At 43.6% G+C, this 135043-nt stretch overlaps 4 protein-coding genes across 5 annotated transcripts; 3 read left to right on the plus strand and 1 right to left on the minus strand.

Moving 5' to 3' along the window:
• Positions 1–42457: 42457 nt before the first annotated feature.
• Positions 42458–47688, plus strand: LOC136491254 (uncharacterized). Of its 2 annotated transcripts, XM_066487518.1 has the most exons (3): positions 42458–42599; positions 45548–45699; positions 45872–47688. In XM_066487518.1, the coding sequence occupies exon 3, from the start codon at positions 45941–45943 to the stop codon at positions 47570–47572; it is 1632 nt and encodes a 543-aa protein (XP_066343615.1). In that variant the 5' UTR covers positions 42458–42599; positions 45548–45699; positions 45872–45940; the 3' UTR covers positions 47573–47688. The 2 variants fall into 2 exon arrangements, with proteins under 2 accessions (XP_066343615.1, XP_066343611.1); XM_066487514.1 differs by having other exon boundaries at positions 45548–47688.
• A 7894-nt stretch (positions 47689–55582) lies between these two features.
• LOC136491260 (protein NRT1/ PTR FAMILY 8.3-like) lies at positions 55583–58224 on the plus strand. The gene is made up of 5 exons (XM_066487521.1): positions 55583–55828; positions 56087–56186; positions 56326–56543; positions 56738–57270; positions 57373–58224. The coding sequence occupies exons 1-5, from the start codon at positions 55583–55585 to the stop codon at positions 58202–58204; spliced, it is 1929 nt and encodes a 642-aa protein (XP_066343618.1). The 3' UTR covers positions 58205–58224.
• A 32375-nt stretch (positions 58225–90599) lies between these two features.
• LOC136461650 (uncharacterized) lies at positions 90600–118691 on the minus strand. Its single transcript, XM_066460943.1, has 2 exons — positions 118552–118691; positions 90600–90948 (listed from the first exon to the last, which is right to left on the minus strand). The coding sequence occupies exons 1-2, from the start codon at positions 118689–118691 to the stop codon at positions 90600–90602; spliced, it is 489 nt and encodes a 162-aa protein (XP_066317040.1).
• Positions 118692–122449: 3758 nt separating this feature from the next.
• Positions 122450–124926, plus strand: LOC136491269 (peroxidase A2-like). The gene is made up of 4 exons (XM_066487532.1): positions 122450–122860; positions 122978–123175; positions 124002–124164; positions 124292–124926. The coding sequence occupies exons 1-4, from the start codon at positions 122621–122623 to the stop codon at positions 124711–124713; spliced, it is 1023 nt and encodes a 340-aa protein (XP_066343629.1). The 5' UTR covers positions 122450–122620; the 3' UTR covers positions 124714–124926.
• Positions 124927–135043: the final 10117 nt, after the last annotated feature.

Raw genomic sequence — 135043 nt, forward strand, 5'->3', positions numbered from 1 at the left:
TTTATAAATATTTTCTGGACTACAAGATAGCAGCTACTTGTTTTGACCCTACCTAGAGTTATATACATCAAAATAATATGGTTGTAGATATTCTGGAAAGCTTATCAAATTGTATACAACTTTCTTTTAATACCCTTAATGTGATTCAATAGTTATCTTAGTCAAATAATTCAATTAATCAAATCTATCTAGAGAGCAAGCATTTTGGACAGCCAACTTCTAATAGATAAAATTCTTAAACCCTAAAGCCTATGACTATGAAACTTTAACACAAGGTAGACCAGTAAGTTATCTACAACTTTGTTATTAACAAGTTTTACAGAAAAGACCATTTTCACCATAAAATTATCAACTCAACCAAAACTATACATGCAGCCATTTATTTGAATTATAAAGCAATAATTAATTAGTTGCATATAACCAATTGATTCTAAGCTTTACTACTAACATCAACAGTTCATATGTATCACAAGCACCATAGAAAACATCATGGTCAAGCACAATTTACTTATTTACTTGCATTTATTAATTTAATTAGGTAATTAAGTGAAATAACAAACATATACCAAATGTGTACAATAAATTCTCATAAAATTATAGTAGCTTCCAAGTGCTCACAATAGACTACTATAAACATTTCAAACCATTTGGACATGTATAACATTCTCTACAAAAATAACAAGCTAGCAAGGTTTATTTTAGTAAAAATAGTTAACCCTATAGAAAAGTGTCAAGCAACAGATTCTATATTTTTTCTAAGATCCATCCTAGTGCATAATACTATACAAAAATTTGCATGGCAATATGTTCCTTATTTTTATCCCTATAAATTTCTTTAGAAAACACCATTTATTAATAGATAAATAGAAAGACCCTATTTCAATTAAGTTTACTGCAAGTTTATTATTTTTCCTAGCTAGAGTATGCCAACACAAGATCAGCCAAATTGGAATCACAATTTTATCACATTTCTAGCTCAAGTTACACATTTTACAAGATTGCAAACATTCAAAAAGCACTTATCTAGCAATATTTTATTCACCTAGGAAAGTACCCCACAAACAGTGCATCTCATATTTTTATAACATACTACACTTCATAAGGAATCCAACAAAATTTGGTTTACCAAAATTGGACACTTCTAGCTCTAGATATGATTTTCCAAAGTTAGCACAAAAATCTATAAAAGAAGTAACAAAAACCCTAAACCGCAATAACTGACGTGTGGGACCCAAGTGTCAGCGGGGTCCACCTATCAGCCTAACTAATACAGAGGAGCGCATTTGACCGGTGCTAGCTCATCGATGGTGAGCTCTCTGGTGAAACCGACCCCACCTACGTGTTCTACTCACTAACCTGCATCGACTGGTACCGGTTGTGGCAGCGCAAATGCATCGGAGCTACCTCGTCGCCGGCCATGGCAGCCCGGCGGCACTGCGCTAAGGTACACCAGCCGTTACAAGCCATGGCAAGGCCTGGCGAGAAGAACACGAACTCCTTGGTGACCAAGCAAATCTACAAAAGCTACCTAGGTTAGTTGAGATGCGCCGATGAGATTTGTCCGCATGCGCGGTGGCGCGGCGGTGAGAGCGCAGCGGCGCTGGTCGTCGTGTTCCACGTCGGCTAGGCAACTATTCACTATAGCATCATGCCACATGCAAGGACACATCCTAACCAAGCCCTAACGCGAAGAAGAAGGAGGGTGCAAGAGAACCAAGCAGCGGCGAGGTCACCATGAAGGCAGCCATGGAAGCCAAGGTTCCAGCGAGGATGAGAATGGCGATTTCACCCTCACCGTAGCTCGCCTGGCACTGCTACTACATCGAGGAGGTAGAGGAGAAGATGGCATAGCTGCTGGCTAGAGGGAGGCAGCAATGGTGCAGTGGCATGAGCGCTAGGCGATGGTGGAGCAACGCTGTGGCACGGTGGCGCTCAGTGCTTTTGTGGTGAGCACGAGAGAAAGCAACAGAGAGGGATAGAATGTGAGCGCATGAGTGAAATGAGCGACGCGGCTTCTCCTTAAGTGATGCCAACCCGCTATGATGAGGGCCCGATGCCAGCCAGTGGCGGCCATGTGGCGGCCAGGTCCTATCCGTGGTCGGCCATGACAGCGCGACGCCACGGCCGTCAGAGCTCCATTCCAATGTCCGACAGCGCGATTTGATGATGCTTAAACGCCTAATCCATGGCTAATTAGCGAAAACTCTCTTAATAAAAGTTGTAGATCTACATACTAGCTCCAACATTGCTTCAGTGATCAAGGTCTAACTCGAGCTGGTTATGGAGTTAAATCATCACAAAGTCAGGCACATCAACACTGTCCGAGTACTTAGAAAAAATTTCAAGTTCCAAAAACAGTGCAACGTTGATTCTTGTGAGCCAAATTCAAGTATGTTAGGAGCTGAACCAGCCTATGACCCAAAAAAAAGTTGTTACACTACTTGAGTTCTACAACTTTGTTTTAGGGTACACAGCCATCTAATTTTCTAAAGTGATGTTCCATTCTAGTCAAACATACAACTTGAAGATGATGATTTACACTATAGCTATGGCTTAGAGACCAAACTAGCCTTAGTCATTAATACCCAAGTTGTTCCTAGTGACATTCTAAACATTTTTAAGGTATTCCTAAGGTTCCACAATCATTTTATACATTGGTTACATGTAAACCCTAGCATATGAAGACATTTAAGTGACAACACATGCAATATGAGCCAACATAGAGATACAAATTGAGATGCTCAAGCTCATAAAGGATCAATGATGCTTATGCTCATGCAATGCCAAGGCTAAATGTAAGCTTAACACCTAGGGTGTTACAGCCCCTCCCCCTTATAGAAATCTCGTCCTGAGATTTGCAAGGCCTACCATTCTTTGAAAAAGGCAGGATAAACCTCACGTAAGTAATCCTCCTATTCCCACATGGCATCTTGTTCACTGTGGTTATTCCACACCACCCTATAGAACTTAATGACCTTGCTTTGTGTTACTCTTTTCATCTCTTCTAACACTCGGATTGGTTTCTCTTCATACGTCAAATCTGATTGGAGCTCAATGTTGGTGGGTGCAATGGCTTCCTCAGGTATGTGAAGACATCTCTTCAACTGAGAAACATGGAAGACATCGAATATAGCAATTATCTCTGGGGGAAGTGGTAACTTGTAAGTGACATTCCCTTTCCGTTCAGTAATCTTGTATGGCCCTACATTTTTTACCGTACAAGGCTTCAAACGGAGCCATCTTGATGCTTGCTTGATAACTATTATTCTAGGAGAACTCAGCTAAAGGTAGCCATTTCTCCCATGAACCCTTGGAAGATATAGCACAAGCTCTCAACAAGTCTTTAGGATCTAGTTCACTCGCTCAGTCTGTCCAAAAGTTTATGGATGGTATGCTGAACTTCTGATTAGTTTAGTCCCCAAGGCTTGGTGCAAGTATTCCAAAAAATGAGCTATAAACTATGGTCCCTGATCTGAGATTATGGTCCTTGGTATTCCATGTAGTCTCATGATCTAAGAAACATATAGTTTGGCGTATTTCCCTACCCGATCTGTTATTTTAACCGATATAAAATGTGCTAACTTGGTGAGGTGATCAACAATGACCTATATTGAATCATGACCTTGCTGTGTCATCGGAAGGCCTGTAATAAAGTCCATACTTATTTCTTCCCATTTCTAGCCTAGAATAGGCAATAGATAAAGTAATCCGACAGATTTCAAATGAATAGCCTTTACTCTACTACAATTATCACACCTAGCGACATAGGCGGCGATCTCTTTGTTCATCTTGGTCCACCAAAAATGGGTTTTTAAATCTTGATACATTTTGCAGCTACCCGGGTGGATAGACAACTTGGACGAATGAGCTTCATCTAAAATTTGATTTCTAAGCTCATGGTCTTTCGGTACCACAAGTTGGTCCTCAAACCATAGCACACCTCTTTTATCTAATCTGAAATGTTTAGTTTCTTGTTCTTTCATCTTTCTCTTGATGTGAAATATACCTACATCTATCTTTTGCAGTTCTATGATTTTTCTCTCAAGTGAACAACTGATAGTGATATTGTGTAGCACAACAGGATATAATAAATTAAATCCATCTTCCAACGATGCTTCCAAAGTGTTGCAATGAGCTTTCTAACTAAGTGCATCTGCTACAACTTTGGCTTTTCCTGGATGGCAGTGCACCTCTAAATTGTAGTCCTTGATCAGCTCTAACCATCTTTGTTGTCTCATGTTTAGCTCAGGTTGAGTGAAGATATATTTGAGACTTTTGTGGTCAGTGTATATGTGACATACGTTGCCCAACAAATAATGTCTCCATATCTTTAATGCATGAACAACTACTACAAGCTCTAAATCATCCGTAGGGTAATTGATTTCATGCTTTCTCAATTGTTGGGAAGCATAGGCAATAACTCTTCCTTCTTGCATAAGCACACACCCCAAACCTATACCCGATGCATCATAGAACACATTGAAAGGCTTTTCAATGTCGGGTTGTGCCAGAACAGGAGCTATAGTTAACAGGGTCCTTAGGGTGTGAAAAGCTAATTCACACTCTGGTGTCCAACTAAACTTTTCATCTTTCCGAAGGAGTCTAGTCATGGGCTTAGCTATCTTAGAGAAATCCAGAATGAAACGACAATAATAACCTACTAACCCTAGAAAACACCGAACTTCATGAACCAAAGTCGGGGCTTTCCAATCCATGACCTCTTGTACTTTAGATGGGTCTATATATATTCCATCTCTAGATAAGATATGACCCAACAAAGGTACTTTGCTCAACCAAACTCATGTTTGCTAAACTTGGCATATAACTTATGTTCCCTCAATCTAGACAAAATGATTCTCAGATGCTCTGCATGATCTGCCTCATTCTTCAAATAAATCAAGATATCATCGATAAACACAACCATGAATTTGTCGAGCTCGGGCATGAATACCGAATTCATCAAGTACACGAAGTAGATAGGAGCATTCATCAGTCTAAAAGACATGACCAAATACTCGTACAAGTCGTACCTAGTGGAGAAAGCGGTTTTAGGTATATCCTCCAGCCTAATCATCTGATGATAGCCTAACCTCAAGTCAATCTTGGAGAATACCTTTGCTTTTGCCAACTAATCGAACAAGATATCAATACAAGGCAAGGGATACTTGTTTTTAATGGTCACAGCATTAAGTGGCCTATAATCCACACACATTCTCAAAGACTTGTCCTTCTTCTTTACAAACAAGGCTAGACATCCCATGGAGACGAACTAGGTTGAATGAGACCTTTGTCCAATAGTTCTTGTAGCTGAATTTTAAGTATAGCTAACTCATTTGGTAGCATCCTATATGGCCTTCTTGAGATAGGTGTCGTACCTAGCACTAACTCAATCTTAAATTCCACATCCCTATCAGGCGATAAACCTGGTAACTTATCTGGGAATACATCAGAAACTCACAAACCACTGGAATATCACTAAGGGTAGTGGCTTGGATAGCATGAGATAAGTTTTGGAGATCAAAACTTTGAGAAAGTGGTACTAGAAAAGCATTACCTCCCTTTGGTTCTCTCAACATAATTGTACAAGTACTAGTGTCAACGAGAACTCCATGATCGCTCATCCATTTCATGCCTAGGATCACATCTATAGATAATCCAGCCAAACTTCATATCCATCATGTACTCCCTCTCTTGTATAGAGATGAGCACATTTCTAACTATCTTATTTGTAGAGATAGTAGCCCTAGCTAAACTTATACTATAACCACCCTTGCTTACCTCAATTACTTTCTAATCATTCCTAGATGCAAATGCTTGGCTCATAAATGAATGAGAAGCTCTAGAATCAAATAAAACAGTGGTGGGATGTTTGTTAACAAGAAACATACCAGCGGTGACAACCTCTCCCATGAGAACCTCTTCAACAATGGTGTAATGCACGTATCTAGGACGTACTTTAGGATTTGCCTATCTCTGATTGCTCTGGTTCTTATTGTTGTTCTTCCTAGGATAGGGGCATTCCTTGGCCAATTGACCCACTTGATTATAGTTGAAGCATGGTTGATTGCTCCTAGGTCCTACTGAGCTTCCTTGCCCTCCATTCCCCTTGGGTAAAGCAATGGTGAACGCCTTACGAAACACCTTCTAAGGTTGGTTGGCCTAAGCTTTTGGTGGAGGAGGCCTGAACTTGGGCACTGGTGGTCGAAACTATGGCCTAGCTGCCACTAGAGCTTTGGACTAAGAAGACCCTAAGGCACCTACCTCAGCTGCCCTCTTGTGTCCCTTTGTTGTCGCATGTAGATTGTTGTGGTTCTCCTGAGTCAACGCATCACTAATTAACTTGTTGTATGTGGTGCACCTCGAGTTGGCCATAGTTTTCATTAGCTTAGTGCCAAGACCTCTCTTGAAGCTTTTGATCTTCTTTTCTTCTATATCGATAAAACCTGGGGCATAATGGGACAAATTGTTGAAAGCATGCATGTACTTAATAAGGGTCTTAGTCCCTTGTGTGAGTAGCATAAACTCAGTTGCCTTCATGCGCATTTGCCCTAGGGGAATGTGATGTCCCCTAAAGGCTAACTTGAATTGCTCCCATGTGACCTGTGCATTAGCAGGTAAAGAGGACAGGAAATTGGTCCACCATATCCTGGCTGGTCCTTACAGCTGATGGGATGCATATTCTACCTTCTGATGTTCTATGACCCTCAACAGATGGAACTTTTGCTCAATAGTGTTTAGCCATTCATCTGCCTAGAGTGATTCTTCGGCCACCTTGAAGATAGGAGGCTTGGTGTCTAGGAAATCCTTGAAAGAGCTATACTAATTTGGGTCAGGTCCTTGTTGCTGGTGGGCGCGAGCCGTGTTCTGCGCAATGAGGCACAGGGTTTCCTCCATAGTTCTCTAACTTCCTAGGAACTGTACAAAGAATTCATTAGCAGACGGTGGTGGTAAGTCACCGTCATTGCCCTCTTGGCTGCTGCCTGCTCCAGCACAAGTGCGAGTCATCTACAAAGTTGGAACAATAAGTGATTATTGGATGATGTCAAGAGATTGCAAATAAATTGTATAGTCATGCCAAACTGAAATTACTAGGGAGAATCTTAAATTCATACAATAAAATAGAGGCATAACAATTCATTCTCGCAACATGACATCACCAATTTTATCGGGCTCGCACCGCGTTAACATACAAGTCATAATCACCAGTAAAACAAAACAAGAATTTCATTAAAGTTCAACCAACGTGAGACCACATGCAGAGTGCCAATGTTACATGAAAGTCAAATCACAATTACCAAACTTCAACTACAAGTCCATTACATAAAAAGCAGGGATACATCTAGCGCTTTAACTAGTCACTAGGTGATTCTAATCTTCATTATGATCGCTGTCGAGGCGGAGATAGGATCATCCTCATTCTCTAGCTCCACTTCTTCCTCGTCCCAGCTATCATCTTTAACTAACATCTCTGGATCTTCTTCTTCCTCATCAAGGATTGGGTGCAGTTGGTTGTTCAGAAAATGCACCTCATGCTAAAGATCAACTACTACGTTCTGGGCCTGTGCAAGTTGCTGGCACAAGTCCCTCTCAACATGGTCCTGCTTGACGCTCATGGCATGTGTCCTATCTCATTTTGCTTCTGCCATAGCTAGATGGTTGTTTGCTAGGATCCGCTGGCATGTAGCTATGAATGCCTTAGCACGGGTAGCCTCCAGCTGCTCCAGCAGTCCTGCTAACATTGCTTGACCATCCGCTCTTGCCTCTTGGGCAGCAGCTCTCTGTTGATCAACTTGCTCCATTTAGGTGTGGAGATTTCCCAAAGCTACATATGCTTGATCAGTTTCCCATCGAGCCTCACTTGCTGCCTTTTTGTGCTTGCGCACACACTTCTTTAGCTTATGCTTGTAGCTTTGGCTCTCATGAGCTTATCCATGCAAGTGGTATAGGACTCCTGCCAGAAGTCCCTAGTGTCCTGATGAGTGTAGAACATCTTCATTACTACAAACATGGCACTCATAGAGGGACTAGAACTATCTGCCCGCTCACCCCGATCTCAGATCAACACATTGTTGTTGCGCTGTGCCCATACTATTATGGACGAATCCACCCGAGGAAAGTACTAGCGGCACCGCTAGTAAGCTCATCCCCGTGCTGTTGACAAATCTGACTTAGTACCTCAAAGGCTACTACTTATGCAGCCTCCTAAGGATTTCTTCCTTCATATTTGTGGCAGAACCTCCTAAATTATAGGACCCACATGCACTTGTCATTGTCCAACGACCTCTGACGATTATGCATATGTTCCAGGTAACTTAGGAAGAATGTCGAGTGTCCTCGGGGAACCCTAAATCATCCATGATTTCTGAGTAGGATCACATTACAGAGTCATTGCAGTATAACAACATTTATTCAAATATCTACATCAGAGTAAAATAGGGAAAGTCTTACGATAACTTAGTTTATAAACCAGTTGTTTCAAACCTTACAAACTAAGTTCAATAATTATTACAAACCATAGTAGTAGTGGAGTGGCATTAGTATCATAATACAAACACACAAAATAAGCATCCTGCCCAAGGATCACACATTCACTTATCGTCATCGACATGAACAATAGTCATGCAGCAAGGTCCAAAACAGACCTGCTCATGAGGCTCACCTGCAACAAGGGTCAACGAACCCTGAGTACAAAAGTACTCAACAAGACTTAACCAGAATAAAAACTGAGAAGACTCAGGAATGCAGGCTCAGGGATTCAAGGTATGGCTTTAGCAATAATCAAAGTTCTTTAGCATAAAAGCTCTTTAACAAAAGTCTTTACTTCAACATATAAAACTTTATAAGAACCACATATGAATCTGCCATGATCCATAATGAGATCATGAAACTTCATATCCAACACTTTCTCAAATCTTATTCAAGTTTCAGTTATTAACTATGATGATGAACAGTGAGTTGAGTCTCTACAATCGAGGAGCAACGACGATTCAAACTGATTATAACCCAGCTAGGAATTCCAGACCACACGACATATGCAGGTCCCCGACCTATATATACCAACCTGCCCTCAGATCCTCTAAAACAAGAATGGGTTCGTGCCACCCGAGAATATAGTACTCCACCATTCCAGCCCATGGCCACGTGGGTACACGCTACTCTCACCATCTCTCCACTCCCAGTGTGCGAGTAGCCATTCTCGTAATAGAATAGCCAAGTTAAGGCTTACCAGAGTATGTGGTTAGTACTATAAAGTCTCACCTCATGCAATTCAACAACGGACGCACCTTAATCGACACAGGTGGAAAGAAGCTGCTCACAAGACCTTCATGTCTTGTGGCTCTCACACACCGAGTTTGCCCGGTCTAGATTTATTACTCCACATGCTCATATCTCATGTTAACATAAGTAAACAAATGTAACATAGATCCTTGTAAAACTCACAGGTGACAGGTAATCACCCGACCTTTATTTGTCTAAGCATGGCTAAGCATAACTAGGCATTTATGAAGTAAAACTGGTAACAAGGTAGATATAGAAAAACAAGGTTAGTAATGCACCAATTAGGTTTCCACTCAACTCCTAATCACTTAATGCAGTATTGAAAAGCAAAAGTGATAAAAACTTGTAAAACACAAGGTAGGTTTAAATGCATCCGGGGCTTGCCTTGGTTCACGGAAAAGTTATGTTCCTGAGACGTTCCACAATTATCAGATCCGGCCTCAACAGACAGATTAACCTCCTCTGCAACTTGATTAACTACCATGTGTTCACCTTCATTCACTACAAGAAGTAACAATGCCATGTTTAACATGATGTGGGATACGAAACATGATGCTTGATGACGGATGCAAAATTAACAACTCGAATACAACTTTCCTTCGCGGTACGGTTACAAGTCAAACTAACTAAACCTTTTTCATAACACTTACTTCCATTGCCAAGGATCATTACCAACTAATGACTCAAGGTCATCACTCAATCCAAAATTTCAAACAAAACCTAAATTATTAAAGGTTACTATTTACTTTTATGAATTAATTATTTAATTCAAAATTATGAAATAAATCAACTTATTCTAATTAAGCTCAAAATTTTTGTAAATGTTCATCACATAATAACTAAGTGGCAAAACAATTTTCATAATTTTTGGATAATTAATTAAGCCTAGAAAAATCATGGAAACCCAATTATTAATTCATTGAGCAATTTTTATCACATTCAAAAAGTACTGAAAAACAACATTTCATATTTTTCTTAAATAATATACATCACAAAGAGGCCACACAAAAGTTTTCATAATTTTTGGAGCTCTAAATAAATCTACACAAAAATAACAAATCAAATCACTATTCATTCATCTCTGAAAATTGAAAATTTCATTTTCAAACCGCTGAGTCACTAACAAGGTGACCCCACCCGTCATCCCCTTCCTCCCACTTTGACTATGGCGACGACGGTGCTGACCGACAATTCCTCACCACCGGTGAGACCAACAACGACGCTAAAGACACCAACACGTTCACCATGACTAGGCGCACCTACTGATGTCCTTACTTGCACCGATTACGGCACAACCCGAGCTCAGCACCGGCCATGGCGGACACGGTGGCTCAGCAACACTATGCCAGTGATAGGAGCCTGGTAGTGATTAAATAAACAGCACAGAAAGGTCCAGTAGCTCACCCCAAACACGACTGAGCAGAGAGCAAGGCCGGAGGAGCAATGGAGACACGGTTTGACAGTCATAGCGGCCACGGCGGTGCGAGCAACGGCGGCGACGGTGCTCCAGTGGCTGCAGTGGACAAAAGGAGCAATAAACTGGTCATAAAGCATCATGGGAACAAGGCAGAGCTGGAGCTACACTGAGCAAGAGCAACGGCTCACCGGAGAGCGCTGGCCACGACGGCGCAAGCATGACGGTGAGGTTGCCGGATGCGAGGAAGAAAGGTGCGCACAGCGCGTTCCCAGCGGAATCAGGTGACCAAAGTTGGTTGGCTGGGTTCATAAGGAGGAGACGGAGCTAGGACAAGCTTGGCTGTGACGGTGGAGGCACTACGGCGACAGCAAAAGCATGACGGAGCAGCGACGGTGGCGTCGGGAAAACAGAGGAAAAAACGAAGAAGGGTAGCGACGGTGGCTGGCTTTATACGCAGCCAAGGAAGCAAGAGGAAGCCATGACGTGGCCTTCTCCATGCCAGCGTGAAGCCAAGGGCGGCCACAGGCGCGACTGGAAGCTAGGAGAAGCATGCCGGCGGTGACAGCTGCCCGCGTCTACTATTCAATGTATTTATAGAATTGCCATTCGTCTTAATTTCCAAATTACTCCCAAATTTGTATAACAACTCAAAAATCTCCAAAAAATAAAAGTTGCTTAAAATTCAAAGTTCTACAACTTTGCTTTTATAACCACCCCCTAATTCGGTCTACATTTTGAAATGCAAATTTGAATTCAAATAGGGGACATTTAAAGAATTTCGCCTTTTCAAATTACTTCAAATTTTTCATAACAACTTTGAAAACTCCAAAAACAAACTTTGTATAACTTGACAAGCTCTACACTTTTGCTTTTAGGCTCAACCCCAAAATATGCTTAGATTTTGAAATGAGTTTTTAGGGTAGGATTTAAATACTGAAAATTGGGGTTTTCTTGAAAATTCAAATCCAAACAAAATTTTTGAACTTGATTCAAACAATACAATTCAACACATACCACATAAAGGTAAACTTGTTTTAGTGTATGCATATCAAAATTTTCACTAACACATGAATGATGTGCTATGCATATGATGACATGGCATATTTTAGTATTTAAACACCCAAGGTGTTACAATCCTTCCCCCTAAAAGAAATCTCGTCCCGAGATTCAAAGCCATAGGGTAAGTAATGGAAAAGGAAATGTGTCACGCGAACACATACAAAATATGTCCATAAAATAGCTAAGGTCTCTTTACAAAACACAATTTGTAACAACCGAGCTCAACTAACATTACTCTATATTGACTCAAGAAACTCTGGAAATTTTTCTTGCAAGTAATCTTCGGATTCCAATGTAGCTTCTTCTTCGGAATGTTGATTCCATTGTATCTTGTAGAACTTGATTGTCCTTCTTCGTGTGACATGATCTTTCTGATCCAGAACTCGGATAGGATATTCAGAATAGGTCAAATCAGGTTCAAGTTCCACTCCTTCAACCTCAACATTCTGCTCAGGCACTCGGAGACACTTCTTCAATTGAGAAACATGGAACACATCATGCACAGCTGAAAGATGTTTTGGTAATTTCAAACGATAGGCCACTTTTCCATACCTCTCTAACATTTGAAATGGCCTAATATATCGAGGTGCCAACTTGCCTTTAACACCAAAACGGGTAACTCCCTTCATTGGTGATACCTTCAAATATACAAAATCTCCCTTGTTAAACACCAAAGGTCTACGTCGTTTATCTGCATAACTCTTTTGTTAGGACTGAGCTATCTTCAAATTACTTTGTATTTGCCTAACCTTGTCTTCTATTTCTTTCACAAGGTCAACTCCAAAGAACCTTCTTTCCCTAGGCTTAGACCAACTCAGTGATGTTCTACATCTACGACCATAGAGTGCTTCAAATGGAGTCATTCTAATGCTTTCCTGATAAATATTGTTGTATGAGAATTTAGCCAAAGTCAAACATTCATCCCACTTATTGGAATAGTTAAGAACACAACATCTTAACATATCTTCAAGTACTTCATTGACCCTTTCAGTCTGACCATCAGTTTGTGGGTGATAAGCTGTACTATATAGGAGTTTGGTACCCAATGAAGAATGTAGTTGTTTCCAAAAGCTAGAGACAAACTGTGTACCCCTATCTAACACAATGATCTTTGGTACTCCATGTAGACTCATGATTCTTGCTAAATACATCTTGGCATATTGGATAGTAGGATATATACTCTTGACTGGAAGAAAATGTGTTGACCTAGTTAGTCGATCTACAATAACCCATATTGAGTCAAAGCCCTTTGATGTCTTGGGTAGGCCAACAATAAAGTCCATACTAATATCCTCCCACTTCCAAGCTGGAATAGGTAATGGCTATAACTCTCTAGCAGACCTCAAATGTATAGCTTTCACCTTTTGACAAGTATCACACTTGGCTATATAACGGGCAATTTCTATCTTCATTTTGGTCCACCAAAACCTCTATTTCAAGTCATGGTACATCTTATTACTTCCCAGATGAATAGATAACCTAGTAGCATGTGCCTCTTCAAGAATTGATTGTCGCAACTCAGGAACCTTTGGTACCACTAAGCGATTCTTGAACCATAACACACCTTCATCATCTACTTTGAAGCATTCTGCTTTCCCATTCTTGATTCTTTCTTTGATATGGGCTATACCCTTGTTTTCTTTCTGAGCAGCAATAATCTGATCTCGAATAGTGGCTTCAATAGTTATATTGGTCAAACTACCTTGTTGAATTACCTCTATACTCAACTTTTCCATCTCTTGGCATAAAGTCAAACCCATTGTTCTTACTGTCAGACAATTGCAATGGCTCTTTTGACTGAGGGCATCTACAACTACATTTGCCTTACCAGGGTGATAATGTACTTCCAAGTCATAATCTTTAATCAATTCTAACCATCTTCTCTATCGCATGTTCAAATCCGATTGAGTAAAGATATACTTTAAACTCTTGTGATCTGTATAAATATGGCATGTATTCCCAAGCAGGTAATGCCGCCAAATCTTCAGAGCATGGACAACTGCTGCTAACTCTAGATCATGAGTGGGATAGTGCTCTTCATGTTGCTTAAGTTGTATGGAAGCATAGGCAATGACTCGGCCTTCTTGCATCAATACACATCCAATACCAATACCCAAAGCATCACAATAAACATCAAATGACTTCTCAATATCAGGTTGGGCTAATACTGGTGCAGTGGTTAACAGTCTCTTCAAAGTCTGGAAAGCTTCTTCACACTCAGATGACCAGACAAACTTCACTTGGTTCTTCAACAACTCAGTGATGGACTTGGATACTCTAGAGAAATCTAGAATAAAACGATGGTAATACCCCACCATTCCCAAAAAACTCTGAACCTAATGAACAGTGGTTGGCGATTTCCAATCAAGCACATCCTTAACTTTGCTTGGATCAACAGCAACTCCTTCAGCTGACAAGACATGTCCAAGAAACTGTACTTCCTTAAGCCAGAAGTCACACTTACTGAATTTGGCATATAGTTGATGTTCTCTTAAGCGGCTCAGGACAATTCTGAGATGTTCCGCGTGTTCCTTCTTGTTCTTGGAATAAACTAGGATATCGTCAATAAACACCACCACAAACTTGTCTAGCTCAGGCATGAACACTGAATTCATTAGATACATGAAATGAGCTGGGGCATTTGTCAAACCAAAAGACATTACCAAGTATTCATATAACCCATATCTAGTGATAAATGCCATTTTGGGAATGTCTTCAGGCTTAATCTTGATTTAGTGATAGCCTAACCTTAAATCAATCTTGGAGAAAACTTTGGCTCCCATCCAGTTGATCAAAAAGCAAGTCTATCCGAGGTAAGGGATACTTATTCTTAATGGTCATTTCATTCAACAGACGATAGTCAACACATAACCTCAGGGTCTCATCTTTCTTTTTCACAAAAATTGTAGGGCATCCCCAAGGTGATGAACTAAGTTGAATAAACCCTTTCTCAATCAAGTCTTGCAATTGAGTCTTCAACTCGGCTAATTCCTTTGGAGGCATCCTATAAGCTCTCCGAGAGATCAGAGCTATTCTAGGTTTTAACTCTATGTTAAACTGAACATCCCTATCTAGTGGTAGACCGGGTAAATCCTTAGGAAAAACATCAGGGAATTCACAAACTACTGGGATATCTCTAATCTCCTTGACAAAAGTTGCACAAACTCTTTCCACTAACCTCCTTAAGGTTGGAAGTTGGATAAGAAGCTGAGAATTACTATCAGGCAAACTCACCCTTAATGTCCTATTCAAAGCATCTATAATAGCCTTATGCTGATACATCCAATTCATTCCCAAGATCACATCTATATCTTGATCCTTGAGAATAATCATGGTAGTGGGAAAATATGCCCACCCAGGTTTATGGGTACCTGGTATACCATTTCCTTAGTACATAGACGTCCCCCGGGCGACTGTATAAAGAAATTTTCCTTTGTTTCCCCAATTGGAATTTCATGCTTTACGACAAAGGTTCTATTGATGAATGAATGAGATGCACCAGAATCAAAAAGCATAACAGCAGGATGATCAACGATAGGAAACATACCCATCATCACTAGCTCCCCTTCTGAAATTTCCCCAGCTTGAATATAGAACACCCGTCCTGTCTTCCTTTCATCTTTACCCTTCTGAGCATTCTGATTGTTGTTCTTATTCTGTGCTTGACACTGTTGTTGATTGGCAGGGGCCTTCTAATGATTTTGATTAGACTACTTGGAATACAGACATTCCCTGGAGAAATGACCAGACCTTCCACAATTGTAACATGGATAATTGTGACCCTAGGACGTTGTAGTATTGACACTAGGAGCATTTGTCTGTTGTGAATTCGGGTAAGTTATAGCAGGATGGACATTTGACTGTTGCCCGGCTTGGAACTACGGCGGACGATAAGGAGGATGATAATGGTTGACTGGATGATAGATTATCTTTTGCCTCTTTGGATTTCTACCAAAAGATCCAGACGACACACTCTTCTTTTTCTTGATCTCCTTATGTTGCCGATACTTTTCCTCAGAAGCAATTGCAATATTTACTACCTCATGATAAGTAACATTGGTACATGCAGTCATCATTGTCTGTAATTTGGTATTCAGACCTCGCATGAACCATTTCTTTTTCTTCATCTATATTGACATGTTTAGATGCATACTATGACAGGTGATTGAATCTACCCACATATTGCATAACCATTTGATCCCCTTGCTTCAAAGCAAGGAACTCATCTAGCTTCATGGCCATCACTCCTTCTAGAATATAATGAGCTCTGAAGGTAGTACGGAACTCAGCCCAAGTTATTGGAATGCCAGCTAGTTGCATAGCCACTAGATTTGCCCACCAAGCACCTGCTGCACCACTAAGTTGCTGGGCGGCAAACACAGGTTTCTGCATCTCCGTGCATGGAATAAGATCAAATTTCTACTCCATGATCTGAAGCCAATCATCAACCTCTAGTGGTTCATCTGCCTTAGTGAACACTAGTGGTCTTGTATTGGTAAAATCAACATACGTAGCCTCTTGCCTATTATGATTGTGGCCACGGTTTTCTTGCACCATATTTTGATTACTCTGAGCTTTCTCTCGAAGCAATCGAGCATTTTCTACGGTCACATGGACTAGTGCTACGATAGCATCAGCCAAAGTTGGCAGAACTGGTGGTGGATCAGGAACACCACCCTCATCCTACGAAGAACCAGGAATATCTGAAGCACAAGTATGAGGCATCTATTCATAACAAACCAAACTTTACTCACAAGCTTTTATTGAAATATTAAAAGAGCTTACTACAAACACATTACATTGGGTTTACTTATTTAAGCACAAGCCCGCACCTAAACAAGACTACTTAACTTAACTAGATCTCCTATTTTACAACTCTACTCTTCTCCTCGACCATATCAAACCTCGTGATCGGTATCCATTCCAGAAACATTTCCGCCTTCATTGTCACTTTCATCGACCATCACTAATTCTTCTGGATCTTCTTCTTCCTCCTCTTCAAGTTCATCATTATATGCAATGATGACACTAGGGTCCATTGCATCAGCTTGAGGTTCATGATTTGGATCCAGGAGGTTGCTCAGCCTATGGACTTCTTCATGCAAAGTAGTATTATGTTCTTCTAAATCTTCTACATAAAATTCTAGCTCATGCGCTCTAGCTCTAGCTACATCTTCCCTATGCCAAGCCTCATTTCTCCCTTCCACCATATGAACTAATATACGCTCGCAATTCTTATGAGCGGTGGTGCGACACCTCAATTGATCCTTTAACTTGCCCACCTGGATGACATCCAAGGCCCTATCCCTAGTAGCCTATGCTAACTCTGCTAAAAGCCTCTGTATCTCTGCCTAGGGATCAAGCCTAGAGCCGCTACTGCTAGCACCATCATTTCTAGTGGCAAGCTAGTGACGAGGAACTCCTTTAGGTCCAACAGACTTACGGGGTGTTACCTTGGTGTGAGCCATACTCTAGGAAGCAAGATTAATCCAATTAAGACAATTTGATCAAAATCTAAAGAGCAGCTAGGATGGATTACATAACTCAACCCAAACTCACTACCCAACCCAGACTCAGAGTGAAGGAAGTAACAAGTGAATTAATCATGATGCATGAATCGTTCTTACGAACAAAAACATCAAAGTTTATAAGGTACATAACCATAGTTATTTTTATATAGGGCATAATAAGATTACTACTCCACCACACAAAGCCTTTTTAATCAATTAAGGAATGGTGAGAATGAAATAAGATAAGCCAGAAGTAATTTGGACCAAATTAACAAGTTATATCTATTTGTCCCAAATCATTTTGAAGTTTTTGTAAAACAATACAACAAAGACTTTGTAACGATGCTCTGATACCATTTTGTGGCAGAACCTCCTAAATTATAGGACCCACATGCACTTGTCATTGTCCAACGACCTCTGACGATTATGCATATGTTCTAGGTAACTTAGGAAGAATGTCGAGTGTCCTCGGGGAACCCTGAATCATCCATGATTTCCGAGTAGGATCACATTACAGAGTCATTGCAGTATAACAACATTTATTCAAATATCTACATCAGAGTAAAATAGGGAAAGTCTTACGATAACTTAGTTTATAAACCAGTTGTTTCAAACCTTACAAACTAAGTTCAATAATTATTACAAACCATAGTAGTAGTGGAGTGGCATTAGTATCATAATACAAACACACAAAATAAGCATCCTGCCCAAGGATCACACATTCACTTATCGTCATCGACATGAACAATAGTCATGCAGCAAGGTCCAAAACAGACCTGCTCATGAGGCTCACCTGCAACAAGGGTCAACGAACCCTGACTACAAAAGTACTCAACAAGACTTAACCAGAATAAAAACTGAGAAGACTCAGGAATGCAGGCTTAGGGATTCAAGGTATGGCTTTAGCAATAATCAAAGTTCTTTAGCATAAAAGCTCTTTAACAAAAGTCTTTACTTCAACATATAAAACTTTATAAGAACCACATATGAATCTGCCATGATCCATAATGAGATCATGAAACTTCATATCCAACACTTTCTCAAATCTTATTCAAGTTTCACTTATTAACTACGATGATGAACAGTGAGTTGAGTCTCCATAACCGAGGAGCAACAACGATTTGAACCGATTATAACCCAGCTGGGAATTCAGACCACACAACATATGTAGGTCCCTGACCTACATATACCAACTTGCCCTCAGATCCACTAAAACAAGAACGGGTCCACGCCACCCAAGAATATAGTACTCCACCATTCCAGCCCATGGCCACGTGGGTACACGCTACTCTCGCCATCTCTTCACTCCCAGTGCGCGAGTAGCCATTCTCGTAATAGAATAGCCGAGTTAAGGCTTATCGGAGTATGTGGTTAGTTCTACAAAGTCTCACCTCATGCAATTCAACAACGGACAGACCTTAATCGACACAGGCGGAAAGAAGCCGCTCACAAGACCTCCATGTCTTGTGGCTCTCACACACCGAGTCTGCCCGGTCTAGATTTATTACTCCACATGCTCATATCTCATGTTAACATAAGTAAACAAATGTAACATAGATCCATGTAAAACTCGTAGGTGACAGGTGATCACCCGACCTTTATTTGTCTAAGCATGGCTAAGCATAACTAGGCATTTACGAAGTAAAACTGGTAACAAGGTAGATATGGAAAAACAAGGTTGGTAATGCACCAATTAGGTTTCCACTAAACTCCTAATCACTTAATGTAGTATTGAAAAGCAAAAGCGATAAAAACTTGTAAAACACAAGGTAGGTTTAAATGCATCCAGGGCTTGCCTTGGTTCACGGAAAAGTTAGGTTCCTGAGACATTCCACAATTATCAGATCTGACCTCAACAGACAGATTAACCTCCTCCACAACTTGATTAACTACCATGCGTTCACCTTCATTCACTACATGAAGTAACAATGCCATGTTTAACATGATGTGGGATACGAAACATGATGCTTGATGATGGATGCAAAATTAATAACTCGAATACAACTTTCCTTCGCGGTATAGTTACAAGTCAAACTAACTAAACCTTTTTCGTAATACTTACTTCCATTGCCAAGGATCATTACCAACTAATGACTCAAGGTCATCACTCAATCCAAAATTTCAAACAAAACCTAAATTATTAAAGGTTACTATTTGCTTTTATGAATTAATTATTTAATTCAAAATTATGAAATAAATCAACTTATTCTAATTGAGCTCAAAATTTTTGTAAATGTTCATCACATGATAACTAAGTGGCAAAACAATTTTCAAAATTTTTGGATAATTAATTAAGCCTGGAAAAATCATGGAAACCCATTTATTAATTAATTGAGCAATTTTTATCACATTCAAAAAGTACTAAAACAACATTTCATATTTTTCTTAAATAATATACATCACAGATAGGCCACACAAAACTTTTCATAATTTTTGGAGCTCTAAATAAATCTACACAAAAATAACAAATCACATCACTATTCATTCATCTCTAAAAATTGAAAAATTCATTTTCAAACCGCTGAGTCACTGACAAGGTGACCCCACCCGTCATCCCCTTCCTCCCACTTTGACTATGGCGACGACGGCGCTGACCGACGATTTCTCGCCGCCGGTGAGACCAACGGCGACGGCGAAGACACCAACACGTTCACCATGACTAGGCGCACCTACTGATGTCCCTACTTGCTCTGATTATGGCACAACCCGAGCTCGGCACCAGCCATGGTGGACACAGTGGCTTGGCGACACTACGCCGGCGATAGGAGCCCGGTAGTGATTAAATAAACAGCACAGGAAGGTCCAGCAGCTCACCCCAAACACGACTGAGCAGAGAGCAAGGCTGGAGGGCAATGGAGATGCGGTTCGACAGTCACAGCAGCCACAGTGGTGCGAGCAACAGCGACGACGGTGCTCTGGTGGCTGTGGTGGACAAAAGGAGCAATAAACCAGTCATAAAGCATTACGAGAACAAGGCAGAGCTAGAGCTACACTGAGCAAGAGCAACGGCTCACCGAAGAGCGCTGGCCACGATGGCGCAAGCACGATGGTGAGGTTGCCGGCCGCGAGGAAGAAAGGTGCGCACAGTAGGTTCCCGGTGGAATCAGGCAACCAAAGTTGGTTGGATAGGTTCGCAAGGAGGAGACGGAGCTGGGATAGGCTTGGCTACGATGGTGGAGGCACTACGGCGATGGCAAACACACGACGGAGCAGCGGCGGTGGCATCGGGAAAACAGAGGAAAAACGAAGAAGGATAGCGACGGTGGCTGGCTTTATACGTGGCCAAGGAAGCAAGAGGAAGCCACGACGTGGCCTTCTCCGTGCTAGCATTAAGTCGAGGGCAGCCACAGGCATGATTGGAAGCCAGGAGAAGCACGCTGGCGGTGACAGCTGCCCACGGCTACTGTTCAACGTATTTACAGAATTGTCATTTGTCTAAATTTCCAAATTACTCCCAAATTTGTATAACAACTCAAAAATCTCCAAAAATAAAATTTGCTCAAAATTCAAAGTTCTAAAACTTTTCTTTTATAACCACCCCCTAATTCGGTCTACATTTTGAAATGCAAATTTGAATTCAAATAGGGGACATTTAAAGAATTTTGCCTGTTCAAATTACTTCAAATTTTTCATAACAACTTTGAAAACTTCAAAAACAAACTTTGTATAACTTGACAAGCTCTACACTTTTGCTTTTAGGCTCAACCCCAAAATATGCTTAGATTTTGAAATGAGTTTTCAGGGTAGGATTTAAATACTGAAAATCAGGGTTTTCTTGAAAATTCAAATCCAAACAAAATTTTTGAACTTGATTCAAACAATACAATTCAACACATACCACATAAAGGTAAACTTGTTTTAGTGTATGCATATCAAAATTTTCACTAACACATGAATGATGTGCTATGCATATGATGACATGGCATATTTTAGTATTTAAACACCTGAGGTGTTACAAGATTTCGCCTTCCATTCCTACCAGAAGGGTGCTTGGGTACGAGCTGGTATGGTCTATCGTACTTCATACCATGGTTGTCCCTCTAGGTATACTTCATTCTAGTAATAGAGGGGCGGTTCGTAATACCCTACATAGTGCAAGACTCACCAAAGCAGGGTAGGAGTTCCAAACATCAATAGGAAACTCTCACTTTTAGCCGGTGCTGCCATCTATACCAATAACATGTGCAACTTTCGTGAGACAAAGTCATAATGGATAAGACTTACATAACTTAGTAAGAGATTTATAAGGGGAGGAACAATGCAAGTATGAAATAATAATTTATCATGATGCATGCATATTCCGTACGTCCTTACAAACTTAGGAAAAGAATTATTTCTAATGACATACACGGTGGCATACATACATTCTCTCATATATAGCGTAGCTAGTCGGGCTACACGTTTCACTGTTAGTGTAAATGCACAAGAATTTCATTTCAACCTAACCCCACAATTACATATGCAGAATGTAAATCTGGGCTCTAGGTTGTAACTAAATACTTCCATATATGTATACCCATACATATACTTCTATATCAAAGCCACCCGATGATAATTTATTACCCACAATTAAATACACACCATACACGCATGCAAGCATGCATACACAGCCATATCAAAGCTAGCTCTCCCCGACCACATGCTTACTCCTTGTGGCCATGTCACTCATCAACTTACCTTCTTACCTTGGCCGTAGAGGCATTTGATCCACATATTACCACTCAAGTGAATGGCATCCATACAATAGCACGCCGTATAGATGACAAAAATAAAAACCCCCAAGTTAGTACTTAATTAGCCACCTAAAGTCCTTAATTGGGCATAAAGGAAGTGATCACTAGCACACTTTAGATTTCAACTCTAGGTTTCAAACACCTATTTATATAGCTATTAGTTGCTAGAAACTAGTTTTGGAAAACAAAAACCTTTGTTTTAAATACACATGTGGCAATTAATATTGAATCTTGCTCTGATGCTAGCTGTCATAGAACCAACCAATTTATAAGAGCATAAGTATAATGGCAGACCGCAAGCGGTCGCACTATCATACTTGAGCCCATATAAACCCAGTAGTCTATCAAGTACCATAATGGGTCTCGATTAATGATCCACATACAACCAAGATCGTACATGATTCAACATACATGTCACACGTTACATAAAGTTCATAGATACCATGGTGGCACAGCGACGCTGCGCTGAGGTACGCTGGTCGTTACAAGCCATGGCAAGGCTCGGTAAGAAGCACATGAGCTCTACTATGATCTAAGTGAATCTACCAAAGCTACCTAGGTTAGTTGAGATGCGTCGACGAGATCTGTCCACGTGCACGGTGGCGTGGCGGTGAGAGCGTGGCGCGCTGATCGTCATGTTCCGCACTAGCGAGGCAACTATTCACCGTAGCATCATGCCACATGCAAGGACACCTCCTAATGAAGCCCTAATGCAAAGAAGAAGAAGGAGGTTGCAAGAGAGCCGAGTAGTGGCTAGCTCACCGTGAAGGTGGCCATGGAAGTCGAGGTTTCGGCGAGGACAAGAATGGCAATTTTGCCCTCACCATAGCTCGCCTGGCACTGCTACTGTGTTGAGGAGGTAGAGGAGAAGATGGCAAAGCTACTAGCTAGATGGTGGTGGCAATGGTGCGGTGGCATGGGCACTAGGCGATGGCGGAGCAACGCTGTGGCACGGCAGCACTCAATGCTTCCGCGGCGAGCGCGAGAGAGGGCAACAGAGAGGGAGAGAATGTGAGCGTGTGAGTGAAATGGGAGGTGTGGCTTCTCCTTAAGCGCATGCCAACCCACTGCGATGAGGGCCCAACGCCAGCCAGTGGCAGCCACGTGGTCGGCCACGACAGCCCGACGCCATGGCCGTCACAGCTCCGTTCCAATGTCTGACCGCACGATTTGACGATGCTTAAACACCTAATCCACGACTAATTAGCAAAGACACTCTTAATAAAAAGTTGTAGATCTACATACCAGCTCCAATATTTCTTAAGTGATCAAGGTCTCACTCAAGTTGGTTATGGAGTTAAATCATCACAAAGTCAAGCACATAAACACTGTCAGAGTAGTTAGACTTAGAAAAATTTTCAAGTTCCAAAAATAGTGCAATGTTGATTCTTGTGAGCCAAATTCAAGTATGTTAGGAGCTGAACTAGCCTATGACCCAAAAATAAAAGTTGTTACACTACTTGAGTTCTACAACTTTGTTTTAGGGTACACAACCATGCAATGTTTTTAAAGTGATGTTCAATTCCAGTCAAACGTACAACTTGAAAATGATGATTTACACTATAGCTATGACTTAGAGACCAAACTAGCCTTAGTCATGAATACCAAAGTTGTTCCTAGTGACATTCTAAACATGTTTAAGGTATTCCTAAGGTTCCAAAATCATTTTATACATTGGTTACATATAAACCCTAATATATGAAGGCATTTCAGTGACAACACATGCAATATGAGCCAACATAGAGATACAAATTGAGATGTTCATGCTCATAAAGGATCAGTGATGCTTATCCTCATGCAATGCCAAGGCTAAATGCAAGCTTAACACCTAGGGTGTTACAACCATGACCAGATATCTACCTATATCTTGTAGGTGATAGGAAATCACCTGACTTCTACCGGACTAAGCATGGCTAAGCATATATTTGATCCTAGATCTACATAGGATTCAAGATATATTTGTCTAGACAAGGAAAGTATATCTAGTAAGTGATTCCAATCAACCCCTAGTACTTAATGCATCAACATAAAAGGACTCAAGTTGATATTTAGAAAACATAGGCGGCTTAGAATGCTCTAGGTCTTACCTTTTAGAAACGAGGAAGGTTGGTGATCTAGACACTCAGAAAGATCTTCCACATTGACTCCTTCCACCTAAACCTCCTGCTCCTGGGCTGCCTGCTGCTCCTCCTAACACTCGGGTTCGAACTCGAGTAGTGTCACTCCTTCTGGGGAACCTATTGCATGCATATGCACAAATGGGTATCATGAATTCATAAGAGATGAGATGACATGATGAAATGTATATGCATGAGTATGGTTATTCGCAAGATGTATGATAAGTTTACCATTCGTTAAACAAGTAGATGTATAACTTTCTTCTAGTTGATCTTTACTAAGTAGGTGCATATCTCTTCTATAGTACAAGAAACATACACAAACCAAGTTCTAGCAACCTAAGATAAATTTATTCATCGTCAGTAAGAGGCTTAGAACCTACAACTAACAAATAATCTCAATTAGACTAAGCATCTACACAAGCATCACATAAGACAAGCTATTACAATTTGACTTAGTTATTTCTGGGACTGTAAACAACAGCTACTTATTTTGGCCATATCCGAAGTTTGACTAAACCAAATACTATGATCTTAGACTTTATGGAAAGCTTATAAAACTTCCTACAAGTTTCTTATAGTCATCTCAAGATGATTCAATGGCTATCAAGGTCAAATAAAGCAATTTCCCAGTTTTGTCCAAAAATTCCAAAGAATAAGCATTTCTGGAGACCAAATTCAAACAGTTATAACTCTCAAACCATTTAGCCTATTGCTATGAAAATTTGATTCAAGCAACATAAGTAAGTTATCTACAACTTTATTATTCATAAGATTCACAATAAACATCATTTTATCTATGCAATTTACTTAACAACAGAAACTATCCAAAACAGCCACTATAATTGAATTATAGAGCAATTAATATTTCACTACATACAAGCAATTAAATCTAGGCACAACCAATGGTACTAACATTTCATAGAAATCATATACACTTTAGAAAACATAATGGTCAACCCCAAATAAATTATTTAAGTGCCTTTATTAATTTATTTGGACATTAAGGTGAAATAAGGAACATATATAAAAAGCACACAATAAATTCTTAGAATATTATAGTAGCCTACATATGACCCCAAAAGTCTATAGTACAAATTTCATGCCATTTGGATAAGTATAGTCATCTCTACAAAAATGACAAGTTGCATAGGCTTATTTTAGCAAAAATAGTTTAGCCTAGTGAAAAATGTCAAACAACAGATTTCATATTTTTCTTACTTTCATCCTAGCAACCTAACACTATGTAAAAAATTGTATGATCATAAGTTATGTATTTTTACCCCATTTATTTTCACTAGAAACTAGCAATTAATCAAGGTTTAAATAAGAACCATATTCCAAGTATACCTACTATAGGTTTAGCATTTTTCCTAGCTAGAGCATGTCAACACAAGACCAGTAAAATTGTAATCATAATTTTTGCACTTCCCTAGCTCAAGATATGCATTTTATAAGACGGAAACAAATTTAAAAGCACTTATTTGCTCAATTTAATTCCCCTAAAAAATATCTCAAATAGTAGGTTTCATATTTTTATCAAATAGTACACTTCATGAATAATCCAACAAAATTTGGTTCACTCAATTTGGACACTCCTAGAATTAGTTATGAATTTTACAATTTTGCTACAAAATCTAGAAAAACATTTAAAGAAAAACATCAAAAACCCTGTTAAATGCTATGTGCACTCGACGTACTACACCCAGAGGCGCTGACAGCTGGATCCCACAGTCAGAGTAACCCCACCCATCATAGGCACAAAGCAAAGGCGGTGCTTTGACCGCTGAAAGCTCGATAGGGTTGGCACCAACATGCTCCCCTCTATCTCATGCATGACTAGGCTAGGTGGTTGAGCCTAATACGGTGGCTGGGCATGGTAGCAGCCCTTTGGCCATCATCGGCCATGGCAAGCTTGGATAAGCTCGGCTATGGCTTTAGGGTGACCTAGCAGAGATCTAGGGTTAGGATTAAGGCTCCTGGTGATGCCGGTGAGGCACGACCACGTGCATGGCGGTGGCGTGGTCGGTTCACGGCGGTGTGGCACGACATTAAGCCTCTGGCAAGGCCATCATTGGACAAAGGCTAATGGTTATAGCTAGCACTAACCCTAGCAGCAATCTCAATGGAATAGGGGAAGAGAGAGCAGTGTAGGTGCGAGGTGGCTCGGCCACGATGAGCTCAATCTCGATGGCAGCAATGGTGGCCGTGGTGACGATGCATCAGCTCTAAGGTGCTCACCTTGGCTCGAACATTGGCGTTAGCGACTCGAGAAGATAGAGTGGGTCATGGCTAAGCTATGGGCGCAAGGAATTAGGTGGTGGTGCGGCATGGGTTGTGAGCTTGATCAGCAAAAGCTCGATAGTGGCGCTATGTGGTCACCACCCACTACTACAAAATGTTTATCCGTGGCAGCCGTTTTTGGTTTCCCGCGGCGGGCAAACCGGTCCACCGCTGCCGGGAAGTCATGGTAAATCATGGCCTTCCTGCGGCAGGCTGCTTTGCCCACCGCAGTTAATCGATTTACCGCAGCGGGCACCTAAGGAAGCCTACCATGGTAAATCATTTGGAAAAAACAAAAAAAAGAAGAAAATCCCACACAGGCTTGTATCTAGGCCACACTGGACCTAGATCTCGCCGTCGATGTTGATTCGCCACCATCGCTTGGATCCGCCACAGCTCTAGCCTAGTCACGCCACTGTCAGATCCACCATCGGTGCCTCCGCTCGGACCGCCCCCGCCTAGATCCACCCGATGTAGAAGAGGAAGGAGACGCTCGCGGTAGATCAAGCCTCCCAGGCCACGCCAACGCCGGATCTACCACCAGGGCCTCCACCGAGGCCGCCCTCGCCTGGATCTACCCGCCGGCACCTGGATCTACCCGGTAGAGAAGGGGAAGGAGGAGCTTGCGGCGGATCTAGCCTCCCTGGCTGCGTCACCGCTGGATCCACTGCCAAGACCTCCGGTAGGGCCACCATCGCCTAGATCTGCCTAGCGGAGAAGGGGAAGGAGGGGCTCGTGGTGGATCTAGCCTCCTCGGCCGTGCCACCACCGGATCCACCATTGGGGCCTCCGCCAGGGCCGCCGTCGCCTGGATCTGCTAGGTGGAGAAGGGGAAGGAGGGGCTCATAGCATATCTGGCCTCCCTGGCTGCGCCACCGCCAAACTCGTGGCCATCCACGCCTGGATCCATGGCCAGTGCCCTCGATCCATGCCTAGATCCATGTCCGTCCACACCGGCGCCCTCGCCTAGATCCGCGGCCGCAACGCCGCGCCACCACGTGCCTCGAGCCGCCGTCCACCGCCTGTTGAGGGAGGAGAGGGAGGAGGAGGGCTGTCAGTTGAGGGAGGATGAGGAGGAGAGAAAGGGAGGAAGAGGGACGCCATGCCTCGTGCGAGAGGACCGAGAGGAGTGGTGGCTACCGCCAGTTGAGGGAGGAGAGGATCGGAGGAGAGGGAGAGAGTGGCTACCGGTTGAGGGAGGAGTGGTGGAGAGAGAGAGAGGTGGAGTGAAAACCCTAAAACCCCCGTATATATAAGCCCAATAAATCAGAATTGGATACGGGCCTTGCTGGTGTGCCTATTGGGCCGTGGCCTTTTTCGTGGCGGGCCTTATAATGTGTCTGCCATGGAAAATCGATTTACCGTGGTGGGCACATTAAGACGATCGCCATGGTTAATAGGGTATTTTCTGTGGCGGGCATCGCCACGGTAAATCGTTTTACCGTGGCGGGCAAAAATGCCCGCTGCGAAAAATAAAAAGTGTCCACCATGGTAAATTGTGGGATTTACCGTGACGGACAAAAATAGGAGCCCGCCACGAAGACCTTTGGGATGATGCTGCGCAAATTGAATTTTGCAGTAGTGTCTGTTTCTGCTCTACGCGGGAGCGAGAGAGGGACGGGAGAGAGTGAGAGTGAGCATGACACCACACTACCTTTAGCGCTACCTCAACCACCACATGGGCCCAACTCCAGCATACGGCAGCCACTCGGCGGCCACGGCCTATGCCGATTCAAAGCTGCATCGGGTGACTGACAACGCGACTTCTTGTACATGTAACTCTTAATCCATGGTGAATCAGTGAAAATGGTATTAGTGAAAGTTGTAGAGCTATATGAGATATACAACTTTGCTTTAGGGAGTAACATCTAATTCATCATGGTTAGCAAGTTACAAAGGTGCATTTGAAACTAAAATCAGCATTTTGGTCTTAGCAAAATTTCTAAGTCTAGAAACAGCATTTTGTTAATTATTGTAAGCCCTATTTGACCATGTTAGGCACTGAATTAGCTCATGACCCTTAAATAAAGTTTGTTCCACATAAGATAAGCTACAAATTTTATTAAGGGTGTACTTCCATGTAGACACTCTATGCTATAGTTCTACTTTGGTTAAAGTAGGATCATGAAAAATTACATTTTGAGTAAACTAGGACTTAGAAGCAAAATTGGCCCATGTCATGAATACAAACATTGTTCCATTTACCATACTATACATGTATAAGGTATTTTTATGACCTCACAACCATCTCTTGCATTGGTCACACATGATCACAAGTATATGCATGTATATAATCCACATCACTAGTGATAATATGTAACGAATAAGATGAAATTCCATATGCTAATGCTCATGAATGCTTGGATGATGCTTGTGCTCATGAAATGCAAGTGACAAATGCAATGCTCAACACTAGGGTCTTATAGTACCTCTCTCTAGAAGGCTTAAATGAGCCCTTCTCCTTGTCTTCAGCATATTTCATTATCTTTAATATTGCCACTTCGGTCGCCAGATCATCAAACTTAAGGGAACTACCGAATGCTTCTATACTCCTCCCAAGGATCTAATTCCTTGAGCGTAGCATCAACCCCTTCAAGTTTAATTTCCCAGATACGATGGCCTCTTCCTCCATCTTCCTAAACTTCTCTTCCTTGCCATAGTAGCCATCGGGACCTAGATGATGGTGATGTTGGTTCCTCTTTGCTAGTTCGGTGTTATGGGCACTGAGGGCCAATGCTTCAGGTGTAGTCTTCTAAACCATGAGCTCCTCCCATTGACTAGGAGTTAAGTTGCTGAACTCTTGGAATGGAGTTAACCCTTTTTGGATATACTTCTTGTTGAGCTCCGACCTCCAATGTCGGAATGACTCTCTCATTATCTTAAAAGCATGAAGTTTTACCAGTTCATGCATATATTCCAGAAATCTAAAATTGAGCTTCAGCTTCTTATCCCATAGTTCTCCTTTTTCTTCGCTGGTACATCTTTCTAGCTAGGGATTGCTGGGTTCAATTGATCTCTTGCTAGGGCCCCGATCACATTACGGAATCATCCTCTGAATTTCTTAGGCTCAATCATCTCCCCTGCTGGCCCGACCTCCGTTATCACATAGCAATTATAAAATAGTCAAATCTTTAGTAAAATTTACAAGCTAAGGCTTTATCCCTACCTCCTTGTTTAGGTCAAAATCCTTGTCTAGCTCCTCCTCCGTTAGCCTCCATCTAGCTTCATGTGGGAAAGGATCCTTAGGACTTTCATATCCGTCTTCTGCATCCTCGTCATCGTATTCATCATCATCATCATCGTCATCATCATCATCATCCTCCTCCTCCTCTCCTGCTCTTCCCTTTGCTCCCCCTTCCTCTATGTGCCTCTCAGTAGCCTCCTCCTCAAACTCCTCCTGAGTAAGCATCATTGCTATATCCTTTTGTAACTTGTCATCGAACTGCTGCTGAGCAAGCTAGTCCTCTGGTTCTTCCTCTTCAAAGGTTGGCTCATGCTCAGGGCATCAGGTTGCACTGTCTGCTGTCCGTGGCATTTCATATTTTGTTCTAATAGATGCAAGAAAGTGTGCTTTAGATACACGAGAAGGTCTAAGAAAACCCAATGGCACTACAAGTCCATACGCTCCTAGAGGAGATTTGTATCCAATGGCACTCCATTCGAGACAAGATTCCTCCACAAGCATATGGACTAGGAGTCCGATAAAATAGCAATAGATCAAAAAATGAGTAGTAGAATGTCACGCTCCAAAATTTCTATTTTGGGTTGTAAATATATAATACTAAATAATTGACATTTTTTCTTAAAATTTCCAAGATTTAGATAAGTCAAGGATTTTGAAAAATGCAAAATGACTTTTCTCAAACTTTTATAATTAAATTGATTGTTTGTTGCATTCATGTCTTTGCATTGGCTTTGTTATGTGAAAAATGAATTTAAAATCTCATTTAAGCGTCAAATAGGTTTTATTCTTTTTCTAAAATAAAGTATTTAAATGTTTACCTAAAAATAAATTCAAAAGTTTATCTCCAAAATCTAGTTTCAATTCCCAAAACTCAGAAAGGATTTGAAAAGCAAGTTTGTTTAAAAAGGTTTCAAATTTGAACTTCAAATTAATTAAAAAAATCTTCTAAACCTTTCTCCCTCTCTCTGTGCTGCTTCTAGCCCACTCCCTCTCTCCCTCGCCTCCTCTCCCTCCTTTCCACTTGGGCTGGCCCACTATCCCCTCCCCTCCCTCACACCTGCACTGGACCAACCTAGTGGCCAGTCTACCACCGCGCCCCCTCTCTCCTAGTGGCTGCAAAGTAGGCCCCACCTCTCCACCATCCTCTCACCCACTGCCAGGTGTACCCACATGTCGGATCCGCCCCCAACCTCTAGCTGCCTCATCCCGATCCGCTCTATGTGCATGACCGAGACCCATCCGCTCGCTCTCGCGTCCACCGCACCCTCCGAGACCAAGCCACACCTACCAAGCCCTGTTCCCTCCTCATCGAGTCCCCCATCAATCTGCTCTCTACACGAGCCGAGCCTAGCCACCATTAGTGCAGAAGCTCAAGGTCTCCCTACCGCTCACCTCCTCCCCTCTCTACCCTAATTAAGGGTAGCCTCAGTACCACAATCGCACGCCGCACCCGATCTGCCCCTCTCTGAGCTCCCTCCCTCGCTCCAGTGCTCGCATCTACCACCACCGCCTCCATTGCCAACCCCAAGCCAAGCTCCTCAATCTCCATGCACCCGCCACCATTCATTTCCCCGTTTGTCTCTTTAGCCCATAAGAGAATGGCGAGTCTACCCCACTGCATCTCATTGTAGAACCAAGCCAAAAACCACGGCATCGATGCCAGCCGCATCTCGCTGCCGCCTTCTCTCTGTCTTCACCACGGACAACCATCACTGAGCCATCCTCGCTGTAGGGAACCCCACCATCAGCCCCATGGCTCCCTCCTCATCATCCCTGGCCTCTTACCGGAGGTCCCCGAGTGCCATTCCGGCCGACGCTAGTGAACCCACCGCCATCGGAGCTCTATCCTCCCTGGCGTGCAAGAGCTAGGGAAGTGCATCGACCCCACACCGTTAGATCTGTAGTGGATGGTTGCGATCGATCGTTGACCCATGGTCATCTCAGTCAACCACACCACCATGTCATCGTCTCTCCTCCAATCAACAAACATCACATGTACGGTCAACTGCCACATCGGCAAGGCTGACTAGTCAATCCGCTGGTTAGCATCTTTTTGTAGTCTACCCCCTTATCTTTTCAGAAATCATTTTACTATTCTTTGTGTCCTACTATAATTACGAACTAGCCCTGGTGTCTACCTTTATTTTAGTTTCAGCCCAAAATAGTTTGTAAAAGTGATTTATTACATTCAATTATTTACAAAATATTAATGATGTTATTGTTTCTATTAATGATGTCTTTAATATGGTTTTCAATTAATAAAAATATTTAGAAAACTACCCTTTATTTACAGAAATGCCATCCAACTTCATAAGCTTCTAACTTTCATACCGAAGCTCCGTTTAAGCCCCTTTTGTTGCCTTAGCTTTATGACAATCAAAGCTATGTGTAATAGCAATGCTTACCATGTATCACATTTATGAAATTAATCTTATTAATTTGATTAATGTTTATTTAATCTCTTTTTGAATTAAGCAACTTAGGTTTACACTTTGATCTTTCATAAATCAATTGATTAACTTGATTAATGCCAACTTAAATATTTCTTTATTAATCTTAACTTGTTTATCATCAATCAATACTTATCATATACATATCTTATCCTATGACTTACCCCTGTTGTGAGTAAAATATTGGTTATGGTTTATTTCTCCAACAATACTATAAGTTTTCCATACATGTCCATGCCAGACCTTCCTTGTGGTAAAAATATAAATAACAATACCTAGAATACTCTCGGATGAAGTGCTATAATAGTATATTATCTATGCGCTTGTAGATCCTTTTCATTCATATATATTATTCTTTCTAGTCACATAAAATGATAAAGCACTACTTAGTATTATTCTAGTAGTAATGTTAGGTAGTACCAATGAGCATCTCTTGCACTATCATTAGGGATGACAACCTAGTCCAAGTAATGCTAAGAGATGTAGGCAAATAATAGGTGGCTACTTAAAACAAGTGACAAGTTAATAAATTCCAACAAAGGCTTCACTTGAAGATTAGAATGTGCACTTGTGCTACTTTGATAAGTATTTGTCCCTATGTAATATTGTTGTTCGTTATATAATAAAGCTTTGTCTCTTGATGCTATTGTAATTTGTCATCTTATGTGTGAGACAGTTCTCTAGGCACACATAGGATTCTACATCCGATTTTGTCCCTAAAATCGGGTGTAACAAAAAAAATCATTTGAAGTTCAAATTTGAAACCTTTTTAAACAAAACTTGTCTTTCAAATCCTTTCTGAGTTTTGGGAATTGAAACTAGATTTTGGAGATAAACTTTTGAATTTATTTTTTGGTAAACATTTAAATACTTTATTTTAGCAAAAGAATAAAACATATTTGATGCTTAAACAAGATTTTAAATTCATTTTTCACATAACAAAGACAATGCAAAGACATGAATGCAACAAACAATCAATTTAATTATAAAAGTTTGAGAAAAGTCATTTTGCATTTTTCAAAATCCATAACTTATCTAAATCTTGGAAATTTTAAGAAAAAATGACAAAAGCATTAATTTTATTTAGTATTAAATATTCAGAACCCAAATAGCTTTCTTCTTTGAGCCCAGCCACAATTGGTGCATCAATAAACTTAGCCTTCACTCCATTCACACCCTTGGTAAGCATGTAACAAGAATCAAATCTAATGGAGGATACATTTGGTTGCTTGTTCTTGTTGTTCTTGTAATATTGCTCTACATGCCCAACTTGCTTGCATCTATTGCAAAACTGACCATTGCCTCTCACAAAGCTAGCTTTGGGAGTTGCAAAGGTCACCTTGCCTTTCTTGGGGGTATAGCCCAATCCCTCTTTGTTGAGAGAAAATCTTTAGCTACCCAAGCACTTTAGCAAGCGGGCCTCTCTACCATAGACATTGACCTCCTTCTTTAAGGTCTCATTCTCAACCATAAGTGAGGCATCACAAGTGAAACCATCACTCATAGGTGAAGTAGAAGTGGATGTGCTAGATGAGCTACAAGAAGGGTTAGCGGGAGCAACAATGATAGGGTTATAAAAAGATTCATCAACGATATCACATGTTAAGCCTTTGTCACATGTTACAACATGCTCCTTCTCATTTTGCTCATCAAGTAGAGAGGAATGAGCCTTTTTAAGCTTCTTGTGAGCCTTGCCAAGCTTCTCATGGGCTTCCTCTAGCCTCTCATGAGATGCATTGAGCTCATCAAAGGATTGCTTAAGGGCTTTTAGCTTCTTACGCAAGTCTTTGCATTCCCTTCTCTTAATGTCAAAATGTTCTTTAGCATCTTCTAACATATCAATTAGTTCATCTTTAGTGGGTTCATCATTATTATCACTTTCACTTTCATCATCATGTTTCTCATCACATCCATCATCATAAGTTTGTACCTCAGTGGCCTTAGCCATGAAGCAAGTCAATGTAGTGTTGAAGAGAGAAGGCTTCTCATTTACGGCAATGCTTGCAAGAGCCTTATTCTTGGTGGTCTTGTCATCATCACTTGAGGAAGCATCACTATCCCAAGTGACCACATATGAACCACCCTTTTTGTTCTTTATGAAGGTCATCTTATCCTTCTTCTCACTATTACAGAAATGATTTTTAGAGGTGCCTCCCTTTTCTAACAGAAGTGGTTGTCTTAGCACGCCATCACTAACCTTCGTAGGAGGCACTGTAGCTATACAACCATTGCTAAAAAACAATTTTTAGATGTGGTTCCATTAAGAAATCCGCCTCTAAAAATGTATTCATTTTTAGGGGCGGTTTCATTAAGAGAACTGTCTCTAAAAATCTATTTTCAGAGGTGGTTATATTAAGAGAACCACCTTTGAAAATGAGTGATTTTTAGAGACTGTTCTCTTTAGATAACCGAATGTGAAAATCAATTTTTAGAGGCAGTTCTCTTAAAAAAACTGTCCTTAAAAATAGCTACAGCACAAATAAAATCATATCTTTTTTAAATGAAGTCAAATGAAGATAAACTTTATATCAAAATTGTAGATCTTGACGAGATCTAAAACTTTGTAGTTGATAAATTTTTTGTTTGAGATTATTTATGGTTCTAAATATATAAATTAAGTCTCAGATTTTGAATTTCAATTTTTTGAATTTTTCAAATGACCTTGGATGGAGAAATGTTCTATATCAAAGTTGTAGTGCTCGATGAGATCTAAAACTTTGTAGTTGAAAGTTTTCTCATTCAAGATTATTTATGAGTTAAAATATTATTTAAAAGATTCATACATATTAGTACAAATCGACAGCATCGTAGAACAAGACACAAGAGATTATGTGGTGCGGTGGTAGGGGATGAGACGCATGAGGAAGAGGTCATGGGTTCAAATCCCGGTCTCTGCACTTATTTAAAACGAGTGAAAAATAAATCTTGTTAGCCAAGGGTCGGTTCTCATGCCTTTTGGCCATATTAAACATATTTTTTCTTATTTTTATTAGACTCTAAATGATTTTTAAAAAATTCTAAAATTTCTTTTTAGGGGTCAATCACCTCTGAAAATCATTTTTAGTTATGGTTGTCTTAAGAAAACCGCCACTAAAAATCGATTTTTTGAGGCGATTTTAAAACCGCCTATGAAAATCACTTATTTTTACAGTCGGTGGCATTGTAGCGGTTATTCAAACCGCCTCTGAAAAGCGATTTTAGTCGCCTCTAAAAATCTTTTCTATAGTAGTGTCTCCTTCTCCTTCTTGTCCTTCTTGCTCTTCTTGTCATCATCATTATTGTCGCTATTTTATGGGCATTAAGTAACAAGATGATCCTTGCTTCCAAACTTGAAGCACCTTCTTGATTCTTCCTTGTTCTTGGATGAAGACTTCTTTTCTCTAGCATGATAGCCCTTCTTCACCATGAACTTGCCAAATATCTTCATAAAGAGAGTCATCTTCTCATCATCTAACTCATCAAAGCTTGAGTCTTCATCTTCACTTTATGATTCTTGCTTTGCCTTGCTCTTGGATAATGATATGGCCTTAAATGCTACTCTTCTTCTTCTCATCTTCCTTCTCCTTCTTTTCTTCCTTCTCATCATAATTTATATATGTGTCATCGGTCATCACATCTTCTAACACTTGGTTTGGTGTCATGGTGTCCAAACCACTCCTCACTAGAATAGTGACCAATGTGCCAAATCTCGATGGTAAGCTAGCCTACTAAAAAAGCAACCCTTCTATCCATAATTCTAGTTGCTATGATCTCTATTTCACACACAAGAGGCTATGTCCCTACCACTAAGTTAGTGTGCTCTCAAAGGCCAACTAAAGAGCCACGCTAATCACTAGACAAGACATAAGCTAGCTCATAAAACTAATTATACTAAAGGTCTTAGCTACACTAGGAATGTAAATACAAGAGAGGTAGTGATGTTTATACCGCCGTGGCAAGAGAAGATCAAACAATCACAATAAATACCAATTGAAATCCTTAGAGACAAGATGACATAATGATTTTTCACCGAGGTTCACTTGCTTGCTGGCAAGCTAGTCCCCATTGTGGCGATTCACTCACTTGGAGATTCATGCGCTAATAGGCATCACACTCCTAACCCGCAATCGGGTGCCGCACAACCAACACAATATGAGGATCACACAAGCCATGAGCAATCCACTAGAGTACCTTTTGGCTCTCTACCGGGGAAAGGTCAAGAACCCCTCACAATCACCATAATTAGAGCCAAAGACAATCATCTTCCTCCGCTCGATGATCCTTGCTGCACCAAGCCATCTAGGTGGCGACAACCACCAAGAGAAACAAGCAAATTTCATAGTGAAACACAATCACCAAGTGTCTCTAGATGTAATCACTCAAGTAATGCACTTGGATTCACTCCTAATCTTACAAAGATGATGAATCAATGATGGAGATGAGTGGGAGGGTTTTGGCTCAGCTCAGTAGGTTGCTATGTTAATGAAAATGGCCAAGTGAGTCAGCAAAAGCCGGACATGGGGCTTAAATAGAAGCCCCCTCGAGCTAGTGATCATTAGGCCAATTAAGTGACCGTAGGACCCGCAGACATGGACCATCGGACCGTCCGATGCTAGGGTTCAATGCCGGTCACAACCAACCACTCATTGCCATGTAACCATGTTCAAACAAAATCAACCATTGCCACCGATGGTCATCTGCCATGCGCTGAACAGAGCCTCAGACTCAGCTTGAAAGCCCTAGTTTGGTTTTGGCTAATTGATAAAACCTATTTGGACTAATCCTTGCATCTAAGTGTGTGACTAGATAGGATGGTCCAACCTAAGTAAAGGAGCTAGGTGGCACTCATGGATGGAGATGGCCACTTGAAATGAAGTCCATGCTGGTGGTGTGGACATGTGATGATGATCAAGCTTCGGGCCTTGGAAAAGAAGAAAGAGAAAAACAAAATGGGCTCAAGGCAAAGGTGATATTCATAGAACCATTTTGTTTTTGATGATCACATTTATGATAGATGGTCGTACTATTAAGAGGGGAGCTCTTATCAGACAACTCGATCATCTAGTGCCACTAGGTGTTGGAAAACATGCATATGCATTTTAGGCCTAGTGCACAATTGGTGAGAAAGTGATTAACCCTTGAAAAAATGATTGTGAAAATGCTAACGCACTTGCACATGATGGTGAAACACTTGGAGTGTTGGCATATTTGCAAAGAAATCAAAGGAGACAAAAAAGGGGATGAGGTGGTGCCTCTGGTGGTACCGCCACCCCCTGTTCGGTGCATCGCCACCCATAGGGCGGTGACCGGCTGGAGGCCAAGAGGGTGCAGTTGTGTTTTTCCCTGAGGGGGGCACTGCCACCCCATGTCTGGTGGCACCGCCATGCCACTCCTAGGGCAGTGCCCACCTGGACTCAGCCAAGGAGGTGAAGTTGGAGGTTGGCACCGCACATGGCTGTGTGCATTGTCCCAGGCACGACGGTGCACCTCTGGGGGCATCGCCACCCTGTCTGATGGTATCGTCGTTTTTCAATAGAGAGCAGGGGTAACTGGCTCAGGCACCGCTGTGGTCACCGCCACCCCATGGTGGTGCACCACCCTAATTTTCTAGAGAGGAAGGAAAATGGGCAGTTGCCCCAGGGTGGCACTACACCCCCTATCCGGTGCCACCGCCACTTGTCTGATGCCCCAACCTCCTAGTGAAACTAGCCGTTGGATGAACATTGGAGGGGCACCACCACCCCATGTCTGGTGATCGCAACGCCATGTCCGGTGCCCCCATAGAAGCTGACTCAAAGGGGTAACAACTCTATTTTCCTATGGGCATTGAGTTAGATGTGGTGGCTGGCCTTGGCCACTCTCTTAGTAGTTCTAACAGCTACATACACCCTTTGAGAGCTGAGCACACCACTCCACTCACTTGCACACTTGATTTCATCATCTTGAGTGAGATAGGAGAGCCTCTAGTGCATTGCGTAGTGTTCTAGCATCTTGTGGCACTAGTTGGGTGATTTGGGCTGGTGGAGATCATTATTACTCTTGGTGTTTGCAGACACCTAGACAACCCAGTGATTGGTGGATCATCAAGCATAGAAAAGTGATTGTCTCTGGCTCTGATCATTGTGATCGTGAGGGGTTCTTGTGCCTTCCACGACGGATCACCAAAGGCAACTCTAGTGGATTACACGTGGCTTGTGGATCCTCATCTTATGTTGGTTGTGTAGCACCCGGTTGTGGGTTAGGCGTGTGATGCCTATTAGCGTGTGAACCTCCAAGTGAGTGAATCACCATAACAGAGACTAGCTTGCCGGCAAGCAAGTGAACCTCGAAGGAAAAATTGATTGTGTCATCATTGTCTTCTTGGTATTCTTGGTATTCATTGATTGATCACTTGCGATGGTGGTATATCACCTCTACCACTCTCTTGCTTTACTTTGTGTATTTACTTATGTAGAGCTTGTGGTAGTTGTAGCTAGTTAGTGTAGCTAGTGTAGCTTGTTCCCTTAGGCGCAATTTAGTTGTAGTTCTCATGCTAGCTTGTTCCCCTAGGTGTAATTTAGTGACTTAGCCCTTGTGTGACATACTAGAGATCATGGAGATTAGAATTGGGTAGGTGGCTTGCAACACAAGTGTAGTGATAGTCCAGAGAGGGTAAAAATCCTCGGACGCCGGTCTGACGCCTCCGTCGGACCCCAGGGGGAGTCCGACGCTGCCACATGTCACGTCCTCACATGCCTCACCAAACACCATGTGATGAATAGTGTGCTCGACCTGTCGGACGCCGCCTTTCAACAGGGTGCGACACTGAGGGTCTGACGCCTGTCAAACTACACTGAGAGGTTCCAGAGCCATCGAACCGAGTTTGACCCCTAGCCGTCGAACCTAGGTAGGTCCGATAGTCTCCCATGAACGCTCACAGGCAACACGTCAGCACCCCACCTAGGGTTAGCCGTCGGACCCGAGGAATAGCCGGTCCGACGCTCCGCAAAGCAGGGTACGACGCCCCTAGCTTCACCCTTTTCATGCGTGAACACTTCACCCTTGCTCAAATGTGCCAACGACCAAGTGTGTCACCTTCTGCACGTGTGTTAGCATATTTTCACAAACATTTTCAAGGGTGTTAGCACTCACTAGAATCTAAATGCATATACAATGAGTTAGAACATCTAGTGGCACTTTGATAACTGCATTTCGATATGAGTTTCACTCCTCTTAATAGTACGGCTATCTATCCTAAATGTGATCACACCCACTTGGTGTCTTGATCACCAAAACATAAAAGCTCCTATGGATATCACCTTTGCATTTAGCTTTTTGTTTTTTCTCTTTCTTCTTTTCCAAGCCCGAGCACTTGATCACCATGGCCATCACTACCTTCATGATCATCACCATTTGCTCCACCACTTGGAATGTGCTACCCTATCTCATGATCACTTAGAGCAAAAGGGTTAGTACCTAGGGGTTCATCAATTCACCAAAACTAAACTAGAGCTTTCAATCTCCAACATCCATGATTTCTCAACTCCTTTGGTTAGCCTCAACGCTAACTCAGAGATGTCACCATGTGCCACCCTAAATCCTCCTCTTATGTTTTGAGGTCCAAACCTAAAACCATTTGGCCTCACTTTTGAGGCAAAAACCGCCAAATCCTCTAAGATGTATAGTCGCTACACAAAGCCTCCAATGTCTACACATGTTCTCCATGTCCTTGACCTAGTGGTTGACCAAATCCTTGAGATGCCTCGCATTGACGTGGTCTAAACTCCTTGCATTGGCTCCAATCAACGTTGTCGTCATTACCGTCTTGCATGTGCTCTTGCTAGTCCTCATAGCATGTGCTAGCTATCTTGGTTCGTTCTTCATAGGGATCGATGATGCGGATATATATCTAGATATCCAGAAGATCCGATATCCGTATCCATTTTAGTATAAATATGGATATCCATATTTGTATTTGATTTAAACATGGATGTTTAATGGATGTACTCTGTATTCGTTTATGAAGATTATTCTCTATCCAATTCCACATCTGTATCCGACAAAAATATGAATTATTTATCCAATATTATCCATATCCGCTAAGTACAAATTATTTTGAAATCGTCTAAATCTTACCATTATGACTAATTAACTATGTAAATGAAAATAAATTTAATATAACAGATGATATGTATTATTATTTAAAAATTATCTATGGCTAATGTAATTTTAATATTACTGACCATACATAAATCTTAAGTTTAGTTAATTTTGATGTGGCTAATCATATTAGTTAGTATTTTGTCTTATTTATATAATTTAAGTTTTATTTTATTTATTTAAATTCAGTAATTAATATATATTATTTATAATTTTCTTATATTTATATATTTAACTATTAAAACATTGATTAAAGTATTTTAGTATTGGTAGTGGTCTTTATCCATGGTGTTATATAGCTATATTTTAAATCCCTTCATCCATAATGATTTAGCAAATAGATTAGCAAATAGATACATCTTATCTTCAAAATCAAGTAGATATCTGAATTTGAATTTGAGATATCCATTTTGCATCAGTATCCGACAATATCCGTATTTGTATTCGAATTCGAATAAAAATGTGGTAAATAGTGGTATCCAAATTCGTATCCATCCGGATCCGATCCGAATCCATCCTTTTAGTTCTCCGGCCTCTCGGTCCCTCTGTTCTAAGTCTCTATGTGCATATATCCACTCTGTGTTCTCACGTCGTCACATTCCAAGAGCTCTGTTTAGACAAAGACACCATATTCAATTATCATTCGTCAACTATTATCTATTAGAATCATCATTTTCATTGGATTATTTTAGAACTTTGTCTTTGATGCAATTTTTTTAAATTAAAATTTATCTAAAATCAAATTCGTTATCTACATGACACATCTAAAGTTCCCTCTGGTGTGCTCTTTCTGCCAGTTCGCATATACCGGCCTGGTTCTTCGAATAAAACATGCACATGTTTGGGTTATTTTTTGTGTCAGCTTTAGTATATTTGTGTGGCATCTGGTCAACTTACATACTAGAATCATGTGCAGGCATTTGACTTTTAGGACCCAGGGCGGCACCGGGCACGGGCGCCGACCCAAGCGCACTCGTCGCCAGCTCTCCTCCTCCCTCCTCTCCCCTTGCTGTCGACTGAGTAGCTCGACGGACGCCCGTGCGGCCACGAGGACGGCGGCGGCCTTTGAAGCCACACCTCTTCTGGACTCCGTGCTCACGTCCGTTCGTGTAACTGTGGCTGCTGACGATGGTAGCATGACTACGGCGTGCGGTAGGCTAGATCCACGCCGGGAGACGGCGGATCCAGTGTCCTAGCAACTGGATCTATGAAGTGCGGAGCGTTGCTAGGCTCTCCGGCGATAGTGGTGGCCTAGGGCTATTGCGGTAGTGTTGGGGGCGGCGTTACTTCGGCAGTGGTTCAAAGACGGGTCATCCCCCTCCCACCCGTCCCTCTCCCCCATCTAGACCTAGCGTCGCCGTCGCTGGAGCTCACATCAATAGGTAGGGCGGTGGCGGGGCCTTGTGTTGACGGCAGTGGACGTGGTCGGGAGGGCGGCGGGTAGCAGCGAGCCATCGGCGACGGTGTCCCTTTGTGCGGCGGAGGACGGTGGTGGCCTAAGCGTTGATGGCCAGTCCTCGGCAGGGAGAACGGGCAGAAGACCTCTTCGGCGTTGGCGGCAACCCTAGGAGCGGCTGATGCCTGGGCGGCGCTGTACAGATCTCGGCGTGCAGGAGGCGGATCCCATCAACAGTGCCCGCCCTAGGAGCGGCGGAGGCCAGGGAGTCTAGGCGGAAAAGGATATCTACGGCGGCAACAATGGTGGACTCCAGTAGAGGTGATGGCCATGATCCCAATGATGGCAGCCATAGGCGCCGAAGGCCTTGGAATCCGGCAAAGCAGAAGCGGATCCTGTCGACTCACATCTGATCGACTAATTCTGACCGGAGGACAACGGATGAAGGTCGGCTAATCGGCGACACGTGGCGTTAGCTCACTTGAAGCAGATGAAAATGGCACCAGTAGAGATTTGCAGCGATGGCGCACTAGGAGTGGCTGCGACTTGACGACTTCCGCTCACCAAATCTTACCGTTTTAGGAGAGAATGTCGGGAAGCAGGGATGTGCCAAGGTCGTAGTTTTTTTCTTTGTTAGTTGTGTTTTCTCCTCTTATTTGAGGTGTAGCCTAAGTTCTCTTATATCCTTTTGACTGTGTATATCATTTCTGGATATAGAGTCTGGATTAATGAAAATCAAATATCTAAGAAGGCATTTGACACCTTTTTTTAGAATGGCATTTGATATTTGAGGTTACGTTATTATGATTTATGTGCAATTAAAACATGTGGGCCCCCCGTTCAAATCTCATTACTATAATAACACTTCAATTTTACTAGAACACCCCTGAACCCCACACCAAGGACAGACAGGCGCTGGTGCGGTGGTGCTCCATCTTCTTCCTCTGCTTTCTTCATTGTTCCCCACCTCGTCGGCTCCTCCCTGTTGTACATGCTGCAGCAACCACCGCTGCCAAAATCAGGCTCCTCCATCCATATGTGCTCGCAGTTCAGGTGTGCTCTCCTGCATCTTCCCCCTCGCCTACTCTCGGTTCCCCAATGCTACTGATCTACCTGCCGTGGTGTGATGCTATTTTTCGATTCTGCCCTCAACTGGTGGAGCGAGAAACGAAATGATGCTGGAACTGGGTTCTTCACTTCTTTGTTAATGCGTGCTTAAAGGAAATCGACTAGTGTGGGGGGATTCGAGGGTGATTCACCACCAAATACAACTGTGGCTAATTTGTTTTTAGTCTTGGAATTTTAATCTCCTATGTGCAGGAAATGTTGAATATTTCTTACAGACCATATTGTTGTAATATATTTGTGTTAGTAGCAGTCTAGGTTCTTTTCGATTTTCATGAGATGAGGCGTAATATTATATTTCTTCTTTTTAGTTATTAACTAAACTAATGACGCTTAGCTGCTTAGTCGTGAATTAGGATATACTGAAAACTCAGGTTCTTACAGAACACGACTACAATAGAATTAGAATAGGACCAGTTAGAAAGGTTTTTTATGAGAAATGGAGCAGCTGATTTAACACGATGAGATCATTTACTGAATCAGGAAAAAAATCCATGCCTTTTCTAAATGATCCATTGTCCTCCCTACAAGAAGTTCCATCATTCCATGCCCTCCCTGGAGTAAAAGACATGCTGTTGCCACAGAGATCTAATCAATCTCCAGCTTAGCCTTTCATTAACCAAAGAGTTCAGGCTTTATAGCCAAATCCTAACAACTTGTGACCACTCAAAACAATTCCACTAACTGAAATCATAAAGAATAGGATGACCGGCGTAGGTCGCGCTAGCACTCAGCCACAGCTGCGCTTCCTGCGCTGGTATACCTAGTCCACCATAACACCTACCCTTTAACGGTATGAGCGTGTGTTTGTTGCATAATTCTGAAGTATAAATTGGTGAAGTGTAAGCAATTTTTAAGCACACATTGCACCATATACAAGCATTTGAGCATTTGTTCAATATCAAATGTTTGTGTGGTCCAACAAGAAATATTCAATAATCAGGTCAGCACTGGCGCACAGCTTAGAATATGTACCTTTGACTTCAATTTTCTACTTATTTATTAAGTCCTTCCTTTTGCTATAATGTTGTTCTAGATATCCTAACATTCCTATGTTACTGTGTCAATTATGTTGCAACAATCTCAAGGTCTAGCTCAATTCCTATTTTTTTCTAATCTAGGTGGCATACACTTTCATTTAACCAATTCGTCCTATTTCGTCATCAGTCCGCCAAGTGTATAGTGGTTATCCTGTCACATCATTGCTGTCAAAGTGTTGTAGTCTTGAGGAAAGAAGATGGGTGTCACTAAGACTGCATTGCTTTTTTAGATAAAGGAAATAACATCCTGCTTCATCCTCTTACTATAGGAATCAGACAAAGCTTATTACAAGGTTTACCATACAAAAGAACACAAAGTTCTCAAACATCTTTAATTAAGACCAAGCCTAAAAGTAAAGGGTCATCCATGGAAAGCAAAGAAGGCCATCGTTGCAGACTCCAACTTGCCACATGCATGTATGATGCCATCTTTTTCCTTGTTACTCTGCTGCAATGGGCATAATTGCGTAACCAACGCGTTCCACTGAACAGAACCAGCAAATATGTTTTAGGTTGAGAGTTACCAAAGACCATGTCATTCCTTGTTAGCATATTGACCAACAAAAAGCCACAACACCGGTCAGTAATAGTGAATTGTACTTATTGCCATTGATAGATAAGCCTAGTGCTAAAGCACTTGTATCTTACTTTTCCTGCACTTTTACTTTCCTTGGCTTCCAAGCCTAGTGCTACGAATATGCTCAGCATCCACTTTAGTGGTTAGAATATGCTGTAGCAAGTGGGAGTCTCCTTTGCCTATAAAGGACAAGGGAGTGTCATTGTAAAAAACAAGCCATTGCATTTCCTTCCAATCCAAGCGGCCAAGGGCCAAGCTGCCCTCTGGTAGTTCCTAAATCTGAATCTGAGATCTATTTGGGCCAACAGCCTCCGTGTTTATGCCAACCTTTGAATAAATTTTCCACACTCAAAGGAGGCACTAAACCAAACACAATATGTAAAGCATGCCATAGAAATCTAGGATGGTAACATTCAAAGAAGAGGTGATGGATGGATTCAGTATTACTACAGAAGCAACATAATTTACTACCATTCCATTTCCTTCTAGCTAAATTATGTTTAGTAAGGATGGCCCTCTTCTTCAAGAACCATAAGAAGACCTTAATTTTCAAAGGTAATTTTGTTCCCCAAATTTCTTATGTGACCTTAATACCATTACTGACTAGGACCCGATATAGAGACTTCACAGTGAAGGTACCATTTTTGTTCAAAGGCCATAAAATTGAATCACTACCAGCTTGTAATCTAACATTCGCAATGCGTGCAACCAGATTATGCCATTCCTGTAATTGGTTTAAGACTGCATTGCTATCATGTTGAAGTTACATTATCCTATTATCTCCCAATATCACTCTTGCTACCCATCAAATTATCCTGTAATGATGGCTGATGCAATTAAACATACTTGGGTGCATAAAGTATGAAAGGCTTCTGGTGAACATCTGCAGAAATGCTATCAGTGCAGCTTTGCTGACTTTGGCTATTGCCTATCAGTGTAGCAGTGCCTTTAAAGTTGTTAGATTTTGGTTCCCTTGATTATGAAGACCGGCCACTAGATCTGGTTTTGGAATCATCATAGTACATTTCAATAGGACAACAGTTGTATTTGATTTACAACTCCAGTGACTGCTGTTGATGCATAATTGTTTCCTCTAAACAATTGCAATGGCTTTCATAGTTACTTAATTCTATATCTGATTATCCTGAAGCATGTTAATCTCGATCGATCTGTCTTCTCTTCCTTAATATTTTGTTTTAAATGCAAGCATCTGCATTTTCACTTAGAAAATAACATAAATGTATTTGTGCTACATGCAGTGCATTGGGGATACATAAGCACATGGTCTGTTAAACATGAACTTAACAGTGGAGGGATTGGTACAGCTATGGAGTAAGTGGGAAATCCAAGTAGTGGTACTGCTCAGCTTCACCATGCAAATCTTCCTATTCTTTGGTGGCGGTATTAGACGGTACAACACAAACACCCTTCTTAGGGTTTCCATCTGGTTAGCCTATGTAGGGGCAGACATGGTTGCAGTCTATGCCCTTGGACTCATATCCAAGAATGATCAGAATGCCACAACATTAGTTGTATTCCATGGAACTAATAATCCAAATTATTTTGACTTAAATCACAACCAGCTAGCTTTCTTCTGGGCGCCATTCCTTCTCATCCATCTTGGTGGGCAAGACACCCTGACTGCTTTCTCTATGGAGGACAACAACTTGTGGCTGAGGCACCTGATGAACCTGTCCATTCAAGTCTTGTTGGCCTTATATGCCTTTTGGAAGTCGACAGGTCGGCACAACTTGAAGATTTTTGCTCCAGCCATACTTGCTTTTCTTGCTGGAATCATGAGGTATGGGGAGAGGACATGGGCTCTTAAGTGCAGCAGCCGAAATGGCCTTAGGGAAACAACGTGGCAATTGCAGAAACTGGATGTTGAAGCTGATAAGGGCAGCTATGTGAGCACAATCTTGTATGTCTTGAGCTCAATGCCAGGAGTCCGAGATCTCTTCTCTGGACGCACCGTCTCCCAGATGAAAGTGCGTGAGGTATTCAAGTTCCAAGCAAACAACAGACCCCTGGATCAAGTGCTAAAACTTGCCATGATGTACGATGATCTGTACACCAAGGCCATGGTGCTTCGTACAAGGACTGGAGTCATACTCCGGTGCATCAGCCAGGTTTTGATGACATCTGCCTTTTTGATATTCGTAGTTGCAAACAGCAGACAATATTACAGTAGAGCTGATGTTGCAATCACCTATGTGTTATTCATTGGCTTCTTTACTATTGAAGTTTGTGCATTCATTTTGATGGTCATGTCACCATGGACCTGGGCATTCTTCAAATCCCGAAAGTGTAAAATGCTTGCCCATGTTACCTGGCTTCTTCTCTCCAGTAGTATTGGTTGGCCGGAGAAGAGGATATTGTGGTCAAAATCAACGGGGCAGTACAACTTCCTGAACTCCTGTATGGGCCATCATCGATCAAGTACATCATCCAAACTACTCATCTACATCAGGAAGGCGTTAAGTGCTGTTGAAAGCAAGTATTTAGTCAGAAAGCTCCGCCACACCAAGCATGTCAAAGTAAACAAGGACATCATGGAGGACGTTGTCACATGGGTTGGACGTGTTGCTCGCGAGGAATTTACAAGAATAACTGAACAGCAACACTGGGTACATCTTCGTCCAATTATCAAGGCTACACTGAACTCTAGTGCTAACTCTTTTGGTGACAACATCATCCTTTTGCATACATATACAGAGCTGCACCTACGGAAACGCCCCAACGACGACGAGGTCATCGGCATGAATGAGACAATATCAAGTACCAATACTATCATGGACACATGCACCAAGATATCAAATTACATGGTGTACCTCTTAGTTGTGCAGCCTTCAATGTTGCCACTCAGTGGCAGTGCAGAGGATACACTGGCGAAATTCTATGAGAAGATGACCAAGAATAGTTACAGCAACGAGCAGGATGTTCTGGACACTGCTTATCAGCTATTGGAGAATGTGCTGGAGTTTGGCGACGAGGAATGCCTGAAAGAACAGGAGGAACCGGGGCCATGGCGTGAGACGCTGATGGAGATCAGAGATATGTGGATGAGGCTACTTATTTATGCGGCCGGGAAGTGCCTAGGGGATCTGCACGCCCAACAGCTAGGACGAGGAGGGGAGCTTCTCACCTTCGTATGGTTACTCATGGCGCATAGTGGAATTGGAGATGTCGATCGTCAGGTTGACCTAATAAGTAATAATGATGTTTTGTCAGGCCAGTTTTGTGCGTTCCATTTTCCTAGTAAAGCTGAACAATCTAGTGCATAAATAGCTCATGGAATGGAATGTGGCGCCACTCAACAAGAATGGAAGGTGGCTTCTGAAGTGAAAACCTGTGCTTGTAATAACATAGACGATCGTAATATAAGTGATGATAAAAGTACTTGCTGTTAGAATCCGATACCCCTAGTTATGTGTAGCAACCCTCAAATATTTGACGGGATATTGTGAGTATGACACAAGCGTGTGCCGTATTAAGAACGACGTAGACGAATTTCGTAGAAGACGATGAGCATGTTAAAGTAACCATGACAAGTGATTAAAATTTAGCGAAGCCAATCATAAATTCTATAAGCACACCTCCAAAAAAGTATAAGTGACTCTCATAATTCTACTTGACCCTTTAGGACCCATTGTTTCTTGCCCTATACAAGAATCTAATGTAGTATAATTGTCTAGCGTAATCCTTTAAAGCGATCCTAATTACTTTTAAGTCTTGGATGAGACACTGTGTTGGTTTGGTTGATGTCTATGCCTTCACCCCCTGTTTATATATTCCCCCCAAGGCCCTCACATATGCAAGTAGGAGTTCTACACCCAAGTGCTAATACAATTAAAAGTCTTAATAGCACAACTTTCTTAAGTTCTAGTCCAAATAGGATTTGAATCAGTGTACAACACTTCCATTGTTTTGAAAAATCTTAGTCGGTCCTCTAAAACGCTATGGGTCTGATTGGTTGCTTGCAGTAACTTGCATAGCATACATATCATATGCAGCACACTGTTATCCTGTATTAGCCTATGCAGTTTGATGTTGTTTGGTTCAATAGGTTAGGGAGTTGTATAGTATTATGCGCTTGATTGGTTGGTATGCGCAACCGTTAGTCTGCACAGGGGAGTGCAAATGTGGGTGTTTGGTTAGCTGCGTTAGCTCTGTTGTGGTAATCTTTACCGCCTTCCCATCAGCTATCTCCTGTGTACGAATTGAAGTTGGCGGTACTGTTGTCACCTCTTTTTCTCACCCTTTGCGTGTCAGACAACTAGAGTTGGCGCGAACAACCGGAGTGGCAGGCTATGTTTTGGGCGGGAATTGACCCAATGGCCAATGCTGGCATGTGAAATCCATACACTATTTAAAAGGAAACAGGAATCCGATTTCACATGGCTGCTGAAATTTTAAAACAATTTGACATGGTAGTTATCACATAATCCATACCCATATAACTTGACAAGTTAACTTCACATCACAGTACCATAATCCATATCTAAAAAGAGGCGACAATAGTACATTCTGAAATCCATATCTAGAACACACTTCCCGACAGATGACATGCTTCCCATCAACTATCAATATTCAGAACACACATCACAAGTTAACTTGACATTTAGAATATTCAGAATTCATATCCAGTTAACTTATTCATAACACATCCAGAACACATTCCAATCAACACAGCATCCATGATATCACAATTATTACGTGATTTGTGAGCCCATTTCAAAATATCAAGTCTACAGAAATTATGATTATTGCCTCAAAGGCTAAGAGCTATAAATACTTGTTATTTGACAATTAGTGTCCAATCATAGTCTAATTAGACTTAAAAGATTCATCTCGTGAATTTCGTCTAAACTGTGTAATTAGTTTTATTTTTTATTTATATTTAATGCTTCATGCATGCGTCCAAAGATTCGATGTGACGGGGAATCTTGAAAAATTTTGCAAAATGAAGTGGAACTAAACGGTACCTTGTTTTCTTCTTTTGGTTTGCTGTCCGGTGATGGTTCTTCCTTTGGATCTTCACCCCTCTCATAGGCTCCAACATCAATATGTTCTACTCCGATGCTAGACCGGCTGGTCAAGCACTCCGGGTAGCACCCTCACGGCCTAGGTTCGATCCCCCACGGAAGCGAATTTGCAGTGCCGGAGGTTAAAAAAAAACTTGTCTGCCCGCGTTACCCAAGCACAGGTTTGTGCCACCAGCCCACTCAGAGGCTAACGGACCCTGGATGCGGTCGGGGCACGAGGTTTGGGAGTTTTTTTTTGGACTAGGTGAGGCTAACGGGCCCCTGGATGCGGTCGGGGTACGAGGTTTGGGAGTTTTTTTTGGACTAGGTGAGGAGTCATCTACCTTAATGCAAAATACTCGAGCGGACATGCTATCCCCCTGCAGTCCGAGTTTTTTTTATCTCCTGGCCTTCCCAAAGCTTCAGTTGACCCCATTGCATACTTTCCTGTAGCAACCCCACTCCCAAAGATCACTTGCATTTGGTAGTAGTTGACAACCCGCTTGTTCAGGAACTCTGCGTCTTTTGAACACATGATAGCAGAGGAGAGGAAGAGAACGAGATCTGGCACATGGCGACGCCAAGGTTACCAGGATTGGGCTCCAAGGCGACGGAAGGCAACCTGCGGCCACTGGCATGAGCTCGCGTTCGAAGAAAGAGAAGACCAATCGCAGATGTTGTATCCACCACCGAGGACGGCACAGGCAGGTTAAGGAAACCCAAGCCGCCAGCCAGGGAAGAACAAAGAAGAAGACTTGAGAAGAAACGTGTGGGAGGATAAGGCGGGGGGAGGGGTGCGAGCGGGTGACCCTATCCAATGTCCCGGTGTAGAGCGGGTGTGGCAGGTGCAGAGCGGGTGCAACGCCCCTGCAGTGCGGATGCAAGTTTGGGCTGCATAGCTACGTGCTTCCTCCGTATAGCTTTTATATGTCGTCCTACACAAATCTGTTAGTTGGGCAAAGAAAGTCGTCGCTGGCTTACATGTGTTGTTTTGGACTGCAATGCCCCTGCTGCTTCGCACGCCACGCTGCCTGTTCAAGTGCTCATTTAATCACCGCGCGCATTTAGGCCATGCAAGCCTCCAACGCGCCTTGCAAAATTGGGAACGCAGCAAAAAATAAAGCGCACACGAGGACTCGAACCTGACTACCTGAGACCTCCAGTCCCGGCTGCCTCGGGAGACGCTGCAACAACCAATCAAGGCGAATTCTTTTCGTGTCCACGATACACCCGCAGCCCTATTTAATAAGGGCAAACAGGGAAAATTTCACCCTAATTAATCACTCCTTGATATGTACAATCATGTACTAAACGACATCTAAAAGCTATACGGAGGGAGTACAACCGATCTCGAGGGGGTAACAGGCTGCAGGTCCAACATGGTTTTGAGGATAGTGCTGTCCTGCATTTATAGGGTCTGGAGAAGGAGTTATGCAAGCAACCAATCAGGCTTCCTGTTTTCACCGCCTGTGCAATGATAATAAATTTGTATGGTATATAATCTACAAATCCAAAGACTAATTAAGTATTTATGAAATATTAAGAAGCCTGAATCTTGATGAGCTTCTTTTTGAGAAAAAAAAACATATTACAACCATGTTTGTATTTTGTTGTTGTTTGTGCTATCTTAACTCTATTATGCAATCCTAACTATACTATATATTATTACATCCAAATATAGGCCCGCTCCTTGCTCGACCGCAAGTGCAGGTATCCATCCTCCTATAAAAGCTTTCGTTGCTGGTGTGCCTATGGTTATACCTTTTCTTTGGAGTTTTGTTTGGCTCTGCTCTCAAATCCACTCCAATACATGAGTTGAGATAGATTAGATCGAAAAATAAACTAACATTTACTCTAACATCTTCTAAACACTAAACTTTATGGACTGAGATTGATTTGAGTGTAACCAAACAAACCCGATCTTTGGCAGGTCTTCCCACACGTGCCAGTTCCTTCCGGCGGTGACGTGGAGAAAGCGCACAAGCTGCCCATCGTCATTGTAGCTCCATTCCTCTGGGCCGGAGCACCCTGCTGACCGGCCTGCTGGCTGCTGCTCCTTCGGACGTGCGAGCCTGGCCACTCCTGGACGATGATCCGCTGTGCTACTTGACAGAGTGCGCTGGTGACTTGATTTTCCATTGCAGGCAGAGGCAGAGCACATAACAGAGCATGTTCTAAACATATGGAGTGCAGGGTTTTTGTCTTTGATATCAGGAGACGAGAGGAGCAGCAGTAGCTACGCGTACGCGGATCTACTCTATGAACTCGTTACGGACCATCCGATCGAACCAACCCGACACAATCTAATTGGAAACATACTAACCCAATCTGTCAGTACGTCAAATTAGGCTTAGATTCAAAATTTAATGTAATACCTTTCTTTGTTTAACTCAATCTTATCCGACCCGACTTGATTGCTCCATTCGTGGATTTTCTCAAGCTACGAGTGTACCAGCGCAGACAACCTCAGTTTGCAAATCTACAGGCCGTAAAAGTAGGTGTATATGCGTGCATGAATTTATTATGACAGCTATGTGTAGGTGTATATGCGTGCATGAATTTATTATCTCCGTGTCTCACTGGAACCTTTTCATTTCATCCCTAAAGCATTGGGATTGAGAGGGATTGAAGCGCATTGAAAAGTATCCAAATGGGTACCGGGGCTGTGGAGGGCAGCTTAGGCACAGGCCTTATTCGTCCTGCAGATTGGGCGGGGATCCCCGGAGGATCTGCGTATCCAAAGGAGCCTTTATAGGGGATTTTATCGTCCCCAATCCCTTTCAACACCTATGGTTTTGAGAGAAAATGAACAGAGCCTCACGGGGCCGTCCCAAACACATTTGCACATACAGAATGGCATATCAGTGGTGCAAGGAAGAAACTTAAAAAAAGCAATGAGAGATACGATGTCAAATGGGCTGGTAGAACGTGATTTTCTTGTTTTAACACTTTTTAAAATCACGTCGCTAAACGTGGTCCCACCTTTTTTTTTTCAATCCCCTTAACTGCGTCAAATCTTATTGCGTGCCAAAATCACTCTTCCACACCATGCATTGGTACGGTAAGATGTAGCATGCTGAAGTTGTGTTTTCTCTAGTCAGTGCTACTCATCACTTCGTAACAATTTTAAACCGAACCCGTTGTAAATATACATGTCATTTTAACTTTGCATTGAGTCAAACTAAACAAATTTTTACTAAGTTTTAGAACAAAACATATATACATGTATAAGTTCAAATAAATACAGTACCAAAAATAAATATTTGATCCAAATTTATAAAACTAACTGGATGCCATAGATATTATACTTTTCTATAAATTGGATCAACACTAGAAAAAAATTATCCAACCATCCATGCATACCACAGTTGCGGCATATATATGTCGTCCTCACCTAGTTCAAATCGAAGAACTGCACTTCGAATCCATACATACACTGAGTTGAGCGTAGATGTTGCCGAGACCTAAAATCTTATAAATTTTACCTCTATTTGATTCATACAGAAAAATACATTTTTTTTTCTGAATTAACAAGATCAGTGAGTGCTTAATAAGCTAAATGCGGTGAGAGATACGATTGAAAAAGGTTGATAGGACGTGATTTTTTTTCCTTTTAAACTCTTTTTAAATCATATCTAGTGTGGCAAAAAAGAGCCGCCGCACCATATGCATCGGCATAACAAGGTTTGCCATGTTCTTTAACATATTATATATCATTTTAAGATAGATGGATATACAGGCCGTCAGGGTCCAAGCTAGCTTAAAATGCATGGTGATGTGCAATCTTCATAGCCATGTAGAAATATATCTAATTTCAACTGATGCTTTATATGGTAAAAATAGACTATTTAGTAGCAAATATTTTTTTTTCTGGTGCTAGTGCACCACTCAAACATGATGCGAAGTCACACTTGGTTATCATGTCAGTTTGAATGGTGCCCTAAAATAGAACCACCACGCTAACGGAAATGACGTGACATGTTTCCACATCAAATATATACTAGTAGACCCCTCCTACGCAGTCAAATGAGGCATACCTTATCGTGCCAATACATATGGTGGCACAACACATTGATCTTGCCATAGTGCGCCACCTAGTGCAGTCTAAGGATGAAAACAGATCAGATTTGAATGGAATCAGATTCGGATATCAGTTCAAAACAGATGTCTCAGATTTGGATTCTATTCAGATATTTACTCAACTGAACTCAAATAAATTCAACATATATTAATAAAATTTTGTTACTATGTTCATCCATAATAAAAGTGAAATAAAATCAAAGAACACTTCTGATAATCTGTAAACTAAACTACAATAAATAATATTTAATAAAATGATACGTCAAGTGAAGAAATTCAAAGAAGAATGGCAGGAAACTGGTAGCAATTTTACTTTATGGAAAAAGTCTACTTAACCCCCACCTTTCATACTTGGTCTACTTCACCCCAACTATGAAACCGTCTGTTTTACCCCCTGAACTTTCCAAAACCGTCTATTTTACCCCGGGCGGTTTTTGATAGCGGTTTTGCTACAGTACCAGCAGGTTTGCTACAGTACAAATTAGATTTCCCAATTAATCTAAGGCTACAGTGAAAAATAGATTTTCCAATTAATTACAGACAAAATTAGATTTTCCAATTAATCTAAGGCTACAGTAAAAAATTTGTACTAAACCATACAGTATTATATATTCATTGTGTAGATCTACTCATGTGGAGTCCAACAAAATTAGATTTTTTATTTTATGATTTTTCTATGATTTACTGTGTTTTTTCAAAGATTCACCGAAAATAAATAAATAAAAAAGAAAATTCAAACCCACTGGGACTGTAGCAGCACACCGTTACTGTAGCAACCCGTTGTTACTGTAGCATCAAAGCTGTCAAAAACTGCCCGGGGGGTAAAATAGACGGTTTTGAAAAGTTCAGGGAGTAAAACAGACGGTTTCATAGTTGGAGGTAAAGTAGACCAAGTATGAAAGGTGAGGGGTTAAGTAGACTTTTCCTTTACTTTATTATTGTTTTCAGAACTATAAAATTATTACACAAGTGAAGAATAAAAGTATGTGGTATATAACATAGCCCATGTTTAGTTCCACCCCAAAATCCCAAAAAGTGCTACAGTACCCATCAGATCGAATGTTTGCGGCCCGTGCATGGAGCATTAAATGTAGACGAAAAAAAACTAATTGCACAGTTTGGTGGGAAAATTGTGAGACGAACGTTTTGAGCCTAATTAGTCCATGTTTGAACACTAATTGCCAAATAAAAACGAAAAGTGCTACAGTAACCTAAAATTCCAACTTTCTGAAACTAAACACGACCATAGGCAAGGATAGCTCATTAAAAATAATATAGTTATTAATAAATATTTAATAATTAATATATATTATTTAACCGGTCATTATTTATAAATATTTATCAGATGGTTATCAAGAAATTATAAATTATATAAAATAATTTAAATCAATAAATAAGTAAAATAAAGTATTATCTGATTTAATCAACAAATATATTAGGTTTGAACTAAATTAGAAAAATACTAAAACTAATTTAATCTTTATGTATCATTAATGATATTAAACTAATATTAAAAGTTGTTTATAGATATCTTACAGACAGTTTCAATGCATTATTAGTGATATTAAAATTCAATGCATTATTAGTGATATTAAAATTAAATAATTAGTCACTAGCTATGGAGATTAAACTTTTAAATAGATTCACTATACATTGTTCATCGTGGATACGGATAAATATCATATATTTAATATTTTTGTCGAATGCCAATTTAGATTTGCATGAACAAAAAAACTGAAAGACAAATTCAGACACATCTATTTAGTATTCGCATTAGAAATAGGTATCAATACGGATACGGGATATCCATATTACAAATTTTAGCGAATATGAATGTCGGATAATTCGGATATCCATTTTCATTTTTCATCCCTAATATAGTCAAAAGTGTTAGAAATGAAAATAGAACAGAGTAAGGTTACTTTTTAAAATATAATTTAGAAAGGAATATATATAAAAATAAAAAGAGGAGGAAGTCGGCAGAAAGCATGGAAGTTTTCGTCCACGCGAAGGCATGGGAGCATGGAAGTTTTCGCTTGTTTATTCGACCCATACGATGGCAAAGGCTGCATCCATAGCAGTGCACTGCATGTGCTCGTGCCCGCGCCGCGACGTTCCATACTTCCATTGGCACTTTTGCCGATTTATACCCTTGATGACATCGCGCCTCCGTCTGCTCTCTCACTCTCGATGCCTTCGTGCTCAGCGTCGCGGCCGAACGGACGGCACATGGCAGAGGGAGAGGAGCAATGGCGCCGGCCTTGCACAAGCCAATGTGCCGGCGGCTCCGTAGCTTTCTTGGTGTCAGGCAGTAGCGAGGACATGGCGTCGAATCGAGCTCCATTGTCTGCCTGCTCGCCGCCGCAAGTGATCGCCAACAAAGCCGACAGTGTGCAGGCTGCAGCCCACTCCAGTGCTTTCACCGCTAGCCGTCTGGTAATCTCTGTTCCTACTCCCTTCAAAGTTCTGTTGGGGACTACTAGTAGTATTGGAGGGTGATGTCTTTATCTAAGAAAGTATTGGAGGGTGATGTGATTCATCGTCTGCTGACATGGCACACAGTGTATTGTGCAAATAAAAAATGCATCTAAACTGCATTGTTGTTCAATTTTTAGTTACAGAGGTGGTTTATTTTGGTTTAATGTAGATCAGCATACAAATGCTAACTTGACCTCTTCTTGTCATGGAATTCAGGAATATGAACCATATGTCTGCAATGGCTCTGTTGATATCAAAGGCAATCCGGCATCGAAAAAGCATACTGGAAAATGGAGAGCCTGTTACTCAATTCTTGGTAATCAGACACTGGCACCTATATTTTGCCTTCAATGTGCAATGCACATGCACCTCATCATGTATTCTTGTCTTGAAACTTTTGGCGACGCCCTTTCTTTCTTTGATTTTTTTTCTCTGTGAATCCATGTTCTTGGAAGGCGGTGAATTTTGTGGTTCTTTGGCGTACTATGGTGTTGGGACGAACCTGGTCAGTTACCTAACAAAGGTGCGGAAGCAGAGCAATGTCGCTGCGGCGAGCAATATAGCTTCATGGCAGGGAACCTGCTACCTCACTCCCCTTCTCGGAGCATTCTTGGCAGATTCATATTGGGGAAGACACCGGACAATCGTTATTTCCCTGACCATCTTTACCATTGTAACTCTCCATAGGCACTCCACTCTCTGCAGGCCTTTCTTTCTCAAATCTGCATCTGCAGTTTCATAAAAAAAAAAAAAAATCTGCATCTGCAGTTTCATAAAAAAAAATCTGCATCTGCATGTTCAGTTCAGATTTGTTCCACAAATGACATTCAGAAGTACTAGTGCTTATGCCTCAAGGTTTGTCTGCAGGGAATGGTTCTATTGACACTTGCAGCAGTAACTCCAGGAAGCATTCATACATTGGAGATCTCTCCTCAGGATGCCCTGCCTTCTCTTGGCCTATTCTTGACTGCCCTTGGCCTAGGTGGCATCTGGCCATGTGTCCCCACATTTGGGGCCGATCAATTCGATGACACTGATGGAACAGAGAAGATGCAGAAGGGGCTCTACTACAACTGGTACTACTTCGCTGTCAATGGCGGCGGCTTCTTTGCGAGCACACTCCTCGTGTATGTTCAGGACAACTGGGGATGGGGATGGGGATTCGGGATCCCTACACTGTTCTCAGTGATTGGAATAGCTGGATTTCTTGCCTGTATGAAACTTTACAGGTATCAGAAACCAGGAGGAAGCGCACTCACTAGGATTTGCCAGGTTGTGGTTGCAGCTGTCCGGAAGGTCCATGTGGATGTGCCAAATGACAGCTCTCTTCTTTATGAAATGCCAGGCAAGGAGGCAGCAATTGTAGGCAGCAGGAAGCTGATGTATACTGAAGGACTAAGGTATGGTGTTGAGAGCTTCTGACACCACCATTTTCACTAATAGGTTCGCACGTTCAACAAAATTTTCACTGTCTCTACTGAATAAAAAACTTCTGCATTTAGGTTCTTTGATCGAGCTGCCACCATTTCCTCCCATGACGAAACATCGTCTGCTGATGTGCCTAGTCCATGGAAGCTTTGTACAGTTACACAGGTGGAGGAGCTGAAGATCTTGGCAAGAATGTTGCCTGTCCTACTAGCTGGCATAATTTTCAACATGGCTGAAGCTTTCTTCCCGCTTTTCATTGAACAAGGACAAGTCATGAACAACTACATATACGGCTTTTCAATTCCTCCAGGGTCTTTGACGACCTTCAACTGCCTCTGTATCCTCATCCTGGCCCCTTGTTACAACAAGGTTATCATGCCAATGCTGAGCATGATCACTGGCATGAAGAGAGGCTTGTCTGAACTGCAACGCATCGGTGTCGGTCTGGTTTTCGCTGTGCTTTCTTTGGTTTCAGCTGCGCTGGTTGAGATGGCGCGCCTTAAAATCGTGGACGAAAGGGGCCTAGTGCACCGTAACACTGCAGCCCCAATGAATATCCTGTGGCAGGCACCACAGTACTTCTTCGTTGGTGTAGCAAAAGTGTTCACCGTTGTTGGTTTCATCGAGTTTGCGTATGAGCAGTCGCCTGATGCCATGAGAAGTTTGTGTCAGGCTTGCTCTCTCATCATGATCACCCTTGGAAGCTACCTTGTCTCCGTGATGTTAAAGTTCATGGATTCAGCAACAGTGGGATTGGGAAGAGGGCGACATGGCTGGATCCCTGATAATCTCAATGAAGGTCGTCTTGATCGTTTATTCTGGTTGATGGCAGGATTACAGCTTCTGAACCTTCTTACGTTTGCATATTGTGCCACGAGGTACAAGCGCAAACTAGCCACTACTTGAGTTTGTTCTCGTTCGTGCTAAGGAGTGCTTATCCATGTTCTGTAGAGCTACATTTATGTTACATACTAGAGAGAATTAACTGTGTGGCCTCCAAAAAACTATGTGTCCTCAAAATTTTTACATACATTGTAATTTTTGAAGGAGGTCCGGAAGGTTTTGGATACTAGTACTGGTTACTAGTACCACTTCAAAGATACAACAATCCAGTTATAGTGTATTTTTTAAGAAATGAAAAGAATCCGCTTCATCCCTTACAAAGCAAGGAAATCATAACAATTATTGCAAACTCTTAACTCCACACAAACAAATCCAACTAAAAACTCAATCCTAACATTATTTTGCCTTTCAAAGGAAGCAAAGAAATTTATAGCTTCTACTTCTAGCGCTAGATACACTTAGTTGATATGTTCCTTGTTGTCTTCACACCATTGCAAATGTGCCCAATGGTGTAACTAGTATGTTCCCCGAACAAGAACAGCAAAAAAAAAAAAACATATATGAAACAATACTTTCTTGATACCAGCACACATATATAGAGAGAGTTGTGAAATAATTGGAGAGCTACGGAAGCCAAGAAATGAGATTTGAGAGTTAGCCTTGAGTGCAACCGTTGAGTTAGCATGGGTTTCCTAAATTGAGGGCTTGAAGACTTGTTACTCAGGGCTTTTAAGGAAATGCTTATACATTTTGACATACCTTTATTGAAAACCATGCCTATTCAAGTTCCACAACATGCATGAGTATCTCAATATTCTTCTCAAAATTAAAATAAAACCCAAATAAGCATGTAAGTTTGTTACAAATAATCCGTATTAAAATTATAAATTTGCATCTGACCCTCAAATGAATGCTCTTACTCTAGCTTATCCTTTCTTAGTTCAAATTTGAGCGTACCAAAACCTTGAAAAAAAATATCCAAGTCTTTATATAGCCCATATAAAATTAGACCTTGGGCTAAATCTCAGTCTACCCAATCGAGCCTTTTCTTTCTCTCTATTTTGTCCTTTGTTTTTGTTTCACAAGCGCTAAAGTCCGCAGTCCGCACTGCCCTCTGCCTTCCCTTTATCTTCTCGGCCTCAGAAGTATAGGGCAAGGAGTTGGGCCAAACATAATTTCAGCCCATGCGAAGGAAAGGCTAAATGAAATGTTAAATCTCTCTCGTCCATAACATAATTTGCAATGAATCCTTCCCAAACCAAATTATTTTCCCCCACAAATCTTATTTCTAGCGGAAATGCCGGAACCCGGACGATTGGGTATTGATACGTCAGACGGTACCGTGGACTAGGTCGATTTGTTTTCTTGGCACGCGCCTACACTCTGCGCCCCCACCCATGCCTACTTTTCACGCACCCATCCGGGTGCCCGCGCCCGTGGGGACCGCTGGCGACTTGCGCCCGCCGCTCCTCACGTCCGGATGGACGACCGCGCAGCCAGCCCCCGTCCGCCTTGCCCCTGCCTCGCACGTGCACCCTACCCCCATCGCTGTGCCCCGCTCCTTCCCTCGGACCCATCCTCTCTCTCTCTACGTGGGCAGGACTCGGGAGCTAGCCCCTAGCTCGTTGCGCCTCCGTCCGCCGATCCCCAGCTTTATCGCGCCCCATACCCCGGCGCCTAGGCCGTGCGCCCATCACTGACCATGCCCCGTGAAACACTTGCAACATCAAACACTTGGATGCAACATACGTCGGACACAGATGAAATATTTGAAACATACTGTTGCAACATATGTGTGAAACATATGCAACATCGAGATAAAACACTTGCAACATGCGTGTGAAACATATGCAACATGCAGATAAAACACTTGCAACATGTGTGTGAAAAATATGCAACATCTAGATAAACACTTGTTGCAACATACGTCTGAGAACATTTTTTCAAAACGCTTGCAACATAACACTGAATACAGTTGCAAAAATATCCAACATCTCGATCTACTTTTACAATATCTATATGTAACAATTGCAACTTACCTCTAAAACACCTAAAAAACTTGAAACATACATTTGCAATATAGGGGAGGGAAGGCTAGGGCTGGTCGATTCCAGTCATTAGGGTAGGTTCCGGGGGCGAGCGACGACGCGCAAGCACCACCAACACTTGCACCAGCGGCGGCGCACGAGCACAACCCCACCACCCAGCACTAGTAGCACCGGTCTTGGCTTAGCTTGGCAGGCGGTGCGTGCTACGAGAGGGAGCGGGTGACGTGGCGCACAGACGAAGCGAGGACCGAAGTGCGGGTGGGCGCAAGTAGAGGTAACTATCGTTATGGCGGAGAATGACACCGATCTAGCTTCAGATTGAAAGATTGAACCCTACAATCTTAGCACCACAACTCCTCTGGTTATCAACCGAGATACGGATCTGGTTGACCTCGCCAAGAAGGCTAACCCCTGCCTGCGCAACGAAGAACACAAGCAAGAACAAGAAAGAAAACAACCAAATTATAGATGGATGATTAATCCCACGATGTTAGGGTCTCACAAACCGATGAACGGTGAAACTGTTCTTGATAGATTAATCTAAGCAAAACCCAAACCCTAATGGAGGGGTGGTGGCTTTTTATGAAGACTCTAGGGTCATGCAAAGACCCCTAGACGCGCCCCCTAATGGGCTCACAGATGATACACGGTCCAACAGACCAAAAGACGGTGTCGCAGCACCCTGGTAGATTCTGGACACTGACTTGTTTTGATGATTCCTGTTGATTCCGAAGGGATTTTGATGTGAGAGCACTTGCATTGTCTTCCTTATCTAATTAGCTTTCCATCCATATGTGGACCATCGAAAATGGAGCCCGGACGCGCCCGTGTGACCAGTTTTATGACAGACTGGTCCTAGAACCCGAGATGGGCTCCAACTTCAGTTGGACTGGGCCTCCAGCTTGTGTTGGTGAAAGGTCCTAATGGCTAGAGGGGGGTGAATAGCCTATTAAAAATTTCTACAACAACACTTAACAAAACGGTTAGACAATTATGAGGCGAAGCAAGTGTTGCGCTAGCCTACTCAAAAGGCAAGCCACCTATCACAATTCTAGTTTAGATAGTGTCTATTCACACAATAGCTATGACACTACTCTATGTTAGTGTGCTCTCAAAGGCTAACTAAAGAGCCACACCAACCAAGCATGCAAGCTCTCACAACTAGCTACACTAAAGAGCTTGACAACTAGTTTACGGTAATGTAAAGAGAGTGATCAAGAAGATTATACCGCCACGTAGATGAAGGAACCAATCAATCACAAGGATGAATAACAATGAAGACCAATCACCTTGGAATCAATGATGAACACAATGATTTTTATCGAGGTTCACTTGCTTGCCGACAAGCTAGTCCTCGTTGTGGCGATTCACTCACTTGGAGGTTCACGTGCTAATTGGCTTCACACGCCAAACCCTCAATAGGGTGCCGCACAACCAACACAAGATGAGGATCACACAATCCATGAGCAATCCACTAGAGTACCTTTGGCTCTTCGCCGAGGAAAGGTCAAGAACCCCTCACAATCATCACGATCGGAGCCAGAGACAATCACCACCCTCCGCTCAATGATCCTCGCTGCTCCAAGCCATCTAGGTGGTGGCAACCACCAAGAGTAACAAGCGAAACCCATAGTGAAACACGAACAACAAGTGCCTCTAGATGCAAACACTCAAGCAATGCACTTGGATTCTCTCCCAATCTCACAAAGATGATGAATTAATGATGGAGATGAGTGGGAGGGCTTTGGCTAAGCTCACAAGGTTGCTATGTCAATGAAAATGGCCAAAGGGTATGAGCTTCAACCAACCATGGGGCTTAAATAGAAGCCTGCACGAAATAGAGCCGTTGTACCCTTTCACTGGGCACAACGCGGGGTGACCGAACGCTCTGGTCCAATCGACTGGACGCTGGCCCTCAGCGTCCGGTCACGTGATTCACGCCACGTGTCCCCTGCTTCAAATACTGTTCGTCAGATTTCAACAGTCATCAGTTGATCGGACGCGTCAGTTAGAAAGTGACCGGACGCTGGACCTCAGCGTTCGGTCGTTTCCAGTAAGGTTCCAAACACGAATTTTCACGACAGGACGCGTCCGGTCATGCCCGATCGGACTTACCCAGCTTCTAGTCATTTAACGTCTCCTCTGTGCACCTCACGTCAGCGTACGTCAGCACTGACCAGACACACCCTGCCAGCGTCCGATCGCAGAGCGACCCAAAGTTCGGTCGTTTGACCGACGCCAGCGTCTTCGCTGATACATCTGACCGGACGTGCCGGTCCAACCGTGGCCAGCGTCCGGTCACTCCTAGTGACCTCCATCTTTTCTATCTAGGGCGCCGGTGGAGTTTATTACCCTTGCTCCCAAACTTCACCACCCTTGATCAAATATGCCAACCACCAAGTGTATCATCTTGTGCACATGTGTTAGCATATTTTCACAAACATTTTCAAGGGTGTTAGCACTCCACTAGATCCTAAATGCATATGCAATGAGTTAGAGCATCTAGTGGCACTTTGATAACCACATTCTGATACGAGTTTCACCCCTCTTAATAGTATGGCTATCAATCCTAAATGTGATCACACTCTCTAAGTGTCTTGATCACCAAAACAAAATAGCTCCTATGGTTTATACCTTTGCCTTGAGCTTTTTGTTTTTCTCTTTCTTCTTTCCAAGTCCAAGCACTTGATCATCATCATGGCATCATCATCATGTTATGATCTTCATTTGATTCACCACTTAGAGTGTGCTACCTATCTCATGATCACTTGATAAACTAGGTTAGCACTTAGGGTTTCATCAATTCACCAAAACCAAACTAGAGCTTTCAGTTGGTCGTCCTTGCTGGTCTTCTCCACCTCTATACCTTTGTCCAACTTCCTCATGACCCTCTCCTATGTTCCTAAGCAAGATAACATCATTAGGTAGTAGTCTATTCTCCAAAGTATGAAAATGATCACTTAAGAACGAGCTCACCTCTTAAATTGAGTTGACACATTCGAGCTCGGGTCATTGGACCTTGCATAACGGTTGGAGGATCAGCGGATACATCCGAAGGAGTGATGTCCTCATCATCCTCCCCCTCTTGAAACTGAGTCGTCCTCAACTCAAGCTTATCTTTTTCTCCCAAATAAGGTTTCAAATCTGCAATGTTAAAGGTGGGACTAACCCCGAACTCAGGTGGCAACTCAAGTTTATAGGCATTATCATTTATTTTCTCAATTATCTTATAAGGACTAGCTGCTCTTGGCATTAATTTAGACCTACGTAGCTCAGGAAATCTATCTTTTCTCAAATGTAACCAAACCAAATCACCCGGTTCAAGTTTAATTTCTTGTCTACCTTTACTACCAACAATTCTATACTTTTCATTCATTCTTTCAATATTTGCTTTAGTTGTTTCGTGCAACTTACGAATGACATCAGCACGCTCTCTAGCATCACTATGTGTTCTCTCAGTGGTAGGTAAAGGCAAAAAATCAATAGGAGCGCAGGGGTTAAAACCATACACTACCTGAAAAGGACTTACCTTGGTGGTGGAATATTCTGCCCTGTTATATGCAAACTCCACATGCGACAAACACTCCTCCCACATCTTCAAATTGTGCTTCAAAATTGCTCTTAACAAGGTGGACAATGTTCAATTCACAACCTCAGTTTGCCCATCAGTTTGGGGATGACATGTTGTAGAAAACAGTAGCTTGGTCCCCAATTTATTCCACAAAGTGCGCCAAAAATGACTCAAGAATTTTGCATCGCAATCTGAAACAATAGTAGAAGGCATACCATGCAAGCGAATGATTTCTTGAAACAAAAGGTCAGCAATATGAACAACATCGTCGCTCTTATGACAAGGAATAAAATGTGCCATCTTAGAAAAATGATCAACCACCACAAAAATACTATCCCTCCCCCTCTTTGTCCTTGGCAAACCCAACACAAAATCCATAGATATATCAGCCCAAGGAGTAGAAGGAACAGGAAGAGGCATATACAAACCATGTGGGTTCAACCGCGACTTAGCTTTTTGACATGTGGCGCACCGAGCCATGTACCGTTCTACATCTTGCATCATCCTTGGACAAAAGAAATGTGTGGACAGCACCTCCTATGTCTTCTTGGCACCAAAATGTCCCATCAATCCACCTCCATGTGCCTCCTGCAACAACAAAAGACAAACGGAGCCAACTAGAATGCATAGGCGATTAGCTCTAAACAAAAGCCCATCATTGATCATAAACTTATTCCATGTACGTCCCTCTTGATAATTCAGCAACACTTCCTTAATATCAGGATCAAGCGCATAATGTTTTTTTGTTGATTCAAGCCCAAAAATCCGACAATCAAGTTGGGACAGCAAGGTATATCGTCTAAACAAAGCAACAACAATCACATTATCCTTTCCTTTTTTGTGTTTGATAACATAAGGAAAAGATTCAATAAATTCAACCCATTTAGCATGCCTACGATTTAGATTATGTTGAGAACGAAGATACTTAAGCGATTCATGATCAGAATGAATAACAAATTCTTTAGGCCACAAATAATGATGCCACGTCTCTAAAGAATGGACAAGTGCATACAATTCCTTATCATATGTGGAATAATTCAGAACAGGGCCATGCAATTTTTCACTAAAGTAAGCAATGGGTTTACCATCTTGTATCAAAACACCCCCAATGCTAACTCCACTAGCATCACATTCTAGCTCAAAAGTCTTACCAAAGTTTGGAAGTTGCAGCAATGGTGCGTGTGTGAGCTTGTCCTTCAAAGTGTCAAAGGACTCCTCATGTGCCTTTCCCCAATGAAACACCACCCCTATCTTCGTCAACTCATGCAATGGGGTAGAAATGGTGCTGAAATCTTTAACGAAGTGGCGGTAGAATCCTGCAAGACCAAGAAAACTCCTCACCTATGTGATGGTTTGGGGAACCGGCCAGCTCTTTATGGATTCAATTTTCATCTCATCTACCTCAATTCCCTGTGAAGTTACAACATAGCCAAGAAAAGAAACTCGATCCGTGCAAAAGATGCACTTCTTAAGGTTACCAAATAATCGTGCATCACGTAAAGCATTAAAAACAACACGTAAGTGATTCATATGTTCAACAAAAGACTTATTGTAAATCAATATATCATCAAAGTAGACTACCACAAAACGACCAATAAAAGCTCTTAAAATCTTATTCATTAAGCGTATGAAAGTGCTAGGTGCATTTGTCAAACCAAAAGGCATTACTAACCACTTATACAACCCGAATTTGGTTTTAAATGCGGTTTCATTCTAATTTGGTGGTAGCCACTTCGCAAGTCAATCTTGGTAAAAATTATAGAGCCACACAACTCATCAAGCATGTCGTCTAGCCTAGGAATATGATGACGATACTGAATGGTAATATTATTGATGGCTCTACAATCAACACACATACGCCAAGTTCCATCTTTCTTAAGAACCAAAAGTATAGGAACGACACAAGGACTAAGGCTTTCACGTACATACCCACGGTCCAAAAGGTCTTGGACTTGCCGATGAATTTCCTTAGTCTCCTCGGGATTGGTTCGATAGGCAGCACGGTTGGGCAAGGTTGCTCCTAGAATCAAATCGATTCGATGCTCTATCCCTCTCATAGGTGGCAGCCCCGGGGGTATCTCAGCTGAAATTTTTTTCTCATACTCCTGCAAAAGGTTAGTGACAGCAGGAGGCACCGAACCAACAATATCATCAAGTAAAAACATAGCTCGTTTGCATACCAAAGCATAGCAAATATCATCATTAGAAATTTTAGCAAAGTCACATTTTGTTGCAAGCAAAACACCACCCTTCAATTTAATCCCCTCGGCCTTAGAAATAGATGTAGACTTATCCTTTTTAGGTGGGAGAATAGAATTAGCAACTTGCTGATTTTCAGATTGAACACCATTCAAACTAGCAGCACGTTCTCTATCAGCTTGTACAATTTGAGCAGGAGTCAAAGGTATCAAAGTATTTTTCTTTCCTTTATGCACAAAAGTGTATTTATTACTTCTACCATGGTGTGTAGCATCATTGTCATGTTCCCAAGGATGACCTAATAAGAGTGAACAGGCTTGCATAGGTACCACATCACAATCAACAGAATCAGTATAAGAACCAATAGAAAATAAAACTCTACAAGTTTGTGTTACCTTTGCGTTTCTAGAATCATTTAGCCACTGAATATGGTATGGACGTGGATGTGGGCGTGTGGTCAAGCCAAGCTTCTTGACCAAATCAAAACTCACCAAATTATTGCAGCTACCTCCATCAATAATGACACGTGCTCGATGGTTGCTGATGATGAAGAAAATCTAGAACAAGTTATGGCGTTGTACCTTCTTAGGTTGTTGTACTTGTGAGCTGAGAAGCCGCTATACAATGATGCTCCTATAGGCCACCGTGGCCTCGTCACCAAGGACTTCGCCTCCCTCCTCATCTGTATCTTCGTCTTCGTCATCTTCAATGGTAGAGGTACTGATGTAACCATCTTCTGTAGCAATGTATGCCCACTGACTTGGGCAGTCCTTCTACACATGGCCAATTCCATGGCAGCAATGGCACTGAATGCCCGAAGTGTGTCCCGTCGATGCAACGGATGAAGCACTCTTGGTAGGCACCTGCAAAGAATTTTTACCTAAATCTGAAGGTCGTGTGGGAGGTGCCTTAGGTGCTGTGGTAACTCCAGAGGTTGCTGGTTGCTTGCTCGCTAGTGGAGGTGCCTGAAAAGTGGTTGGCTTGGTCATCCCCAAAGATGGTGCCGAGCATGGCGTGCATGTGGTGCTGACCTTGCTCTTGCTCTGCTGTTCACGCCCCTACAATTCCTTTTCTACAAGCATAGTGAACTGAAACAACTGGTGGACAGTGTGAAATTCTTTACAATCAACAATATCCTGAATATCGCGCCTCAAACCCGAATAAAAATGACAAATGGAATCTTCGTTCCACTCCACAACACTACAATGCATCGATCCCTTTTGGAGCTCACCATAGTAATCCTGTATAGATTTCTCTCCTTGTTCTAAACGCATCAATTTCTTATGCAAGTCTCTATGATAAGGAGGAACAAAACGATCACGCATAGCTATCTTAAGTTCTTCCCACGTACCAGGTAAAGCATCCTATGTAGCTAGCCCATTCCACCAAATAATGGCAAAGTCCTTAAACTCACTAGTAGCTTGTCGAACTCTATGTTGCTCAGGCACAAGGTGGGCACTAAACTTTTGTTCTACCATCATCTCCCAATCAAGATATCCCTCAACATCATAATGACCCGGAAAAGATGGTATTGTGAACTTAATCTTAGCATAAGGATCATTGGGCACACGATGATTATTACCTTGATGGTGGTGGACACCACCCATACCTGTCGTGTTGCAGCGAAGACATCGTCGTAATCTTGCTTGTCGGAAGGCTGCTCGATCTATGTTCCCATTGGCATCATGCACTGTGTCTTCTGGTAAGAGACCATCGGTGTTGCTGCCGGAGACGTCGTTGTTGACCGCCACAAAGGTTTCCAACTCAGTAACCTTGTCAGTTAGTGTGGAAATTCATTTGTCCAATCTCTCCATGCTGTTGCCAATGTTGAGTTCAATGAGTGTGTTAGTGATGGCCTTCCTGATGGCCTCATTCATCCTTTTTTGGGCATTCTCTACAGTAGCTTGTAGTTGCTCTTAGCTGACACACTTGTTGAAATCCTTGGGACTGTTATCTCCAATCTGATCACCTCCTACCATTGTAAACACAAAAATAGGAACAAACAGTGAAAGTTATCCCTACCAAATGACTATGTGGTTGCAGTGGTGTCACTTTTCACAGCAAGTGGAAGTGTCTTACCAAGCTCTTACAAAGTTCTTACCAACGCAAGCAGTGGGTGGTACAACCGACGGCTGGTTCATGATACCTATGAGGCAGTGGTACCGAGATTGCAAGGCTCTTTTTTCTGTACTAATCTTAAGAGTTTGTGGAGCTTGGAAGGCACATAAAGAATAATATGTATATTTGGCACACAAGTTAGTAACAGAAAGTAATATTGAATTATATTCCAAAGTACTTGTTCTCGTTGCTGGTCTAAAATGTTCCAAGTGCCAGGTGTGTGACAAACAAGGTATGGTGGATAGCAAGGTGCTAGGTGTGTGACAAACAAGTATAGTGGATAGCAAGAGTAACATGAACAAGGAACCAGACAGCACACGCTAACACACGTCACTTTGGCCTTCTCTATGTGCTCCTCTAGATATTGTTCCACTTTTGCCCCTCTTTTTTCTCTATTTTTGGGCTGTCGTTGTTTTTTGGGGATTCTTTGACTTTTTCTTTTTATTTTTTTTGATATTTTTTCTTCACTTAGGAGCACAAAAGAAGTAACCACAGAAAATATGAGCTTAAACAAGTGAAAGGCGTGGCCTGTGGAAAATTCAGAAGAATGTGCTCAAAATTGATAAAAAACTTGTGACCACGAAAAAAAGGATCTTGTGACCAGTTATTTGCCAAAATAAAATTTTCTAAACCTAGCAAAGCCATTGATGAGCGGATCCAAAAAAAAATTTTGATCGATTTTGATATATGGAATGTCGAAATACGAGTTCGTATGCGAAAACTAGACCAGTTTTGAGAACTAACTCCGAATTAGAGGACAAAACAGGAACAATGCGTGCAAAATTGGTCACGACAGCAAGGATTTGATGGAAACGATGGAGGAAAACACACGAACTAGACTCTAACATGACCTAACCAGCAACAAGACCTCGACCAGGACACAAACTCAATACGACAGACTCTGAAACTGAAATATGTAAAGGCTATGGCGCGAAAGGTTCTAGGACCGAAAAAAATGAATATGACACTAGACTATGGGACAAATGCGAAACACTCAAAACTAGGGGATAAATATGAACCTGATGGTATACCTTAGCTCTGAATACCACATAATGGGGATGGGGATCCCGATCTTCCGTCAGTTAGAGGTAACTATCGTTGTGGCGGAGAATGACACATCGATCCAGCTTCAAATCGAAAGATCGAACCCTGCAATCTTAGCACCACAACTCCTCTGGTTATCAACCGAGACACAGATCTGGTTGAACTCACCAAGAAGGCTAACCCCTACCTGTGCAATGAAGAACACAATTAAGAACAAGAAAGAAAACAACCAAATTACAGATGAATGATTAATCTCACGATGTTAGGGTCTCACAAACCGATGAATGGTGAAACTGTTCTTAATAGATTAATCTAAGCAAAATCAAAACCCTAATGGAGAGGTGGCGGCTGTTTATGAAGACACTAGGGTTGTGCAAAGACCCCTGGACACACCCCTAATGGGCTCACAGACGATACACGGTCCAACAGACCAAAAGATGGTGTCGCAGCACCCTGGTAGATTCTGGATGCTAACTTGTTTCAACGATTCCCATTGATTCCAAAGGGATTTTGACATGAGACCACTTGCATTGGCTTCCTTATCTAATTGTCTTTCCATCCATATGTGGATCATCAAAAATAGAGCCCGGACGCGCCCGTGTGACTAGTTTTATGACAGATTGGTCCTGGAACCCGAGATGGGCACCAACTTTAGTTGGACTGGGCCTCCAGCTTGTGTTGGTCATCCTTGCTGGTCTTCTCCACCTCTATACCTTTCTCCAAGTTCCTCATGACCCTCCCCTATGTTCCTAAGCAAGATAACATCATTAGGTAGTAGTCTATTCTCAAAAGTATGAAAAGGATCACTTAAGAACGAGCTCACCTCTAAATTGAGTTGATGCATTCGAGCTCGGGTCATTGGACCTTGCATAATGGTCGGAGGATCAGTAGATACATCCGAAGGAGTGATGTCCTCATCAGGTATAGGGTTGTTTATATAGGCCGGAGCATCTATCGTGAGCCCTTGGATCAAACCGACTTAAAGAACGGTGTAGATGCAACCTAGGAGGCAGTGGAGAACCGACATAACGAAGCAGAGACTGATGGGTGGCCCTAGGGGCCAGGCGGCCAACAGGTGGGGCTGGCTGGCCCCACTTGGTAGCCCCTCGGCTCCCACTTCGGTGTGGTGTCCTCTAGAGTCCTATGGAACCTTTTGGTGCCCGTTTTGCGGTGGATAAGCACGATTAATTCTGACATGTAGGGCCGTCTTAACGGTTTTCTGGATAAACCCTGCAGAAAATACAGATTCACCAAAACTCATGGAATTTATTAGTTTAAACCCCTAGACCTTTGTTGGTGATCACAATTGTGCCCTTATACATGTTTTATTGATGGTTCATAATGGTTGTTAACTACCATCAACAAGCTCCCCCAAGCTTAACCTTTGCTAGTCCCTTAGCAAAGCTAAACTCAGCAAAAATGGATCAGGAGTTGCTACGATGCTTTCACTCAAAAGTACACATGCGTTCAAATAAGAATTCTCCTCCGAATTAGAATAAACTGATCTGACTTCAAACTTACCCATATTACCTTCAACCATGGGGCTTCTTAGCCTTCACTTCGGTCTCGAGCAATTGAAAGACCGAATGATTAAGTCAAGCACTATGTCTCAATTTCTTTGCTCAACTATTATTTCAGAGTTTTTATAAGTTTTCAAAATAAAACTCAGAGCTTCCATTGTATGACACTCTAAAATCTCTCAATATATGTGGTATTTATGGATCCTCACCAAGGCAATGAAGATGTTATGCCTTTTTCTCTTTCTACCACTAAGGTTTATGTGGAGTTCATAGGTAGGGAGAAAGCTAGAGCATACTTTCAATGCATATATTGTAAAGTCAAACCTCAGATCCAAAGAGAGTTGAGTCATACAATCGAATCAAGATGTGCATGTGTGTGGAATATATGGTGGCTAATTATAATTCTACTTTGCTCCTTGAAAACTTATCTCTCTTTTGAAACTTAGAAACACTTGCTAGAGAGCAGGGGCTATCTTATTCATCTCTTTTTTTTCAGGCGAGCATCTAAGTACCCACTATTTTAGATATCTCGGACACTTGTTGATTTTTTTTTCAACTCTTTTTCTTTTCTTCTTTTTTATGAGTAACTTTTGCATAGCTCCATGTCTCTTTTCTGCAACAAAACTTTTGAGAGATGGCAACAAGAATTTGGAGCATTTATTTGGTGGATGCAAAACCTAATAAACATGTTTTTGTGTTCACCCTCAGTGTAGGAATAGAACATTTTTGGGTGGATCTAGATGGAAGGCATATTTTTGCGCCTACCCCAAGTGTAGGAGTAGTGCATATGTGGGTGGTGTGTACGTGATCTTGATTTTAAGAGCATGACAAACCTCTCATAAGGGTCTACAAAGCTTGACAAAACTTAATGCAAAAGCAAGCAACATATATGTGGAAGTTTTCCTAGCCAAAATAACATGTATGGCTCTGGTGTGAATTCAAGCTTTGTCATACAGGAACTCATCATGTAGCATTTTTGTGTTTTTCAAAAGATAAATCTCTAGAACTTTAGTGTCACTTAGAACAAGATATACAACAGCTCAGACATTCTCATATCATATCCATCAATTACCTAGACTTAGATCAAGCGTATGCTACCCACGAGTTTTAAGTTCAGAGCAAATCCTTATATCAAAACAATCTTATCCAAAACTTGGAAGAATTCAAGGCTGAAGACCAGGTACCTGAAAGGAATTACAACATAGCAACTATTCATCATTTCTATTTAAGAGATTATTCTGAGTCCTCTTTATTCTATTCAGCTCTTAAAAACAAATTAAAGGAAACTAGACAACCTTTTATTTTGTTTTCAATTTCACTAGATCACACATTATTACTATAGCTATATATATTTATTATAAAGATAACTTTTTATTTTGTTTCATTCATCATTTTTAACTATTTAAAAAGAAACTAAAACTAAAAAGGGAAAGAATACTTACCTGGATACATGGGAGTGCTTCTCCCCTAAGCTAGCTCTTTCGGTGAGGGTTCGGTATAGTAAGTCCTTCGATCCAGACTTCTTCTTGTGAAGTTCATTGATCAAGTACCTCGGTTCGCTCTGAAGATGAGGATTCTTGTGACGACGCCTCTAATGGTGATGTTACCTTCTTCCGCTTAACCCGCCTTGGTTTTGAGTTTTGATTTTGGTTTGACAGGTTCAGGACCTTCACTTATAGAAATTGGGGAATCGATTTCCCCACACTTTGCTTGAAGTGTGTCTTGCTATAAAACAAGGTAGAGATCAAGTGCATGCACTCTATTGGTGGGAAAACACCAATAGAACCAAAACTTTACTTATTCTTCTCTAACCTTAGGCATATTGAACAAGATGAAGTTGATGTTATGTTCTTTGTTCAATTATAACATAGGTGGTAAGATTAGAAGGTTGAGCATGAATGTAGCATTTAAGTTCATTTGGTAGAAAAGATTGAGCTGCTAAACCCATGGAAGGATTGTCTATCTGTGCATAATGTATCAATCTTTACATGATTATGACTATCAGCTTCTAGAGATAGGATGTGCATTTTTTAGTTTATTTGGTTAAGACTATGGTCACAAGAGAGTGGTGCTAGGAATAAGCTTGAAGAACTAAACATGTTGAGTTAATCAGGTTGGATCAAGTAAATTGTAACTCAAATATATTTTGTTTCTTATTTATGTGCCTACCAGAATCAAGGAAAAACTTTTTAAATAATGACCATTTACCTTTGGATGTTACCTTTGTCATTAGAGCATAATGCCACCATATGATGAAGGGTAGATGACTTGTGATGGTCCTTCCCATTTTGCTTGATGTTTTCCATTTTTTTAGCTAGCCTTGCCTCTTGAGCTGATCATGAGCTTCTTGTCTCCTAGATTGCACCCTTTCTTTCTCATCCTTTTGTCATGCTATCTTTCTGCTCTTCAATTTTTAACACCTTGTTAGACCTTTTTCCTCACTCATTGTTTTATGCCTGCAAAGGATTAGTGGACAACACATACCCAAAGGAATATGCAATTTTGAAACAGGATTTTGTAATTTCTCTCTATGCTAATGAAAAGATGGTGTTAGAATTATTTTAGCATAGTTTTTGTTTATCATGTTCTGTACAGGCATGGCTCAAGTCAAAGGTAACTTGCAGCTAAAGACAAAGCGAATGACCATGAATGAGTTGTGTCTTCTTTGCGCAACGTTATCGGAGTTCATCATGTGCCTTGCTTCATTTCCGATTTAAATTCATCTCGTGACTTACCCAAATTGATTTGAGAGTTTTTATAGGGGTTAGTCCAACAAAATCACCAGTATCTACTAAAGTATACTTTCAGCTCAAAAATCAACCTAGACACCACGTCTAATTTGATTTAGGAAGGCATTTTAATCTAAGCACCTCGCTTAATTCAAAAGCCTTTGAAAGTAAAATCAGCACACCTTTTGGTTTAAACTGAGCACCATGCCTAATTTAAAAGGTATATGAAAATACTCCAAACCTTAAGTATACTATGACAAACAAAGGTAGCATGAAAGCATTATAGAGATTTATTCAATTGGAGATGAAAAAGCATGATTGTTATTGAGCATGATTTAAAGGTAGAGACAACTAAGATAAATTAGCAACATGGCATAAGATTTTTTAGCGAAGCTCATTCCCCACACTTGAATTTTGTAAAGCAGAATTATGTTTGGATGATAGAACTCTCATGTGTGAATGTAATTCAATGTTGCATGATAACTGGTTGGGCATACCTTGCGTCGTCATCCTTCATTCTTTTTGTTTCAAACCTAGAATGGTTAGTGACAAAAATACCCAAAGAAATATGTTTAGAATTATATTTCTATGCTCAATTCACAAGGGCATTACCGAAAAAAGTAAAAGGTCATGTTATCTCCCAAAAGTGCTTATTTTAGGATAGAAGCTCGTCCTTGGGAAACCTTCAAATTATGTTTCTAAATGGTGAAGTGGTTTCCCCTCCAACACCAATCTTAGGTTGCCTATCTCAAGATTCATGCCGACGATATTTGTAATATTTATGATAAACATATGCATCTACAACCACCCTTTGAACAATTTTATGAACCAGGAGTATGAGGGGGTTGAAGATCTCATGTGTGGCGATGTTGGAGAGACCAATTGATTCAGGAGATTTCTCATGTGAGCTTGGATTTGATGAGGTGTTCATGAAATAACTCCCATGCTCATCGATGTCATCTTCATTTTTAAGCTCCAAGGATGTTTCTTTATGAATGTGCAATGTTTTCCTTGGATTGGAGACTCTCGAAGTGATCTTCTCTAAGGCTCCTCCAAACTTAGATGAGTCATGTTTATTAAAGAGGTTGATTCAAGCTCACTATTTGAATCTAGGCAAAGTTTGGACTCTACCCATGGGGCTTCATCCTTGTCCATCCATTCTTTAGCAATGGCATATGAATTCTTAATACATTCAAGCCAATTATTAATACATTCTAGCCATTGTCGTTACTCTTCTTGGTCATCCTTGCGGTCGTCATGATTCCTATACTTTGGTTGTCTTAATGGATTTCTAGGGTCATCATGAGACTTAGGAGAAAGAGCATAAGAGGGATCATCGGGGTCAAGGATGGATTGAGAGATGGGTTCATATAAGACATCTAATGTGGGCATAGAATGGGAGTGGATAGGAGTGGCTTCTAAATGGCTAGGTTCTCCTTCTATGGCATCACTAGACATGCCATCCTTGAATTCTTCCCAATGTCCCACATGGGAATAAGGATGCTTTCTAAGAGATCCCTTCTTGAGAGGATTTGAATTATATTCGCTTGAAGGTCTCTTATGAGAATTTAATGCTCTCCCAAAATCAGCACCAAAGAGGTCATTCTTAATCTCAACAGGGATTTTCGAAGGTAGAATTCCTTCTTCTTTTGGGGGATTTTGGGGTATTGTTGGTTCAGGATTGATAGCTAAATCTTGGGATTGAAGTGATTGTGCTTTGGCTATCAGAACTTGCTGTTCTTGATTGGGAGATGATTTCTTCTCTTTCTCGAGGAATTCATTATGAATGCTAGTGCAGGGAGTCTTTCCACTAATTCTATCAAGCATAGCCCTTGCTTCACTAGCAGGCAAATGAAGGAAAGCTCCTCTAGAGGCTACATCAATGGATTCCCTAGAATCCTTGCTAAGACCCATGTTAAAATGTTAAAGAAGTACAGGGTCTTGAATGGTAAGGTCCAGGCCAATGATGATGGGGTCATGAAAATGATCCCACGATGTGCCAAGAGATTCTTCTTCTAGTTGTCTAAAACTTAGAACCTCTTTCCGAAGGGTAACTACTTTAGAGATGGAAAAGAAATGTAAATAAAATTTAGAGCATAACATTTCCCAATCTCCTTGGATACTTCCTATAGTTAGACTATACCATTATTTAGCTCTTCCCATCAAAGAGAACAGGAATAACTTCCATCTTAAGGTTTTGTCAGACATGCCAGCGATACACAAGCATGCATAGGTCTGTTCAAACACCCATAGGTGAGAGTATGGGTTTTCATCGCCTTCTCCTAAGAATGATTTATCCCAAATCAGTTTTATTAAATACAGGCATAACTCATAACCAGGTGTAATGATAGGCTCTGAAGATTCTGGTGGCTTTAGGCTTGCGCTTGTGGGTTTAGCATATTGATAGATAGGAGTGGAATCCATGCTAAAAGAAAAAGTAAAACAAAAGAAAGAATAAAAGATAAAAGGTTAAGCTAGGCTTGTAATTAATTCAACAACCATTTCACCGGCAACGGCGCCGGAAAGCTTGTTGGTATATTTTAACGCACACAAAAAAAACCACAAGCGCACGGATACCGCTGTACCTTTCACCTAGAGGTATTCCAAGTATCATATCCATAGAGAAACATGTGAGACTAACTATGGTCTAACTTAACTAGGGGTAGCAACAAGGTTAGGATAAATAGGAGCATAGAGAGGATAACTGAGGTTCTCTACTTCTAACTTGGGTAAGCTATGCCTTCTACTATTCAACTAGGGACATTACTAGGGAAAGACACCAGCAGAGGATGCTTTCCTTCGCAGCCGCATCCTACGTGCGCCTACAGACGGGAGGAGGACTACAAAGGATCAATGAAGCTATATAGTACAAGCTATATAGAACTTATGTCACACACGCGATCTACCAACTTCTGAAATGCAGGGGCCTCCATGATTAACCCAAGTCTAAGCACCACGCTTACACTTATGATTAATACTTTAACCTAGAGCATCTATAGATTAAAGAACTCAAAAGAGAGTCATGATACTGATGAACAATATAAATAATTACTTACTTGAATCAAAAGTTGATTACCAGAGAGATCTCGAAGGCAAGCTCAGATAGAACTGAGATCCACCAAGGTACAAGACGTAGAGAGAGCACCAACAAGCCGGCACCTCCTCCAAACTCTTCCCTCACTCTCTATCTCACTATTCTATTTATAAGACTAGATCCTATAGAGCACTAATCTTCTCTTGATTGTTGGCTTTGATCCTAAAGATATGAATTAGGGTTTTAGGGATTTGCTGAGGGAGGGGGTACAGGGCTGTTTATACAGGCCAAAGCATCCATCATGAGCCTTTGGATCAAAACCACTTTAAGAACAGCGTAGATGTAACCTAGGAGGCGGTGGAGAACTGACATAATGAAGCGGAGACTTATGGGTGGCCCTAGGGACCGGACAACCTACAGCTTGTAGGTGGTGCCGGGCGGCCCACCTGGCAGCCCCTCGGCTCCTGCTTCGGTGTGGTGTCCTCTGGAGTACTCTAGAACCTTCTAGTGCCTGTTTCACGGTGGATAAGCATGATTAATTCTAACATGTAGGTCCGCCTTAACCATTTTCTAGATAAACCTTGTAGAAAATACAGATTCACCAAAACTTTTGGAATTTGTTAGTTTAAACCCCTAGACCTTTTCTGGTGATCACAATTATGCCCATATACATGTTTTATTGATGGTTTATAATGGTTGTTAACTACCGTCAATAGACATTGTGGGAGAACGCCGTAGTAGTGAGCAGAGTGAGGTGCAGCTGTTGGGAAATTGGTTCCTAGTAGGGTGTGATGACGGGGATATTCGCCTGGGCAGAGGCTCCAGATGAAGGTTAGAGAAAAAGTGGGTCCAGTCACAAATAGAGTTTCATAAATGAATTCACCAACCTCCTCTTACACAGGGGTTACCCCCTCCTTTTATAGGTTACCCTTTGCTACCAGTCTCATTTACATTTTTGTCCTACGGTAGCTAATGTACATTCCTAGAATATTCCTGCATTGATACGAGTTGCAAGGGTTAATTTAGGCCTTCTCTTTTGGCACCACCTCTGCTTCTTGGGCCTTAGTCGTAGGCCTAGGGCGCCCATCTCTGGCCCAGGACCATGGTGTTGTGCAAATCCTCCTTGGATTGATAGATATCACCTAGCCTTTGCCTGAGTCGTCTCCGTCTCCACCCTTGTCTCTTGAGCCTGTGCCTTGGACCATGCCCGGGAGCCTTCACCGCCTGTCGGTGCAGAAAGTGACCAACTAGTAAATATTTGTAGCTTTGTCGTACGTTGTGATCGGAGGTGGCCTAGCACTTAATGACACAAGATTTATACTAGTTCAGGCAACATGCCCTATGTCCAGTTTGGGTCGGTCAGTGACTTTATTCCTGAGCCCAGGTGCTCAAAGTTTGCAGTGGGGTTACAAACGAGAAGGGGAAAGATGGGGTGTACAAGAGGTCCGGTTGGCTCTGGTCGGAAGGGCCGAGAGTGACAGGAGCTATGCTATGAGCTAAGTGTTCAAGCATGTGCTTGAGGTCCGAACCCGGTGGTTCTACGGTTGTGGACTAGTGAACTTGGTGGATCTAATGAATCTCAGAAAAAGCTCTAGAAAAGCTCTCCTTCGTTGGAGGGAGCGCATCCCCTTTTATAGATAAAGGGGATGGCTTTACAAGTGTGAGGGTGAGGGTACGTATGCTACTAGGCTTCATTGCCCATGCCGGCGGGTACAAGATAATGGTAGGTGCCCACAATATTGTTGATGTCACTTAGAATGTCAGATGCATGTGGGAGGTTGCGTTGCCTTCTTCAGGAATGGTAGATGTCGGCACCTGCAAATACTGTTCGATGCCTTGAGGCATGTGAGGAGTTTGACCACGTTCACCTGGTATGATAAATCCTAGCGCCCACAACACTATCGATGCCCAGAGGCACGTGGGGGCCTTACCATATGGGAGTTTAACGGTGCCTACAATACTGTAGAGGAAAATGTCGGCGCCTACAATACTGTTTGTATCAGGGCAGTTGCAGAGTACTATTCCTACAGGCGTACAGGGTATGGTCCCTAGTATCGTGGTTTGACTTGTGCGCCCTGGCTTGCTTTCTCCATTCATCCCTGGTTCCTTCTAAGCGGGCATCCCCGGTCGGATGGCCCTAGTCGGCTCTAATTGCGCCAGTCGGAGCAGAGAGGTGAGCAGGGTTCCTACAAACCCCGGTCAGAGATGTGGGGTCAGAGCTGGAAGTAGCGCTTGGGCCAGGCCTTCCTATCGGAGAGGCCATCCGGAGGCGACCGTTGTCCAAATCGAGCGCTCTAGTCAGAGAGGTGGGCCGAAGTGGTCAACGAGCAGGCGCTGTTCCTCTTCGGCCAGACCTTCTGATCGGTGACTGGACCACCCTTTCGGCCTATTGTTCTAGACTCTTAGGCCGGCCCATGAGTTGTGTGCTGTCTACTTGGGCCGAGCCTCAACACGTAAGCCGGTCCTCGAGGGACCCTGAGTTTATGAACCCGATAGGAGCTCCTGAGCCCTCGGTTGATTCGGGCAGAATCGTCTAGGGGATTTTTATTTTTGATGGTGGGTGCGAGTGAGCGCACCCACGGGTGTAGCCCCTGAGCCCTCGGACGGTTCAGGTAGAACCATCTGGGGTTGTTCGGTAGCGGGCGTGTGTGCATGTTTTTAGTTGGGACGGAGTTTTGTCAACCAAGGTGTCATTGTGCAGCCGAGGCGGTTTAGGTGCGGGGATTGGATTTGAGATAGAACTTACTGATCCTAGCGTCGATGCATGCCGTGGATCAGGCGAGGAAGTTAGTTTGGATGAGATAGAGCTCACTGATCCTAGCGTCGATGCTCACCATGGGATCGAGCAAGGGAGTCAGTCAAGGGTTTTAGATGAAATAGAGCTCGCTGAGCCTAGCGTCAATGCGTGCCATGGGATCGGGTGAGTCGGAGTCACGGGCCGAGATCAGGGTCACAGACCTAGGTGCTTGGAGCGCAGTCGGAGCGTAGCTGGATGGGGCGAGATCAGGGTTGCAAACCCAGGTTTTTGGAGCGTAGTTGGAAGGGGCGAGTTCAGGGTCGTAGACCCAGGCTTTTTGTGTCTTGAGCCCCCGAGCCTCATTGGGCTTTAGTAGGGGTCGGTGTGAGTTATGTGCGTTACCCCATCTTCGGTTTCTCACAACCAGAGGGGCTAAGTTTTGTCGCTTGCCCTGATCGGTCAGGCTCGAGTGACGTGCTCAGTGAGTTTGCTAATGGGTATGATCGAGGGAATCTGGATTCATCATTCGTGACGGGGTTAGCATAGCCCTCTTGTGACATTCCACTTCTCCTTATCTACAATCCAGCAGATGCCTAGGTCGTTCTGGAGACCGACCTGGGTGGCCTAACGGCCTCCCCCTGATGGATATTCTGTGGGCTTGGCAAGAGGTTTAGGATCAAATGAGAAGGTTGAGATGACCCGGTCTGCCAGACCGGGCGAGGGCCGCATGGGGCTCATCTGCGATTTTCTCCCCTAGCTCTGTTGGTCGCTCATGTCGAATGAGGCGACCGCCGCTTCATGATGCAACACAGAGCGTTGTGATGCATTTCGCTGCATGTGCGATGCTTAGTTCCCGAGCCCTCGGGCGGTTCAGGGCCTGAATTGTCCAGGAGGCATGGGCGTATGGAATGAATGCACGTATGAATGTATGAAATGATTATAAGGGAATAGAGGGGGTTTGTAGTTTTTACCTTGATGACTCGAGTGACAGGGTTCTAGAGAGCTCTAGTAGGAAACGTCTGATCGGGACCCGTGCTCGTCGTTCGTGATGGAGTCAGAATGGCCTATATGGGGCGTCCCTTCGCTTCCTACCTATTTCTCGATGTGTCTTTCTAGGCCATTTGATCAACTTGGGAAGCCTGATGGTCTCTCCCAGTAGAGATCCCATTTTGGGTTTTTCTAAGTCCCGCCTGGGGATGCAGAGAGCTGCCTGCATGTGATGATGCTTCGGTTTTCGTGCTCGGTCGTGCAATAGCGGTGGGCCATACCCTAGCCACATTTTGTCTCGCCAGGCGGCATTCCTTCTGAGCCAATGTCGTTTCATCGGTCAGTGCGCGGCCCTTCAATCAGGGCGTGTCCCATTGTTTCCCATCCGTATTGAATGGGGGAAGGGGGAGAGTTTTGTGCTCTGATCTTTTGCCCTTCTTTGGCTGCTGCATTTCTTCCTTAAATAGGGGGAGGGAGAGGGCTCTCCATCGTAATCCTTTGCCTATTCTCCAACTATTGTCTCTCCTCCTTCTTCTTTCTCACCGAGAGTGCCTGTATGCTGTGGCGGTTCCTAAGTGAGAGAGGGGGTGAGCGAGGGGGAGGACTTATAGATCCTTTTGTGAATTCAGAGCATGATGTTGAACTAGAGACTACCGCGAGCGGTGCTGGATTAATCTGTGAGGCCATCTTTGGGGTGGAGCCGTGTGTGGATTTTCTCCTATGGTTCTTCACTGGGCGAGTTTTGTCAGAGGGGAAGTTGCTCAGGATCGTGCTGGTGGAGGGCCCCGTGCCTTGGTAACAGCACCCCTACCTAGGAGCTACCTCGACTGCATGAGAAGGTCAGGAGTTCCATGCTCTTCTGCTAAGCATCTATGGGTGCGATGCCCTTGAGGTACCCATTGCACTTGCCGAAGTCGAGGGAGCAGAACCGAGCAGGTCTCTTGAGGTACCCATTGCGCTCGCCGAAGTCGAGGGAGCGGAATCGAGTGGGGCACCAGTGGTTGTGGTTTCTCCTTTGGCGTTCAGGCGATGTCATTGAGCAGCCACAGTAGTATTTGTAGTAGTAGAAGATGTAATAGTTTGAGTTTGTGGGTGAGTCCCCGTGTGAACAATTTTTTGTATCAATGAATACATCTGTACTGCTTTTGTGACAAAACCACGATACCCGTTCCTTGTTTTTATCCTAGCATAACTTCCATTTTTATCCTTTTCCCTCTCTCACCTGCCCATTAGTTCCATAGGCTGCAGCTATTAAGAGCCTAGGCATGGCCCACAGGGCTCGGCCGCTTGTAACCATAGGTCGTGGCAGGGTGCGTTTGGCTTGGGAGTAAGAATGGAGTTACGTAGGGCAATCATTCGGGGACAAAGTTGTTTATCATGTGATAGTAAAAAGAAAGAGGGGTAATATTCAATATTATACCCTTATGGAGCCCCGAGCGACCTGGGCTAAAAATGTTTGGGCTGGGGTGCTCTTATAGGAGCATGTGTTAACTAAAAAGCGGTTAGATTAAATTTTAGGGGAAAAACGACATAGTTGTTCAATGTTCCAAGTGTTGGTGAGAACATTACCGTTGTTGTCCTCAAGTTGGTAGGCACCCGGTTGGATTACTTCGGTCACCATATAGGGCCCTTCCCATGGTGGAGAGAGCTTGTGTTTTTCCTTAGTCGATTGGGTCCTCCGGAGTATGAGATCGCTGACTTCGAGTATCCTCCCTCTGATCTTCCTTTCATGGTACCTGCAGAGGGTTTGTTGGTAGCGAGCGGAGCAGATGATGGTCATCTCATGGGCCTCTTCGAGCAGGTCGACTACGTCTTGTTGAGCCTCCGTGGCTTAGTCATGGTCAAAAGCCTTCACTCTTGGGGCGCCGTGGTCGAGGTCGGAGGGCAATACTTCCTTAGCTCCGTAGGCCAGGAAGAAGGGTGTGAACCTTGTGGATCGGTTTGGGGTCATTCTTAGAATCCAAAGGATCACTGGGACCTCTGCAACCCATCGCCCGGCGTACTTGTTGAGTCAGTCGAAGATGCATGACTTAAGTCCTTGGAGGACCATGCCATTGGCACGTTCGACCTGGCCGTTAGTTAATGGATGTTCGACAGAAGCCCAGTCGATCCTGATGCCATATCCATCGCTGAAGTCTAGGAACTTTTTTTCCAGTGAAGTTAGTCCCGTGGTCAGTGATGATACAGTTAGGAACACCGAACTGGTAGATGATGTCGAGGAAAAATTTGATTGCCTCCTCCGAGCGGATGTTGGTGATGGGCTTGGCCTCTATCCACTTGGTGAATTTGTCGACTGCTATGAGTAGATGAGTGAAACTGCCTGGGCCCTTTTGAGGGGTCCCACCATGTTAAGGTCCTAGACCGCAAATGGCCAGGTGATGGGGATGGTTTGGAGCTCTTGTGCCGGCAAATGGGTTTGCTGAGCATAGAACTGGCATCCTTCACACCTGCGGACGACCTCCTCCACATCTCATAGCACGGTAGGCCAGTAAAAGCCTTGGCAGAAGGCTTTTCTGACCAATGACCTTGGGGCCACGTGATGCCCGCAAATCCCAGCATGGACCTCGAGGAGGAGCTGCCCTCCTTGGTTGGTGGGGATACACTTCATGAGTACCCCTGATGGACTCCATTTGTAGAGCTCATCACCGAGCGCGATGAAGGTCTTGGCATGTCGAGCGATCTGTTAGGCTTAAGTCCTTTCGAGCAGGAGAACCTCCTCGAGGAGGTAGGCGAGTAGCGGCACTCACCAGTCGGTTTGATCGAGTGCCAATATGGCGACGTTCTAGGGTGACGTCATCATAGAGGTACTAGGATTGGAGCCTCCAAGTGTCGGCTGGGCATCGAGGGGTGTCTGGGTCAGACTTTCTAGGATGCAGGTAGATGGCTCATGGACGTCATTGATGAAGACCCCGCTCGGCGATGGATCCCGCCTAGCGGCCAGTTTTGCAAGGAAATCAGGGGCCTCGTTGTCCCTTCGAGGGACGTGATGCAGTTCAATCCCCTGGAATTTGTCCTCGAGCTTGCGCACCTCTTAGCAGTATGCTATCATGAGGCAGCTTTTGCAGGAGGACTCCTTCATGACCTAGTCAATGACTAGTTCCAAGTCACCGCGAATGTAGAGTCGCGTAGCACCGAGCTCAATGGTGATGCGTTGTCCGTTGATAAGGGCCTCGTATTCCACGGCGTTGTTTGAAGCTGAAAAGTGGAGGCAGATGGTGTAGCAGAGCCTACTCCCGTCTGGGGAGATTAGAAGCACCCCTACCCCCGAGCCGAGCGCCATTACGGACTCGTCGATGTACATTGTCTAGTACTCGTGGGTGACATCCGGGGTCGGTAGCTAGACCTCTGTCCATTTGGCGACAAAATCCATGAGGTCCTGAGACTTAATGGTAGTATGGGGGATGTACCTCATGTCATGGCCCATGAGTTCGAGTGCCCACTTAGAGATCTGTCTCGTGGCATCGCGGTTGCTGATGATGTCCCCGAGTGGGTACGAAGTGATGACTGCGACTTCATGGTCGGTGAAATAGTGTAGGAGCTTCCAGGTTTCCATTAGCACGGTGTATAGGAGTTTCTGCTCCTAGGGGTACCAGACCTTGGGGTTGGTGAGTACCTCCCTGATGAAGTATATGGGTCGTTGGACCTTGAGCTGGTGTCCTAGTTCCTCCCTTTCGACAACCAGGGCGGCACTCACAACATGGTTGCTTGCCGCGACGTACAGGAGGAGGGGTTCTCCCTGTTCGGGACCGATGAGGATTGGGCCGACATCAGAGATGCTTTGAGGCTTTCTAGAGCCTGCTAGGCTTCCTCAGTCCAAACGAAGGCGTCCATCATTTTGAGGAGCTTGTAGAGCGACATCCCCCATTCGCCGAGCTAGGAGATGAAGCGGCTCAGGGCAGCCAGACAGCCGGTGAGCCTTTGTATGCCCTTGACATTGCATATGGGGCCCATGTCGGAAATGGCTGTGATTTTTTCAGGGTTGGCCTCGATACCGTGCTCGGACACGATGTATCCAAGCAGCTTCCCCTTTGGAACCCCAAAAACACATTTTTTGGGATTCAGCTTGATGTTGAACCTTCGGAGGTTCGCGAATGTTGCGGCCAAGTTTGCGATCAGGTTGCGAGCTTGAGCCATTTTGACCACAATGTCATCAACGTAGACGATGATCGTTGGTTTTGGCTACTCGACTTGATCAGGCTGATCGAGCGGGTCGATTTGGTCGGTGAAGCATTGCTGCATGCACCTTTGGTAGGTGGCGCCAGCGTTCTTTAGGCCGAAAGGCATGGTCACGTAGCAGTATGAACCATACGGGGTGATGAATGAGGTTGCGAGCTGATCGGATTCTTTCATCGCAATCTGGTGATAGCCTGAGTAGGCATCTAGAAAGGAGAGGATCTCGCAACCCAAGGTGGAGTCAACTATCTGGTCTATGCATGGCAAAGGAAAGTCATCCTTTGGACACGGTTTGTTGAGGCCAGTATAATCAACGCACATTCTCCACTTCCCGGTCTTCTTTTTAACAAGAACAGGATTGGCAAGCCAGTCGGAGTGGAATACCTCTCTAATAAATCCGGCTGCTAGGACTTTGGCAATCTCCTCACCTATGGCCCTGTGTCTCTCATCATTGAAGCGACGTAGGCGCTGCTTGGCGGGCTTCGAGCCCAGGATGAGGCACAGTGCATGCTCGGTGACCTCTCGCGGTATGCCCGGCATGTCAGAAGGCTGCCATGCGAAGACATCATGATTGGCACACAGGAAGTTACGAGCATGCATTCCTATTTGGCCGGGAGCTGGGTCCTGATCCGTGCCATTTTGGTTGGGTCGGTGGGGTCGATACCCACCGCCTTGGCTTCCTTGAGCGGGCAGAAGGCCGTCATAGTGGTCGGTTTGTTGTAGCCTGGGACTGCTGGGGTTGATGACTCGCTGAGCCACGAGAGCTCAGACGAGTAGATGACCATAGTGGCGAGCTCATAGTGCCCGTAGTCGCACATGAAGGCGTGCGAGAAGGCGCTACTCATGGTGATGACGCTTTGGTCCTGGCATCTTTAGCTTGAGATAGGTGTAGTTAGGGATTGCCATGAATCTTGCATAGCATGGCCGCCCCAAGATGGCATGGTAGGACCCTAGAAAGTCCACCACCTCAAAGGTGAGGACCTCCGAGCGGAAGTTGGTCTGACCACCAAACGTGATGGGTAGATCGATCTGTCCGAGTGGGTATGACTGTGCTCCCGGGATTACCCCATGGAAGGGGAGCCCACCAGGCGAAGCTCCAATAGGGTGATGCGCATGGCATCGAGGGTGTCGATGTATAGGATGTTGAGTCCACTACCTCCATCCTTCAGCACCTTGGTGAGGTGCTTCTTGCGGACGATGGGGTTGATGATGAGTGGGTAGCGTCCCGGTCTTGTGACGTGGGAGGTATGGTCCCTCTAATTGATGGTGATCGGAGATTCCGACCAGCTAAGGAAGGAGGGGACGACCATCTCAGCGGCGCATGCCACCTCGTAGTGCACCATGTGCTAGCATTTCGTCTAGATGGCGTCGTACCCACTAAAGATCAGGATGCACTCCTCAGGTTCGGGGAAGCCGTCTCCATCCTTGCCTACCGTGCCCTCTTTCTTGGCTACCGCCTCTTTGCCATCTCCCTCCTTTGGCCCACCAGCCTATCGGAGGAAATGTTTTAGGAGCTCGTAGTCCTTGAATAGGTGTTTTATGGAGTAGGCATGGTTGGTGCATGGACTGTCCATGAGTTTGTTGAAGTGGTTAGGCAGCCCCAGTTGGGGCTGCTTGCCCGTGCGATTAGCCGCGGTGACCATCGTGGTGTTGTCTGATCGGCACCGATCCTTTTTGTTCTTCTTGCCCCTCTATGTGGAGGGGCCCTCATCTTGGTCCGCATGCTTGGCCTTGACTTTGTCCCAGCCTTCGCTGAAGACCGCTTCCTCACCAGAGGCGTGGTTAGTGGCGACATCGAGCAGGTCACGGGTGGTACGAGGCTTCAAGCAGACGAGCTTGTGGATTAGGGACTCGTAGTTCGTCCCAGAGAGGAACGCGCTGATGATGTCTGCATCGACGACATCAAGGAGGGAGTTGCATTGTTGGGAGAACCTATGGATGTAATCCCTTAAGGACTCGCTGGGCTCCTGCTGGCAGCTCTTAAGGTCCCAGGAGTTTCTAGGGTGGACATATGTCCCTTAGAAATTCCCGACGAAGACCCTCTTGAGGTCCGCCCAGTCGCGGATGCTGTTGTGCGGGAGGAATTCAAGCCATGCCCAAACATGTTCCCCCACACAAATGGGAAGATACTGAATGATGACATAGTCATCATCCACTCCTCTGGCCCAGTAGGTGAGCTAGAAGTCTTTGAGCCAAATACCTGGGTTTGTCTCCCCGATGTATTTGGTGATGTTGGTGGGTAGTTGGAAATGCTATGGGAACGGTGCTCTCCGGATATGCTGGCCGAAGGCCCATAGTCCTAGGCCCTCAGGGCTAGGACTCCGGTCGTCTGGTCGATGACCACGCTTGGGGCGCATTTCACTGCTCGCCTCGATGGTTCGGCGTGGATCTGTGTTGTCTGCTCCTACCACCTCCCGACGGGCGTCATCATCATGCCGGACCTGATGTCAGTTGCTGATGATGCTGTGAGCGTCCTAGTGTGAACCGATCCATTCGTGCACCAATGGCCAATGTGGGGTAGGTGCTAGGTCAGACCGTGGTGTGGCTACCGCCCCTCGGGCTGCACCTGGCGGCTGTAGCGACGAGCGAATGGAGCAATCCGTCTGGCGCGTCCCCATTCCCCCGGTGGGGAGAGAGGGAACATGTTAGAGTCACGATGCGAAGCTTTCCACCTATTGAATGATGGCAGGTTCTACCAGAACCTAAAGGTTTCGGTAGACCTCCTGCTCCTGGGGGTCGATGGGCTCAGGAACGCCACGTAGAAGCATTGCCGCAGAGGCAATGTTCTGGCTAGCCCAAGCAAACTGTGGGGGATCATTCCCCTCATTCATGATGTTGTGTTGGACCTGGCGGGCGTGACCCCAGGCCCCACCTGCTGGGTCATGCGCATGGGGCGCAATGTGCTGCATCGAATGCGCTAGCATAGGTGGTGGCTGGTTCAACCGCCGTTGTCATAATTCCTCGGTGTTCGCTCACGCAGACATGAGGGCCCCCGCACGCGTGTTCGGAGGGGTGTGAGTCTGCGTAGATTCCACAACCACCAGCGGCGATGGATGGTGGCGAGGTGCCACATTGCCAATGCTAGAGCCATCGCTCTCACCCTCGTCATCTAGGAGTTTGCGGAGAGCGGCGAGAGCATAGCTCACCATTCCCATGAATTCGGATGTGAGGGGGGATGACGCCAGCGTCCTTTGGAGCCCCCGAGCATACGCATCCACGGAGGTCATGAGGACATAGGGGAACCGGTCATACGGTGTTTGTGGTGCAGGCGGTACGGTCCCTCTAGATGATCGGCGGGAGATGGTGGATAAAGAGTAAATAACAGTATGTATATTACTTACAATGGGGTTTGAGCAGAGAGTTTGCTCGGAAAAAAGCACAGATGCCGCGTTGTCGAAGTCGTGCGTCCCAGAATCGATGGAGGGCTCCCCTTCGATGGGTGTTGGGACATGAGCTTCCTTGCGGAGGTGTAGTATGCCAAGCCGATCGGCGATGAAGTCCAGGCTTCCGAAGAGGAAGGCCTTTGATGTCTCGAAGACGGGGGGAGCCCACATCCCAACAGGTGAGAGTGCGGGAAACTGCAGTGAGCCGAAGTGAATTGTATTGCCCGAGCCTGTGATGGCGAGGCTAGCAGAAAACTGGGCCATCTAATGACCAAAAAGTGTTGAACATATAGCGTCTTCCCCATGGACGGTGCCAACTATCGGTGCAGAAAGTGACCAACTAGTAAATATTTGTAGTTTTGCCGTACATTGTGATCGGAGGTGGCCTAGCACTCAATGACACAGGATTTATTCTGGTTCAGGCAACATGCCCTACGTCTAGTTTGGGTTGGTCAGAGACTTTATTCCTAAGCCCAGGTGCTCGAAGTTTGCAGTGGGGTTACAAATGAGAAGGAGAAAGATGGGGTGTACAAGAGGTCTGGTCAGAAGGGCCAAGAGTGACAAGAGCTACGCTATGAGCTAAGTGTTCAAGCATGTGCTTGAGGTCCGAACCCAATGGTTCTACGGTTGTGGACTAGTGAACTTGGTGGATATAATGAATCTCAGAAAAGGCTCTAGAAAACCTCTCCTTCATTAGAGGGAGCGCATCCCCTTTTATAGATAAAGGGGATGGCATTACAAGTGAGAGGGTGAGGGTACATATGCTACTAGGCTTCGTTGCCCATGCTGGCGGGTATAAGATATTGGTAGGCGCCCACAATATTGTTGATGTCACTGTAGAATGTCAGATGCATGTGGGAGGTTGCGTTGCCTTCTTCAAGAATGGTAGATGTTGGTACCTACAAATACTAGTCGATGCCTTTAGTCATGTGAGGAGTTTCACCACGTTCACCTGGTACGGTAAATCCCAGCGCCCACAACACTATCGATGCCCAGAGGCATTTAGGGGGCCTTACCGTATGGGAGTTTAACGACGCCTATAATACTGTAGAGGAAAATGTCGGCGCCTACAATACTGTTTGTGCCAGGGAAGTTATAGAGTACTATTCCTGTAGGCGTACAGGGTATGGTCCCTGGTATGGTGGTTTGACTTGTGCGCCCTAGCATTCTTTCTCCGTTCATCCCTGGATCCTTCCGAGCGGGCATCCCCGGTCGGATGGCCCCAGTCGGCTCTGGTCACGCCAGTCGGAGAAGAGCGGTGAGCACAGTTCCTACGAACCCTGGTTGGAGACGTAGGGTCAGAGCCAAAAGTAGCACTTGGGCTAGGCCTTCCGATCGGAGAGGCCGTCCAGAGGTGGCCAGAGTCCGAAGTGAGCCCTCCGGTCGGAGAGGTGGGCCGAAGTGGTTGACGAGCAGGTGCTGTTCCTCTTCGGCCAGACCTTCTGGTCGGTGACCGAACCACCCTTTCAACCTGTTGTTCTAGACTCTTGGGCCGGCCCATGAGTTGTGTGTTGTTTGCTTGGGCCGAGCCTCTTCACGGAAGCCAGTCCCCAAGGGACCTTGGGTTTATGAACCCGACACCACCGTTCTTCCTGTATCCTCCACTTCTTTGTCATCTGGCTATTGCCAAGGAGGTTCTAGCGCGTCAGCGTGGAAAAGCTGGGGTGCTCGTGTTTGATCTTGCACCTATTGCAAAGGCTTTGGCTCAATTTGAGCATTCATCAGATGTGCTAGTCTTCGATCTTGGTGCTTCTCCAGAGGCCATAGTGCAATTTGAGCAAGCAACGGAGTTGTTGTAGTCATGCTTGAACGTTGTCTTCGCTTGCACCTGGATGAGTGTCTTGTTGCCTTCGGCCATGCTAGAGCCCCCTAGTGCCCTTTAGAGCTAGTGATATAGTGTTGTACTGACTAGGGCTAGTGGGGTGGTGGGTCGCCCCATTTTATTGTCTTACCTTTGTTTGCTTAATAAATTATGGTAGTTGGTCGAGGTTTATTGTTTGGATATGCTTTTATTTCATAATTAGATTGATGGTTTTCTTTGTACTTGGTGTATCTTTGGTTCTTTAGTTCTGTTGTACCTAAGTCTTTAATTTCTATCACCTGGTGCCTGATAAAAATAGGTCTTCACCAGGTATTTTTCTGCCCGATGCCTCCAGCGAAGGCAGGTCTTTGTCGGGCTTATGGCCTTTTGGCCAGTTTTGTTTGTTCCTTGTTGTCTAATAACGGACAGGGCTTTGTCAAGGTTGCTGTCTATGTTTAGCCATGGAGGTCGTTCTATGCATTATAGCCTTCGGCTGTATGTGATAGAAGGTCCTCTTTTATCATGACTTTGTTTGTCGAATGTTGTGGCTCCGTTGCTAGCCACTTTTGACCTTTGCTTTCCATAGTTTTACTAGGGGAATTCCTTTTTATATTTTAGAGGGTTTTTACATGGGTCCTGCCTTGTTAAAAACCTCACCTCTGCTCGGAGTTCCCCTTGTGAGGAAAAAAGTATAGGCCCTTTGCATGAAATGTAAGGCAAGGAAATGGAAACTACAGGAAAAGAACCTGAGGTGACCTTCGGCAATAGTTCTACGAAGGCCATCCTCTTACAGCTATATGTGAAACCTATGCAAATTATCAATGTTCTAGGTGTGAGTAGTTGTTCTGCCTTCACCATCTGTTAGGTAGAATGACCCTGGTCTTCTGGCGACCTTCACGATGTATGGACCTTCCCATTTTGGTTGGAGTTTTCCTGCATTCGCCGCATTCGGCTTTCTTCTTAGGACTAGGTCTTCGTCTTGTATGAGCTTTCTGACTATGTGGCTATCTCTTCACTACTTGGTTTGCTCTTGGTATTTGGTGATGTTTTCTACTCCTTCCAGTCTTGTGCCTTCAATTGTTTCCTTAGAATATTCTTCATCTACTGCCAAAGCTTACTTCATTGCCCATAGGTTTTGATGCTTGATCTCCTCGAGTAGCATTGCTTCCTCCTGGTACAAGAGCTTGAATGGTGTAAAGCCTATTGTCCTAGATGCTGTGGTGTTGTGAGACCACACCACCTTTGGTAGCTCTTCTACCCACTTGCCTTTGCGTAGGTTGAATAAGGTCTTCGAGATTGCTGAGAATATAATTTTGTTAGCTCTTTCTACTGCTCCATTTGATTCTAGATGGTAAACTAATGCGAAGGCTATTGTGGCGCCTAAGGTTTTGCAGAACTCTTTGAACTTGTCTGAGTCGAATTGTTTCCCATTATCCACCGTGAGTGTTCTTGGTACCCCAAATCTGCAGATAATGTTTTGCCAGAAAAACTTTTTTACTGATTCTAAAGTTATAGTTGCTAGTGGCTTTGCTTCAATCCATCTTGTGAAATACTCGATTGCTACCACTCAAATTTGTTCCCCCTTACGAAGGTGATAGTGGCCTGATAACGTCCATGCCCCATCTTTGTAATGACCAAGTGGGTGGAATGAGCTGTACTATGGCCGAAGGCTTTGATAGGTGTGGGGAGGTGCTCTGGCATGCTTCACATGTCTTGACAATTTACTTTGCATCTTTGATGTGGGTAGGCCAGTATAAACCTTGCCTAATGGCCTTCGTAGACAATGCCCTTGGGCCTATGTGAGACTCGCAAATTCCGGTGTGAATATCTCGGAGGAGCTCTTTGCCTTTGCCCTGGGTTATGCACTTGAGTAGTGGTTGGAATATGCCTTTTTTGTACAAGGTTCCATCTACTAGTGTATAGCTTCTTACCCTGGTAGCCATTCTTGCCATACTTGTCTCATCTTCTCAGTGTTGCACATGTTTATTTGATCAATGATTAGCTACCTCCAGTCTTTGGACTCTATGAGTAGGACTTGCTTGAATGCTTTCATAGTTACTTGCGTTGCTAGAGCTTTGAGTACTTGGTAGAATGTTCCTTATGGTATGGGCAAATTGTTTATTGCTGCCTTCACTAGCTCATCTGCCTCTGAATTTTCTGCTCTTGCTACATATTTTAGGGTGAATCCCTAGAACCTTCACTCTAGTGCCCTTACTATCGTCAAATATTTGACCAGCTCTAGCTCTCATGCCATGTACTCTTTTTTGACTTGCTCGGCCACAACCTATGAATCTATTTTTGCTAGTATTGTTTTTGCACCAAGTGCATTTGCCTTATTGAGTCCTAGTATGAGGCTTTCGTACTCTGCAATGTTATTTGTTGCTTTAAACTCTAGTCTGGCTGCATACTTTGAGTGGAAGCCTAATGGTACTATCAAAATGGTAGAGGCTCCTGCTCCTAGATGTCCCCAAGCCCCATCGGTATACATTGTCCAGATCTGAGCTTTTTGCTAGGTACTTTGATGCACCGAAGGTGTCCAATCTGCCATTAAATCTGCTAATGCTTGAGATTTTATCACTGTTCTCGACACATAGTTGAGATCAAACTAGGATAATTCTGTTACCCATTTCCCTATTCTTCCGGAGGCCTCTTTGTTACTAAATATGTCTCCGAGCGGCTGTGACGATGGCACTATGATTTCGTGCGCTTGGAAGTAATGTTTCAATTTCCTAGATGCGGTCAGAACAATGTATGTTATCTTTTTGATCTCTATATAGTTCAACTTTGCTCCTAATAATGCTTCTGAGATGTAGTAGACGGGCTGCTAGATAACCTTCAATTCTTCTTCTTTTTCTTTGATGAGTACCTTGCTGACTGCATGGTTGGAGGCTACAACGTACAACCATAGTGGTGTCTCCGGATCTAGTACTGTGACCAAGAGTTTGCTTGCCATATAGCTTTTGAGCTGTTGGAAAGCCTTCGACTACTCTGGTCCCCATTTCACCTTGTCTCCGCCTCTCAGAGCTTTGAAGAATGAGAGGCTACGCTTTGCTAACTTTGAGACAAACCTGTTAATGCTGCTATCCTTCTAGTGAGCTTTTGGATGTCCTTTTAGGTTGATGGTTCTACCATTAAGATTATGGCCTTCGTATTTTCTAGGTTTGCCCTTTATGCCTTCAGGTCCTATGATGTACCAAAACATCTTTCCTCTGCTAATGCCGAAGACACACTTTTATGGGTTTAATTTGAGCCCCGCTGCCCTGAGATTCGTGAAGGTTTCTTTGAGGTTGGCAATATGATCTTCTTCATTTTTGCTCATTACTACAATGTCATCAACATAAGCAATGATGTTTTTCTGCAGCTATGGGCTGAGAACTGCCTTGGTCATCCTGGCGAAGGTTGAACCTGCATTCTTGAGCCCTTCAGGCATTCCGACGTAACAATATGTTCCATGGGAATAGTGAAACTTGTCTTTTCCTCGTCTTCTCTGTTGAGCCAAGTCTGGTGATATCCTGAGAAACAGACTAGTAGTGAAAAGCGTTTGCAAACTGCTGTCTTATCGACAGAGGTATCTATTCTCGGTAGTGGAAATGGGTCTTTCTTGCAGGCTTTATTTAGGTCTGTGAAATCTATGCACATCCTCATCTTGCCATTTTTCTTTGGCACCAGCACTAGATTTGCTAGCCACTACAAATACTTGACTTCTCTTCATAGTTAAGATTTTGTCTTCTAACATTTTCCGTTGTCTCTGCTTTCTTAGCTTCATCTTGGGGTTGATATCAAGTGAATGTTGTATGATGTCTCTGCTAACTCCTTTCAAATCAGAGGCTGACCAAGCGAAGACATGTTTGTTCTTAGCTAAAGTTTCTTTGAGCTCTGCCTCTCCTTCCTTTGACAGATTCCCTTTGATGATGACTTTCCTATCTAGTACCACATTTTCCAATAGGACTGACTTGGTCTCTTCTTGATCTCTGAGCCAATATGAAAGGAGATCGACTAAATAGTCGATTCCAGCATATTCATAATAATAAATCAGTTAAAGCTCATGGGGTTGTGTAAGAAGAATCAGTTATCATTCAGGGTGAATATCATTATTTAGACAAATATTGGTCAATGGCAATAAGATGTCAACAATAATTGGTTTATGCTAAGCCAATGACTGCAAGTAACTGAACCCCTTTTATATAAAAGAAACAGATCATCATCATTCAACCATTTAATAAAGATAAATCTAATGAACATATTAGATCTCAACTATCGCTATGACTAGTGGTGCATGAGGCAGAATCATGCAGGTCGTACAAACAACAATAGACTCGATGACCCTAACTTATTACTAATATCAGCGGGGCATGAGGCAGAATCATGCAGGCCATAATACAATAATAAGATCATAGGGCTAACACATCTTTCAACCTATCCCTACTTCAACGATCTCGTGACACGAACTGTTCATGAAAGCACTCGATATCGACTAAAATAGCTGATTCAGGCATAGTGCACAGTTGAGGTCATGCCTTATCAGGAATGGATCTACCAAGTAACGATCCCCACTCCATGGTGCTAACAGTGGGGTGTGAGGTAGAATCACACAGGCTATGATAACGGGCCAAGGAAAGGTTTTTGCTAGCCAATAGATCTACTCAAGACGCAACATGCCTTAACCACACACTATGCACGACCAAGATTGACATAAAATGGCCAATAAAACATAACTCATCATTTAAGATGCAGATTAGAAAAGTTTAGATTAACAAATGATGGGTTAAACAAGATATAAGGCCAATCTAGATCAATCTCAATCAGGCAAAGTGATATTACTGTAAATAAATAAATAATGGAAGCAATAAGCAATATCGGCAACTTAATGAATCTATCCGAAGGAATGCCACCCTTAGATAGAGCCAATAACTTGACCTTGATCTAGTTCGAGCAGTGGAGGTCGACCGGATCGATGCAGCCTTACTTGAACTAGGCAAGAGTCGATAACTAGCTTATACTAGAGTCGCAGTGGAGGTCGACCGGATCGATGTAGCCGTACGAATAGAAGTGTAAGCCATGACGGTACTTATAGACAAGCAGTGGAGGTTGACCGGATCGATGTAGCCGTACTCGCTAAAGAACTCATCGAGATCTACTCTACTCCTACTCCTAAGGGGTGGCCGGAGCCAAAAAAAAAGGTAAATGACTTGTATTTGATTGATTGTCTCTATTTTACAATAGCCAGGGTTTGATATTTATACCTAGAACCTACGCATGATTCCTATCTAAGCATGACTCATCACAATTTTTGGCCCTAGAGAAAACATTCCTAATTTAATATAACTTGGACTCTAATCTTTCCCTTTTTGTAGAGTCTAACATGCCTTGTCCCGGCGTCGATCGTACCATTTGTCATTATCTGCTGGCGCTATCTGAAGAAAGCCAATTCTAGTATTACATTCGAATCAGCTAATACGGACCTGCATGCGATTGATTCCTTGATGACATGATCTTGGGAGCTTTCAAGTCCCTGCGATTCTTCTTCCAAATTTTGGTGTAAACACATGCCCCCAATTTTGGGATAAAAATAATTTTATTCCAAAATTATCATGTCTATATCCCCGATTGGTCTGTAGTCATGGGTAGAGAATCTTGATCTGGGGTCTACTGTTTGTCACCATCTATGTCAGCTCATGACCCCGTGCTTCAAAACTTTTATGAGAGTATCATTGTTTCACGGGCACTTGGATTCATCTTTCTAGGCCGGCTATAAAATATCTATCCGACCCTAGCGAGAGCAACTCAACAATTCAGCTATGTTTCTCTTCCATCTGCCCCCTCGAGTGCTTCTGACTCTACCAAACCCTCCATGGTCTATTCTTTTGCTATGAAGATCTTGAGCAGTTAGAAGAATTCTTGTGCATAGGGTGATTGTGTCGCTCATTCTAGCGCCTTGTCGAGCAAGAGGATCAGCTACTGTGGCTAGAAGAATTCTTGTGATATCACTTGAGTGTTCTCTCCATGCTCGTAGAGCTATTCTAGTGTTTACAAGGGCTAAAATGTGTGGACACCTTCCCCTTGTTTGTTCCACCAAACGCCCACCGGGAAAGCCACAGGCTTCTTTCCCACAGTTTCCCAGTCACCGAGAAATCAGCTGGGCATTTGTTAGACGGGTGGCCTTTCCCCTTCTCCTAGAATAATTTTATCAACGGGCCGATGTGACTTGGTTCACAATGACCTTCGGCCTTGTGGGGACCCGGGCTCCCTTCAATCCAAAGAAGCCTTGGTGGGTTGATCTCTAGTCAATGTAAATTCTTTGTATTCATCCCATGATATTTTGTAATTTGGGGAAGCAATAAGTCCAAATCTGTTATCTCTTCATTATCTGTCCCCTGAATTTCTAGAGTGTTGGTCTATTTCTGTATTTGATTTCAATTTCATACCCCTGGTGAAATCTATCTCCTCGCCTTCCCGAGCTATATATACGGGCCACGGCTGGGGATCGAAAAACAACCCACTTCGTCTCAAACCTTCTACATCCTTAGTATAGTTTCTGCTTTTCCATAGGTTTGAGATCATGGAGAACAGCAAGAGGTCTACTGAGGAGGCCCTTAATGGATCTGCATCATCGCGCCAGCACCTTCATCATCAAGAGGGTGCAACTCATGATGCGCCCACTACCTCGGGTCATAGGGCCGACTCTGTTTGGCCTCTAGGGTTTTCTTTGTCAATAGCTCATCGCCAGCTCCCCTGCTATCTGAGGAGGTGGATTAACAATGATGATCTGCTTGCCTCCATAGATCGACATGGCCAGGGTCTCGCTGAATGTCTCTCCCTCATAGAATCGACTCTGTCCATGGTTCAACGCTGATCGCCTCCCGAGGCCGATTCGGTGGAGGATAGGTTGGCCAAAGCCGAGGCCAGAATCGTGGGTGAGATATCTATCATAACCTTTGTTTCCTCTCAATTTCATCTTCAGGATTCTGATCATCTCCCCTTTGAATCCTTTTAGATTTGTCTGCTCAACTAGAAAGCCTTCAATCAGTTGCGGATCATGCGGTGGGATTTGTCAATGCTAGGGGCACCGTTACGGTGGTTCGTTTGCATGACATCCTGAACCATGTTAGGGAGGTGGCTCTTCATGGCATTTGTCATGGTGCTACCACGGCATTGGCTGCTACACAAGCCCGCTCTGGCCAGAATCTTTGGCTTCTTCCTCACGGTTTTCCACACGCGGCGCACCCTGGGGATCATGAGCGCTTGGTTGAGGATTTCCTTAGCGCCGCCAACTCTGTAGCTTTCAACAGCCTAGCCGATGATATAGTAAGAAAAGTGTTTTCCGGCCCGTAGCTTGTAATAGGTGATATTTAGCAAACAATTTCCTCGTCTTGAGTGATTTTCCTTTATTTCGTACTTCATATTATACGCATCACTTCGTCCGAGTTTGCTTTTCTCCTATAGGCAATACACATCATACCAGCTTTTACCCTTTTGGGTTTATTTTTGCACTAGACGTGATACCTCTCTGATATCGGCTATTAGAGCTGTCGACCGAACAAATCAGTTATTAAGCATTAATCCAAACACTGGGGTAATATTTCTTTAGATATCTCCCATTGATTGCTCGGCCGAATTCTTCTTCTCCTCTCAGTGTTTCCAAAATATAAGCATTACCAAGCGCACAACGTTTGATCCAATAAGGTCCTTCCCAATTAGGTGACCATTTGCTGAACTTGCTGTCCTTTGACCTGATCGGCAATTTTACTTTCAAGACCAAATCTTCTTTAGAAAATTGCTTATTCTTGACTCTTTTATTGTAATACTTTGCAACCCTTAGTCTATTGGCTTCAATATTTTCAATAGCACGCAGCCGAAGGCAACTCAAGTCCTCTAAGTCATCTATCATAAGATTCTTGTAGACTTCGGCTGACAAATCATTCTGCAACATAACACGCCTCGATCTAGTCTGAACTTCCCAAGGAAGGACTGCATTATGGCCATACACAAGTTCATAAGGTGACATTGTAATTGATCCATGATAGGCCATCCTATATGCACATAGTGCCTCATTAAGCGTTGAATGCCACTTCCTTGGCTGTTCCTCAATCTTCTTCTTGATTAGCTTAATCATAATCTGATTGGATGCTTCTGCCTAGCCATTAGCCCAAGCATAGTAAGGAGAAGAATTTAGTAGCTTGATTCCCATACTGGCAGCAAAATCTCCGAACTCCTCTTATGTGAACATTATCCCCTGATCGGTAGTTATAGTTTGAGGAATCCCAAAACGATACACAATGTGCTGCTTGACAAAATCAACCATGTTCCTCGAGGTTACCGTCTTCAAAGGAATTGCATCAACCCATTTAGTGAAGTAATCTGTTGCTACCAATATGAACTTATGTCCTTTGCTTGAGGGCAGAAAAATCTAGCCAATTAAATCAATTCCCCAACCTCGAAATGGCCATGGATTGATTATTGGATTCATGGCCGATGCAGGCGATTTTTGGATATTACCAAAACATTGACAATCCTGGCACCCCTTGTAATATTCAAAATAGTCCTCCAGTATTGTTGGCCAGAAATATCTAGTTCTACGAATAATCCATTTCATCTTATAAGCCGATTGATGAGCTCCACATATCCCTTCATGCACCTCGCCCATCACTACCTTAGCTTCCTCTTGATTTAGGCATTTGAGCAACACCCCATCGACTATTTTATAATATAGCTGACCATCTAGCAAAACATACTTAGTTGATTTATACATCAGCTTTCTGGTAACTTTCCATGATGGATTTCTAAGGTAGTTGGCTATTTCAATTCTCCAATCATTATTCGAGGTTTCACTATTCAAAACTTCTTGAAACACTCGGTATCCTAACGCATTTTGAGCTAGATGATTAGCCTCTTGATTTTGTGCTCTCGGAATATGTTGAAAAGAGACATGAAGAAATTCCTTGAGCAACTTTTGGCACTCATCATAGTATCCTTTCAAAGTATCTTCTTTGCACTCATATAGGCCAATTAACTGATTAATAATTAACTGTGAATCTCCAAATACTTCAATTGCTTTGGCCTTTACTTCGTGAAGAAGTTGAAGTCCCTTAAGAATAGCCTCATATTCTGCTTGGTTGTTGGTAATCATTAGTTCAGTTGGAAGAGCAAACTCAAAACTTACCCCCCGAGGTAAAATAATAACAATACCAATGCCACCACCTTGCTTGCATGATGATCCATCAAAGAATAACGTCCAAGGCATCAGCTCTACATAATCAATGCTTGGCCTATGATGCTAGGTGACAAAATCGGCCATTATCTGTCCTTTGACTACTTTAGCCGATTCGTACTTCAAGTCAAATTCTGATAACGCGAGAATCCACTTTCCCACTCTCCCATTCAGTATTGGCATTTATAACATGTGCTTAATCACATCAGCCTTGGAAACAACCGTATGTTCGGTCGATAATAAATAGTGCCACAACTTAGTGCAAGAGAAATATAAGCACAAGCATAACTTTTCGGTGGGAGAATATCTTGTCTCTAGATCTAGGAGCCTTCTACTCAGATAGAAAACAACTCGCTCTTTTCCTTCAAACTCTTGCATTAAGACCGATCCAATTGTTTGTCATCAACCAATATGTATAACTTAAAAGGCTTACCTTGCTGAGGAGGGACTAACATAGGTGGACACTTCATGTATTCTTTTATTTCTTCAAACACCTTTTGTTGTATGTCACCCCACTTGAATTCTTGATCATTTTTCAACATCAACAAGGGAGAAAACGGCAGGATCCTTTCCAACAAATTTGAAATGAATCTTCTGATGAAATTAATCTTACCAAGCAGAGATTGCAACTCTATCTTAGTAGTTGGGGGAACTACCTCATCAATCGCTTTTACGCTTTTCTGACCAACTTTGATTCCTCTCTCGTGGACCATAAATCCCAAGAATTGTCCAGCTGACACTCCAAAAGCACACTTATTAGGATTCATCTTTAGACCATGTTTTCTTGTGCATTCCAGAGTTTCTCGCAAATCAGCTAGGTGCTCTTTGTACCCTTTGGATTTTATCATCACATCATCGATGTAGATTTCAACAATCCTACCGATCAACTTATGAAAAATATAATTCATCGCCCTTTGATAAGTTGCACCGGCATTCTTTAGACCAAAGGTCATCACAACCCACTCGAATAAACAAATTGCGTCGAGGCACCTGAAAGCGGTCTTTGCTATGTCTTCCTCAGCCATGAAAATTTAGTTATACCCGACATTGCCGTCCATAAAACTAATAACCTTGTGCCAGGCTGCTGCATCTACTAACATATCAGCTATCAGCATCGGATAACCATCCATGGGTGTGGCTTTGTTCAGATCCCTAAAATTGATGCAAACTCTTAATTTTCTATTCTTCTTATACACAAGGACAACATTTGATATCCACTCTGCATATCAGCATGGTCGGATAAACTTTGCCTCCAGTAACCTTTCAATCTCCTTTTTGATATCATCAAGCACGTTCAGGTTGAATCTCCTTGGAGCCTGTTTAAACAGCCGATACCCAGGTTTGATTGCCAACCGATGTTTGATAATTGGCTGGTCTAGACCAGGCATCTCATAGTACTCCCAAGCAAAATAGTCTTTAAATTCTTTTAACAAATCAACTAATTCTCGCTTATATTCAGGATCCAACTTGGCACTTACATACATCGGCCTAAGTCTATCTCCCGAACCAATATCTACTTCTTCTAATCCATCAGCCGATGTGAAGCCATGTCCTAGTTTGCCATCTGTACCATCTATTGGATTATCCATTAAGACAAATTTTTAAAGTCGACTGCTTGGATTGGTTGTTGGCTTTTATTATTGACTCTAATGAAGCCTCCTTCCAATATTTTGCCAGAAAAGCATTTGAAGTCTCCTAGTTCCCAGAAGACTGGATCGGCTATTGCGATGCCCATAGACTCATCAGCGCGAACCAATTCGACATCAACTCCATGCCATTGAATCAAACATTGTTGCATGGTCGATGGCACACAACAGTTTGCATGAATCCAATCACGACCAAGGAGTAAATTGTATGACCCTTTTCCATCGATGACGAACAATGTGGTAAGCAGAGTCTTACTCTCGATTGTTAGTTCGACATTTATTGCCCCCGGGTCTGAGACGTATTGCCCCCAAAGTCCTTAAGCATTATGTCGGTCTCAATCAAATCCCCCGGTCCTTTGCCAAGTTTACAAAAAGTGGTGTAAGGCATAAGATTGACAGAAGCACCTTCGTCCACCAACATCTTGTTCATCGGCTTTGCATCAACAAAATCTTTCATATATAAAGCCTTTAAGTGCCGATGCTTGACTGGTTTATCAAATATTGCTTGTTGTATAACCGTCAACTTGGCAACTATCTCTTCATACTCTGATTCATCAAAATCTAAATAAACTTCTTGATCTATCAGAGCTCTGAACTATGATGCCAACAGAAAAGCCATTTGAATATTAGCCGATGGTTGCCTTCTATCGGCTATTTGCTTAGCATGCCATACTTGAGGTTTACTGGATGTCTGAGCCTGTTCCAACTCTCTATTCCTTAGGCGTTCCACCCTTCTCTTCTAGCTTCTTGTCAAACCTCCTGGGCACCATTGGCCTTCCTGCCAGACATATTCTTTCTCGTTGCCTTCTTCTTCATAATCAGCCCAGTCTTGGTCAACAACTCATTTTCCAAGCCAATCATGAACACTTTTATTTTTTAATCACCAATCCATGTTATTATGATGATATGCATCTTGAGCATAGATAGACCGGTGATTGGTTTGAGATTGCCTAAACTCCCAATATTGATCGCTGCATTCTAGATAGTCATGTCAGGTAGGCAACTTCAAACCTTCATTCCAGTAATGTCTGAAGAAAGGACAATTCCAATGTGATTTGGCTTATTTCCTTTCATACCTCTCTTTTTCTAGTTGACGCTGGTATTCTTGATCCTCGAACCATCGCTGATAATCCTTTTCCTTCTACCGCTACCACTTATTCAACAGGATCTGAGATGTAACTCATGGCTTTGTCGCCCCATCTTTTGACGTTCTCCCCTGCTCATATCAACTCTTTTGCTTGTCGTGACATCTTCTAATTTCTCTATACCCGTCAGCCGATATTTGCATCTTGAGATCAACTGTTCCAGTTTCTCTTGATTTGGTTGATGTTAGGACCTTAGTCTTTCCTTTGATCAGCCTAGCATCAACCATGTTTTGATCTCTTGGGAAAGGATTATCATCAACTTTTATTTTTCGAGGCATGTCAAATTTGAGCCCTCCTTGCTGAATAGCGCTCTGTATATGCTGCCGGAAGATTCTGCATTCATTAGTGGAATGAGAAGTAGCATTATGGAACTTGAAGAACTTCTTATTCTTCAATTGATCAGGGGGCAACATAACATGATTATCGGGCAACTTGATCTGTCCCTTCTCAAGCAAGAAATCGAAGAGCTTGTCTGATTTTGTGACATCAAAGTCATAGCTCTCCTCGACTCCTCTTCTCCAAGGATTTGACACCATTACTGTCTTTTAGCCCTAATTCCATTCAGCCATGGCAACCTTTTCTTCTTCATCTTCATAGCCATCATTGATTGAATATGGATTATAAGCTTCGGCTACTGTGGTACTCTTCTGGAATCGGGTATCTCTGCGCATACTCTGCAATTAGCTATTGAGCGCCGCCACTCATTGAGCCAATTGACCCAAGTTGTCGAATTCTTGTCCCAGCAGCTTTTCTTTCCACATTGGCAGCATTCCTTGAATGGGTAAAGTAGCTAGTTGGTCATCAGCCAAGTTTAATAAGAAGCATAAGTTTCTAGTCTCTCAGAACCTCTGAAGAAACTCAGTGCCTAATTCATTAGTCTTCTGCCTTATGGTTGTTAAATTGGTTATCTTCTTTTCTCTAGTCCCAGTGTAAAAATATGTAAGGAACTTCTTCTCTAGGTCAGCCCAATTGGCAATAGAATTGACTGGCAGTGATGAAAACCAAGTGAAGGCTAGTCCTGACAGGGACAAGGAGAAGAAACGAACTCAATGGGCCTCCTCAACTGATGCCTCACCCAATTGTGTAAGATATCGACTGACATGTTTTATTGTGCTTGTACTGTCTTGGCCAGTGAACTTGGCAAACTCTGGGAGCCTGTAATTTGTGGAAAGAGCGATCAAATCATACCATTCTGGATATGGGCATTTGTACAAGAAGGTCAGCCCTTTTGGCTTCAAACCGAACTGATTCTTCATTATCTAGGTCACCCTCAGCAACAACTCATCAGCATTTGAATTTGGATTTCTCTGCACCTGCTAACCCATCTGTGGGTTGAAATCCCGTGTGCCTTGATACCCTAGATTTGGAATCATGTGAAGGGTGTTGTAATCTATGCCATAATGATACCCTTGTAGAATCTCTATCTATTGGGTCCTTTGCTGGTTTGCTGCTTGAAGTCTCTAATTATAGACATGAGGATCTATATCCCTACGGATCCTTTGAATTGATGGTGCTATTTTTTGAGCCAACGATGGTATGTAGCCTGATGTGCCAAAATTAATCACCTGGTTCTGACCTTGCCTCACTGGCTATTGCACATGCTGCAGTGACGATCCAGGATTATACTACGTCTGATTTGTAGTAGCACCTTGAGCTTGTTTAGTTGAACCCTGAACTGCCTGGACATCATCATTACCAGCTGGTGCTGCTTCTTGATGGCTGGTACCGACTTGATTAGTCCCTTGGGTCGATGGATGTGGAATGTTGTAATAAGCCAGCCCAACTTGACCAACTGGAAACCCATGAATCACCTCTTTCATTGTGTTGTGGAATGTGTCCAAGAAAGCTTCATTATGGCTTGATATGGCATCATGAACAGATTTGTTTACAACTTCCATAAAGAAACGTCTGTCTTTAGCTTCAGCTGTATCTGTCTGCCCGTGTAATAGAACTCTTGGTAGTGGATATTTCTGAACAATTGTATTGTCACGTGTTTTGGTGTAGGACAACAAACACTTGTTCTAAAATTCTTCTATAGCTTTGCTGATAACATCTTTATCTCCATCAGGTAGGTCTTCGTAATGTACCATGAGGATGTCGTTGTTGTTGTGAACCGCCATGACGATTGTGGGGTCCCACCGGACGTGCCAAGAACGTGTGTCGGCATGAAATTTCATCCCGTGCCGAGGGCACATGAGCAAGTCAGAAGGGTCTACTCGATGGTGCTGTAGATCTGCCTAGCTTCAACGCAGGGGTGGTCGATCCTACGTACTCCTCTCGAGACATGCCAGTCATTTTAACCCTACAATTAACAAGGAGAGAAAGTTTATCAGTAATTTAGGGCAGAATGTGCTAGTGTTGCCATACAGTCCCGAATGTGCGGCTCTAAGAGCCGATATGAAAGGAGATCGACTAAATAGTCGATTCCAGCAATATTCATAATAATAAATCAGTTAAAGCTCATGGGGTTGTGTAAGAAGAATCAATTATTGTTCAGGATGAATATCATTATTTAGACAAATATTGGTCAATGGCAATAAGATGTCAACAATAATTGGTTCATGCTAAGCCAATGATCGCAAGTAACCGAACCCCTTTTATATAAAAGAAACAGATCATCATCATTCAACCATTTAATAAAGATAAATCTAATGAACATATTATATCTCATCTATCGCTATGACTAGTGGGGCATGAGGCAGAATCATGCAGGATGTAGAAACAACAATAGACTCGATGATCCTAACTTATTACTAATATCAGTGGGGCACGAGGCAGAATCATGCAGGCCATAATACAATAATAAGATCATGGGGATAACACATCTTTTAACCTATTCCTACTTCAACGATCTCATGACGCGAACTATTCGTGAAAGCACTCGATATCGGCTAAAACAGCCGATTCAGGCATAGCGCACAGTTGAGGTCATGCCTTATCAGGAACGGATCTACCAAGTAACGATCCCCACTCCATGGTGCTAACAGTGGGGTGTGAGGCAGAATCACACAGGCCGTGATAATAGGCTATAGAAAGGTTTTCACTAGCCAATAGATCTACTCAAGACGCAACATGCCTTAACCGCACACTATGCATGATCAAGATTGACATAAAATGGTCGATAAAACATAACTCATTGTTTAAGATAGATTAGACTAGTTTAGATTAACAAACAATGGGTTAAACAAGATATAAGGCTGATCTAGATCAATCTCAATCGGGCGAAGTGATATTACTATAATTAAATAAATAATAGAAGCAATAAGCAATATCAGTAACTTAATGAATCTATCCAAAGGAACGCCACCCTTAGATAGAGCCAATAACTTGACCTTGATCTAGTTCGAGCAGTGGAGGTCGACCGGATCGATGTAGCCTTACTTGAATTAGACAAGAGTAGATAACTAGCTTATACTACAGTCACAGTGCAGGTCGACCGGATCGATGCAGCCATACGAACAGAAGTATAAGCCATGATAGTACTTATAGACAAGCAGTGGAGGTCGACCGGATCGATGTAGCCATACTCGTTGAAGAACTCGCTGAGATCTACTCTACTCCTACTCCTAAGGGATGGCCAGAGCCGAAAAAGGTAAATGACTTGTATTTGATTGATTGTCTCTGTTTTACAATAGCCGAGGTTTGATATTTATACCCAGAACCTACGCATGATTCCTATCTAAGCATGACTCATCAAAGTTTTTGGCCCTAGAGAAAACATTCCTAATTTAAGAGAACTTGGACTCTAATCTTTCCCTTTTTGTAGAGTCCAACATGCCTTGTGGCGGCGCCGATCGTACCCTTTGTCGTTATCTGCTGGCGCTATCTGAAGAAAGCCGATTCTAGTATTGCATTTGAATTAGCTGATACCGACCTGCACGTGATTGATTCCTTGATGACATGATCTTGGGAGCTTTCAAGTCCCTGTGATTCTTCTTCCAAATTTTGGTGTAAACAGCCGTGGACCATGATGATGCCGTGCAGAGCTGGCATTTTCATACACAAGTAGCCCATATGGCATTATACGAGTAGTAGAGGTCTACTACATCGAAGATCACATACTCTGTTCTTGCATTTTCCTAGCCTCCGAAGGACACTAGCACATAGATTTTTCCCAACGCATTGATTTCTTTCCACCAAAACCGATTAGTGGGGAGTCCGAAGGTTGCAACTGGCTTCTACTCAACTTCATTTGGTCGAAGGTGTTAGCAAATATGATATCTGTAGAGCTTCCAAAATCTATCAAAACCCTGCTGATTTCCTAGCCTACTATATTGGCCTTGATTACCATGGCATCAGCATGGGGGTAGCTTTCCAATTGGAGGTCTTGCTCTGAGAACATGATGGGTGTCTTCGATCAATCTGTGCAGCATACTAGACCATGGACTACTATGTTGCTGACAAGTCTAAGATGATCTTTCTTCTATTTTTTTGTCTGGAACTCCATTGAAGAGCCTCCGGCTATTGGCAGTATCATGCCTATTGTAGGCAAGGGTGTGTGTGGGTTAAGCTAGTTTTCTAGGTTGGGCTCATTTTTGGGCGCGACTAGCTGTGGTGGGGGTGGAGGCGGAGGTAATGCTTCCAGTTGTCTATTGTGGGTTTGAGCTGGGTGGTTCGTCTTGATGAATGTTATGTGCGGAGGCCTTGGGTTTATATAGATGAGGTTGGCTTCTACGCGCTAGTTATAGGCCTGCCCTTACTGTGGGTGTTTGGTCGCCATGCGGGTAAGAAGTTAGGGTAGTATGCGGCTGCTAAAGTAGATGGGTGGATTTGATTGGAGTTAAGGCTTGGGTAGATTGGGTAGTATGGCTATTGTGGGGGTGCGGTGAAGGTATGGTTGACTTCTCTTGTGGGTTATTGAGGCAAAGGCTGTGGGTTTACTCTGTTGTTTATCCTCTCTTGAGTTTCTTTCGCATCTAGGCAATCTCAGGTGATGTGCCCTTTGTTCTCTCCATGAAAGAAACAATACTACCTTCGTTGCCTTTGGTCTTGGTTCTTGTTCCACTTCTTCCCTTGATTATATTTCTTGCCTTCGTACTGCTTCTGAGGTGCTTTGTTTGGGACTGCCTCCGGTATCTATTGTCCTTGCTGGCTGCTCCCTTGCTGGTCTATATTGAAGACTTGTTGATCTGGCGCTTGCTGAGGCTATGACTAGCCTTAGCTTCTGTTGCCCCTTTGAGCATTTTTGTTGCTTCCTTGGTGTTGCATGTTCTGATTTAGCTCTTCTAGCCTTCTACGAAGGTTGTTATCAAACCTGCAATATTTCTCAAACTCATTGTACAGTTCCTCTATTGTGCTCAGCTTTTCTCGGGCTAGATGAGTTGTGAAGGCTCCAATGCGCAGACCTTTGATTGTGGCTTCAATTGCCACATCTTCTAGGACATTTTGTGCCTTTGCTTTCAGCTGCACAAATCTCTAAAAATAATCCCTTAGAGCCTCACCTTGATTTTGCTTGTATTGGAACAGGTCCATCGAAGTCAAGGATTCAGTGGTGAAACCTTTAAAGTTGGCTATGATTTTGTCGCGGAGGTCTTCCCAAGAATATACTAAACTTGGCCTCAGCATAGAATACCATGCTAATGCATCACCTTTGGCTCAATAACGAATGACTTGGCGAGGACAGTGTCATTCCCACCTACGGAGGCTACAACTGCCTCGAAACTCATGATGAACTAGCACAGGTCTTATCTCCTATTGAATTTGGGTAGGGTAACGGGTTTGTAAGAGGAAGGCCAGGGTGAGCTTTAGATTCCTTCGGATAACAAAGATTTTGAGTCTATGGTCCTATGGGCTTCTGGTAAGGTGTAAGGTGTGCCAAAGGTTGGTTGAGCAATTTGGCTTGGCGAAGGGTTGGGTTGTATTTGATTTGTAGAGTGGTGTTGGTTGGATGTATTGGAAAGTGGCTGGCTGGGCTACATGCTTTGTATCTCCACCTGCAAGACAACCAACTACTGCCTGATCTCCGCTGCCTGAAGTGACGCCTAAACTGCCCTTTGGTTTACGGCGAAGGTTGTGGCCAACCTATCTCTTTCTTGCTGCGTACTCTGCAACTGGGCTTGGAGTTGTTGAAGCACTTGCTTCGGGGTTGGCTCTTGCGCTGGCTGCTCTTCGATCGCCACTGGCTAATCCTCCGCTACATCCTCTTCTAAGTCTTGATCTTCCATGGCAATAGCATAGGTGCTCTAGGCACTCCTCCTGGGCTTTTCCCTTCTAGAAGGCTTCGGAGGTGCGCTAGCTGAGGCTGCTCTTTTTCTCGCAATTGTGGTTTTTGCTTTGCCTACATGCGGAGGGCACCAATGTTGGGAAATTGGTTCCCAGCAGGGTGTGACGACGGGGGTCTTCGCCTGGGCGAAGGCTCCAGACGATGGTCAGAGAGAAAGTGGGTCCAATGACAATTAGGGTTTCATAAATGCATTCACCAACCTCCTCTTACACAGGGTTTCCCCCTCCTTTTATAGGGCACCCTTTGCTACCATTCTCATTTACATTTTTGTCTTGTGACAGCTAAGGTACATTCCTAGAATATTCCTGCACTAATACGAGCCGCTAGGGGCAATTCAGGCCTTCTGTTTTGGCATCGTCTCTACTTCTTGGGCCTTAGTCGCAGGCCTATGGGGCCCATCTCCGGCCTAGGACCACGGCGTTGTGAAAATCCTCCTTCGATCGACTGGCCTCGCCCGACTCATCTCCGTCTCCACCCTTGTCTCATGAGCCTCCGCCTTGGACCGTGCCCGGGAGCCTTCGCTGCCGTTCCAAGGCCTTCGACACATTGGCGATCAGATGCGAAGACTCCATCTGGGCCCCATGCACATCGCCACATATGCAAACCGTTGTCGTTAGTCGTTGTAGTTTAGAGCGTGGTCTGGCCTCCGCTACTCACATATCCATGTCCCAACAACGGCGTCCAGATGAGAATAAGTGACATGGAAATGAGCAATTAATAAAAAAATGCTAATTCTACCATTAATACATCCGAAAGGCCAGACATCTCACTCCACTCACTGTCGCATGCATCACTCGCCTAAAAAATACCCCTCACGCCTCGCTCCGCTCCGCTCCTGCCCTTACCCCTTCCACACTCCTCATCCCGTGTCGCAGCGCACCAATGCCCAGAATCCTCCCCCACCGGGAGCCCCCAACGGCCGTAGATCTGGCGGCCCTCTCCCCCACCCCAATGAGATCCATGGAGCAAGAGCGAGATTCACTCGCCTCCAGCGAGATCCATGGAGGTGATGCGGCGGTGTTACAGGGGAGTGGGTGGCTCTCCTCCACCTCGGTGTGGCACCCTTCCCACCCCAGCGGTGCCCTTTGTCACCCCGGTGACCGAGCTTCCTCACCCCGGCGGCCATGGCGCTCCTCGCCCACCACCCTCCACCGTCGCCACCGAGCCAAGCCCAATACTAGTGGTGCTCGTGCGCCACCGCTCGCTGTCAGCTCCCAACCCTGACGACTGGAATCGATCGGCCCAGGCTTTCCCTCCCCTATGTTGCAAATATATGTTTTCAGGTGTTTCAGTCATTGCAAAGGTATGTTGCAGGTGTTTTTTATGGATGTTGCAAAAGTAGGAAGGGGAATGTTGCACATGTTGCATATGTTGCAATTGTTTTAGAAACATGTTGAAAGCGTTTATTCAAAATATTTCATCTGTTTTCAGACGTATGTTGTAATCGTTTTTTATTTGGATGTTGCATATGTTTTTACTCATATGTTGCAACAGTGTGTTCTAAATGTTTCATCTGTTTCGGCCTTTATGTTGCAGTAAGTGTTTTTTCATGTTGCAATTATTTTATCTGGATGTTGGATATGTTTTCAACACATGTTGCAAGCATATGTTTCAAAGTGCAGACCGCTGGCATTGGTGTCCATGAGGGCGGGCGGGGCCAAGCCGTGGCCACCAACGCATGGAGGCACAGACCGCGTGGTGTTTTTGTGGAAGAGGTGGGGCCAAGTCTTCCGGGCTTCCTAGAAGAGATGTGCGCCGCGCCGATGTGGAAGAGACGAGGGTGAATCATCCGAGCAGCGTGGGCAGTGGATCTAAAGCGGACGGTTCGGATGCGAGCGTAGGAAACGGAGCTGGCACGGCGGCGCGCGAGTCCAAGCGGACGGGGCGGAGCAGCAGCGGGCGTCCGGATGGACGCGGGCCTCTGGGCGAACGGGCGCTAGTCAATCCGAAAAAAAGGCAGGCAAAGTTGTCATGCCACGCGTATGTCCAAAGAGAGTCGCCGGCGTCGTGTTTGTAGCATTATCGCTTTTTAGGGCAAACACAAAAAAATTTGTTCCACAATTAAGACGCAGACAAGCCAACCTCAGTCCCATCCCTTTTCTGTTCGTGTCTCATCGGTCTAATGACACAGATACCTATCTACCGATCTGTTGTGATTTCATTTAATATAAAATGACGCCTCTTGAGACGGAGGCTGGGATCTGCTCGCAGCAATCGGCTTTCCGCTTCCACGTGCATGCAGCGCAGGGAGCAAGTCAGCAACACGGGGGAGAAAGTGGCAACCGATGGAATCATTCCATTCGGGGCCAGTCCACAGATTTTTTATTTTATTTTACCACAAGCGGGTAGTAAGGAGTATATTTCTTTTTACGCTCCGTCCTTGAGTTCCCTTTGTTGGGCGCACTCTGTTTTGTTGAACAGCATAGGGAAACTGAAATATTTGCAGTGAGCTTTTGTTTCGGAACAAATGGCCTTATCTATGCGACTACCAGTGATCTAGTTGCGCGTCTAGTCAATGAATAGAATCCAAACACTAACTGATCGGTGATCGATTGATAGCATAATAGTTGGAGGCTAATGCTACGGCAGCTAGGGATTCAGTGAGATTTACTGCAACGCTCGCAGCCAGCCGCTTCCGCTTTCATGTGCAAATGGCGGCAATGGGGGAACAACACGGTTGAATCATTGTGTTTGGTGCTAGTCCACTGATCGTTTTCACCGGAAGCGGGTGGGAATCGGCCGCGAATAGGGCCCTTGTGCACTCATCAACACCGGCGATGAAGTAAGGAGTATTCGTTTTACGCTCCGTGTAGTTCTCGAGTTCTTTTTGTCGGCACACTCTGTTTTGTTGGACAGAGTATTAACTAAAACTTAAATATTTGCAGTGATGCTTTCTATCAGAATGACTATAATAGTGATATAGTTGCGCATCTAGTCAATGAATAGAATCCAAACAGTAACCGACTGGTGGTCGATTGATTGCATGAGGGTGTTTGGTCACATCACTAGCTATATGGTTTAGGGCGTGTTTAGATGCAAAAAATTTTGGGTTTTGGCTACTGTAGCACTTTCGTTTGTATTTGGCAATTAGTGTCTAATTATGGACTAATTAGATTCGAAAGTTTCGTCTCGCAATTTCTCACCCAACAGTGCAATTAGTTTTTTTTCATCTACATTTAGTACTCCATGCATATGCCGCAAGATTCGATGTGATGGGTACTGTGCAAAAAATTTTGGGAACTAAACAGGCTGTTAGTTCATATTGTGTTTGCATGAATTTTGTGTTCCCATCTACGTACGTTGAGGACAATGAAGCAGGCGAATATTGTTATTGATGAAGGCCGGACAGCAAGTACTTATATATTCAGCTCATCATTGCTGAACTATGCTTACTAATATTATGTTTATAGAACCATGCTGTTTGGCACGACTTCTAATCATGAACAGGCGATGCCGAACAAGCTCATACATATACTGTGCAGAATGATGACTACCAATCCAATCCAAGCGCTGCACATAGGGCAAAAATTTCATGTCAGTTGCAACCTCCTCTCATCCTCTGGACTCTTTAGAGCAACACAAGGACCTATATAATTCCTTATTTCATGCCGGGAACTGGGGAATTCTCATGAACAGACTCCCAACATATAGGTATCTCCTATGTTCAGAAAAGAGCACCTAGCTAGGCATAGAATGTATGAGGCGCATGCCCCCCTCGCTAGTCCTTTGTTCTGATCAAACAACATGCTGAGCTGGTATATGCTGAATAAAATCACTCGTGGTGCCGTGTACCAAGCACATGCATCCATTGAACACTTCCCAGGAGGGTGCCCCATGAAAGAGACTGCAAAACCATTAAACCACACACACCCATCTCGACGTGTTTTTTTCCATAGACTGCACATATAGACTCTACTAGCTTGTTACTATATCCAACACAACACCAAATGTATAAGAGTTCGTCGTATATACTGTAGTGCATATGGTATATAGTACTAGAGTCCAACGCGTACTGATTTACCAATGTTGTTACGAAGACAATCATTTATGCACGTGAACCAGCTTTAATTTGTAGTGGTTGTTTGTTAGGTATACATGCAATACAAAAATTATTGTACGATGTTTGAGCATGGCCGATATATGGACCACTCTACTCTACCCCCATATGGTCTGTCTGTATCTCACAGCAGCATTGCAACAATATGGATCAACATCCCATTATATATATATAGAACTACTGTTCTGCAGTTAGCCATAGAATAACTTATTCTGTGGCTACTTTGAGTTACGATAGTTACTATGCTAATTTACGAGATTACAGTAACTCCTAACTAAGTGATTTACTATAACATTATGGTAAATATCACCGTGAGTTGTAGTAACACGAGTATCATAAATGTATATTCATGTTATCGTAAATTGGTACAAACATTATTGTAAATCAAGGTGACTATAGAATAAGTTATTCTATGGCCGGCTGCAGAATAGCCTTATATATATATATATATATATATATATATATATATATATATATATATATATATATATATATATATATATATATATATCGGATCTATATTTAATACTAAGATCCAAATAAAACAAACCCATGTCTATTATGGTCTGTCTAAGTCGTTTATATGTTACATATTAGTAACTCCATTCTAATACAACTTTTTTTGGATAAATGGAGGATTTTATTAATTCACGATCAACACGTTGAGTTGATACAAAAAATATGAACCCACTCCCGACTTCTGCAAAAAGCACACACAGCCAGAACAAAAACAAAAGGATACAACTAACAAGTGAGTAAACTATGTGGTCAGTGCAGGACAAAGGATATAGATGTTCTGTGGCCTGCCTTGATCCTATTGTTGTTGAAACTTATCGGGATCTGCAGTTGGATCAGCAGACACTTCTCCACCACATAGGCCTCCTCGGATGGATGGACATGGACCCTCGTAAGCACACCCACATTCTCGGTTGCCACACGAGATGGTATGACAAACGCTCATAATGAATGCAAACATGCATTAGTGTTCAAATGTTGAAGAATTATTTAGGTTGAGCACAACTATCCATGTTAACCTAGGGTTTTTCATTTAAAAGCCCTTTATTTGATTTAATAATAGCACATATGACAACTTATTTGTTGTAGTGGCAGTTTAATTTATATATAACAATAGAGTGTTCATATTTAATTTTCATGGACCACGTTGAACTAGTACAGTTTAGGAAAAATAAGGATTTCATCATTAAGAGCAATTGACCACTTATTGTGCAGTTAATAATAAGCACAAATAAATCCATGACAAAAGCTATAAATGGTCTGAAACTTTTTAGCAAAGCATATACAGATAAAAATAACTTATGCCAAAATTTTCAAGATTTTTACATAAATAAATGAGTCTATAAAAATTGTATAACATATACTAAATATTGATTTTTGCAGAGAGTGGATATGTTAGTTTTTGTAGTTTCTGATTTTTTATCATGTAGATCTCAGCAGGACAAGACTAGCAAAACTAGTTTTTGCCATTTTTGGGGTTTTCAACATTTAGTTATGTATTTTATGATATCTACAACAATTATACTATTTTCTAAAATGCATATATCATTTACATGGGCAAAATATTCTTTTGAACCAACCAAACCTAGCCACAGTCTATGATAGGTGGTACCACAGTCAACAACACAGTGCATAGGCATGCACCCATGCCTATGATGGTGGTCAATGGCGATTTCTTGTTGTTGGTGACGTCGTTGGTGATGGGGTCCACCGATGAGCTCCTCGTGAACATGCATACATCTAATGGGTTCTCGACGAGGATTAGGATAGCTAGTGAGCTCGGCCACGACATGGAAGCGTGTAGCACAATGGCGAAGCGATGTTCCACCATCTCCTATATCAACAACACAACGAGAGACAATGTATGATCATCGTAGGATCAATAGCAGTTGAATGGTATGGGAATTGGTAAAAGAGATCAAGCATAATGGGCTGGCCACAATGGTGGAGTTGCTCATTGTGTTTATCAAACAAGACGATATTTTCAGGTATAACTCTCGACGAGAGCTATCCCAGGTGGCTTCACAACATTCATGTGAACTCATAGGGCAAGAGAAATTGTAAGAGGGTAGTGTGATAACGATGAATTACATGGGCAGATCAAGCACGATCGGTGGTGGTCTAAAATAGGCAAGACTAGCGCAAGAGGGGCTCTAGCTTGTGCTTGAGCATGCCAGGTACGTAACTATGTGTAGGAGTGTGCAAGAGCAGTGGGAGGGGTAGCAGCATTTGACGGTGCCCGATGAAGCATGCACTCGAGATGCTAGAAGCACTTACTTAGGTTCAACTTCAAAGTTTCCTGGTTCCATCCCTCAATTCTCTCATTTCAAGTGTAAGTAACCTGATCGGCCTTAAGAAAGAACATTCATGGATCATAGCTCAACCAAATTGCTTTAAGGCTTGAGATATAGTTGGGTTTGTGGGTTGGTTGGAGTTGTTTTGTGCAGTATTGGGGTTGCATGGTTGAGGTGCTGGTATTGAAGAGTGAACGCTTTGGTTTGTTCGGAGGCTTTTGATCTTTGCTTGGAGGGGCATCAGTTGTTGCCTCATCATCTCTACAATCTGATGGGCTGTGAGAGTGGCCCTTTGGTTAGTGTGGTGAGGCTTGTTAACCTATTTCTTTTCCGCTGCATCTCCTCTGCAAATCGTCCTGAAGTTGTTGCAACTATTGCTCTGGTGTGAGCGGCTCTGTTGCTCGCTGGTAGCAGCGCCTTCGGGTCCCAGATCTTCAAGGGCCATGTTGGGTTCAGGCTGCTCATTGGGCGGTTCTATGACTTTTGCACAGGGCGTGAGTTGTATGTGCTTCGGGTACTGCGACGTGTCACTGGGTTTGGTGGCACGACTCTCTTCCTTTTGGGTCGCATGCCAGGTGTTGCTTCGACCAACCATAGTTGACGGTAAATTTTTTTGACCGAAGTCAGCAGGGGAAACCCCAACTTTTTTTATAATTTTTTTTTATTTCAGACTTGTTTAATTCGCTATCATGGTGTCTCGAACCCAGGCCTTTTGGATGCTACTCACATGCTCTAACCACTAGGCTAGAGGCCCTTTCGCAATGGACGGCAATATTGGTGAGGCCTCCTCTCGAGGGTGGGGCTTTCGCAACAGGAGCACAAATCACATGAAAAAAGACAGAGTTTGGTGGGATAATAAACTCTGTCTTTACTATTACGTTGGTTTCCCTTTTATAGGGTACGGACACATCTTTTCGCCTTCCTGGGAATACCCTCCACCTATACAGGATATTCCTGAAATCTTTAATGTTATAGACACAAGGGTACGAGGAACATTTCCTCCTTTTAATTGCTTTACATAGATGGGCTTCTCCCTTCATGGGTCGTGGGCTCTAATACCCCGACTAGGGAACCTCGACTAGTCATGCATGCCCTGTCATGGCCCTTTGACAACCTTTGAATGTCCATAAGGAATCATGGTCCGACAAAGACTCGTCGCGCCATTTCAGGCGAAGAAGGCTTTGTCACCCCCAACCTCCCCCCCTCCCGCACCGACCCACCACCCAAGGCTCCCTTGACCTTCGGCAGCCTGCTCTGCCCGAAGGCTAGCTTTCTTGCCCCTCAGCCTCTGGAGGGGTGCTCCGGTCCACAGCTAGCATGAAAGTGCAACACATACATAGAAAAGAGTTAGCCTCGAGAAACCCTTAGGGCTAGGGCTCCGCTGCCAACATATAACTAGAGCGATATAATACCCACGAAACTTTAATGCTTGCATGCACTATAATACATGACAAAGGGAGTACTTTGTATAAAATTGTGTTTATAATACCTAGGAAACTTGAATGCTTAAATGCATATTCATATTTGTCGTATAGTGTAAAGATATGATTTGGTCTAGCTTTTTTGAATTATGATGGAATAGGATTAGTTAGGGTATATGAAGGGATATAATTTCCGCGACCATGCTGAGGAATTGAATACTTTCGTATTATATATAGGAAAATTTTCTTTACCGATCAAAATCACGGCCAGCAAACTCGATCAACAAAACTTTTGTTTCGGTTTCTATATGTTCCCTTTATTTTCTCTCTATCTATTAATTATTACACCGCCTGTGAGGCCGTGAGTCCCATCAATTCCATGTGCATGCATAGCAGCCTCAAATAATGTATGCAAGGCTTTAATTTCCCTTGCTAGCCACACCCACACATAATGTGTGCTGGTGCGCCAGCCGTAGATGAAACTGACGGCCGACAAAGGCAAGGACCGATCATATACAGTACAAATATGACAGCTAGCTTTATTTGATGCTCTTGCAACATGTTTATATATAGGAAAAACAACTCAATTTCGTGTGTTTTACTTTGTTAATAATAATGTAGTTGGAATTTGCATTGACCTTTGGTATGCACATATCACTATACTCTAGCTGGACGCTGATAGGATGATATGCATCCATGCATGATGCGTGTGTGTTTATGCTTACGTGGGGGATAGTGACAGCAGATAAATCCAACAAATGTTTCTTGCGTAGATTTGTTTGCATATGAAAGAAGAAAAAGTTACGAACTATTTTAATTTTAACCGAATTTATAGAAAAGACCACCAATATTTATGATACTAAATTAGCATCACCCGATAAATCCATGAATTTTAAATATGGTATATAATGATTTTACATGAAAACAAGTGAAAATATTTGAAGCTTCATATTTTACTAATCATAGGTTTATTCTGACACCACTTACTGTGACTATTAGCATCGGTCGGTATAGCGTTATCGCGACCGATCATCAGTCGCTATAATGACTTATACGACTCCAGAAGAGTCGCTACAGATTCGTTGTAGTATAGTGAAAAGGAAATGGTACACTGAGTAGTACATTTCATAAGTAGCAGGACAAAAACTAACAAGAGCCTTTTTACCGTCTTTGGAAGGTTTAGGGAGCTACCACACTCCAAATTGATGTGTATATACAGGGCAATGTAAGGACCATAATATCAATTAGTATACACTGTACCGGTAGTACACCACTCAGCGTGTATATATGTGTGTACACATTTCGATCGGTTGCACAATTGTTGTTTGCATATATCGATCATGCACTACCGGAGACGGCTTCTTTGTCGAGTGTTCCAGACTTTGCGGAGTGCGTTTTATCAGGCACTCGGCAAAGAGGCTGTTTGCCGAGTGTCAGAGAGAAAGCACTCGACAAACAACTGACACTCGGCAAAGAGGTGGTTTGTCGAGTGCCGAGCACTCAGCAAACAACGGGCACTCGGCAAAGAGGTGGTTTGCCGAGTGCTCGGCACTCGGCAAATAATAACACTCGATAAAGAGGTGGTTTGCCGAGTGTCAGGATAAGACACTCGGCAAAGGGCCGCCTCCGTTAACGGCCGGTAGGCGCCGTTAATCCTTTGCCGAGTGTCTTATCCTGACACTCGACAAAGAGGCTCATTTGCCGAGTGTTATTTTTTTGACACTCGGTAAACCATATTTTTTTCACTTTTGACCTCCAAACTTTTTTTGCAGTCCTCATACAATATCTGGTACTCCATGTTCCAATGTGGCACATTTCTCGGACTTTTTCTATATTTCTTTAATTTATTTCATTTAATTGATTTTTTTGGATAATTCAAATTATAACCGCTAGTCATTCAAATAATGAAAAAAATGAATGAAAAAATGATATTCATGTTATTTAGTATAATGTGAGGCCTATCGAGGAGCAGACCACTAATTTCGAACATTTTGTTCACGAAACATGAGCACAAACTTGCGGTCGAGTTATTTTTAAATTCTATAAAAAACAAACGAAGTCCAAAAATTATGAAACTTGTCAAGATGTCAAGATATCATATGTGGAGGCTGTGATAAAAAAGTACGAAGGTTTCGCGCAAGTTGTCACGTACGATGCTTGCAAACCGAAGAATCTCCGAAGATGTTTCATGATTTCGTGAAGAGGGCGACGAGGTGGTAAGCATCGTACGTGACAAAATTACGCGAAACCTCCTCAATTTTTTATCACAGCCTCCACATATGATATCTTGATATCTTGACAAGGTTATTGGTTTTCAAACTTCATTTGCTTTTTATAGGATTTAAAAACAACTCGATCGTAAGTTCGTGGTCATGTTTCGTGAACAAGATGTTCGAAATTGGTGGTCTGTTCCTGGATACGGCCTCACATTATACTAAATAAAATGAATATCATTTTTCTATTTATTTTTTTCATTATTCGAATGACTAGCAGTTATATTTTGAATTATCTAAGAAAATTTAATTAAATGAAATAAATTAAAAAAATATAGAAATAGTCCGAAAAATGTTCCACATTGGAATATGGAGTACCAGGTATTGTATGAGGACTGCAGAAAAAGTTTGAAGGTTAAAAGTAAAAAAAAATATGGTTTACCGAGTGTCAAAAAATGACACTCGGCAAAGCAGGGCGGCTGGCACTCGGCAAAGATTCTTTAATTTTTTTTAAAAAAACTCCTCTTTACCGAGTGCTAGACCGGTTGGTACTCGGCAAAGAATTTAAAAAAATTAAAAAATACTTTGCCGAGTGCCAGATCGGGGGTACTCGGCAAAGAATTTTTTTTAAAAAAACCCTTCTTTGTCGAGTGCTAGGCCGGGTGGCACTCTGCAAAAAATTAAAAAAACCTTTGCCGAGTGCTAGATCGGGGGCACTCGGCAAAGAATTAAAAAAATTAAAAAAAACTTTGCCGAGTGCCAGATCGGGGGCACTCGACAAAGGAGGAATTTAACCCCGCCGGCTGGGCTGGCCCACGCACACTGGACACACGCACGCACACACGCACGCGCCAGCGCCGCCGCCGCCCGCGCCAGCGCCGCCACCTGCACCGTGCCACCGGAGGAGGAGGAGAAAGAGAGGAGGAGGAGGAAGGAGGAAGAGAAGGAGGCCACCGAAGCAATGGCGCCTTCGCATCCGGCCATCTCGGTCGCCATTCTGTAGTGGTGAGCCCCTATGCCATCTCCGCCTGATGGATGTGGATGCATGAATAGATTAAGATGTCCTGGTTAGGGTGTCTTCGTGGATGCTGGTTATGGTGCATAGTTGCAAATCTGAGGTTTAGCATGGATAGATTGTGGATGCATGGATTGATGTTTGTCATAAATTAATATAGCTTATGGAATATATTAGTAATGGGATACAGATCCTGAATTTGTAATCCCTGATCCTTGTTTATCCCGATTACGTTGCTAGGTGTTCCTTACATAATCTTGTGCATGTCGGCCATCGCGCCGTTGGTTTTCTTGCAGATTTTGGAAACCTCACTGTGCAGGGAAGGTGCTGCCAAAATTTTGTATTGACAGTTTTATGTTTCTTTTTTCGTAGAGAAGAGCCCGTTGGAGCGAAGCTAGAGTACCTCGGCGACCCCGATCTCCTTTCTCGCCACTGCGGGTCTGCCTGCACCGCGTCGCCTCGCCACTGCACCGACCCACCATGGCCCTGCTAGTCTGACTCCACCACCACCCTAGGTATAACCCCTCTTTCCATATCATGGTCGTAGATCACGTAACCCAGTTAGGCGTCTCCCGTTCGAAAGAGATACGGTTGGAAATATGCAGATATTTCTATATCTAAAACCGTATCTGTTTTGAATTATCCACATTTTTGGACAGCCCACGGATGCGTAGGTGGGGTTAGTTTCCATGGTCTGCTCTGATCCGAGATAGAGTTTCGGCATCATCTCCCTTTTGTTCTCCGGATACACACTCTCCCTAGCAGGATGTGTATTTGGAGAACAGCGGGGAGGTACTGCCAAAATTCTATCTCGGATAGGAGTAGAGCATGGGAACTAACCTCATCTACAGATCCTCGCATGGGATTAGGACCTGTCCTCACCTATTAGATAGTAGGAACATCATGTAGATGCAATTGATGTTTATAATACTCGTCGCTATATATGTTAGAGGATGGAGGACCATAAGTGGATGTACATGGGCCGCACAAATTAGGGTTAGGTAACCAATGAATGGATCGACAAGACCAATGCTTTCTTGGAATAGGCATTTGACGTGGCTGCTAAAGGAGCGAGTAAAATTTGTTGTCCCTGCAGCAAATGTGCAAATAGGAAAAGACAAACGAAGAAGGTCATGGGGAACATCTTTGGAAGAATGGATTTACGGCAGACTATACCTGGTGGGTCTACCATGGTGAAGCTGATCGTATGAGAGAGGAGGTGGTGAGACCACGTGTCGAGGATTATGATGCTGATGCCGGGGTAGCAGACATGTTAAATGACTATCACGAGGCACAGTTTGATGAAGGACGTACGGAGGAGGAGCCAGAGGCAACCGCAAAGGCGTTCTACGACATGTTTGCCGCGGCACAGAAACCCCTTCATGTCCAGATAAAGGTTTCTCAACTGGATGTCATTGGATGCATAATGGCATTAAAGTCCCAGTATAGCCTGAGTCGAGACGCCTTCGATGGTATGTTGACAGTTATTGGCAGCTTGCTTTCGGAGGGTCACCTTCTGCCAAAGAGCATGCACAAGTCATAGAAACTCCTTTGTCTACATAAGATGCCATATGAGCAGATACATGCTTGCCCGAAGGGGTGTGTCCTATTTAGGAAAGAATGCATGAAAGCAAAGTAATGTCCAAAGTGTAAATCCTCTAGGTTCCTAGAGGTAGATTCTGGTGATGGCCAGAAGAGGCAGCTTGATATTCCCGTGACAATTCTACGGCACCTTCCATTCATACTGAGGATCCAACGGCTATATATGACTGAGGAATCCGCAAAACAGATGACATGGCACAAAAATGGCAAACGATACAATCCTGACAGGATGGTACATGCATCCAATGGTGAAGCATGGACCCACTTTGATGGCATTCATCATGAGAAAGCTAAAGAGGCTCGTAATGTACGTGTTGCGCTAGCAATAGATGGGTTCAATCCTTATGGAATGATAGCTACCCCATACACATGTTGGCCCGTGTTTGTTATCCCCCTCAATCTCCCCCCCCGGCGTATGCTTTCAATGACAGAACGTATTCTTGTCGTTGATAATTCTGGACACCCGAGGAATAATATGGGTGTGTTCATGGAGCCTGTGATTGATGAATTGATCCGTGCTTGGGAGGAAGGGGTATGGACATACGACCGAGCTACAAAGAAAAACTTTAAAATGCATGTTTGGTACCACTACTCCCTGCATGACTTCCTAGCGTATGGGATATTCTGCGCCTGGTGTGTTCACAGGAAGTTCCCATGCCCAGTATGCAAGGAAGGTCTGAGGTTCATTTGGTTGCAGAAGGGTAGCAAGTATTTATCGTTTGACAAACATCGGCAATTCCTCCCTCTTGACCATGTATTCAGACAAGACATCAAGAACTTTATGAAAGGTGTCGTAGTGACAGACCCTACACCACCGATAATGACTGGTGACACGGTTCGTGAACAGATAGATGGTCTCGTGGTCAATCCAGAAGGTAGTTTTGTGGGATATGGAGAGCAACATATGTGGACTCATAAGTCGGGCTTGACTCGGCTCCCCTATTTTGATGACCTTCTCCTTCCACACAACATTGATGTAATGCACACTAAAAAGAATGTTGCCGAGGAACTTTGAGCAACAATCATGCACATTCCTGACAAGTCAAAGGACAACGTTAAGGCTAGAGTAGATCTGGCAACGTTATGCGATAGACCAAACCAACATATGAAGCCTCCTAGTCGCGGCAAGACATGGAGAAGGCCTAAGGCCGATTTTATCTTGAGCAAGCCCCAAAGGAGAGAAGTACTAGAATGGTACTTCTATTTGCAATTGTGGTTGACGATGATGGAGTACTTGGATTGCTTATGAACTTATTTGTGATATATTGTGAGACATGTGACGTTTATGATATATATATGTGGTGTTGGTGATATATATGTGCTGCTGATGATATATATGTGATGTTGATGATGTTTGTTATATATATCTTCTGTTTGTTTGGATGTGATGCAAAAAATAAATCAAAAAGGTTGTTTTCAGTCACTTTGCCGAGTGCAATGGCCATAACACTCGGCAAAGTGACTACCTGGGAACATGCTTTGCCGAGTGCAATGGCCATTGCACTCGGCAAACATCACAGATTTACCGAGTGCCACGGGCCAGGCACTCGACAAAGGTGGCCTGTTTGCCGAGTGTCTTGTCGGCGGCACTCGGCAAAGTGGCCACCTTTGCCGAGTGTCTAAGTCAACGGCGCTCGACAAAGCGGGTATCTTTGCCGAGTTCTTGACCTTAACACTCGGCAAAGCCGCCGTCACGATGGCGCTCGCCGTCACGGCCACTTTTCTTTGCCGAGTGTCGGATTGGCACTCAGCAAAGCATTTACCGAGTGCCCGATAAAGTGCACTCGGCAAAAAGGTCTTTGCCGATAAACTGTTTACCGAACGCCCTTTACCGAGTGCCTGCCTCAGGCACTCGGCAAAGAAGTCGCCTCCGGTAGTGATGCATGTGCAGCTCAACAGTAGCATACAAGACATGTACGTGATCATCATCGATCGTAGACTAGTAGCCAAGTTTGACAAGTCTTGACAAAGCATCGCGTCAATGATTGGTCAAGCATTATGGACACACTTTGACCCGTTTCTATCTACATCAATATCTAGCGAGCTGTCTGTCCTCAATCCTCATCCATCCATCCATCCCAGCAGTAAGCAAAGCAGCAGCAGGCAACTTCATCAAGATTAACCGACAATCATAAGCTCATAGCTCCCTCATGGAGATACGTACAGTGCTCGCCCCTTCGTTAGACGCCTATAAATTACAGGGGCGCGTGTGCCTGCCTCATCGAGCGAGCTCGTCGATCTTTTGATATATATTTTTGTAGGGACATATATATACATACATACCTGCATTATTGAGATGGCTGCTTCCTCTAGTCCACATCGTGCGGCGACCACCGTCCTCGCCGGCGTGCTGCTGGTGGCGGCGGCCGCCCTGTGCTCCCGCGGCGCCATGGCGCAGCTGACAGCAGACTACTACCACTGCACATGCCCTGACGCCTACGACATCGTGAAGAAGGTGCTCATCGAGGCGCACAAGTCCGACGTGCGCATCTACGCCAGCCTCACCCGCCTCCATTTCCACGACTGCTTCGTCCAGGTACCTACCATCAACGAACGAACGATGGCCGCCATGGCACGCACATGCCATGCCCCATGCACGCACGCATCAGTATATATAACCTTTTTGCCGTATCTGTACGAATGTCGTCTCTAGGGCTGCGACGGCTCGCTGCTGCTGGACGCCTTGCCGGGGGTGGCCAACTCTACCGAGAAGCTGGCGCCGGCCAACAACAACTCGGCGCGGGGGTTCCCGGTGGTGGACAAAGCCAAGGCGGCGCTGGAGCACGCCTGCCCCGGCGTCGTCTCCTGCGCCGACATCCTCGCCCTCGCCGCAGAGATCTCCGTGGAGCTGGTACGTAATAGGTGTCGGTGATCCTACTAACTATTCACTGTTCATGAAGATGTGACGTCCATTCACGATGGATGGATGAATGCATGGCACGCATATAACTGGTAGGTTATCCGTAGTTTTCAACGGGCAACGGGCATGCACAATTGCACATGCATGCATTCTGGTAGGTTATCCGTAGGGGTTGAAAGTATGCTCATAACTCCGTTAGCACCTTATTTCTGTAAATTAGGTCCAAACTGTAATCTTGGTGACTGCCGCGTCGCTGTTTCGTCCTTCCTCGGTAATCCATGAATTACTTCGGATTGGTGTAGCAGTGACATCTATTTCTACTCAATGAAACACGTGTCACAATGACACGCTCTCGAAAAAAAAAAACTCCTTTAGCACTTAAGTTAATCCTTATGCAATACTCCTATCAGTACTAGTTTGGATTTTGGATATCGGTTACTAGTAATCAGTGTGCCAACGACAAAAGGCTGAAAAAGTTACTATCCATTTTCTATTTATTTGTCTATCGATGTAATAACACCTGCAAATATACACGAACATATCACACTGCTTGTCCAGCTAAGCCTATAGTTTTTTTTGGAAGCCTATAGCGGTTCTACACACAGTAGGAACACGCATATCATGCCGACACAGAGATGCCAACAAAAGAGTTTGTCGTGCTGGGCCCATATGCGCCTACCTTCTTGAACATGCAATGCATGGATCGAATGGATTATTGATCTAATAATACGACGAGAACAAATGGTAATTCAGTGCCCATGCTGGCTAGATGGCAGTAATTAATTTCTCGTTTCAATATATATTTACATACTTACAGTCCGGAGGCCCAAAGTGGAGCGTGCTTCTTGGGAGGCTAGACAGCAAGAAGGCTGACTTCAAGGGCGCACTAAACCTGCCGTCGCCCTTCGACAACCTCACCGTGCTGGAGCAGAAGTTCAAGGACGTCGGCCTTCACAACGTCGACCTCGTCGCCCTCTCAGGTGCCGATCCATGCATATCTCACTATTATTCACTGCTGCCGATTCGGCGGCCATCAATCAGCATGAACCAGAAAAAAAAAAGAGAACTTACCCCTCTCTGTCTGTGCAATGCACGCACACACTGCAGGGGCTCACACATTTGGCCGGGTTCAGTGCCAGTTCGTCACGAGCCGGCTGTACAACTTCAGCGGCACCAACCGACCGGACCCCACACTCAACGGCAGCTACCGGGCGTTCCTGTCCCAGAGGTGCCCGCAGAACGGCAACCCTTCAGCCCTGAACGACCTGGATCCCACGACGCCCAACCTCTTCGACAACCACTACTACACCAACCTCGAGGTGAACCGGGGGTTCCTCAACTCCGATCAGGAGCTCAAGTCCTCGCCGCAGGCGCAGGGCATCACGGCGCCCATCGTCGACCAGTTCGCCACCAGCCAGGACGCATTCTTCAGGAATTTCGCGCAGTCCATGATCAATATGGGTAACATTCAGCCACTCACGGACCGGTCCAAGGGAGAAGTCCGCCGCAACTGCCGAGTGGCGAATTGACGACGATACGTACTAGAAAAGTAGATCACGTGGATGCATGTGCATGTGCCCGTTAATTAGTACATCAGCAAGAGTACTGATGATATATATGGACTATATATGATGCACATCATCAGCACCTCATTTCGCATTACTACGTACTGTCAACTTCAATTCATATATCTATAGTTGTTCATAAATGTGCAATAAAGAGGAACCCAATTTCTCTTGTTACCTTATTTTTTTCCTCCTGCAAAAAATATTACCGCATCGTCGGTTCATTGCAGAATCTATATATACGTTTTCTTTTTATTAGCAGCAATTTCTCCATCCACATCACATCAGCTAGTGCATGCATGGGCAACACAGTTCCGATCTTGGCAGGGTTCATGGCTTGTCTGCTCGTGTTTGTTCATGTAGTAAAGTGTGTGCAACCAAACAAGGAGTTTCGTCGTATCCTGTCAAGTGGCAATTATTATGACGACTAAAGCACGTTAGAATTTTCAACTTATATTCTGCGTGTCACCTATATCCACAAACTATTAATTTGCAAATTTGGATCGATAAATTTATTTAGTGGGGTGTGGGGCCTTGGTACAAAACTCTCTATAATTAGTGTGCACTATGTAAAAAAGTCACATATCCACCACGTAACCTACAGACGCCAACACAAACGTGCGTCTATAGTACGAGTTTACAGACGTGTGTTGGGAACGCGGGTCTGTAGTAAAGTCGGTGGACTAAAAAACGTGTCTATGAGATGACGGCGTGGTTCACGGACCCGAAAAAAAACATTTAATCTTGCGGAATCCAGCACCCTCCTCACTTCGCGTCCACCCCCTCACGTCTGCACTTCGCGTCCGCCCCCCCCCCCCCTCCTCGTGTCTCCTCCAAGCCTCCACTCGCTCTCTGTCTTCCTCTCTCTCTTCTGTCTTCCATGGGATTAGGGTTCCTCATCGGCACGGCCACCAGCCTCTCCTCCGTCTACGCAGCCACCTCCCCATCCTCTCCTGCTCCGCCTCCACCCCCTCTCCTTTCCTCTCTCTCTACGATCTAGATGATGCTGCCCACCGCCAGGGACCCCAAGGAGGAGGACTTCGGCTTCGGCGGCGGCGCGGTGGATCCGGTGTCTCCCCGACGTCTGCGCTGGCGTCCCCATGGACCTCCTCGACACCCGCGCCACTACCCCCATGGTCCTCCCTGAAAGGATCAAGATGCCCAAGAGGAGGGGTTGAATTGGGCTAATTCTAAATTTCTTTGCAATAATTAAATCCTATGGTTAGCCCAATTAACCCCTTGTGCCTAGAAAGTGTTCCTAATTATTCTACCGCACAAAAGACTTGCAACCTAAGTTTCAATCCTACTCTAGCATGGCAATTCTAAGAATGTAAAGACATGAAATGAATTGCTCAAGGTAAATGCTCAAAGTAAATAGGGAGAAAGGAACGCGGCGATGTTTTGCCGAGGTATCGGAGAGTCGCCACTCCCCACTAGTTCTCGTTGGAGCACCCGTGCAAGGGTGTAGCCCCCCCTTGATCTGCGCAAGGATCAAGTGCTCTCTACGGGTTGATTCTTCAACACTCCATCGCGGTGAATCACCCACAACTGCTCACAACTTGAGTTGGGTCACCCACAAGCTCCGCCTTGTGATCACCGAACTCCCAATCACCACCAAGCTGTCTACGTGATGGCGATCACCAAGAGTAACAAGCACGAACTCTCACTTGACCACGACAAGCCTATGAGAAGGTGGATGCACACTTTGCTACTCTTGATCTTCACTAATGAGGGCTCTCTTTGGGATTCTCAAATCTCAATCACCTCACTAGGACCTTGCTCTTCTTGGCACTCTCTAAGATGTTTCTCATCTATTGGAATGAGCAAAAGTACCCCCACACATGAGTGGAGGTTGTATTTATAACACCGGCTGAAAAACGAACCGTTATGTGCCTCTGCGGGGTGACCGGACGCTCCGGTCATGTTGACTGGACGCTCCGGTCAGTATACCCCGAACTCTAGTGTTTACAGTGTGACCGGACGCTGGCCAGCGTCTGGTCATGATTTTCTCTCTCTAGAACCTTACTGGAGTTGATCGGACACTAGCCCTCAGCGTCCGGTACCATAACCTAGCAGCGTCCGGTAACTTCCAGACGCTTTCACCTTGGTCAAATGAACTGACTGGACCCTGAGCCAGCATCCAGTCACACTGGAGCCAGCGTCCAGTCAGTATTTGACCCTCCATTCACTTCCAACTCTCGAACATATATGAATGAAGTTTGCTCCACTGGATCAAAGGGCTATTGTGGAGCTACCTAGTTCTAGTTTCAAGAAGTGTGCACCACACCTTACTCACTAGACTCACCTAGGTCAAGCTACACGTTCATACCCCCCTTAATAGTATGGCCAAAGGAAAAACAAAGTTCTAAACTACTCTATGTGTCTCTCCAACTCCAATCGACACTTAGAACTAGTCCATCCTTAACCTTGTTGTCCATCCTTTGAAAACCGAAATGATTTCCATCGTAGGGGCATGACAACCATGATTGCCCAATCAATCTCCATTACTGTGACCTAACTCCATTGTTTCTGCAAAACACACGTTAGTCACAGTAATCATGTATTGTCATTAATCACCAAAACCCAACTAGGGGCCTAGATGTTTTCAATCTCCTCCTTTTTGGTGATTGATGACAATACTACCTCGAGTATGTGAAAGAGATCAGGGTTTTAACATGCTTGGTTCATATAAGCTTTAGGCAATAAGAACAAAGGTGTTAGACAAGCTTATATGACCCAAGCCAACATGATGTACTCGAAAGATATGAAGTAAGCATGAGTACAAGTAATAAAGCTCATTTGCATCGGAGTAAAATGCGGAAGCAAAGGCAAATGAGCAAAGCAAGTGATATGACATATAAAGAATTCAAAGTAGAGAGCACACAAGTCATATATCACGATCACGTAGATAACATTGTCACATAAATATAGTAAACATGTATGCATAATGTATCTCACACATAAAAAACTCCAAATGTAAATGGATAAGCTAATATAATAACTAAGCTCCTCCTAGATAAGTAGCTCCCCCTAAGCCTAACATACTCAGAAACCTCTCCCCCTTTGGCGTCAAACACCAAAACCTACGGGTCGGTCGACGGGGCTACAGCGGACGAGCCGGGCGCTAAGGTACGAGGAGCAAGGTGGAACTCGATGCCATCATTGTCTGATCCTGAGCTCTGGGCTGCCTAACCCTCTAAAGCTGGAAGTGATGCTGAAGCAATCTGGGTCGGATCAGGAACTGGTGCTGCTGTAGTCTGAGCTGGTATAACTGAAGCAGCTGGCTCTGATGATGCCATAGAGGAGGGGACTGTCTCTATCATCGCTGTGATAGGTGCAGCCACAGAAGGACCTAGAACATGCAGGTATGGAGGAGTGGGCTGCCCTGTCAACTCACTGAAGGAGGCTTCAAGACTCCTAGAGACTGAAGTGTCTAGCTCAAGCAGCGACGACATCTGTGCTAGTGTTAAGCCTGTCTAGAGTGGTGTGAACTGGGGGGCTACCACTGGCAAAGCAAACCACTAGGTCACCTGCTATGTAGGAGAAGCATACTGTGCTGGTGGCTGTCCCTGACTCTAAAGCCCACTGGGCTGTAACGCTGGAGTCATCGAAGTGGTGGCAGGCGGACCAAGCTAGGGCGTAGGCTGTTGCGGTGGGGCCCCAATCGCCTGCACTACATGCTGCATGAACCCAAGAAGCTGCTGTTGTATGAGTATCTGCTGCTGATGCATAGCCTACTGCTGTTGCTATAGTGCCTGGGTCTGCTGCTGAATAACAAGCTGCTGGCGCTGGAACTTGTCCTGCCGAGTCTGGAACTGTGCAAGTGTAGCAGCTTCTCCTGAGCCTATCTAGCCTGGTCCTGCCTCATCCGCTCAAGTATAGCCAGAAGAGCGGGGTCAGTCTACAGGGCAGGTGGCGCTGAACTGGAGCTACCGGCCTCAGCATTATGTTGTCATGGAGGCATCTATGGAATGGGCTGGTAATCATCATCAGAACTATCACTGGGCTCGCTAGTGACCAACCCCTCCTGCTGAGCAAGCTCCTCCTCCTCTGTAGCTGCAATACCCCTGATGATATCATCCTGTTAGGCTGTAGTCTCTAGCACCTCTGGACGACGGCACGGCTAACTCAATGCCTGTGGTGTACTGTGTCGGATCATCTGAGATAGGTTATAAGTAGGGAACTCTGTCATGGCACCACTATACTCAGCAATCATCTCAGGCGACTTAACAAAAACAACCCTGTGGATAAGAAAAGTGACCCAGTGAGCATAGGGTAGCTGCCTCTGAAGCCCTCAGCTATAGTGTCCTCCATCTCTAACAAAAGGAGATCCTAGATGTCGAAGACTGTCTGCTACACCAGAGAGTTGAGAAGCCATAGCTGAATCTGAGTCAATCCCTCTCTATATCCCATCCTCAGGAGTAAAGTCCTCCTCATAACAGCCTCAAGCACGCGAGCAGTGGGTGTGAGATCACTGGGGTTCCTCCTCGAACCCTCGTCAAAGGGCTCTATAAAGTAGTGACGTACCAAGTCTATAGGGGGTACCATGCCACCATGAGGGCATCTGGGGGGTGCAGTCTGTCCATAGCACATCTCATGCAGCCTGACTGGCTGCTCCTAAAGCCTAACAATCTCCCTAACCCTGGTGCTCGTCAACCGATAGTCTCTGCCACCAAATGCAAAGTGAATAAACCTGTGGTGGGGGTCAATCCAGAGAGATGCGTAGAACTGACGAACCCAAGATGGAACATATAATCCGGTCCATCCAATTAGATCTATCAGCCCTGGCAGATATGCAAGGTAGGGATGAACGTGCTCTCTAGCTACTGCAACAATAGACTCAATGTTGCATACTCTCTGAGGTCTAAAGACTGCTCCGCTGTTCAGATAGGCATTGTAGAAGTCCTCCTACAGGGGTGTATAGAATCCCTCTGATGCTCTCTCATCCCTCCTGGGTGGAAACCACACCTCGAAGTCCACAAACCTTAGCTGCTGCACCTGCTTGGCCGTGGCAGCCCTCAGGTCAAGATGGGTCACTAGAGGCAGACCCTGTGGGTGAGGCGGTGGACGAGAACCCCTGTGCTGAGTGGCTGGCCTCGGTGAAACTGGGACACGAGTACAACTAGAGCGGCATAACTATGCCTATGGTACCGTCTCTGTCTCCTCGGCCTACTGGACCTACCCACCCTCCTGAGACTGCTGTGTCTACTGTGGCTCCTAAGTCTGCTGAGCTGGTTGAGGCTCCTAGGTCTACTGTGCTGGCTAAGGCTGCTGTTGTGGCTCCCCTGAGGCTGAACCTCGTCAATGGCAACACGCCGTCCTCCAATCATGAGGGTCTCAGCTAGACCACCATGAAGATGCTCAACACGCTGAAGTGAAGCCATCGCCTCTAGTGAAAGCAGATCGGCAATCCGGACTCCACTACGAGCGCCTCCTCTCTCGGCACGCTCTGCAGCCTCTGCAACTATGGTGGCTCTCGCTGTATCTGCATCTGGATACTTGTGCTTCCTGACTGCTAGCTTCTTGGTCACCTTGCCTTTAGGTTTAGTAGGCTGGCGAGGCAGGGGCCTTAGATCCTCATCATAGGGACCACCACCGACATTCTTTGTATGAGCCATCTGAAGGATCTGAGATGAATCAACTGCCTCTGATAAAGATCAACTGTCACTGACACTTTCGAGGCTTGGCCTCGTTCCGTACTCATGAGCTTGGCTTTGAGTTAATAGACAACTGCCACTGACACCTCAATAGAACCGACTCGCTGCACGATGGAATAGAAGGGATATACAAATAAATACAATATATATAAAGATGTGAAACCCTAGGAAGCAAGCAATTTAGATACGAAATTGAAATGTGGGCATGCTACCTGACAAACCGGTGATCCGTGGAGAAGAGAAGGAACACGCGGAGAACCATAGAATCAGCAACAAAGCTAGGGTTTGCTTGACGGCGAGGATCTATGGCACTGGATTGTGATTGAAATCACCGGCGAGGATGCAATGATGAATTGATGACTAGGATTGGTAGTGAAGGCACTAGTGTGGAGCTATGGCAAGGCAATGGTGGCACTAGAGCATGGCGGAGCTAGAGTGCGGTGGCTCAGCTTGGGTGGCAAAGGCGCGGGGCTTGCGCGGTGCTAGGGCACAGGACCGTGCGGTGGCATGCGAGGCTGATGCGGGAAGAGAGGCATGGCATGAGCAGGGCACGGCGGTTGTGGTGCCGTGCGGTCGCTGGCACGAAGGACGGTGGCTAGGGCTTGCGGTGATGTCGGCGTGGCAATGGAGGTGGGATAGGGTTAGGTCAACGGCGCGCGATTGATTTATGGTGGCTCCTGGCATGTCAGAAAAGGAAACAGGAAAAGAGACTGAGTCACGCACGTTTCCTATTGATCGGACGCTCCAGTGGTAGCGACCGAACGCTACCACCCAGCGTCCGATCGATTCTAGAGAGGTCCAAATTTTCTAGAATCACTACCGGATGCGTCCGGTGGACACCAACCGGACGCAGCCAGAGTCCAGTCACCTAGCCTTGACGTCTTCATGATCGACTGGATGCTGAACCTCCTTCTGACCGGACGCTGGGAAAACACTGTTTCAGCGTCCGGTCACTCCTACTCGGTAGCTGTTCACCTCCTATGAACTGACCGGATGCTGGACATCAGAGTCCGGTGCAGCGTCCGATCACTCCTTCAGCAAAACTTCAAATTCCTTCACGCTGCCTGTTCCCAATCAAGTCCCAACTCGAATAAGATCCAAATAAACACCAATTGGGACTGATGTGAGTGACCCTCTCTTAAACCTCATATTTTTCAAAAAATATTTTTCCTTAGGCTATAAATCTTTTTAAGAAAATAGGCAATAAGAGGGTGATTTAAGATAAACGACAAAACAACATTCATGCATATGCAATACTTGAATGTAAATCTAGTTGCTTGTCAAGTTTGATCTAAGGTTAAGCTTCTTCACATGCTTTTCGGCAGTTATCTTAACCATGTTAGACAAGCCCTATATGCATTACAAACATTAAACATGTTGTATATTACAATGCAATGCAAGGAACAACACAAGCTTAATTTTTAGTGAAGTTACTAAAATCAAGCACATTGAGTTCATTCCGTAATCTACAAAATGTTGCCTCATCTAGCGGTTTAGTAAAGATATCCGCCAATTGATCCTTGGTCCTTACACCTTCTAGTGATATATCATTTTTAGCAACATGATCTCTAAGAAAGTGATGGCGGATATCTATGTGCTTGGTGCGAGAGTGTTGAACCGGATTATTTGCAAGTTTTACCACACTTTTCATTGTCACACAAAAGAGGGTACTTTATCTAGAACTACACCATAGTCTAGCAAAGTTTGTTTCATGTAAAGTATTTGTGCACAACAAGCACCTGCGGCAATGTATTCCGCTTCGGCGGTGGACAAAGCCACACTATTTTGCTTCTTGGAGGACCAAGACACAAGTGATCTACCATGCAAATGGCACCCTCCGGATGTGCTCTTTCTATCAACTTTGCAACCGGCATAATCCGAATCAGAATAGCCAACTAATTCAAATATAGCTCCTTTGGGATACCAAAGGCCAATGCTTGGTGTGTACTTAAGATACCTAAGGATTCTTTTTACAGCAATTAAATGAGTTTCCTTAGGATTAGCTTGAAACCTAGCACACATACACACACTAAACATGATGCCAAGCCTAGATGCAGTCAAATATAACAAGCTACCAATCATAGAGAGGTAGAGAGTTGATCAACCGGGGTTACCTCCCTCATCTAGGTCGAGATGTCCATTGGTTGGCATTTGGTGTCTTGATTGGCTTACATTCATCCATCTTGAATCTCTTGGAGAAGATCATTAGTGTATTTCTCTTGAGAGATAAAAATCCCTTCTCTCATTTGCTGACTTGAAAACCAAGAAAGAATGTAAGCTCTCCAATCATTGACATCTCGAACTCCTTCGACATCAATTCACCAAACTCATTGCATGAATCTTCATTTGATGATCCAAAGATGATATCATCAACATATACTTGACAAATGAAGATATGCCCATCAAGCTTCTTGGTGAATAGTGTGGTGTCGACCTTTCCAATGGTGAAGCCCTTCTCAATGAGGAAGTCCCGAAGGCACTTATATCAAGCTCTTAGGGCTTGCTTAAGCCCATATAGCGCCTTGGACAACCTATAAACATGATTAGGATGTCTAGGGTCTTCAAACCCGGGAGGTTGATCAACATAGACTAGTTTCATTAAATAAAGCCATTTAAAAATGCAACTTTTCACATCCATTTGATAAAATTTTATTTCATGATGTGATGCATATGCAAGGAGGATATGGATGGCTTCTAATCTTGCAACCGGTGCAAAGGTCCCTCCAAAATCCAAACCTTCAACTTGAGAGAACCCCTTTGCAACTAGTCTTGCCTTGTTCCTCACAACAACACCTTGATCATCTTGCTTGTTTTGGAACACCCACTTTGTTCCAATGACTCTTGCACCTTTTGGCTGCTCTTCAATAGTCCCAAACTTCATTGCGGGTGAAGTTGTTCAACTCTTCATGCATGGCATTAATCCAATACGGATGTTGAAGAGCTTCCTCTACTTAGTAGGCTCAAGCAAGAGACAAAAGAGTGATGAGCAATAAATGAAGCAAGTTTTTGAGATCGAGTCATTTACACCTTTGATGGACTCCCTATGATGAGATCTTGTGGATGATCTTGAAGTAGAGGTGTATTTCTTCTATTGACCACTTGAGGGGGAGGTTGTGGAGCATCAAATCTTGTGCTTGTACCACATTTGTTCATGGGAGACATGAGTATCTTCATTTTCTACTCTCCCATCTTTTTCATCATCTTGTGGCACACTTGATGAAGAAGGTGGATCAATCACTTGTACATCATCTTCATCATCTTTAGGCTTGATGTCTCCAACCGGAATGTTCTTCATAGCCTCCCTCAATGGTTCATCACCTACATCATCAAGATTCTCATGTGCTCCTTGGGAGCCGTTAGATTCATCAAATTCCACATCATATGTTTCTTCAACCAAGCCGGTGGCATGATTAAATACTCTATATGCTTTGGACTTTGATGAGTAACCAACAAGAAAACCAATATCACAACGTCTTTGAAACTTCCCTAGGTGTTGCCGCTTCTTGTAGATGTAGCATTTGCAACCAAACACCCTAAAGAAGGAGACGTCGGCTTCTTCCCATTGAGCAACTCATAAGGTGTCTTGCCAAGGAACTTTTGAAGGAATAGGGTTGGATGCATAGCATGCGGTGTTGATTGCATCCGCCCATAGAGCTTCGGGGTGTTGTACTCATCAAGCATTGTTCTTGCAAGAGTGATCAATGTCCGGTTCTTCCTCTCAACTACACCATTTTGTTGAGGAGTATATGTTGCGGAGACTTCATGTTTGATTCCAACTTCATCACAATAAGCTTCTATGTTTGTGTTGTCAAATTCTTTCCCATTGTCACTTCTTATCTTCTTGAGCTTCACTTCAAATTCATTTTGTGCTCTCTTGGCAAACTTCTTGAAGCAAGATGCAACTTCGGATTTGTCATGAAGGAAGAATACCCATGTATACCTTGAATAATCATCAACAATCACAAGACAATAAAGATTTCCTCCCAAACTCTTGTATGTTGTTGGTCCAAATAAATCCATGTGAAGGAGTTCTAGCACTCTTGCGGTTGACATGAAAGCTTTTGTTGGATGGGTATTTGCAACTTGCTTGCCGGCTTGACATGCACTACAAAGCTTGTCCTTCTCAAACTTCACATCCTTCAACCCTCTCACCAAATCATTCTTCATAAGCTTCTTGAGTGAGCTCATCCCAACATGAGCAAGTCTTCTATGCCATAGCCACCCAAGTGTTGTTTTGGTGAATAGGCATGTCTTCAAGTTTGCATCTTGGAGGTGAAGTCCACTAGATATAGGTTGTTGTATCTAAATCCTTTGAATATCACATGATCATCATCCTTCTTGGATACAACAACCTCCTTCTCGGTAAACAAGCATTGGAAGCCAAGATCACACAATTGTCCAACGGATAGCAAGTTGAAACTCAATGAAGCAACATATAGCACATTGGAGATGGAATGATCATTTGATATTGCCACTTTGCCCAATCCTTTGACCTTGCCCTTTGAGTTATCTCCAAATGTGATTCTTTCTTGCCCATCTACTTCTTCATCTAGTGAGGTGAACATACGAGGATCACCGGTCATATGTTGTGTGCAACCACTATCAATAACCCAATGACTTCCACCGGTCTTGTAGTT

Source organism: Miscanthus floridulus, chromosome 1 (assembly GCF_019320115.1).
Source record: "Miscanthus floridulus cultivar M001 chromosome 1, ASM1932011v1, whole genome shotgun sequence".
NCBI lineage: Eukaryota > Viridiplantae > Streptophyta > Magnoliopsida > Poales > Poaceae > Miscanthus > Miscanthus floridulus.

Coding starts and splice junctions, on each gene's coding strand:
- LOC136461650 (XM_066460943.1), bottom strand. CDS start 118,691: ATGGCCGGATGCGAAGGCGCCATTGCTTCGGTGGCCTCCTTCTCTTCC. Junction 90,949..118,551: donor GCGGCGGCGCTGGCGCGTGC/GTGTGTGCGTGC, acceptor CATTATCTGCAG/ATTTGGGGTACCAAGAACAC.
- LOC136491269 (XM_066487532.1), top strand. CDS start 122,621: ATGGCTGCTTCCTCTAGTCCACATCGTGCGGCGACCACCGTCCTCGCC. Junction 122,861..122,977: donor TCCACGACTGCTTCGTCCAG/GTACCTACCATC, acceptor TGTCGTCTCTAG/GGCTGCGACGGCTCGCTGCT. Junction 124,165..124,291: donor CGACCTCGTCGCCCTCTCAG/GTGCCGATCCAT, acceptor CACACACTGCAG/GGGCTCACACATTTGGCCGG.
- LOC136491254 (XM_066487514.1), top strand. CDS start 45,584: ATGAACTTAACAGTGGAGGGATTGGTACAGCTATGGAGTAAGTGGGAA.
- LOC136491260 (XM_066487521.1), top strand. CDS start 55,583: ATGCCTTCGTGCTCAGCGTCGCGGCCGAACGGACGGCACATGGCAGAG. Junction 55,829..56,086: donor CTTTCACCGCTAGCCGTCTG/GTAATCTCTGTT, acceptor CATGGAATTCAG/GAATATGAACCATATGTCTG. Junction 56,544..56,737: donor CCCTGACCATCTTTACCATT/GTAACTCTCCAT, acceptor GTTTGTCTGCAG/GGAATGGTTCTATTGACACT.